A 143,785-nucleotide genomic window follows, 5' to 3' on the forward strand; every position below is an offset into this window, starting at 1 on the left:
CCAAGCAACAGTTAACCACCATATTCCAAAGCAGGAGCCGCCGCTCCTCCATGATTATTCTGTTACAACGACTTTATTTCCCTGTGAGTGCCTGCTGTAAGTGTAATTGTATGGCGTGATGGATGCTGGCTGGGTACAACAGTGACAGATGCACGCTGAAACTGTGTGAAAATTTTTGCAGCCGAAGCAAAACTGGCAACTGTTTGGCTTTGGTCCAGCGTAGCTCCGGGCGCGCGGTCTCCGATGGTTTCACTGCAATGTTTACAGCGCTGAAAAGCAGTTCTAGGCATGGTTCTTGTCAGCAGTAAAGAGCAGATAACATCTCTTATTTTGTTGACCTATGCCACCCTCTAGTCTTCAAAACCTGCCTCTATTATTTTTTTTTTTTCCCTGCTCTGCACTCATCATCCTTTTAGTGAAATGCTTAAGGAGGATGCTTTGATTCCTTTGAAAGAATCACAGATTCCCAGAATGTCAGGGGTTGGAAGGGACCTGGAAAGCTCATCCAGTGCGATCCCCCCATGGAGCAGGAACACCCAGATGAGGTTACACAGGAAGGTGTCCAGGCGGGTTGGAATGTCTGCAGAGAAGGAGACTCCACAACCCCCCTGGGCAGCCTGGGCCAGGCTCTGCCACCCTCACCATGAGGGTTTCTTCTCATATTTAAGCGGAACCTCCTGTGTTCCAGTTTGAACCCATTGCCCCTTGTCCTATCATTGGTTGTGACCGAGAAGAGCCTGGCTCCATCCTCCTGACACTCCCCCTTTATATATCTGTAAACATTAATGAGGTCCCCCCTCAGTCTCCTCTTGTCCAGCTCCAGAGCCCCAGCTCCCTCAGCCTTTCCTCACACGGGAGATGCTCCACTCCCTGCAGCATCTTGGTGGCTGCGCTGGACTCTCTCCAGCAGTTCCCTGTCCTGCTGGAACTGAGGGGCCACAACTGGACACAATATTCCAGGTGTGGTCTCCCCAGGGCAGAGCAGAGGGGCAGGAGAACCTCTCTGACCTACTGACCACCCCCTTCTAACCCACCCCAGGTACCATTGGCTTCCTGGCCACAAGGGCCCAGTGCTGGCTCATGGTCACCCTGCTGTCCCCAGGACCCCCAGGTCCCTTTCCCCTACGCTGCTCTCTAATAGCTCATTCCCCAACTTATACTGGAACCTGGGGTTGTTCCTGCCCAGATTCAAGACTCTACACTTGCTCTTGTTATATTTAATTAAATTTTTCCCGCCTAACTCTCCAGAAAGTGCGCAGCTGCATGAAGTATTGGGCAGTTTAATCCTGAAACTTTATTTTTTGACATTAAATAGTGAGAAGTTGCCTCTTGTATCTTCTCATCTCCTCTTAAAAAATGACTTTTTTTTTTCCCTACATGAGTATCTCTTGCGTCGTAGGGCAGCTATTGAATACGACCATGGAAATCATATTTTAAAGGGAAGAAATGCGGTAAAATTGCTCTCCTTGCTGCAGAGGTGAGGAGCAAAGGAGCAGAAGATGCTGACCACCATTTGGCACAGTGCCCTTCTGCTGGGCATGTGTTTTAAGTGTGATTTTGCACGATGGCATCTGTCCCAAGGTCACATTCCTCTGCTCGCTTTCCCTTGGGTGGAACAGGAAGGGAGTTCCCCACTTCTGTGCAGTTCTACAGTTGTGTGTCTATGTGTTCACGTTAAATACTAATTAAACTAGACATAGGGATGATACTGGTCATAAATCATCCCTAATAAAGCCCGCTCTTTGGCTTTTGTCTTGGGCTAAAATGACAGTCTGGTGTAGCAGGTGGGAAAGCAGTGGCCGCACCTGCTCAAAGTGCAGCTTTGCTATTTGCTTTCGGCAGCAATCAAGGGTCTATAAACAGCCTGAAACAGGATATTGCTGATGTTCTACAAATTAATAACTTGCAGATACTGGGCTCCTATGGTATCTTCTGCCCATCCTCTTCCTCCTGCTTCCACCCCCCAGCCATGTATGAAGCACCGAGCAAGGGGAGGATGGACGGGGTCTGTGCTGCTGGGAGGTTTGATGTGAAGGTGACTGATCACAGGTGAGTTTGTCCAAGCGCTCACACTCCTGTTCATGAACAGGAGCCTGCAAACCCGCCTGTGGTCACCAGGGCAGTGCCACAGGGACCTGCAGGAGAAGGTCCATAAGCAGGGAAAGAACAGCAGGACAAAATGACGCCCAAATATCTTAGTGACTGTTTCTCCTCGTCGCCAGAGTTTGCACCCCTTGAGATCCCAGACTACACAGACAACCCAAAAGGTGTCTCTGATCTTCTGCTTTGGACCCAAGGACGAAGCAGGAACAAGTTCGTAGGTGCTGATGTTGGGGCAACCTGCAGAAAGTTGGGGCAGCAACTGTGGGGCTGTCCTGTGGTCCAGAAAAATGCAGAAAGCAGGAGGTGGGAAGCAGCCTCTCTGCTCAGCGTGGGCAAGAGGGCAGAAGTGCTCTTGGAAAGGCGGTGGAGGTGGAATGGGGAGGAACCATTCTAGGAGCGCGTTCTCACAGTGATCCCTCTGGAGAAGAGCAGAGCTCTAAGACGCGTGAGGTCCATTCCTACAGAAGGGTGCTGCTGTTGGGCGCTTTGGGCCGTATCTGCTCGCAGACATTTAGGCAGCACGCTTACCAATGGAAACTTGTAAGTATTACACTAACATCTAACAAAAAGATAAAATTAAATTGCTTCGAAGACACAATAATTGAACTATACACACATCTTCAATTTGAATGGAAATGAAACGTCATGATTGTCCATATTAAATAGTAGTTTTTCTTTCCACACTCTCTTCAGTGGTATCCTTAAAACAGAATGACATCTTTTGGTGCATTTTCAATGGGTCTTTCCTGTTCTTTCTTCTTAGAGTATCTTGCGTGGTCATAGAAATATATGATGATGATAGAAGCAATGTTCAGAAAAATGATGAGCAGCATGATCCAATATGAATATCCGTAAGTGTGTTCAGATTTGGTATTTGTCTGCAGAAGAGAAAAACATCCCTGGGCCAATTCTACAGACAAGCCATTTCCTTCGATGTTCACAGGAAAAAGTATCATGGCTATAAGTGTGAAGATTCCTAGAAAATAAAAATACAAATGTTAGAAGTGAAACTGTGGTACTGTTTTTGTAGCTACTTGCAAATAATCTACCTAAATTGGTTAGAACACCTGGACTAGGACAAAGGTTAACATTTTCCATTAGTAGAATACGAGGGCTTTTAAGGAATTTTTGCCCCACCTTTTGCCAGTGTTTTGACATGGGCAACTAGATCTCCTGCTAAAATTAATGGATTCTGACTATTCTTAGATAAGGGCATTTAATGTAATTTTTTTCACTGAATTTAGGGCTGGTGAGGATAACACATTTAATCCTTGGGTGATGTGCAGAATGCCTATTTGATATGGGATGTGCAATATCACCACCAGATAAAACCTTGAGCAAACCGCTCTGCATTCAGGGCTTGCCCAGATTTGCTCAAGACTTTAGACTTAGAGACCTCACATTCCTTCTGATGCAAATTATTCAATGACTCTGGGATGAGCCAAAATGAGAGATCTTATCAGATCTGTATCTTTTTCTTATAGGTTTCTGAATATAGTTGAAGTTACTTTGACATTTAGGTAAAGGATGCTTTTACAGCTCTACTTTCATAGTGCTGATGGAGGTATAATCTCTGAACATTGATGAAAATATTTCTGTTCCTCCCCTATAGTTACACCATCCTGCACAAGTTCCGACTGAAACAGGTTCACTTTTTTTTCAGGAGGACACTTTCAGGCCATCTGGTAGGAGAATTAGAAACCTTCAAGATACACTCATATCAAATGATGCATGATTTTTCATACAAATATGCCCACAGTAAAATAGACTTCCAGGTCATAGCACTTCCAGGGCTGTAAAAAGCAACCACCATCAGTCAACACGTGGGTTTGCTTTCTCACTAATATTTATTTTGGCAAGCCCATGGTCCTTTCGTTTCAGGTCAAGGCTCGGAGATTCAGGCTGCGTAACGGGTGCCGGGCTTGGGAACATTCTCATGTGATGAGACAACCGTCTGCTTGTCTCAAAAGTTGAATAATTGTCTAACCTAGGCTTTTGCTCGCTTCTTGTGTCATGTTTCAAGGCATCTATAACTGTTATAGCATCTATCTTTATATGCTGTCTTAGTCATGGCTGAAGAAAAAGGGGTGGGTTTCACAACCCTACCTGTACTTGTATGATTAAAACTACATTTATCTATATGTTTCCCTTTCCACTAAGCTCTGATTTTTGGCAGAGGCAGCTCACAGGAGAGAACCTTGCTGGGGGGTACAATGCTCCACCAGCTGAGCATCTTCAGAGCGTCTGAAGGACAAAACGCCAGTGCTGAAGTACTCTGTAATTAGATGCCCTTAAAGACAATTTTCCGAGTGCAAACCTCGTATTAAAGGAACACATAATCCTCTTGAGATTAATTGAACACAAGAGCTGTAGTCATTACCGCAGCAAGATGAAGAGGGGAGGAAGGTGCGTTAGGAGCAACCAGGTGAAGGAGGGGTCACCCCTCCAGGGAGCTTTTGACAGGGTTCATGTCCCTGATAACTCAACATCTCTACCATTTTTTTCTGCTTAGGGAATATTAAAACTGGATTCATTTTGTGAAAGTACTTTTTGGAGAAGGAAATAAATTTTGCTGTGACTCAGTCCTCCTGTGTTAGTGCTCTTGTGGATGTATTCAATCCAACACATTTTTTGGAAATGAAGCTAGAGTCCAGCTTACATATTAGACCTTAGAGGCCTAATTTGCTAGGTAACCCAGCAACAAATAATACTACAGATACAATAACCTAGTGACATAAGGTCTTAAAGAGGTTACAACTTGCACTGTAGTCACATCCAGTGCATGTTTTTCTATTACAGTTTTATTCTGTATTTGTCAGCTTACTCTGTTCTTCTCGATGTGCATCATGCATGAAATGATTCTTGAAGTGATGCTACATCTGTCGGGGCTTCTTAACTTCTGTTTTTGCTGCTGGTGAATCTGGGCTCCTACTGATTGATGGTGCCACTTTCAGTAAATAATCTGATTTTACTGGTACTTAAAAGATAGTTTTCAGGTTAAAAACCAAAATCAGCTGAACAGAATACCTTTACAAGTGTTTCCTTTTACAAATACATATGTCTTCATCTTGGAATCTATCATAATATGGTATTCATCCACATGGTGGGCAGAAAGTGGTCAGCATGGGATGCATTACTCACCGCATAAGGAATTCCAGGTGTAGACTCCGGTGGGTCCCAAAAACGTCTGGTAGGGGTTACTGACGGCGTTAGTGCAGGTGAATCCAGAGCTCAGAAGGGAGCTCAGTAAACCGAGAACCAGCATCACGATGATCGCGGTGATCGTGTTCTGCGCCTGGGTCTTGTGCAGGTTATCTGCAACTGAAATACAGCGGCTCAGCATCGAAAAGCAGCGTTTTCAGCAGGGTCTGGTGGGCTCGGACAACCTTATGGCTTAATGACATGGCTGTGATTAAAAGCTCATAATCGGAGATTGGGCTGGTCTGTAGGGATTGGGGTGTAGAAGGAACAGTAGGTTTGGACACAGCACATGAACCCAAATCCAAAATGGGGTGAAGGGATGTTGAGTTAAAATAAGTGTGTGTCTGCTAATCCTGCAGGCACATGAACTTCCCAGGCACTGGGTTGGGTAGTAAACTTATCTTCTTTAATACTTCTGTATAAATTTCCTCTTGACGGGTCTGGGCAGAAATTATGTGCCTAAATTGGATCAGAACACCAGCTGTTCCTCTGCCCATCGTTCCTGAGATGTCTGGTAACTTCTACAGATGCCTATTTAAAACTTGTCTGTCCGATTGTCGATTATTCCTTTTAATATAGCAGCAGTGCCCCTCATATGGAATAAATCTGACAAGGGGAACAGGTTCTGAAAGTTCAGTAAAGCCGTTAGCGTGGAAAGGTCTGGTGTGATCCTGGCATCTCTCCTCCTTGCTCCAGATTACTTCAGCTCATACACATAGATTTTTTGCCTGTTGTAGTTTTTGGATCTATATGTGTGGCTGATCATATATATATATATGCAATCAACCCACCCTACACTGTAATAAATTTTATTGGTTTTGCCTAAATCCTCCTTGTTATTCGATCTGTTGCTGATAATAAGAGACACAAATGTGAATGCAATATGCTCAAAGTGTAATTGCAGCATAGCTGCATTGAAATATATTATTTTTTCTCTTTTCAATTTAAAGATTGAAAAGGCAACTATAATGTGCCTGCGGCTGCCTTGCACTATAACAAATATGACAACAATATTTTCAAGCTGTATTCAAATGGGTGTTCTGATAGACAGCCACCTGTAGGAAAACTTCCTTTCTATGCTGCTTTTAATACAAAGCCATTACTGCAAAGTATTTGGTTAGTACATAAATTGGAGGAATCATAGCAGAAAAAAATAGTAAAAAGCCCATAAAAAGAAAATAAACACTCGTAACAAAAAAGAAGAGCTATTGGAAAGAAATGAAAAGGAGAGCTCCTCTCTCATTTTCTGTAATATTCCTGGTAGAAGTTAATTTCTCTTTGAGAAAATGGCAGGTAAGGATGTGTTATGGAAATAAGTTGTAAGTTTAAGCAATTCTACCAGAAGAACAGGGAAGATGGGCATTGAGGAGACATCACTCAATGAGATGGAGTGAGCACAGCGCTGGCTGTGCCATGTGCTGGAGCAGCATCGCTGGTTCAAGACATAAATCTGGAGCCGAATCCGACAGGTTTGTGTAATTTCCCTCTGGCAGCCTCAATTTTCTCACTCGGAACATCTCCAGAATTCACTGGCTACACCTATTGCACCCCCTAATTGATGTTGGTTCTGACAGTGTTCCGCAGTTTAGGGGATGTGATTTTGTCAGATTCTGCCTGTTTTAAGCACCCCTGCAACAGCACAGGACTAAAGGTTTGGAATAAAATGCTGCTTTTGTGGTGGCAGATTGTTGGGTTTGTTTGTCTGTTTGTTTGTTTTCTAAAAGGGAGCTTCTGCAAACGGAAGGAATCTACAGTAGCTGATCTACTTGAATAGGATTGATAGTAACCCACAGCTGGGTAACCTCTGCATTAGTGGAAAATAACCTAGTTCCAGAATAAAAGCAGAGATTTCTGCCTTCCTCAGGTCTCTCCTTCATTTCCTGTACTACTTTTTTTTTTTTTTTTTTTCTTTTAATCTTTAACTCTTCTGTGGTTGGACAGAACTTTTCCTGACCTGCCTGTGAAAGTCCAGCTGCCAGCCTGCAGCTCTGTTCTAAGCAGCAGGAATCGGGCAGGTTTTATAAGGTGTATGATCACTGTGATGTATAATGAACAATAATGAACAATAGGGCAACAAAGATGCTGCAGGGAGTGGAGCATCTCCCGGGTGAGGAAAGGCTGAGGGAGCTGGGGCTCTGGAGCTGGACAAGAGGACACTGAGGGGGGACTCATTCATGTTTACAGATATATAAAGGGTGAGTGTCAGGAGGATGGAGCCAGGCTCTTCTCGGTGACAACCAGTGATAGGACAGGGGCAATGGGTACAAACTGGAACACAGGAGGTTCCACCTAAATATGAGAAGAAACTTCTTCCTGGTGAGGGTGTCAGAGCCTGGCCCAGGCTGCCCAGGGGGGTTGTGGAGTCTCCTTCTCTGCAGACATTCCAACCCGCCTGGACACCTTCCTGTGTAACCTCATCTGGGTGTTCCTGCTCCATGGGGGGATTGCACTGGATGAGCTTTCCAGGGCCCTTCTAATCCCTAACATATATCCCATAGCACACCTGGGAGCTGACGATAGCATTAATGAAGTTCTAGCACTTTTCAAGCCCTTGTCATGTATTTCAAAAGTTAGTTAATCGATCCATCTCTGCTGTAGCAAATGTCAAAGACTTCCTTGTGTGTTGTTGGCCATGCTGGTTGCCAAGAATCAGGGAAGTCCTGGCTTTACAGGAGCCCCTGGGTGTGCCTCTTGCTGCATCTTACAGTTTATGCGTGTTTGACTTGGGAACACTCAAGGCTGTAAACAATCCCTTTTACAGACTGTTATATTCATAGGTGGTTCCCTTCTAAGATAAATCATTAGAACAGTTAATGAAGGCTCTAAGGAGTTAAGTTATTCAATAACTTTTACATTCTGCTGCATCGTTCTGCTCATCCCCAGAGCCTCCCAAGTAGCTGTATTGATTTATTGCTCTATTAAGGTCATTCCTGGCAGTCTGCTAAAGGGGCTGTCCTGACCGGGCGGTTCATGCACTATATGCTTGCAGAAACCATTTTCTTTCATTTGTCTTTCACCTTTATGCTTGGAAATGTCCTTTAATGGTGTGGTTTCCAAAATAACACATTACGATCTTTGAAAAGCTGTTGATCATCTACTTTGTATGGCCATTAATAAAAACCTGGACTATTGCTAACAAGCGCTTTGTATCCCTAAGCTACCTTCTTGGATTTATTTTTTCATTATTTCCATTCTCATTTGTCACGCCCCCAAATATGACGATGGCATTTGAGAAACACAGTTGGGGTGAACAGCAGAAACCCCCAGCCAGGCCACACTTTACTGAGCCACAGATCACGCTGTGATTTAAAAGGATGCTTATAACTCTTGTTACTGCTGTCTGAAATGCTAGAACAGAGAAAAAACCACTACTTTGTTTCTCCATAGCACAGGCAATCCTTTTAATTAAGGATATTGTCAAACAGAAGGCATCTACTGTCTTAGGAGGAAACAATTATATGGATTTTAAAAGAGTACGTATGCAATTCCGTGAAGTATTTCTTCTATTTCAAGGAAGTACAGAATCATACTTAACATAAAATGTGACAATCATGCCTAGTACAGAGCCTAAGAATTAATTTAAAGTCAGTTCTCTTCATCTTGGTTATATGGACTAGTGAGGGATGTGGGCAAATCCACATTTAGACTATTTATAAAGCACAGCTTTCTTTCAGCAGCTGTTGGAAGGGACCAACAACCAAAGCTCCTTGGTTTTGTTCATCCCTAAACAGCTGATCTGTGAGAACTGAGATGGCACTTTAAAAATTATAAACACAAAAGCCTCAATCTGGTGAAGGGAAACCACTGGTGTGGGGAGATATAACCATAAATAGACCATTTTTATAAATGCATATTTGCTCTTCTAAAATTTACTTTGATTGTTCTGATGTGACTGTAAATAAACAGGTTTGGATGGCTTATGGTTTTGTAGTTGTTAGCTAATGACCTCAATATATGCTGCATGCTTTGCTAGGAACGCTGCTGCGTTCAGGCTTTTTGTGACAACGTAGTTGCTATAATGTGAATGGGCTTGTGTGATCCAGCTTTGCCACATGGAATTGAGGTGCCTGTTTGTATAGATACAATTTCTGTACTAAATTAAGGTGGGAAAGAGCCAGGAGATGGGAACCATCTAGAGATTTAGGTCTGTTATGCTCAACATTGGTGACTTCCCTGGAATGGGACAAGGTACAACAGCCTATCAATAAGGAAAAGAAATATATTCTTAAAATGCATATTAAGTTTAAAAATGGTATGACCTACCCAGTTTTCGTTCGGTTTCTTTTGACTGACTTTTTCCCCTTTCAAACATGTATATCAGCATTATCGCTTCGAACTTGGTGAGACAGCAAGACATAAATGGGTGCAAATCCTTGATCCTTCCACCAGCTTTCAGGCTTATCTACCCTTGGGCTCCGTGAATGCTTTTCTGCACGTTAGTCGAGCTACTTGTGCACAGAGGTGAGTAAATGATAAAGTATGTGAAATCAGTATTGAGTCTGTGGTTTGTACTTGGTATGCATAATTTCTAGTATCTGTTTTGCTTTTTCTTGTGTTTTGCTTCTCACACTAAGATTTTTCATGCTTGTCTTCACCTTCTCTGCGGTTGCTCCAGGTAAAACCCCTTCTACTCTTCCCCTTATTTTTTAACTTTCTTTCATTCACATGTAACACCCCTGTTCCCTTATCTCTCAGTGCTTCTGCCCTCCTTAGTTATTTAACCATTTTAATTCTTTTTCTTCTGTAATAATTCTACTATGGAGAACAAATACCCCAAACTGCACAAAAATTAAGATCTGTTCCATATCAACACAAGACTCAGTTTAATTTGAATCTACTGACCTATTATTTGAATCTACTGACCTATTAGAGAGGAGTGTAGGGGAAAGGGACCTGGGGGTCCTGGGGACAGCAGGGTGACCATGAGCCAGCACTGGGCCCTTGTGGCCAGGAAGCCAATGGGACCTGGGGTGGGTTAGAAGGGGGTGGTCAGTAGGTCAGAGAGGTTCTCCTGCCCCTCTGCTCTGCCCTGGGGAGACCACACCTGGAATATTGTGTCCAGTTGTGGCCCCTCAGTTCCAGCAGGACAGGGAACTGCTGGAGAGAGTCCAGCGCAGCCACCAAGATGCTGCAGGGAGTGGAGCATCTCCCGTGTGAGGAAAGGCTGAGGGAGCTGGGGCTCTGGAGCTGGACAAGAGGAGACTGAGGGGGGACTCATTCCTGGGGATCAGTATGGAAAGGGGGAGTGTCAGGAGGATGGAGCCAGGCTCTTCTGGTGACAACCAGTGATAGGACAAGGAGTGATGGGTTCAAACTGGAACACAGGAGGTTCCACTTAAATTTGAGAAGAAACTTCTTCCTGGTGAGGGTGCCAGAGCCTGGCCCAGGCTGCCCAGGGAGGTTGTGGAGTCTCCTTCTGTGCAGACATTCCAACCCGCCTGGACACCTTCCTGTGTAACCTCATCTGGGTGTTCCTGCTCCATGGGGGGATTGCACTGGATGAGCTTTCCAGGGCCCTTCAACCCCTGACATTCTGGGATTCTGTGATACTGCATGTTTGCTGAAAAGTTATTTTAATAACCTTGTGTCCAAAGCTCATCTCAGAGTTTCTGTGGAGAGACGTGATGATGAGGAGTCACCTGAAAACTGTGTTGGGTGGGGGCAGAAAGGCCTCATAAAATATGAAATGCTATGATGTAATCCATACGTCAGAGTCCAATGTAAGGAAAAAGAGACATGAGCAAGCCTAAGTTTTGAAGATACTAACCAAATAGTTATGTTTGATAATATCACTTCAAAATGGATTGACATGTTCTTAAAGAAAGATATAAAAAATATAATAGATAGAAGATAGAAAGAAATATATATATAAATATATATATATATTATGTGTAGGTCAAATGTGTATAAACACCGTATCTATTATTGTTTTACATGTTTTGTATTTTTCCCTTCAGCAGCCTCATTAAAACCTTCTTCTATGAAAATGATGTTGATTTGATAGTAGGTGGCTAAATGTTTTAAATCAAACAATTCATTTAACATAACAAAATCTAAAAAGAATAGTCCTGGAAGGTAAATTAGCTCTGTAATCCTTTAATAAAGTGGTAATTTTGTGTTTCTTTTCTGTTCCTCACTGAAAGCTTCTAAAAATCAAAACTAATTTACATAAAAATTTTGCATCTTTTCCCCCTCATTCCAAATGATCCAGAAGCACATGTTCAGTATAGCATGGAAGAATGACATTATATTTAGTAGAAATAAAAGCTAAAGGAATCTCTATTATTTGTTCTGAAATGTATGCAGTAATCACATGAAAATATATGGGATTTGATTATGAATTATAGTTTTTCCTTAGAAAATAACCATTTGAGAGTAGATAGAACCTCCTTACTCCCCCAAAAGCCGAGATCAGTCCAGTCTTTTCCCAAAGAGCAAGAACGCTGCAGCATTTCTATGCTGTTTTGGGGGTCTTATCCCACTTAAATCTCCAGATTGGTTTACAGATGTTCTCTCTTAAAATATTATAGTCACGGGTGAACACAACGAGCCGTGGTTCCCACATCCATCACCCGCACGATCAAGAAGACGCCATCCGCTTCCAACCACATTCACCCACCTTGGAAGGTGGACTCTGCCACCTGGAGCCCCGCGGCCACGAACTGCTCGCAGGTCCCACTGAAAAGCCCGTAGGTGAGACTCACGGTGACGCTGGAATTCGTGCCCGAAAAGCCGATCCGGCTGCTCATCCAATGCGGGGTCGCCAACGTGACGCAAATCAGCACGAAGGAGCAAACGCAGGCGCAAAAAGCGGACGTGAACATGGTGGTTTTTTTCCTGGACGGCATCTTGGCGAGCGGAGATTGTCCCACCGGTTCGGGGGATCTGTTTTCTCTATAGTCCTGCTCAGCATGAGGTGGTTTTCCTCCTCCTCGCTCTCCGGGATCTGCCAGCAGAAAGTTACCCTGGTAAACTTTAAGCAAACGGCACCGGTAATAAAAACGTAAAATAATTGAACTTTGGTCTGGAGGAAAGGTGTTGCTGTAGTTACAAGCAAACCAGCCTGGCAAATCATCAGTAGATGATTTACCGTTGCATTGCCAAGCTGTAGCTTTTCAGCTCATGCTAATTTTTGCTAAACCTGTTTCTAGTTTGCGATAGTAAAGATTAATAAACTATTCCTTCTCTGTTCAAATTCTCAGCTTGTTTAACAGCCACCCAGCGATCTCTTCTGAGACCTCTTCAGGATTCTTTATGCTCTTTGGGAAAAGACTGGGCTGATCTTGGCTTTTCGGGGAGTAAGGAGGTTCTATCTACTCTCAATAGGTTATTTCCTAAGGAAAAACTATAATTCATCATTAAATCCCATATATTTTCATGTGATAACTACATACATGTCGGGACAAATAATAGAGATTCCCTTAGCTTTTATTTCTACTAATTGTAATGTCATTATTCCATGCTATACTGAATCATCCATGCTAAACTGGATCATTTGGAGGCTTTTTAATTAAACTTTAGAAAACAGTCTCTTTTAACAGTGCTGCTAAATATCAACGTGTTGAGCTGACTTCCTGAAGCTCAACTAGTTTATCCTGTAAAGACATTGACATTTTACATTTTTATGAATTTGAAATGGTAAAGAATTTGTTTGGGGGAGAAAATACCCATTTTTTAACACAGTGATATTATGTTCTAATCATTCCAGTGTTACAATTTCTTGATTCCAAACTTGAAAGCAGTAATCACATTTGAAATCAATATATTTGATTTCTGAGATGTACAACTGGGCTTTTATATTATATAGTCTTGTGCATTTTTTTTCAAATTATGTAGGACTTTAATGATACTTTTGATACTGCTTTTAAGAATTTACTCATTTTATTCATAATTTGTATGGTCATATATGTACTTAACATAGCAGAAGTCAATCAGTATATGATTTAGGCACTGAAGAGCACAGGGAAGCTTTTCAGCCCTTGTAAAGAAATAAGAAGCAAAAGACCCGCCTCTCATTTTCTATCCAGTACTTCAGTTAAATTTTAACCATAGCAGTATGAGCAAACTTTATCGGACTGATCCACCTCTACAGGTTTATTAATCCCGTAGTTCTATTCGTTGCTTAGTTGCATACAAAGAGCATAGTCCAACTATTTATAGTCCAAGGATATTTTTTAATAAACTCAGGTACTTATCCCCTCTGAAATATATTTTAAATCTATATGTTTAATAATTTGTCTTGGTACTACCTCTGAGGGAACTAAGAGCTGCAGTGGATATCCTGCAGTTCCTTTCTAAGCAATCTTATTATATTCAGTTTTCAGTGACTCAGCTCAAATTTTTGTGGCTCAAACAGCTGAAATTCTCCTGAGGCCGGGGGAATTGCGCTATAAATGAGACTATAATTTGCCTTGTTCTTCCCCATCACCTTGAAGTTAATCTATTGTCTGCCAATGATACGATTCCTTGACTTTTTTTTCTTACAGCTACCTAAGAAGTATCATATAAATTATAATGAGAGTTGCAGTTTGACATGACAGACCCCATCACTAGAGAGAAAAGAGGTTGGTTTCCTCTGAGTCAGAGAAAGTATTTCCTGCTCAGCACCTCACTGACTCTTCCCCACCCGACACAGACTCAGCCCTGCACAACAACCAGAAAAATTACACTAATTAATTATGAATCAGATGGACAGCGGAGAGATCCTTTGCCATATCAAATAAAAATCCCTGTATTTTTAAAGGTAGATGATGTGAGTAGTTCTCTTCTGTTTACGTACAAATCAGTTTACTTTAAGCAACCAGATACGAAAAAAACAACAGAAAATGAAAGCTTTTCTTTGCAGTCATTTCATATACATTTAATTTTCTATGGTATAAACACATTCTTACATGGGGGAAAAATAATCATATGGTAATTTGTTGCCTTGCCCACAGCTCTGGATGGATGTCACCATGTCCCAAGGGATGTCACCATCTCCCAACAGTGGCAGGCAGGGTCGCAGGGCTCACTCACAGCTAAATGGGCTCAAGGTGAAGCCATTGGAAATTTTCTCTTCTCCTACAACCATAAAGTTTAGTGGATTAAAAACTTCTATATTTAGGATTACTGGTGGTTTAACCATATTTAGGGTTACCGGTGGTTTAAAAACTTCCATATTTAGTCACAATCATTTTAACAAACAGTTGACAGGTGGCAGGATGATTTAGCAGTGTGGTTGACATGCAATCACGCTAATATTTGTGATTTTCCTTAGACACATGGTACACCCTTGTGTGTTACACCCTTGTATATTACACAGAAGGTTCACATCATATTATTTCCCATTTTTCATGTCTAATTGCAGATGAGCTCAGCATCTGAGATGGAAAGATCCTTAAGCTGAGCTTGGCCCCAAAAGGAATTGATAAAGCTCAACACAAGGCAGGTGGGTGTGCAGGATCAGGCCCTGCATTACCAATGGTGCCTCCACCTCTTCTAACATGCATAAATTTTAATTGAAGCAAATTATTATAAATGTACTATAGAATACTGAGAATGATTTTGGTCGCTTTGCAGGCAGCTTTCTGAGGGGTGATGGAAATAGGGATTTGTTTATGCTTTTTCAATTGAGTGAGGGAAATCAGATAAAGTGTCATGAATTTTTTTGTAGCTGGAGATGAAAAATGTGAAGCTCAACTGAACTGCAAAATTATTGCAACAGCTGTTTGGGCAAGTGAGAGGGATGTGATCACAACGATTTCCACGTATCCACATGTTGCGTGGTAGAATTGTAAATTCCATCTTCTGATTTTGTTCTTCTCTTGCTCTGACCTTTTTTACAGCACAATTGAGTGGGGGAAAAAAAAGGCAACAAACGAAACCAAACGTGTTTTAAGTGTTTGGGTTTCTTCCAAGTAAGTGACGACATCTTCTCAGCTGAGGACTTGGTAGAGGAGGAAAGGCCACGTTCAACATCTATTCCGCTTGCCATGAGAACTCCTTCCCCAAATGGGAACATCTCTTGCCTCATCTAGTGGCTGCAGGGGAAGCCCTTGAAATTGCCTTTTCTCAAAGATTTTGAGATTAAGAAATCAATTCTTCCATTGGAAAGATTGTCTTCTAAAACCTTTCGCACAACAGATACCATGGCAGGTGGAGAAGACCCAATACTTCAGTAGCAACTCATGGAACATCTGACTTTTCGCTCATCCTGTTTCTCTCCACTTCAAGTTGTAAAATTCTTGGGAGGGTTTGGAAAGAACAGCACAAGCCATTCTGGTAAAGTTAAAAAAAAAAAGGGGCAAAAAAAGACATTTCAAACTAAAATTTTGAAAGCATAGAGCTGTTTTCCATTTTTCTTTAAACACAAAGCTCAGTAACTGCAGTTACCAAAGCAGCTGAGCTCCATTAAAGCCCCAAAATCATCTGAGGGCATTTTTTTTTGGTACCACAGAAGATGACTTGCAAAATTTAATGTGTTTAGGTGTCAAAAAGCTGCTGTCATTAATGAGAGAATAGTGCAGGTTGAGTGGTCAAGCAGTTTATTGAAGGATGGGGTGGGGAAAAAAGCCTTTTGGCCCTGTAAGAAGCAGAAAATAGAGCCTTTGCAGTATTTTCAATTTAATAAAATGTGGCTTTGAAGCTGCACCAAGGTTGGTAATGTTTATAACAGAACAAATCCCGGAGGTGGAAACAGAGAGAAGGGCTGGCATGGCAGGCTTTGATTTATTGCAATTTCTGTAACAATTATAAAGATACGTAGTCTTGAATACTTAAATATATTCCTAGATACTCATAATTTTAGATTCCAAATGGAAACACCTTAGATATCGACCTCTTTGAAGTCATCAAATTAGCTACCGCTGGGATGCTACATATTCTCACACTCTTGCCCAATTATCCGTAGTTTAAAGAGATTTTCCCATCTTTTTAGGCTGAGATATATTTGCAGTTACAGAAGTCATGTGTCTGTGTTGCTTATTCGCTGGGCTGCCTCTGATTTTCTAACTTCTTCATTATGTTTGACATCCTGGAACATAAATTGTAGTAAAGAGTCAGATCTACTCTGCTGCTACCAAGGGTATAATCGACATTTTTCAGTCAATATGGAAGCCTGGTAAATATTTGGAAGGAAAGCAGTAGGATTATATTCAATTTCATCTACTTTAAGACTATAGATGCTCCACCTTGAATTCCTTTCTCTCCAGGCCGTGGCCACACGTTATTGTCTTTTGGCTTTACAGGTATTGCACAGAAAACAGAAAATATAATTTTATTGTACTTGGTGCTATCAGGTTCACTATCACACTGGAATACCTCAAATAAATATTTGGTGTTTAAATATCGCCTGTTTCCTATGATATATTTATTGAGCTTGAATTAGAGAAGATAGGCACCTTGCTGCTCTCTGTTACAAGGAGTTGAGATCATTCATGGGAAAGTCTCCACCGTTTCTACTGGAATAATGTTATTTCCAGAGTGCAAAAGCAGGGATGCGGGCGCAGGTCCTGCCAGAAGCTGTTGGAGATCCTGCAGCTCCTCCGGCAAACGGGAAACAAGGGTGAAACGGTTGCCAAAGAGCTGACATTGCTGAGAACGTGTTTGATCGGTGATGGGAAGACAGGAAAAGACAGATGACCAGTGGACTGTGAGATGGACAAAGAAAAACCGGTGTTGAAGCTCCGCTGGGCTTAAGCTCATCTACCCCTTATTATTTTCGCTATGGTATTGCAGTCTTCCAATTCCTTACATTTATTTTCTGATGAAGCAAGTAAGCTCTGTCAATGTAGCTAAATTGTTTCAAATCCCATAGCAGTTTCATCCATTCCCCTTTCTTTAGAGCACAAATACTGTTCAGACTTTGCCTGGAGAGCGCTGAAAAGGGGTTTAAAGAGGCTCCGTTCTTCAGCTCCTAGACCACATGGAGCTCTAATCTCATTTTTGGGATGAAACACCATCTCAGAGAACATTGTACGATGTTGTTTTTCTCTAGCCAGCAACTGAAGATAAAATCAGTCTCAGGATTACTCGCTCCTGTTGGCTCCAGCTCATAAACCCAGGCTTAGGACTATCCTGGATGTGACTGCAAGAAGGTGGAGCTGGGAACGCTGATGTGGATTAGCAAGGCTAAATTTCTCTCATGTTGTAAAATAGTTATACTTGAGTATAGGCTGCTGGAGCAAAAAAAGAATAGATGAAGTTTCTTTTATAACTTTATTTCATTTTTTCTAGATATTCCCCTTATCTACAGAAAATCTCTTTTCCCCTAAACAATGTGTTAATAACTATGGTGTGCGTTTTCTTTGGTTCTTTATTGTACAACTTCGGTATCATAGTATTTTTAATTTCTGCACTAATGTGGTAATTTTATCCAACGTGTATAATAATCCCATTTATTTTATTGCTTGGATATAAGCAGTCATTTGAATTAATACACAGTTTCTTGAAAATAGTTACTAGCGAGAAAATTGCTGACTTGCAGGCATTTGATCTGCAAACACGTTCATTAAAATCAAACGCCTTCCTGGGACTCTGCCCACGTCTGCTGAAAAATGTCAGCGTTCTACTAAATTGCTGTTTCCTAGTCAACACGATGCCAAAGGGACATAATTAGGCTATGATTAAGTTTTCTGCAGAAGACACAAATACTCACGGATGTTCTAATATTTTTGTTTTGATGATCTTTTCATACAATCCCTGGTTGTCTCGACATCCTTTGGTACACTTAAAATAAATGTGGTGTGCATGGAGATGGGTTTTGGAAAGTGACATATACGTGAGGTTCTCCTGGAGGAGAGATTTCTGCTGTAGGGGGATTTTCTTGTTTTGCAGGAGGTGCTGTCCTGGGGACTGGAGACAAAATAAAGCAAGATGTGCCTTCAGACTCCCTGATTCTCGCCTTTCCTTCACTAATCCCCTCCTCCCTGGCCTACTTTTCAGCCTGACGTTTCTATTCTGGGTTTCACCGTCCTGATTCATCGGCCCCGTGCAGCCCAAGCTGCTGCAGAGGTTTCTCTGAGGGGAATGCGGGTGCAGAAGGGCTCACCAGCCCAGCTCTGGTGGCACAGCACCATGTTAATGGTGGGGTGAGCAGAGAAGGGAAGGATCCAGGGAGGCTGTTTGATAATAGAATTGTTTTGGTTGGAAAAGACCTTTAAGATCATCGAGTCCAACCGTTAACCCAACACTGTCACATCCACTGCTAACCCATGTCCATAAGAACTTCATCTGCGTGTCTTTTAAACCCCTCCAGGGATGGTGACTCCACCACTGCCCTGGGCAGCCTGTTCCAATGCCTGACAGCCCTTCCAGTGAAGAAGTTTTTCCTAATATCCAATCTAAACCTTCCCTGGTGCAACTTGAGGCTGTTTCCTCTCATCCTATCACTTGTAACTTGGGAGAAGAGACAAAGCCCTCCATGCTCCAAGCTCCTTTCAGGCATTTCAGAGATCAGAAGGTCTCCCCTCAGCTCCTGTTCTCCAGCTGAACCCCCCAGGTCCCTCAGCTGCTCCCCATAGGACTTGCGCTCCAGCCCCTCACCAGCTCCAGACAGAGGACTCTCAGATCCCTCCAAGCTCCATCATGCTGATGATCTTGGGAAAGGAGGATGCCCAACCTCACACCTGCTGCCCAAGGAGAACCTGGCGCTGTAAAACACCCATCCCTTGTGCTCCTGTGCGTCCTCAGCTTTGCCTCTGGGAAGCGCAGGAGGAAATGAGCTACTTCCAACACGCACAGGCAGCAGCTCTGACTTCTGAAATTTTGGCTGGTGTTGTAATCATGACTGTGCCCGAGTGGGAAGCCGGAGCCCCCTTTTAAACTCTGCTGTTAACTCACACAGAATCCCAGAATGTCAGGGGTTGGAAGGGACCTGGAAAGCTCATCCAGTGCAATCCCCCCATGGAGCAGGAACACCCAGATGAGGTTACACAGGAAGGTGTCCAGGCGGGTTGGAATGTCTGCACAGAAGGAGACTCCACAACCCCCCTGGGCAGCCTGGGCCAGGCTCTGCCACCCTCACCGGGAACAAGTTTCTTATGTTTAAATGGAACCTCCTGTGTTTCAGTTTGAACCCATCACTCCTAGTCCTATCACTGGTTGTCGTCGAGAAGAGCCTGGCTCCATCCTCATGACACCCTTTATATTATTTGTATACATTAATAAGGTCACCCCTCAGTCTCCTCTAAGCTCAAGAGCCCCAGCTCCCTCAGCCTTTCCTCACCCGGGAGATGCTCCACTCCCTGCAGCATCTTGGTGGCTGCGCTGGACTCTCTCCAGCAGTTCCCTGTCCTGCTGGAACTGAGGGACCACAACTGGACACAATATTCCCAGCAGCTCCCCGTCTGCAGCTCAGATAATTTCCCGCAGGAGGGAGTTGTGCCGGCGGGCGGCCCCGGCTCGCTCAGCACCCGCCGGAGCGCAGGGGAGCCCGGGGGGTTGAACCCGGGGGTTCCCACTGCGGCTGCGGCCAGTGTCCGCCAGGCGGCTCCGCACCCGCCGGCGCGGCGCCGAGGGGAGGAGGAGGAGGAGGAGGAGGCGGAGGCGGCGGCGAAGGGAAATTTCCTGCCTGGCTGCCGCCGCCTCTCCCGCCGCCCCGGGCCGGAGAGCGCCTGGGCGTCCCGCGCCCGCCGCCGCTGCGCGGGGGCGCCGAGGGGCCCGCGGAGCCGCCGCCGACGGAGCCGGCGAGGTGAGCGGAGCGCGGAGCGAACGAGGGGGCGAGCGGCGGGGCGATGCTGCGGCGCCGGGGCAGGTGCTGCGGGTGCGGACGGGGGGGACGCTGCTCGGCGGCCGCGCAGGTGCCGGGCAGCCCTGTCCGCGGGTGCGGAGGGGCGGCCGGGCGATGTCCCCGCCACCCCGCGGGAGACCGGGCCGTCCGCGGGTGCGCATCGGGAAGGGAAGCGACCGGCGTTTGCGTTCGCTCCCGGAGCCGGCCCCGGCTGCCAGCGCTGCCGCCCGGGGGTGTCCCCGAGGCGGGCGGGGACACGCGTGTCCTTTTCTCAGTGGGATGCTCATCCTCGGGAATTATCGCCGTAATTAGCCGGACGGATGGGCGCGTTCCCGTGGGAGCCCGGCGGGCAGCGGGGACCCTCCTGTCGAGGCGAGGTGGCCGGTGCCTCCTCGCTGGGGTGGGTGTCACACCAGGCGGGGGGTTTGGGCGATGCGCGATAATTTGGGACGGAGGGAACAGCCAAGCGCTGTGCGCCCCAGTGTCAGGCAACCCCATTAACTCATGTCTCCGCCAGCCGGGTGGGAAACACGGTGTCTCGGCTGCCGGGCTCTCCTCCAGCCCCCGTGTGTGAACTTCAGCTCTAAAAAGCCATTTATCTCCTGTCAGCACATCCACACCGTTTTCATCCCGGGGCTGTGGGTATGTGCAGCGTTCACATGGACAGGACCAACAACCGAGGGATGACATGGCTACGTAGAAACTCTTTTATCCTCCCTTGGACAAGATTAGTGTTGTCTGAAAGCTGCACGGTTCTATTTGTGCCATTTATTGGATTGTGAAGGTGTTGGCTGGCCGGTTCATGTGGCCGATAGTGCCCGGAGGAACCGGGGTCGGTGTTGCTGCCCGTGTTGCCTTTGTGCTCCCTGGTGGTCCTAAGGAAACAAGCTGCTTGTATGGAGGGAGGTGTAAATCCTGCAGCTGGTGAAAAACTTTGTGTTTTCCTTATACAGACTGTGAAGGAGAAAGCAGATGAGGCTTTAATGGAAAAAAACAAATTTGTTACTTCCAAGAACAGAAGTATTGTGGTTCTCTCCCCTGTGCGTATGGTTTTGTTTGAAATACCGGGAAAAATAATGACAAACCTCACAAAGATAATGTAAAGATGACTTCTAACTGTTTCGCATTATTGGAATTTTTTTTTTTTTGCTTTAATTGTGGGTTGTAGAAAGGGTTAATGGAGATCTGCTGTGATATTGAACAGCGGTTTTTAATTAGCAAAGGGTGTGCCTTAATTTCTTTAAGTTGTTCTGTGAGGTCCCTCTCCTTGTGGCTGTTTCCATAGGGTGAGGTGATTTGCTGTGCGCTCGGCTGCGTAGCTTCTAAACCGCTGCCTGTGTCTGATTTGTGTGGGGTAGAGGCTGCTGAGTTAAAAGGAAAGACGGAGCTTCTTGAGCTTGTTTTTTCCCTAAGGCATTATCGGCTCTATGAGAAAACTTAGCAGAAATAAAGAGACTGAGAATTGAGAACTATTTATTACATGCATGGCCATCTTCGCTTCTGTGCATGTTGATGAAAATTAATGACATTCAGCTGGAAACTCGATATCATTTAAAAGGGATTTTTATGTGGGTATAATGCATTCTCCTCATTCAGGAGGCAAGTTCCAAGTTTGCTCCGCTGGGTGACAAATAAAACCATGTAAGCCTTGATGTGGGACGATACAGGTGGTACTGGCCTCATCTTGCTCAGGTGGAAGTTGGGTCTTGAGGAGTCCCTAATTGGGGTAATGATCTCTAATTGCTGTCAGTGGCACCAAAGGGCTTGTGGGTCTTGCTGCCTCTGCTTTGTGCTTGGGGTGGTGGCCCTGATAGAGACGGGGGTCAGGATGGAGCTGGGACAAGCAGGGACCATCGGGCTAAGGGCTCAGAGGTGAGTGGGGATGTGCTGGCGTGGATGTAAATATCACGTATGGGGGGCTTTGCATTAGGGGGACTGAAAGAAATTAACCTAAAAATGTGGGTTTGTTTTTCTCAAGTAACAAAATCGGTTGTTTTGGAAACGTGCGAGAAGAAGGGGAAGAAAATAATGCGCGAAACAAAATGGTGTGGGTGTAGTGTTTGATTGCTTTGATTTGCTCTGTCTTTGCTTACAAATAAACAAGTTACATAGGAGCTGTGTTACACCAGCCATTCTTGCTTGCTGTGAATAACATACTCTGTACTCCTTAAATGCTTTTAATATATTCTACCATGTAAAAGGTAAAAATTGAATTCCTCATTTAAAAGCTTCCTATGCCCCCGACACCTTTAATAAAACCAGATGTCTTTATATACTTGGAGTCAGTGTGGTGCTGCTGTTCGGACTTCAGTAATTTATCCTCAGCCTGTGATGTGCAGGTTTAAAAATGATCATTTTAGCACATTTGGGTCCTAGTTCACTTTTATATATTGCTTTCTTTCCCCTTTTCCACTTCATATGTTTATCTGTTAGCTAGCTCAATCAGATTTTTACATCTATGTGAGTTAAGAGCTGATCTCTGCCAGAACTGTCTTGAATCCCTGTTTTTTGCCTTGGTCTTATTTTCCTTCCCCTGCCCTTCATTATATTTCTGGCTCCCGGATCACACAGTCAGAGATGCACCATCTGGGCTGAAGGAATTGGAACCTGAAAGATGATGGTTTGGGGATTCTGCAGGTTGGAGGTTTGTGTAGGACCTTCCTCTTCCCTGTGAGGCTGAAGCCGAGGATGGGCAGAGCTGTTGTGCGGTTTAACTGGGTTAACGAACGTGTGCTTCATCATAGCAAAACTTGCCCTCAGTAAATATGTTTATTTGCAAAACACCTCCCTTGCACGCTGTGCCTTTCATGTACTTTTTGATTCTTCTGTAAGACAAGTTGGGCCATAAGTTGATTGTTTTTTTGAGCCATTGGACCAAAGCTGCAGACTCGTGTTATTGACTGAAGTAGTTTCAGAGCATGTTCCAGGAGTGCTTCGACCAGTGTACTTGGTGACCTTTTTCTCTTTCATTTAAGAGGTTACATGAAGAAAAATGGGTGAACACAGGTTGACAAGCTGCAGAGCGAACAAGAGCTGTAGGACATGTGCGGCACAACGCTGCCTTGTCGCAGCTCTGCTTGGTGTTTGCGCAGAAGTCAGCGACACGCATTGAAGTGCTTATATGCTTCATATTTGAAAATGTCCTGTAAATGTGTTCACCGAGATTTTGGAGCAGGTCACTCGTACTGTAGTGAGGAATAAAAACCAGCCAAGGCAAGTGCTGGATGCTGTGTGGGATGGAAAATCAGAAGATAAAAAGGAACAGTGAATGTTTGCCTTGCTGATGTGAGCCCAGCGCACCCTCCTCACTCAAGGAGTGGGAGGTTCTGCAGGAGAACTTGTTCAGTTTTATAGAGAACCTGAGGAGTATGTACCTTTGTGCCTCTTTGGAATGATACCGTCATTGTGGAAATGTGATACTGTGTCTCAGTCCTTATTTCCAAAATACTTGTCAGGTTAAATTTATGGCAGGGCTTGAAACCAGCTGGAGATCCTGAGTCTGAAGGTTGTATCAGAGCCCTTGAAGGCCATTGGCAATGAATGAAGATGCTTTAGTGGAAAAAACCTGCCTTTATATAGAAACGTTGAGGGAATGACTGTCTCTGGAAGTACCTTGAAAATTTCTCAGCAAAAGCAGATGGCAAGAAAACGAATGTTTTTGCTACAAGGTCATTGATGTAAGAAGGGACCAGCTGGGTGGTGGTTGCTGATGTCTGTGTGGAGCAGAGCTGGAGAGATTGCCGAGTGTAGTTAGATATCCGAGTTTACTGGAAGGTGTAACTCTTAGGAGTTTCGTCAGGGTTACTCAAAGCAGATGGAGAGAGGCCTAAGAAACTGCTGCTTGTTTGGAATGGAAGGCTTATTACTATAATCCTCATGTTTGAATTTAGAGATAAGCCCATAGTTTACCATGGAATGTAATGTGTACGCCGTGTTTCAAAGACATACTTTTTTTAAAAATTAATCTATAAATAGTGTAGTGAGAACAGTGCTACCTGGTGTTCCAGGTGAATAATGTATGCAAACTCAAACTGGGATGCTGTGACTTTCCATCACCGCATCCTCGCGGCCCGGGATGCAGCAGCGGAGCAGCCAAACCTGGGGCTGCTGTTGCGATGATGCGGTGAGTGGGTCTTTGTTTCTTGACGGGCATTTCATTATTGATTTCTTGATACAATATTAATGAAAGCAGGATCCCTCTGTAACCTAAAATATAATTTGGTGCCCCCGAATCGAAAGTATTGTAAATTGAATGGATACATTATTAAAGAGTTCTGAATGACGCATTCTTTGCAGAGCATCGTTTATGGGTACCCTGGGTGTGATGCTTGTTTGATGGGTTGAGCACTGTCTTAGGGAATGATTCAGATATTGCTTTAACTGATGTTTGGTGTGATGCAGCAGAATTCGAGCTGAATGAAAAGTGGCCGTAGCCACCAGGCTGCTCTGCTCAGCCTTTCTACATTCTTTTTAGCTGTAATTTTAGCTTTTTATTTTCCTGTATCCTTCTGCACGAGGTTGCATCCCAGTGATGTCTGTCTGATAACAATATGTATTGTATAATCCCAAATGCTCTAAGAGTTAATATTAAAAATAAAAAGTGGCTGTATTTATTCCAAACTTTTTGCTGACATATTGATGTCTTTTCCAGTCTGTTGTATGTATATATTTAAAGCTTGTCTAAGTGTTGAAATGAGATACTGGTAAGATCAAGATTAGACAAAACTCAGCAGCAGCGATTTATCGAAGCATTTGTACAGGATTTGTTTTTGAGTTCTTCACAAAGCGGAACATATTTTTAAGGGGTTCGCACAGCATCGTGCTTTTTAATTCAGTCGACTTACTGCAGGTGTAATAATTCCATCAGTGATATCCTCCTGCCTGCCAAATCCTCGGCGTTGTCTGCAGAAGATGCCTTTGGGAAATGGAAGAATAGGTGGGAGATTTTCTTGCTGATAGGAGAGGCTGATGCTGCTGGGCTGGATTTTGATTGCAGTGTGCTCCGATTTTTCTTCCTAAGTAAGCTGGCCAACTGATTATCTCCAGCGAAACAGCTCTCTGAACAAGTGTGGCATTAAAAGCTGGTTTTTTTCTATCCTCCTTGTCCTGCAGTACATCTGTCCAACAGCTATGCCCTAAAAATGCAGCACGACTCAGTCGTGGGGTTTTCTATGCCTTTTCTCCCCGCTGTAGAAAGGAAGAAGTGCTCAGTCCTGAAAACTTAAGTTATTGGAGATTTTCTAATGTAAAGTAATAATTTTCAGTAAGAATGAGAGATCCGAGCAGGTACAACCAAAATACAAGACTGTAAATCAGGTAGAGGTGAGATGAGATACAAAGTGGGGGAAAACAGTGACAGTTTTTGGGTTATTGCTGTTGAGAAGAAGCAGGAGAGTCAGGATGGATGAAGCTGCATCAATTACTGTTTTCTGAAGGCAACACACACCGAAGATGCAGCGACATCAAGAATCGCCAGGAGGAATTCAGCCTCAAAAAGGCTTTGGGTCAATAGTGATGTGAATTTTTAAGAAAAAGCAAATGAGGAAATAAAAGAAGAGTCATAAGGGAAGCAAGTGAAAATCATGTTATTCCTGTCACTTAAAAAGATCAGGACAAAGTAATTCGATAAGCTGGAGGATAAACCTTTCTACCACAGCAAGGGAGTCGGATGAATTAAGAATTCTGCCACTTCTCAGGTTTGTTGCTCTGGAGGCACTAGGGGATAATTCAGAATGAAATATTCAATTCCACTTTCAGGACAAGATCTTGCTCTTTTGAGACCAATTGGTTTGGGGTTTCCTGGTGGTTGAGTGTTTCTTTAATCGTTCTGGTTCTTGAGTTTTCTTCCTCTTCAGTAAAATCAATATCTCTGTCATCTGGAATAACATCTAAAGAAAGCTCAGCTTAATAGAGCTCTGCTGTAGTTCATGATGATGCCCCTTCCAAGGGACTGACTGAAGACTAGCAGAGTAATTTCGATTATTGGCCAGCGTAACCAGACTGACATGAATTGTGGGAGCATGATGCTTTCAAATATAGTTTTCCTGTGGACATGGTGTAATGAGGACAAAATAGTTTGGTTGTTTGTATAGAGCTAGTACCTCCCCGCCCTGTGCTCTTGCCGCTTGAAGGTCATGGTCCCCATGGTCTGTTGGTGTCCCATGTGTTCCCAAGGGTGGGACCGCACTCCATGAAGTTCCTGATACGTCTTCGTGTATCCTGGCATTTGGTCACATAATTTGTTACATCCCTTGGTTCTTTGAATGAAAATCTTTATCAGCAACGAAGTATAACCTGACCAAGGAGAGAAAGCCTGTGTAATCACAACTTGAAGCCAACAATGAGAATTTGTGGTTGAAGACCCTCTTGTCATCAGTATATTTGATAAAGGCTCTGTAAATATTTCTTTGCCAAGAGCTGTAGTTCTTCAGCTTCGGAGCAGTTTTCACTGCTAAGTGGAATGCATTTTAATTTGTTTCTTAGAAGTGTAATTCACTTTTCAACCAGCCTTTATGTCTTTTAATTTAGTTTTGGTGTAATGTTGCAATTTGTAAGCACATCTGTGTGTAAAATCTGCAGCGAATTTGGTGTAATTTATTAAGGTCTTTCCTTGTCTGACTTGCCTGGCCGGTCTCTTGCTCCCAGTGTGCTTCAGTTGCAAGTTGTAGACTTTCAAAGTGTACTTAATTTTTATTGTCTTTTGCCATTTAACCTTGTTTTTGTTTTTCATCCTTCGATCGTTACTTTTCTTTGCATTCCCAGCCTTAGTTTCTGCTGTAATATCCTGTGTATTGCTTGAGTAGTAGGCTATTGATTTAAGCAAGTGATGAATCACGTTTGTATCCTGTGTTCTACAGTTTTAGATGTCTCGAGTACTCTCCTAGTTTTTTAATTTACATTTGCGTTTCGTTAATGCATTCGATCATACTGCACAATGTCACTTTAATTACGCAACAGGATTAATTTATCTGCTACCTGTCTTTCTACTGATCTCACACAATTGGGCAAATTGCTACTGAGAGTAAGATCGTGGTAAACCAGCTTTCATATTACAGAAGAAAAGCCTTTGTAAAACCAAGTTAAAATGATATGTGCTTTTCCTGTTAAATACATGGATGAGTTGAAATGGATTCACGTTATCGTTTTGTTTGCAGTTGTCAAAAGCTCATTAATTTCAAGTCAAACCACCCAGCTCGCTGCTTCAAATTGCTTTTAAATTACACGTGTGCTGATCAACCTCGAAAAGCCAAATTACAAACTCAGCTGAGGGCACATTTCAAGGCCACCAATACAACACTTAATTCTAATCGGTTTTTCACCCACTAACCTCCCACCTCCAGCCCTTCTTTTCCCGGCAGAGCTGGGGGAGAGGAAGCTTTAATGACTCAAATATTTCTGGGGAGGCAAGGAGGAAAGGAAAAGGTGGAAACAGGGAACTATATTTAAATAATGACCTCTTTGCGCTACTTAGTTTAATCTATTAGAAACAAATTTGGGAAGATGTGGCGTTGGGTTAATGGGTACTGTTATAATGTGTAATTTTTCCAGGAGATTTGCTCTGGTTCTGTTGTACCTGAGATTGACCTGGGATACAGAATGATGTACACGAGAGCTCTTGGCAGTCAGGTTCTTCACTTTGTCCTTTATTTTAATACCTTTGACTGGCAGGAGTCATTTAGAAGTTAGATGGAGGTGTGACTTGATGGAGCTGTAATTTGTACTGAAAAAGCTTGAGAACTGCTCTACTACATCAAACTATTTGCCCTTTTTGGCCTCATTTCCCAATATCTTCAGAGGAAGAAACTTGAATAACTTCCTTTAAAAATTAAACAGTGTTTTACATTTCCAAACGCCCTTGGTTAGCAGTTTATTCTTTGAAATAAAAGCTTAATGCCTTGCAGAAGAGGTTGCAAGTTTAGTGTAGCTCTGTGTGCAGTTACATCTCCAGGCTCAGTTCTACCAGGCTGTGGCTCCACATGTTGCTTTTTCCTCCAGTAATGTTATATTTTAATATAATAAATTTTAGCAGGTTAATTATGCACAATATCTTTTAGGGATTTGGGTTATTATTTTTTTGGGGTGCTCAGTCCTTCCTTATTTACTAATCTCTTTCACATCAGTTTTAGCAGCTGTAATGTCTATATTTCTGCTGTAGGTTTTGCTTAAAAAAACCTGCCAAAATAGATCCTGCAGTGACTGAGCCTCCATGGCATCTTCTGCGTCTTAGGAGAGAAAACCAGTGTGAAAGTACCGCTGGAAACAGTTGATGCCGTACTGTTCCCTGATAATATACCAACTTCTTTGAGTCATTGACCTTTCTGACTGATATCTGACTGCAGTTGGTATTTTCATAGCTGTCAGCATCTGCGGAAAGTGGAGGTACCTTCTGTTCCTCTCTGAGGGTTTGGTAGAAGAGAACTGAAACCCAGGGGTGAGAGCACAGAGCCTGGGAATCGCTGCTGGTTTATCTCCAGCTGCCCCTATGATCCATACAGCACTAAAATTGTAAGTAATTTATACTATGCAGGATGCTTTGGTGAAGGTGTTCTTGAAGAGCAGCTTTGCATTGTGTACTTCTGTTGGAATAGGAGTTAAAGAAGAAAAGTCGTTTGGTTTTCGAGGTGGTGCAAGTTGGGACCCTCAGGCGACTCTGTGCTTTTGGAGACAAAGCTCATCTTGGACTTCTTGGAAGGTGGATAAATAAGAACCCACTGTTCCTATCCAGCCTGGCTCTGGTCTGCTGAGATCCCCTCCAAACTGCTCAGCCCCTTTAAAAGGACACGGCGTGATTTGGGGACAGAGCATCGTTGAGCCGTTGTCCCCAGGACGCCCCGCTGCGAGGGCCGGGCCGTGGCCCCGTGGGATGCTGCCATCGCGGGAGCTGTAATCGGAACCGGCTCCCGAGCGTGGGAAAGGAAGGAACTATCCCGCCGGACGGCGCTTTGCAGAAATATGCCCAGCTGTTGAGGGGCCAGGGAGAGAAAAGCAAGGTTTTGTCAGTTTTTCAGCTAGAAATGCGTTCACAGCTGCGTGCCAGTCTTCAGAGGGGTGTTATATGCTCTTTTGTTGTTTTTGCCTCCATACCTGAATGTATATACATTTCAAACTCTCAAGTTTAATGTCTTTCACTAAACACAGCGTCCTTCAAAACCCCCAGTTCTCTTAGAGCTGAGCATAAACTGCGCTGCTGTCCTGCGCTGTTACACAGTCCCATATCTATCTAACACTTCCTTGGGTGGCTTTTAGCGTCTTAAATCATGATGTTACTATGCAAAGGCATGTTGAAAAGTTGGTGGATTTCTGCTTATTCACTTAACGTGTTGCTCAACGTGCTGTCATGTTTTTGATGGCATTGATGTGTTGCTGTCCCGCAGGAGCTCTGCCAATGCTCCGACCTGCTGCTCCCAACCCTTGTTGCATCCAAGTTGTTAATATCCTCATCACTGATTGAACACACCGGGTTTGCTTTTTATTAAGCTGCTTGTAAAATATGTTAGTGAAGCTGTCGGTGACTCAGATGCATGACAATTACTTCCTTAAAATATGTGTTTGGAAGCGAGTATCTGTGTTCTCATCCTCATCACTGGGCTTTCACCCTTAGTGCTGAACCCTGTAATAACCGTTGCATGACGGATAACGGAAACATCGTCTGTGCAGCAAACACAAAGTAAAGGCCTGATGTGGTTCAAGTGGTTTTCAAGTGTCTGGGGCTCTATTACAGAAAATAACATATCCTCATTTACGGCTCGCTGTAGGTGTGTTTTGTTATGGCCAAGAAACTGGCTGGTGATTCAAGGTCAACAGCAGACCGGTGGGATGTGTTAATAGATATCTGTTAGTGTAATAAAATCCATGGTGGGATCACTTTGAAGGCATTTCCTTTTATAAGAAGTAGATTTATGGAAAACGTTTGTAGTGTATTTTACTTTTAAAAACATTAAAACCAACCAAGCAAACCAAAACCAAACCTAAAAGGCTTGTCCTGCAGAGAGTGATGTGCCCCTTTGATAGCACTTTAATGCTTAGGTTCCTATGCTCCTGTATTAATTAGACGGACAAACTGAATTTCAGTGGAGAGCAGGTGGTGTATTGCGGTTCCGCGCACACGGAGCATCAGAGTTCAACTTGGAGCTGGGATATTCTGTTTTCCAGTAGCTGGATTCTTCTCTTATCAAGGAGAACGAGGTATGCTCTGCAGTCCTCTCACAAGGTGGGGAGGGTGAATTTGTGCTATTTCTCTGTGTTGGGGAGCAGGTGAAGGAGGTTGTGCCCCTGTCTGCTGGCAGAGCAGGATGGGCCCTCGGGCTGCCTCGCGATGGCCGTTTGGTGTTTGCATACACATAACACTGAATTTATGTGTATAAGAACTGTATGTTCACACTGTCTGTATTTTAGCAGGATTGCTTTTACCGTGATCAGAAAGGAAACTTGCTGGTTGGGTAAAATTCCAAACCGTTCTATCTATGTATGAGGCGTGCTCCTGGTCGTACACTTACCAGCCTTAAGTATATACTGTGTATATATAAGATATTAACAATACTGTGTTTTTTCCAAGATTAATGTATTCATGTGTTTTCAAAAGCAAATTATTCGTGAATATCACATAATTAAAGCTCCTAGGAAACTAGGCACGTCACTATTTTAATATTACCAGAAATCTGAAAACCTGTATTTCCCAGTTTATACATTTGAGTGTGTGCTCCCCAGCACTGTACCCCTAAACCAGCAGGCTGGTTTACTTGAGCTCTGTCTTTAGTTGTTAGAGAGAATCCTCTGGATAATTCAGACGCCCTGTGGGTTTCTGCTCTGTGCTGTGGGCACTTTTTGTCTCGAGACACTTGTCCCACCTTGTCTCTCGCTCTGTTGAAGGAAACCTGGGGAGATTAACTGGTCCAGGTCCAGTGTTGGGTAGTGTTTGTGTCTATACACTCATAGGGAGTGATTCTTGCAGCTAAAAGAAACTTATCAAAGCGAACAGAACAAGACAAATAGACTAAAATATTTTTAATGTATTATTTCTTGTATACCAATAACAATGATAACCTGATAAAATATTGGTAGCCAAAGTTCGTGGACAGTTCAAAGGGGAATAAAATGAGGTGTGATTTTAAGATTTGAAATGAAACTGCAGCCTGTTGATGTTTAGTTTCCAGGGGTAGAGGTGGCTTGTGTCAGGAAACAGAGCTGGTTGGGGAAAGCCGAGATGAAGATAACAGAGAACTGTAAATTTGAGAGAAGCTTGTGGGGATATTCAGGTTGAGTGGAAGATGGGCGAAGTGACAAAAATCTCACAGAAAGGGCAGGGTTTGAAAGATGGAAGTGGGCGTGTGGGTTCCTGGCTTTGTTGGTCATCACCTTCTCAGTACAACCATGTGCAGGGCAGAAGCTGGAGCTGGTAAGGGTGATGGGCTTGCCTGTTTCTGCTTTAAATAAGGAAAACCTGAATCCAAAGAACTGTAGCATGGTTTGCTTTGAAGGGACCTTCCCAGCTTCCCAGCTCCCCAGTGCCCCCCCTGCCATGAGCAGGGACATCTTCAGCAGCTCAGGTTGCTCAGAGCCCCGTCCAGCCTGGCCTGGGATGTCTCCAGGGATGGTTCATCCACCACCTCTCTGGCCAACCTGGGACAGGCTCTCACCACCCTCAGGGCAACAATTCCTTCCTCGTGTCCAGCCTGAATCTCCCTCCTTTAGTTTCAAACCATCACCCCTTGTCCTATCACAACAGGCCCTGCTCAAAAGTCTGTCCCCATCTTTCTTACCAACCCCTTTTATGTACAGAAAGGCTGCAATAAGGTCTCCTGGAGCTTCTCTGCTCCATGCTGAACACCCCAACTCTCTCAGCCTGAACACCTTGCCAATGTATCCTTACATGCATTAATGACTTTGTCATAAAAATGTTTTTTATAGCAAGATCTGCCCTCATTTATTTTTAATGAATTGAATGTGGCTGAGGTGTAGCTGTCACTTAGGTGAGCACATTTCCCAATTGCCTTTCATTTTGAGATACTCCGTGGCTTTGATGGTAGCTCCTGCAAGTTGTTTCAAAATGCAAGAATTAAATGAAGAAAGCTGACATTTTAAAGAAAAATATTGTATTTCTTTGGATTATTTTTGCACTGGAGGTGATAGAAGCACATCTGTTGGTGTCTAGTTAGGCTGCTGCTCCAGCCTGGCTTGAGGAACCACAAATCCCCTTTGTGTTGGGCTCTCGTCCCACGATGCCGAACACTGTGGCCATTCACGGTCCGAAACGAGGGGCTGACGGCGAGCTTTAGCTCTGCATAGAAACTGGAATTGTCCTCTGGGACAGAAGCTACAAAGCTCGAGGGGAAAAATGCCCAAGTTCAGCACCGATTTGTTTCATCCCATCAACAGCAAAGCAGGAGCGTAGGGGACTCCCCTCTTCCCCAGGCCAAAGGCAGGTGGGACCAGCTCGTTGGTGTTTATGTTTTATATATGTTCATCTTTCTCATAATTGAAGTTTTTATTGTTTTTTAATCTCATTAGATCAGAAGTGCATAATACTTTCCTTACAGATTCCTTGCAGTGTTGGTCTTTTAAAATTATTTTCGTTTTAAATACCTTATTGATTTGATGTGTGTTTATGAATTGTATCTCCGGACTGTAAATGCAGCTTCAAAACATTGTTTTGAATATTTGGGTAGAAGGAAAGGGGAACATTTTTAGGTAGTTTCAGCTTGTAAAATCAATAGTTAGAAATAATACAGCATTTAAACATTAGAAGCGCTGCATTTGCTGGGAACTGGTGGCACGTCAGGATTTGCTGCTGAAGGATTTGCAGCAGTTGAGCAGTAGCTCATAAATTTTCAAAAGTATTAAATCCGTATATTTACAGATTCTGTAAATTTTCAGGGCCAAAAGGAAACAAAACTCAGGAACCGCAGAGGCATTTGTGTAATTTCTAACTCCATGTTTAAAAACTCCCATGGGAACCTCTTAAAACCAACAGGTGTTTTCTAGCTTTTTAGGTCTCCCTGGAAACATATAAACAGTTGCATCACATGCCTACTCTTTGATCAGCGGCTTTAAATACTGAAACCCTTTTTTAATTGCTACACACCCTGTTTGGTAATAAGAATATGTGAAACACTGTGTCCTTAAAATAGCTTTATATCTCGGTTGTGGTAAATAACATGATCAAATATGAGCCCTTCTGGGATAGTAAGTGGTGAAAATTAGTAGTTTTTGTAGTAAAATTAATTTTGGTATTGTTGGGACAGCAATGTTGTTGTGTTTCTATTTTATTTTAATTATGACCAAAGAAAAATAATTGAGCAAGGATGATATTTATGGCAGCAATTCCCTAATGTTGCTGGGCCCCAAAATAGGAGATTTCTCTGTACTGAATCCCCATAGCCCATGTTGCTTCTGGATTGCTCGGGAGCCCTTTATTTTATGTTTTCCAAGGCATGCAAGCAGATTTTGAGTCCGTTTACGCTGTCGTGTCTCTCTGTAGGACGAACGGGCAAACAAGGCATTGCCTGTTTATAAAGTTTCTGGAATGACAGAATCATTTGTGTGCTTTGTTTCCAAGCAAACAAAGTCAGGACAATGGGGAAAGGATATTGTTATTGGGCCGCTGGGACTCTACTACTGCATTTTTATTTTGAAATAGCCTTTAATATTTCTGACCTGATATCCTCAGCTATATAAGAAAAATTCCAAGTGGACAGCTAGTTTTCCTTATCACAGAATCCCAGAGTGTCAGGGATGGGAAGGGACCTGGAAAGCTCATCCAGTGCAATCCCCCCATGGAGCAGGAACACCCAGATGAGGTTACACAGGAAGGTGTCCAGGCGGGTTGGAATGTCTGCACAGAAGGAGACTCCACAACCCCCCTGGGCAGCCTGGGCCGGGCTCTGCCACCCTCACCAGGAACAAGTTTCTTCTTATGTTTAAGTGGAACCTCCTGTGTTCCAGTTTGAACCCATTACCCCTTGTCCTATCACTGGTTGTCACCGAGAAGAGCCTGGCTCCATCCTCCTGACACTCCCCCTTTCCATATTGAGTCACCCCTCAGTCTCCTCCAAGCTAAAGAGACCCAATTTTGGAAATATCTCTGCTTTCTCCCCCCCGCCTTTTTTTTAGTTTAATTTAAGATGCAGGTTATTTTCTTAATACCAGAACAGCTTATGTGCTAGTGATGCACTGCTGTATCTGAAAAGTTCAGCAAAAATTAATTCTCAACACAAATCAAACCGGCTAATGTAGTGTCAATGTCCTGCCAGAAGGTAAATCAGAAAGTAAAAAAGGAAAATAAATTATGCAAATAAATAGCATCGGAAGAGGGAGCATTGACCATAGGGTTGGATGTGGGATGTTGTTTGAGACTGTTTTGAGTGTCTGTCCATGAGATGTTGGCCAGGTAGGAGCAAATCTTACAAAAAGAAAATAGAAAATAAATTTCAGTTCTTCCACTTTGCATCTCAATGAATTTATAATGTTGGATCCTAGAGGGGACTAAAATTATGTCACGGCCTTGTGGTCCAGAGATTTGAATCCAACCTATTTCCCTTCCAGCCTTGAATAATATTAGCAGGCATTATTCTGTGCATGTCTGCTAAAACATTATTTTAAAATAATGTTGTTTTGTGTTAACTGAATGGCCCAGAGCAGGCAGGGACCCCTCGCTCCAGCCTGAAGAAAAGCACTTGAGAGCACTTCAGCGCAACAGTCCGGTTTGATGCTGTCTGGGTTTAATTTAGCAGATTTAGGGCATTTTCTGGGGTTATTTTTACAAGAGAAGGAACAACTTTCTGGGAATGCTGAGCGGTTGTTATTGTGTGTGGGTGGGTTATGTCTGGCCAATGTTACACTTCATTTCGGTTCGTCTCCTGGGGGATACCTTCTCTCCATTTATGTCTTCAATAACATGTTTACTGCTAGCCTTTAAAAAAAAAAAATAATCTGCCAGTTTTCGTTTTCCTTTTACAATGTTTCTGTGTAACAAATGGAACAAATTTACTGCGTGTTCTCGCTGAGTGAATCTCGGTTGCCAGTAGCCCACAAGGACCAGCCAGGAGCCAACTTAGTCTGTGCAGAATCTATTTGAGCAGCACTTCTGCTCCCCTTGAAATAAGGAGTTTGCTGATATTGTGAAATAACGCATGGTACTGTGAACATACAGAGTGCATTATTGCATGGTGTTAAGACACAGGGATAGACGTCTGGGCTGATGCCACATTCTGTGCTGTGTCCTTTTGAGGAAAAGATCATTAAAAAGAAGAAGAAAGAGTCACTGTCAAAATTCTTTTGCATGTCCATGCACAGAATTTGCCACGTGGCTGAAGAAATTCAGGTTTTGAAGAAGGGGATCTACAGGAATGTGCTTCTCCTTTCAGTAAGTGCGGGAGGAACGAAGAGAAGAATCCTTCCTTAAATGCACAGATGTATTTTCTGTAGTAAAAGTGACTTTGCATGTTGTCTTGAAAAGATTAAGAAAAAATTTTGGTGTTTAATAGAGTTTTTGATGACATGGTAATAGTCCTGTTCCAGCATTCCTGCCATCAATTCATTTCTGAAGGCTCTGGGCTGGGTTATTGTTCTTCTCTTTGGTTCCCCCCAACCAGTCACAGCTCTGAGGTCTTGGCTTCTTGAGGGCTCTCAATTTGAGGTTGAAGGATGAGAACAGTCAGTGATATTTAAAATTAGACCCTTTTGGTTTCTGTGCCCCTCAACCAGGTCTCCCTGGAGGTTGTGGTTGCTGTAGGGACCCTTTGTGCTCCACAGGGAGGTGTTACAGAGGAACATGCATGACCCGAGAGACAATGTGTTGGTTTTCTACCACATCCCTGGGCTGTGGACAGTCTGTCCTGGTGTGGCACATCAGTCTTTTGAATGATACCCGTAATTGTTGCTGGTTTGTGGACCCATCTGCCAGGTCCCATCACTGTCTCTGTCCTTCCTGTATCTTCAACCTTGGAGCGAGTGGGAGAGAAGAGCACACGAGCAGAAAAGGCCTTTCTAAGCCGATTGATTTCTAGCTCTGTGGTGTTCGTAGCTGAATTCGTCTGTGTAGGGTGTATTTGATCATCTGTAGTGGAAGGAAAGATTCATCTGAAAGACAGGCTCTGTTATGTGAACCTTTGAAAGCAAGCAAGTTCATGGAAGAATAGTCTGTGCTAACAGCTGGGCATAACTGTCCACTCTTTAAGGAGACTGGGGGTCAGAAAAGCCAGTGGGGAGTGAAGTGTACCACCGAACCTCAAAACCCTGTCATGTGTGGACTTCACTCTGAAAATAAGTGTGTAATGTATGCATTCGAAGTTATGGGACTCTGTAGGTGGCAGGAGTGATGGTACTGGTGGCCATCCTTGGTCTTAAGCGACTCCTGGAGATCCCAGAAAATGTCAGTGTTCGTCATGTGTTTCAGCTTAGAGTTGTAGAACTCCTTCCTCATCATATTTTTGCTAAGTAGTGAGACTCCGTATGCAATCTGGTATTTCTGAAAGGATATTTATCTGTTTTCATTTCACCCTGCCACCAGTAGATTTTGTCTTGCATCTGGATTTCTGGTTGTTTATTCAGTCTTCAAATGTGAACATCTGACAGGCTCCTGGAGCCAGTAGTAACAATGACTTCAGGAAGAATGAAGTTCACCAATTCTCTTTGGATAATCACATAGAAGAACAGCTGAAATAAGCAAAAACTGATACAAGTCTGAGCTTTCATTTCCCACATTAGGCAAATAGCGTCCAAGCAAAAAGGTCAAGTCCTTGTATGACACATGCAGTATATTCAAATGAAGGAAACTTTGTATAAATGCAAACGCAAAGTGCTCCCTGAGGGCAAGAGCTTTTATTTATCTTCTCAGTGTTACAGAAAACAAACTTGGAACCAATTTCTGTTCTTTAAAGCCACACTGTGAGTCTTTGGAAGATGCTGGTGGTCCTCCCTGTACACTCACAAGTCTCCAAGGACGGGTCCTCTCCAGTTGACTCAATATATAGAGTTGGAATTTTCTTCTGCACTAAGGTAGAGAAACAGTTTATTCACATCACACTTGTTTTGAAACAGAAAGGAAGAAAAGGCTATAGGTTAACTTGGTATCTCAGCGCATTTATAGTGAAAATTGGCAATTGTAAGGGTGGGGAAAGGTCAGGGCTAAAGCAAGGCTGTGGTAGAATGAAGATGAAAGTGATACTTGAATGTTTCCTGCTGTCGAGGTATGTGATTGTGAGAATCTTCTTGTGATAAAACTTAATGCGTCAGAAACAGGGGATTGTCCGTACTTATCTGAAGTTACCTTTCTTTCAAGCTGATAAAATTCTGAGGAGAATAAAACCAGAAATTGCCATCCACCGACTTGTCATCTCCTTTGGAACAGGATTTTTAGGCACTCTAGTGGATGGAAAAATGTATTATTTAAATAATAATATTTAATGCAATCTGTCATGTTGGTGAAGTAGAGTTCAATTATGGGCTGTGGAAGAGGGAATAGAAGGAAATAACTTGTTGATGCTTATTAATGATCTGACAATGTGAATCCTGCTCCCGGGCTGAAGATGAGTGTCTGTTGATGCAGATCTGACCGCTGGTCTCTGGGATAGGAAAGGGGTTAATGCTTCTGCTTGCATTATGCTGGAAAAAAAGCTGTTCTGAAGTGTGTGCAAAGGGTTCACGATTCCCTGGAGCTCTGGGAGGAGATGATTGCAGGACCTGCAAGCAGAGGAGCTACTCTGCTCATCACAGCCAGGCTTTCTGCTCTGTTTATCGTCCCTTTGCCCCCAGGGAGCCATTACGTGGAGGAGATATTTGGGCAGGAATAGTTACAAGCTAAACAGAGAAGACAGACAAAAGCTGAAATAAATGAACTTAGAGTATTCTTGTTTTGTCGATTTCAATGAAGGCGGTTGTGGTTATATGGATGTCGTCTTCCAGCAAAAAATTGTTCATATGTTTCTGCAGGTCGTGGGTTACTCGTTCATGCCCCTGAGCTGCCACTTGCTGAAGATGTATAATGTTGTTATTTGCAGGCTGTAAATCAGATCAGGGAAATGTTTCCTTCGGGAGGGCTCCTGCTTTCCTGTTTTTAACATTTATTTATTTATTTAAACCCAGAAAGTTACAGCAAACATTTACGTTGAGGTTGGTGCGGTGTAGAGCAGCTGAGGTGGGTCTCAGCTATGGAGAGGAAGAGAAGAGAAGAAGCCTTTGATCTGGGACATGGTTTTTATTGCTGTTTGTGTCCAGTGACATGCTGCAGTCTTGTTTTCGCGATGCTGTGAGCTGTGCTTCCTTTTGACGTAATGTTGAAAAGAAGATCCCCGGTGGCTCTATGGTGTTGTAGATGGCCATGTCGCAACGGGTGGTCGTGGTTCAGAGACACCACGTGAAGACAAAAGTAAAGAAACTGGACAGGAACAATAACCACCTCGTTATTACTAATGCAATGTGAAACTCGATGAGGAGCCCCGTGTTTCTGTAAAGCACGGTCTCCCTTTCCTCGGGTGATGGCAGCAGGTGCCTTGGCCAAAACTGCCCTTGGAGTAGCGGGAATTGGAATTGCCTAATAACCCAGGATCCTGACTTCAATTTGTGGCTTCCCTTGGAGATCCCTGGTTGAGAGCCCACTCTTGTCCCACGGAGCTTGTCATGTTGTGCTTCGTATGACACTTCTCTGATTGCCCCAGGTGAAATCGCCTTGGTCTCGGGAATCATTTTAGAATGAGCGTGTTATCAAACCCCAATGTTATTTGGGGACGTTGCAAAATCAAGTGGTTTTTAAGACATATTGCCACATGTTGATGCAGAGCATAGTCATCAAGTTTTTCTGCTGTTAATTTTCTAAATAACTATTTAAAGCTCTCCAATAACAAATACATCTTGGCTATTTAAAAAGGAAAAATTCTGTTGTCCTCTGTGTATGTCTCCTGTTATCTTCAGAATGACAATTCCTCCTCTGACAGGGAGGGTAAACCCAGAGCTTCTAAGGCAGAACCCTAAGATGTTTGCTGCAAACACACATCTCTTGTTAACTAGTATTTACATAAAACACGCTGACACTGCTTTGGGGAGGTTGAGTAGGATGCTTTCTCAGCTGTTGAAATTTGCACACAAGATAGAAGATGTTTTGATTAAAAAAAAAAAAAAGAAAAAAGAAGGGTTATCTTAATACGTTTTCCATTTATTCCCATGTGTCAAAATCAAAGCAGCGTTTCTCCAGGCGTTTTGCCCATTTTCATTTCTTGTTCCTCTTGTTCAGTTGTTTGGATTTTTTTTCCTTCAAGGTTGGGATTTATTTATTTTTTCAACTCAATGGGGGAATTCAGTTGCTTAATGAGATAAATAACTGTAAAAAAGCTTTTTAGACAAAAATTAACGTAATATTACTACTTTTGGATTCTTGTTTATTTTTAGGAGTATTTGTAAATTCATTCTTGTATCACAGAATGGACTGGGTTGGAAAAGCCCTCAGAGATCATCAAGTCCAACCCTTGGTCCCACTCCAGTCCATTGACTAGATCATGGCACTAAGTGCCATGTCCAATCTCAGTTTAAAAACCTCCAGGGCCGGTGAGTCCAGCACCTCCCTGGGCAGCCATTCCAATGCCTGACCACTCTCTCTGCACAGAATTGCTTTCTAATATCCAGCCTAAATTTCCCCCGGCAGAGTTGAAGCCCATGGCCCCTTGTCCTATTGCTGATGCCTGGGAGAAGAGCCCAATCCCCAACTTCCCTTCAGGTAGTTCTAGAGAGTGCTGAGCTCAGCTCTAAGCCTCCTCTTCTCCAGACTAAACAAGCCCAGCTCCCTCAGCCTCTCCCCATAGGGCTTGTGTTCAAATTGTGTATTTATTGGTTTGGACAATGGTGAACTAGGGACAACCGGTGGGAGACCTGTGAGAGTTCACCAAGAATGTCCTCCTGCTGTAAGAACAATAATGAAAAAGATTACAGTAATAATGTCTATTTTACTTCTACACATTCTTGTGCCTTGTGGCTTTTCTGATGTGAAGCCCTTTCTGCGATAACATTTTAGTGTGCGGTTGCTTAGCTTATCTTTGAGCTGTATTTCAAAAGCCTCCTGTCAAGGAGGAAAAATCCAACTTTCTTAATTAGTCTTGAAATGTCTTCTTAAAAGCATAAAATAGAATCTCATCTTTTTCCCCCTGCAGTGAGGAAAAATCTTCCCTTTCTTATGTCTTTGTTTTTGTTTTCTCCGTGTGGATGCCAGCGCTTCTGGCCACTCAGAAACTAGAGCACAAGCTTTTTTTAGAAACTAGAGCGGAATTTTCATAATAAACCTGATCTCGTTCAGATTTGGTGCCTCCTTTGGGGGGAAGTGAGGGAAGGAAGCTGGAGTGAGGGAGGGTTATAAGCACTGTAATTTCAAGGATCCATGTTCTCGAAAGTCTCTGTGGATTTGCTACTGCTGCCTGGATTAGAAAGCCCTTTAATTTGCTTTTAATTAAAATGATTTTCTTTTATTTTGTGCCTTCTTCAGCGGTCCCAAGGCACCTTACACGCTTGTGATTATATATATGAAATGCAAAATCCATATTCATGTGATGCTGAGGTTTCGCGTTGAAGTTAAGGATGAAAAAGAGTTTTACCCTCCTTTTTTCTTTAAGTATATTTAGAACCTCAGTTCCCCGTTACAGTGCAGCTTTTAAAGCACTGTGGCTGTATATGTTTGATGTCAATGAGACTGCGGTCCAAAGTGTAAACATGAACCTTCCACAAATATCTTATCTGAATAATATGTTTAAATAGCTGAGGCTTTACTTTTGCAAACCTATTAAGTTGGAGGAAAAAAAAATCATGTAAATACCTTTATTTTTTAAAAAAAGGAATTGGACCTATTGCAGAAGAGTTAAAACCAAGTGCTATCACAATATAATGAAGTGGAAACTCTTGTATAGCTCATAACTATAGTTAATTATGCTAATTTTCTTTTAAATAGCTGATCTCAATACCGTAAAAATATTCAGAAATGAAGAAAACCTTTTCCTAAAGGTGATTGTATTGCACTAAGTTTTACTGGTGTACTCCACAATAACTACTGAAGAACAGAAGAAATGGGGTCACCAACTGGGAAGCAGTCATATTTTAAATTACTTTAGTGGTGGTAGCTTTCTTTTTGGTTATTTGCTGTGGAATTAAATCTGATGATTGATATGGAAACCTGAAGAAGTCCAAGGAGGAGTGTGGACAATGCAGTTTTGGGTAGGAATGTGATGTCTCAGCTGAGGTGATGGTGATGGAACCAGCGATGGGAGCATCAGAGAGGTGGAGACCGGCAGGAGCAAGGATGCACAAATACTGAATTTCTCCAGAGAGTGGAAATGTTACTTCGTAAAAATGTTGGTTCTTTTTGTTTTGGAAAAAGCATTAACTCTAGTGCCAGAGATGCTAAGACGTTTTTCATGCTCATGAGTTTAGACAGCTCTGAATTAACATTGGGACATTCTGTAATGACCCACAGTTGACTGGAGGCACAAGTTCTTTGGGTGCTTTTGCACGATGTTGGCAGTTGTACAAATTTGGTAATTGCGCCATGTGTTTTTAATATGCGGTAATTAAAATGGAAAAAAGAACAGAGTCCTTAAAAACAATTTAGATGTATTTTTGTCATAATAAAATCATGTATTGGAAAAACGGGTCTTCTACTCTCAAAGAAGAAAACCTGAAAATTTTGCTTGTTTATAGGGAGCCAGAAATTTCGCCGTTCAAGTTAGGGTAAGCAAAATGCCATTTTTGACATTACACTGTTGTTTGAGGATATTACACCAGAATTGTGAGCAGCATATTTTCTTACAGTAGCGTTTTTGTTCCCTCCATGAATGCAGCAGTGTTCGTTCCTGCGGAGGAGTTATTCATGAGGAGCTCGCAGACCTTGTCGATGGGGCGCTCAGCAGTTTGAGAATGAGATTTGGGGGGGGGGGGGGGGGTGCTTAACTTTTGAAAGGTTGGAATCTTTGCCTAGATACCTAATGTACAGTTTTAAAAAACCTGATGTAATTGTCTACAGCAGCTACAATTCCATAGCCTGTTGGCAGGCATCCATTGATGTTGTCCAGGTTGGGTAGACCTGGTGCTGGTGGAGACATTGCAGTTGAGTAGCAAAAACTGGGTGACCCCGGCAAACAGCTTCAACTTGCAGGATTTCCTTCCCTACCATGTGAATTACTCAGTCTGTGGCTTACAGGATGTTTTTGTTTCTTTTTCTTTCACCTCTGTTTCCCAAACCTCTCCCATATCTCCTGCTCTTCAGTCAAAAACATAAAGTCTCAGTGTTATTTTCTGGTCAAGAAGGGTGAGTGAACATGAGAAGTCTGGTATTTTGCAGAGCATTAGTCAGACATGTTGTAGGGCAAAGTGTCTCCTAAGGGCAGGTTCTCCCCACTGTGTCCTCTTCTGTCCTCCATGGTTTATGGTGGCAGCGGATTTCTGGTGGTTGAGTCTTTCTTCAGACCTGGGGTGCCTTGTTTCCAATGAGAAGTTGCTTACAAACTTTGGCCTGAGAATCTGTGGACTTCTGCTTTCTGGGCAGTAGGAAAACTGTATTTTAAAAGCACAAATGGTAGTTGTGAAATAAAGCTGAAGAGACCTTTCATTTCTTGTTTTTAGTTGACTTAACCTTGAGTAAGACATCCGACTGAATTAGAAAGATGGTTATAACCATCTTACGAAACCACTGTGTACTCTTGCTCTGTAAGTAGATTATAATAAATGACTGGTTTGGGATTGTGTTCATCTGGGAACGAGAAACAGGCTGCTGCAGGGCGATTTCTTGTGAAACTGTTGGCCATTAAGACAATGGACTTAGCGTCTTCTATCCATATACAGCTTTATTAAGGGCCAGTTTATGCATTTGTGGTGCAACCCGTAGCAGTTGTGTATTTTAAATGACTTTGCAAGCCATCTGTATTGCATCTACTGTGCTTCACTGTTTCATTTAGGCACAGATGTTAGAAAAACGACTGAATGGAGTGATGTAAAACTCCAGTGCAAATTGTTATTCTCTTTGAAATGAGGATGGTGTCGCCTTGTTTTGGCTCCGGGGAGGTCAGATGAAACGGGCTTTCCTATGGAAACATCACATCCGCAATTTGCAGCCGAGTGTGACCCCAAATGCTTCATGAGAGCTCGCTGCTCGCCAGCCCTGTAGTGGTGCTACCACCCTGTGGCATCGGCGTGAACTATGGTCCTCAGGAAAGTGACATTTACACTGCGTGTCACTGCCCTCGGGAGGATGTTGGCATCAAATTAAGTGCCATTGTGTTGGAAATCCAGCTGGAGTGACGGATCCTGCTGTCCTGACGTGCTGCTTCAGGGCAAAAAAAGGTGCCTGTGAATTGTATAGACTTAGAGACCAGACTTATAGGCTTCCCCCAAAGCAGAGCTTGCTGCTCTTTGGGCAGTTCTTTTGTATTTTGAAGGTATATGGGGGAAATTCCCGAGATAACCCATGTAACTGCTGAGGGGTTTTGTTGGGTCTACTCTGGTGCAGCTTCTTTGCAACAATCAGTTTAGATAAAGCTGGATATGCCACAAATGCTTCCAAGCTGTTGTCATCTCGTTCATGCGTGGAAAGAAGTTAGTGAGCGTGGGGTAAAAGTAATTTTCATAATTACTATTCTAAAATAAATTTAGGAAATACGACTTAGCTTGACAGTCCCTGGAAAACCTGATCTAAGGCCCAGCTTTCCACAGCAGATTGAACTGGGTGGTCGCCAGAGCTCCTTGGCAGCCTCACCTTTCCTATCATCCGTTTTAAAACCACTTGCCATGTTTCTTTCAGGACTTGCAGCCTTTTTAGTAGACACAATTAATTAATTTCAGGTGGAAAAGAGTGCTTAAAAGAAGCTTTTGGGGGGCACGTGTAAACTGGTTTCAAGCATTTCAAGGGGTTGCAGCCCCTATTTAATGCATGCATTAATGCAGGGTGCATAACCAGCATGTTAGAAATAAATAAATGGCAATGGTCAAAACATCAGCAACTGAAGTCTGCTGAAATAACAAGCAGTCTTAACGTATTTTATATTCATTGAGAAAGAATTGTTGGTTGGTCGGTTGCTTGCTTTATTTTGTTAGGATGCAGTACAAGAGTTGGATGTTAGTTAACGTAGTCCTGATTTTGTATTCTGTATACATGTAAAACATCCTAACAAACATCCTTTGTACATCAAAAACATAGAAGGTATGCAAAGCCTGACCTTTGAACATAGTGTTGTTTTCCTGTTTACGTTGGCCAGGACTCTTATTTTGTCATGAGGATGACTACCAAATAAGTTCACGTCCGTGGAAGCTTGTGTAAGGTACATAGTGAAACTTGGCATGTTCTGCATATTTTTGACCTTCCAGGAGATCATTCAGGACTTGTGTGATATCATCATCTTATCATTGGAGCTGCACAGGATCAAAATGAAACAAACAGGACAGCAAAGGTCTTTATGCATCATTTTCCCCTGGATACTATTCAGCCGTATATTTGTATATGAGCTGGGTGGTGGGGTGAAGTGCATGCTTGGTAGGTTGAGAGATGGCTGCGGTTTGGGAGGAGCGGTTGCTGTGCAGAGGGACATCAAAAAGCCATATTCAAGTGTATGAGGACATGAAGTCCAATGTAGGGTGGGGAGTGAACTGCAGCATCCAGCTGCCTGGAGGAAGGGAATGGAGAGGACCAAGCCGAGCTCTACCACAAGGTACACAGTGTGAGGATGGGAGGCAGTGGGCAAAACCAGCTGGTTATGTGGGGAGAAGAATATTCCCCGTGAGGATGGTGTGGAGCCCAGGGGGCTGTAGCGTCCCCTTCTCGGAGCCCCACCAGCCTGGAGCTCAGCTCTGCTTCCAGCAGCAGGTTGACCCCAAAGATCCTTCTCAGCCAAAGTTATTTGATCTCCTTCGGCATTGATACCCACCTAAAATCCTTGCCAGGAAACTCTATGTGCTAAGTGACTTGCTATTGTTAATTGTGAATTAAGGAGAAAATGCAAAACGTGAATCCTCTGGGTGACGTATGAAGAGGAATTCTCATCAGTGTGCAACTCCAGCTGCTGGAGATATCGACACTTTTTATCATCAATCTGCTTAATTTGTTCATTATTATTAATAACTATGATTAGGAAAATGTCTAACATATCTATTCAGAATCTGTAATGACAGAATAGTGCAGCTTATCACAGCAGGTGTTTGTGCTGGTCTGTGGGACCAACTGCTTTAAAACATCTTCTGGTTACAGTAGTTCATTGATTCATATTTTATATCCATTTTCATGAAGTAGGTGTACTGTTATGCTTCTATTTTTAGCCATACCAATGTAATACTAGAAACCAAAACCAATTTTGTTGATTGAGAGGAAAGTACAATTTTACATTTGCATAATGATCAAAATATCAAGGCTTATAACAAACTACAGGGCAAAGTGAGAGCTCTGCTTACATCTGGAAAGGGTGGTTTTCCTTTGATGTAAAGCTGACCAGTATCTTTAGTGAAGTAAAACTCTTGTTGGTAAAAGCATCTTTACAGTCCATAGTTTATGGATTTAAAGAAATGAAAGAGTGAATCCATATTTTGGTGATGAATGGATAACATGTTTGAATACTGGTCTCATCTTCTTGAGCCATCCCATCATGGTAGTGTGTATGTCAAAAACAGGGCTACCCCACTGTCAAAAATAGTTCTTAACCTGCTAAACCAGGACCTGTAACACCAGAAACAGTATCTAAAGGAAGATATTTATTTATATAGCTTTGTGTGGTAGTTATAATACATGTAAATATACACACATGTATCATAGCTAGACATATGTGAAAGCTAACACACAGTTCTACTCGGTTTTGGATTTTCAGTGTTGAAAAATAAGTCAGTTTTGCTCAAGTTGGTACAGTTACGTCTTACAATACATCTACTTTCGTGTTTCTAGTGATGCGCTTGTGTATGTGGGTGAGTGTAGACTGAGTAAAAGTCATCGAGTGGTAAAAGTCATGGATCTTTGAGGATTTTCTTCAGACCTTTTTGTTGAAGCAGGGAAGGGTTCCCCCACACAGAACAGGAGGAGCCTCTTCAGGCATCAAGTATCAAAATTAATTTAGATTTAGATCTTCATAGAAGGAGCAGGTTGGGAAGCTGCACGGGAAGGCACGCAGATGGGTTTGGTGTTATATTCTGCTGGGGGAATCATGTTGTTATAGAAAGGCTGGTGATGGGTGGATCACTAGATGAGATCCTGTGGTCTCTTCTGGGCAATATTTAGAAAAGTGCTTTATTATCAATGCTGGCAGATCTTCTCAAGATCATCTTATCTACTGAGTTTAGAGACGATCAGGTGCGTGCATAGTCAGCATTTCCCCCTATTTTACCAGTTTGTGTTGGTCACGATTGAATAGTGTGATAACTTTCTCCGAAATCTGATCAGGAAATGTTAACTTTGACCAAACTGAATAACTTTCATCCTGCACATCTTGTCACCTCCCCGTTCCTCCTTTTTCCAGCTCCCTACAGACTGGCTTTTCTTTTATTTAAGTTGTCTGGGCTCTAACCAGCTCCTCATGAAACATCATTGTGAAAATCAGTATTTAGAGCAGAAAGAGTGAAGGGCAAAGTGATTCACCTGCCAGCACGTCTTCACCAGTGTCCCATGGTTAAAATACAATGAAGCCAACAACTTCAGTGTTATATTTTCAACAATGATCTTTTGGATGTGTCCTCCATTGCAACATTACTCTTAGTGATGACTGTTTGTGAAATGAGGAGAGGATAAAAAAGTGTCTTTCTGTTCCACCTAACTTCACATTTTTTGTCGTTACTCGTGAAGTGAAAGTTTTGCTTTATTACTGAAGAATTGAGATGTGCGTTGTTTAGAAAATGCTCCCTGCAGGTTCATCTTTCTCTAGCTCAAAGGCACTTTAAAGGAGGCTTTGCCTTATCTCACTAATGCATCTTGGAAAGTCATTTAGTGAGCAAATTGCCAGATAATTGCATTGGTGGTAATTGCATCTTAAATTGATCTGCTTTTGAGAAAGGTGCTGAAGATGAACTGTTCTTAATCACGGAATCAACATACTGGTTCTGTTCTATTAATTAGGATGCTATGAAATAGGCTTTTTTTTTTTTTTTTTAAGGAAGCGACTTGAGCCGATCTGGTTTGTTTTTTATTTTTAGTTAATGCCTTCAGTTGATTCCCCGAAAAAATCAAAGCTCTGTGTCTCTGTGTGTGAGAGGGGAAACAGTTCTTAGGATGTTGATGAAACGATTTTTTTCCGTAAAAGAAATGTTGAGGTAATCTCAGGATTTTGAGTAGCCTCACCAAAGCTTTCAACCCTGCTGTTCAGACATGGGGGGTTCATTTCATAGGATGTTTATTAGTTAATTTGCTCTTCTCCCACAACTAGTCTTTCTTTATAGTCGATCTGCTTGAACTGTGGACAAAAAAATCTCTTGGAAGGCAGTGTGCTTTGATTTTGTATGTTGTTGCGTTTTGGTTTTGTTTTGAAACACTGTTTTGCAGAGTAGCATTGACTTCATGTTGATATAAGTTGAGTTGCCATCAATTTTGTTGGTAATTAGACTTGTCTCTCTGCTCTCCAGCAAGCTTTTTATTATTTTTCCCCCCAGTTCTTTATGTAGCTTAGTTCTGTGAATATGGCCAAAAAGCTAAGACGGTGAGATAGGTGCAAAATCAGTTGGAGCCTGGAAATGAGTTACAATCCCTTTATTTAGTCTCATTTATTTTTCAGCAGTGGGGTTATGATTCTTTGGTGGCCTTTCAGGAAGGATATGTGGTTTGCTTGAGTGTGAAAGGAGAAGAATTTAGGGTATGACTTTTTTCTCCATCACTACAGTGTTCTCTATATAGGGTGTATATATACATCTATATATATATTATTTTTTGCTATTGAAAGGTGTTTCAGATGGGGAGAAGCCCTGTGCACCCCAGCAGTGCCTACTGCAGTTGAGGTATCTGGGATGGGAGCAAGCGGTTGTACCGGGAATGATGCACTTGGAACTACATGAGCAAATTATCCTCATTTCCTTCTCTCAATGGAAGAGTTGACTCAAATCTAGCAAAATCAGAGATATCCGTTGTTGGTTTTGCAGCTGCCAGAAAGATTTCTTGCCAAAAATTCCATTCAGGTCTTCCACCTAATGAAGCCTCAAGTTCTTCAGCATTCGAGACTTCATTAAGTTATCCTCTTCCTTTCTGAATTTTCCACAATTAGCAATTGCTATTAATGTCTAAAGAAAAAGACCATGTTGTTGTTACGTGAAACAAACAGTTGCACCAAGCACATGGCTGAACTCCTACCTCTCCTCTTCCCACCACCCTGCTCAAATGAGTGTGGGTTATTCCATCAGTTGCTGTGGCTTCCTAGAACATAATTTCCTTGCCTTTGTACATCTAATAGGCTTTAAATCAGCTTTGCTGTCTCATTGAGTGCTGCTCTTGGTCTTTCAAATGCCTGCAACAAGACAGGGATCCAGAGCCTGCTGAACTCTGGAAACAGAATATGGTTAAAATCACCCTGACTTAGGGATAGAAACCTGTTACTTTTTCCAGAGGTACCTGCTGTCTCACATTTGCGCATCTTCTTCAAACACAAAATTTCAGTCCTTTTGCCTTCTTGTGAGATGTTTCCCTACATGTATGAAAATATAAAATACGTAGAGGTGGGATTTTTGAATTGAAGGAGGAGATTGAGGGGAGCACGCTGACGGTGATGCTGAGGGATGAAGGAAGATTGCAGAAACAATGTTCTTGTGACTTCCCTTTCCATCCTCCCTAGTATTTATAAATAGGGTGTGATGTGGCTGAACACTGTATGTTGAATATTTTGTTTACCTGTACCACAAGTAGATTTTCTGCATTACTTCCTGGGGTAGGAATGCACAACCACATTCTCAGTAGCTGCTCTGTTGGAAAAACAAAAATAAAAGGAAAAGAAAAATAAGGAGAAGACCTCACTTTATTGTGACTTCATTGATCAGCCTGAATGTTTCCTTTTCCAGTCACAAGAGGAAAATGTTGATGTCTAACATGGCCAGAGCCTGTCGGGTTATTCCGTTGAATCCGTGGGATGAGCACTTACCACATGCTAAAGCCGCAAATGAAATATTCAGCGATCAGGTTTTCCATCACCGGGGTGGGACTGTGCAAGCACACGGAATTTATCGTATAAAAAAGCTCATTGTGTAAAGAAGCTGTTCCATTCTGAAAGAGTTTGACGGAAGGCAGCATCCAACCGGTCTGAAAACATGGATCCCGTGGGGCGGCGTTGGCTCTTGGGCAGCTCCGCATCAGATGGGAAGCAGGTAAATAAAGGGAAAATAGAAACAATCGGTCTGTTTAATGTCATTTAGCAAAGCCTGCCTGTATTTCTAGTGTGTTTACTGTAGATTGAATGGCTAAAAATAATTAAAATTACTTTTAGTAGCTTGTCCATCAGTGGATCTGAAATAATCTCTCCAGTAATGTTAAAAAATAACAATAAAAAATTAGGAGGAAGACTGTAGAATGGCAAAATATGATTTACTCAGGTGAAAGCAGTTGGAAATATAATTTGGAGGATCTCCTTCCTTAGTCTCTTGGGTCTGTGTTTTTTACCCTAAAATGTATATATCTGTGACTCATCTCTGTGAAGCTGCCACTATGACTTGGGCTTAAAAGTGCAGGTATATATATGTGCTTTGGGTGATTGTGGTTCAGAACGTATCGGGGGGAGAAAAAAACCTCAAACCAAGAGAATGTTCTCTGGACCATGAAATATGGAGAACTAGGAAGGTGTTTTAAATATTCACTGCTTGGAAAGATCCCTTGTTTTAGAGAAACTCATTTGTTACAATGTGGTAACCGATTACTCAAAATATAAGATGAAAATGCAAAACAAACAAAGGAATTAAAATATTAGTACCTGTATGTTTGTAAATTATACTGCGTTCGTACTGGAGGTTTTGGTGATACTATTTTAAACCTGTTTCTTCAGAAAGGGTTATTGAAGGAAGGAAGGTTGCCTGGTTTAGTTTCATATCCTCTGAAGCTAAAAGTATCATTTAAGTAATTTTTGGGTCCTTCTGTGTCTGACAGAAACATTAAGTGTTCATGTTTCTGTAGCCTAAGGGAATCTGAGCTCATCTGAAAGTTTTATAGTTGCCTTATTAAAAAGTTTCAGTTTAATTAGCTGTATCGTACTGGCGGTGTTATCTTTATTATGTTGGAAGAAGCAATGGAAGCGTATTGTGATGCATAAAAATCTGGCTTGATACTTCTAAAATTGCACTTCTGGTGAAAACTTTAGATTATTTTCCCTCTGAAAAGAAAACCCGTATTGTGCAATCAGCCTGGGGGTGGATGTATCTATATGCAGGTGCTTGGTTGTTCTGCAGGTAAGTGGAACGATGTGAGGAGTGAATTTTGCAATAACAAATTATTTCTGTAATATTCCCTGGTAAAAACCTGAGAGCTGCCATGCACATGCAAGCATCTAGGTTGGATTAGTGGTGTATATGCTGTGCTGGGGACCCATCGGTGTCCCCATAATCCTTTGGGGAGGGACAGGGATTCTGGGGAACCTCGTGGTGCCTTGGTTCACACTCATGATGTGAAATGCGCTTTTCACCTTTCCTTGTGTTTTCCCCCCAAAAACCGCCACTGCTTGTGTTTTACCCTGAGCGCGTAACGTGAAATAAGTGCCCTAAGTGTCACTGCAAGGCTGCCTGAAGCGCCGGGGAGTGTGTTTGCGCATCCTCCACGTGAGCCCGGGCTGGCAGCAGGTTCCCAACAGCACAACCAGATGGCTCGGGCAGACACGGAGCTCGCGCCAGCTGCCTTTTCTTAGAGGATGCCATAATAAACACTGGCACAGGGAAAATAATATATATATACACATGTCTAAGAAAATCTGCCCTTTCAGAAAACAACTGGTTTTACACTGAAAAGAGTTTTCCTACCTGGTTATTTTGGGGGATGCTGCTGGTTCTTGGCAGCACGGGCAGGACAGGCAGCACCAGGTTGTGGGTTCTGCTCTTGTCGTTGTGTTGGTGAAAATAGAGCTTGCAGGTTTGGAACTGAGTGTCTGGTATGAATACCACATTTTATCTTTTTTTTTTTTTTAATTTAATACACTTCTTTACTTCCAAAATAGGTCCAGGATACAGTTTCAGTCCAAAAAGCTACAACCCACATTTGACCAAGGGGTATTTTCCACCAGGTAATATTTTTGGGTGGAATAGGCCAGCGTCTCTAAACATGGTGGCCAAATCTACAACATTATCATGCGTTTCACTCCAAGGAGGTTCCAAAACGGGACCCTCTTCTGTATCTTCTACATGTGGTTCTTAGAGAAAACCACCAAGGGCTGGTAGGAAAACACTCTGCCTTTTTTTTTATCCCTGTCCTCAAAGAAAAATGTTTCTTTATGCAAAAATCCAGCTTGCAGAGTAAGGAGGATAAATAAATGCTTTTAGAAATCCTTGCAAAATTATGTTTTTGTGAGCTGTAACAAAATCTGCTGTAAATAACCCCAGCAGCACTCAAAACTCACTTGTGCTAAATATTTCCCAAGAGTATGCTTCTACATTATTGCTATTATTATGGTACTATTAATCGCATACGGTTCTTCTTCTGTTCCTTAGTAAGTGTGTTTGAGAGTAGCAATTATTTTTAATACCATGTCTTGAAAGAATTGATAAGAATTTGAATGCTAACTGGCTGGGGATGTTCATTGCTTTGCCAGGGATTTAAGCTGCACATACATTTTTATCAGCACTTAATGCCATCAGGAATTCTGGCGGTGATTTTAAAACGCATTCAGTAATAAAATATCAGTTTATTCCGCAGAAAGCGTGACAGTAAGTGCATACTGTTGTTGACACCAGCTGTCATTGGAAAGCAAATATTGTTTAGGTTGTTTATTTGTAGGCAGCAGGAGTGGTGACAGCAGCCTATAGGAAAATCAATGGCTGGATTTTCCATCAGGCGCTGCCTCTTGCCAAACCGCTACTCCTGAGTGAAGCTGCTTCAAATTAGCATACGTTTGTGCACTTCTTTGTTAATTAACATTGTCGATACCTGAGCAAAGGGAAAAAGTGACAGTGTATTAGTTGTGGATGGGACGAATGGCAGGTGTAGCGTCGGTGTTTCCTACACCTGCGTGTTGCAGATGTGGATATTGGGAGGATTTGTCTCCCTTACCATCAGCCTCCTGCTTTGGGGAAGACATCTCATTGTGTCTTGATTTATTTCTCATCGTATTTTCCAGTTACTGTACATCTGCCAGTGTCTCTTCATTCCTAGTGATGCTTTCAACCTTTATTGCTAGAGATTTATTGCTTGAAATCATCTGCTGATTAAATGCCACGTTGCTGTTTTTTGATTGAAGTCCAGCCCCTACCAACCTCTTTCTTGTCTCCTTCCCCTCGAAAAAAAAACAAGTTGTGAAGGGCTTACGAGGACTTTGTTCATGAATAAGCAATGCCGAACTGCAGCCTTTTGGCCCTGTCTGCTAATGGTGCTGTGGGGAATTCTTGTACAGGCTTTAATTGTTCTCCCAACTTGAGCTGAAAACTGACTCGAAGCCTCTGATGGGACGTGTTGTTTGTCCTTGGGAAGGCCCTACAGGAGCCACCAGCCTTCCTGTTGGTCGCAGAGTTGCCCAGTTTTCTGTGCTGGGCTTTTCCTCTGGCGCATTTTCCTGATTTTGCTTAAATATACACAATTACAACCATATCTGAGAAACCATCTGACATCCATCTGTTCCCATCCAGTGCAAGGTTTTCCTTCTTTTATCTTGTCTATGTGTGTTGGAAATGCATTTTTCTTCTTTATTTTACCCACTCCCTGCAAACCATATTTGAAACATGGGAAGCGGGGGTTTACTGCACTAGGGGCCAGGCAAACAGAGGGACTATAGCAAAACAAAGGGAAGAACTGTCATTAACTGTGGAAAACAAGTGCTTCTTGAAGTTAATTGTGCTATAAATGAACTTGTTGCACACATTCACATGAGTGAAAGCCAATAAGCTATTTGGTAATTGCAGCGAGGACAAGCCAGTCTCTAGATTCAGACTACTTCAGATTTTAGTTGTTCCTTTAGTCCTGAGCTTCCACTTTTGTCCCTTCCAGGTACTGGTGGGGAAATCCAGCAGCTCTTTTCTCCAGAAGGGTCACACTTGGTTGCATAGAGGGAAAATGTTGGGCTTTGAGCTCTTAGACTTATTCTGGTGGATATTTATTCCCATCACAAAATTGTAATGTTTCTTTCTCAAAGTGTTGCCTTTTGGAGGATTATTACTGGGTAGGTGTCAAGCAGGTCTGAGTTTTAGTTGAAATAACGAACCAGGGCTCATGATAAGCAGCTGAATGTTTCTTCTAACGAATTATCTCACGTCTGAACTGTAACATTGGGCTAAACATGAGGTAGCACACCTGGAGATGTGCTGTCTAGCAATCTACTGGGTTTTGTGCTGAACTGAGTGGCTACCAAACATCTGGACGAACAAAACCATTCTTGGCAATTTTCAGTGAGCGGTAGAATTGCTTTAAAATGCCTTTGAAAACTTGGCTGCCTGAGGTCAAGTGTTGTAGCCAAGAACTGCCTGGTTTGTGGGTCTCCATATGGTTCTGCCTCCTTGTGTGTCTCTTAAATGCACTAAATGAAGCAATTAGATTATGGGGGACAAGTGTACAATGAGAACGTTGTAAAGGCTGTAAAACTCTTCCTTAGCTTCTTTCTTTCTGGAAAGATATTCTGCTAATTTTGAGGAATCTTGTTAACTGGAGATGGGGATATGGTGGTGTTGATGTGAGCATAGATTGGAGCATCCCAAATGGGGAAGAGGTTGCTGAGACCATCTACAGACATGGGGGAACGTTGGGTTGACCTCCTTCTTTCCCCTCTGTTGTTGGCCTGGATTATACTCATCTCTATCATGATAACAGCAGTAAAAACCTCGGTGATGGTTTTCTGAGTGAACTTTTACAGTGAACTCTGCTCATCAGGAGAGTTTGATTTGAAGAGGGCTGCATGCTGCAGCTTCTTGGAGCCCCTTCAATCTACAGGTCAATGGTGAGGTGATGGAGAGGAAATTCAGTATTTTAACAGAAAATCTCGGGCACTTGGACTCTGATGGGGTCAGGGTATCAGGGCTAAAGCTCTCTCTAGCTGAAGACTATATTGTACCATCACTTATCACAGTACAATAATTTTTAAAGGACTTTACTGTTTTTCTCCACATAATGATCTTTCAAAATAGTTTGAGGTTGCTATATCAGTTAATAAACCCACACTGACTATAATCTGAAATGAATAGGAGCAAATGTCAGTCACCTCTGCTGGAAGGGAGCGAGAAAATGGCAGAAGCAGAAACTCACGGTTTCCCTTGTCAAGATGCAGCAATAATTGAATATAATGGACTGTGGTCCAAGATCTACAGCAAACTTTGGAGCTGGCAGGCAAGGCTGGGATGAAAAGGGGAATGTCATGCATGGAATAATGTACTGGGCTTGTTGAAAGGGTATAAACAAGGTCTGGAGTGAGCAGAATCATTCATTTTCATTTGCTCTTGGTCTATGGGGTCAGAAAAGACCTTGGTATTGTAAATTAGGGAATATTTACCTCTCAGGTGGTTATTCACGATGATGATCTTGTACAATGTCTGTCTCCTTCAGAAAAGCAGCTTTAATGTCCATGTGATGCTCGCTGATGTGGACACTTACTGTCAGTCTGTCCGTGCACAACTGCAATACAAAATAAATATTGCAGTTATTGCAAAACAGCTGTTTGGGCTTCGCTCTCTGGATCAGCGATATTTGAACATATGCTTGCTGTCAGCTTGGCTTACAGATGACAACCTTAGTGTTTCAAACAAACCGGCTGTTGTGGGTTCTGTGTGTCAAGGGGAGGTGTAGCAGCCCCGAGAGCCTGGTCTGCTGGGATCAGCAGTGACATTCTCGTTTCAGGGCTGGGGATTCCTTTTCCTTTAGCTTCTGTAGTATTTTCTCAATAACATTTGTTATACCCCATGATTAACCAGTATATACTTATATAATAGGTTCATATATACTTATATAATAGGTTCATGTATTACTTGTTATTTAATTATTTGCATTGCTGCTGGATTAGCTGATTTGCTGAGGAGAGGTTTTATACCCAAACCCAGTCGGGCGTCTGAGCATCGTGCTGACAGTGCTGGATGTGCAGAATAACCTAAATACACGGTTTTAGCCAGTTTCAGCTGAATTGATTTCACTGATTCTTAAAAAAAGTCAGTAATAAAAGGGAAAGAAGCAGCTTTCTTCCTTTTTACATTTTTTTTTTGTTTAAATTTTCAGTCCATCTGTTAAGCCTCCTCACATTTGTATTTGAAGGACATTATATGAAACAGTGCGGTTTGTTGTTATGTGGCAGATTGGTACAAGCGACACGTTGCTGCGAGGAACTGCACGTGCAATACAGTCCATTAAGAATATATAATCAGGTTAAAAATCACGAGATATTCTCCCAGGGACTTCACTGGTGTCGTACGACTTCTCATTATTATGAAAGGAAGAGAACAAATGAAATTAAAAAACTTGTTGGGGGCTTTTTTTGACTTGTAAATTTGTAAGTATGTCTTGGCACGCAATCATTTAAAGTTTGGCATCAGGAATTCTTGAAGTAAGTGCTTAGTCTGATATTTTTTTTTTTCCTTAATTTGATAAAACAATTTTCTATTGAAAAGGTGCGACTCTCGCTTGTAAACTAGTTTGTGTTTTATTTTCATTTTGGAATTTAGAGTCTGAAAGATGAATGATTTGTAAATAGTGGTTGGAAATGTATGTGTGTGTATATACAGGACATGAAATTCAGTTGCATGTGCAGGATGAGGAGAAGCCATTGGAACCTCATTATCTGTCACCCCCCAGAGATCCATCTTCTCCACACAGCAGCTGCTTCAGGAAAGGACAGACCTTGTATTTTGGGGACCTGGGGGGGTTGTGGAAGGGCTGCAGCCCTGTCCTCTGCAGAACAAGCTACTGGTGCGATGCCATGGAGGTTTGCAACCTGATTTGTAACCTGCAGTTGTTTGTACCCTGCTGTTCTCCCCAAATATTCTCATTTAAGACTGGATAAACCTGTCGGTAAATCAGACTGTGGTCTGCTCAGTTCTCGTTTCTCCTCCATGGGGGACAGAACATGTTTTGAGGGCACCAACCCCTGTTTTACTCTTCCAAAAGCAAAGGTGGTTGAACTAAATGATCATTGTAGGTCCTCTCCAACACAAATTCCTGTTTCCCTTTCCTACTCCTGTTTCCCTTTCCTACTCCTGTTTCCCTTTCCTACTCCTGTTTCCCTTTCCTACTCCTGTTTCCCTTTCCTACTCCTGTTTCCCTTTCCTACTCCTGTTTCCCTTTCCTACTCCTGTTTCCCTTTCCTACTCCTGTTTCCCTTTCCTACTCCTGTTTCCCTTTCCTACTCCTGTTTCCCTTTCCTACTCCTGTTTCCCTTTCCTACTCCTGTTTCCCTTTCCTACTCCTGTTTCCCTTTCCTACTCCTGTTTCCCTTTCCTACTCCTGTTTCCCTTTCCTACTCCTGTTTCCCTTTCCTACTCCTGTTTCCCTTTCCTACTCCTGTTTCCCTTTCCTACTCCTGTTTCCCTTTCCTACTCCTGTTTCCCTTTCCTACTCCTTGTCTTGGTGTGTTAGTGGGAAAGTAGAGAATGGGGCTTAGTTCCATCTCCTTTGAGGTTTAGGAAGATGTTCCTACTTGGAGCCTACATGAAGAAGCTGGAGACAAACCTCCAGTTAACCCATGCTGCAGGGACAGAGGTGTCTCCTTGGCACCATTTCACATGTCACCTGTAGCACCAGGTGGTTGGAGCTCCATGGCCCTACCATGGAAGCCCCAGCAGAAGACAATGGACAGGATAAGGAATCTGTTCTTCCAACCAAGGGCTCCTCTCCCCACTTTGTATTAATTCCATGGCCAGGTGGGAAGCTACAGAAACCCATCGCGGCTTTACTGCAGCATCGCCATGGCAACCAGCAAAAATAAGAGCCCCTTCTGGGAAAAGGAGAGATTTCGAATTTTCTTGCAGCCAAGAATTATTATTAGTGTCTGATTGCGGCACTAGCGCATCCTTGGTTCAGAATTTCTCCTCAACAAAAACAAATGGTGATGGATATTTCTGTAATGCTCAGACGGTACTCGCAAGCCTGTGCTGTTGGTTCATGAGAATAAGTGGGGTTAAGCCAAAAATATAGAAGCAATACTGCATTAATTGCATATATAAAGCTACCAAGTGCAAGATTAAAAATGAAAAGAAATAAATCCGCTACAGTCCTCGTTTCTGTGTGTAGCCCCCATGAAATATGTGTAGGTACATGTATAAGGCTGAGTATAAAATCAGAACACCTTGATTCTGTAAATGACATTCAAGGTCTAGTGTTTCAGTTTTGTTTTAAGACATTGGAGGTAGCCATGCGTCCAGTCATTTTCTGAAGGCTGGAACCCTGGTTAATATTGGGTTTCTTTGCCAGTCCGTTTGCTGTAGTTCTTTATACACAAATCTCTGAAATTGTTGGTTTTCTTTTAATCAGGAAGTTACTAAATTACTCGAAGTATTTAACAAGACTCAAAAACATGTAAATAAAAATGGGGCATTTGATAATGACAAAAACAGTGTGCTATTGAGTCAGAGCTTATTTTGCATAGAATTACTGTTTCACGTCCTCTTTCCCTAAGAAACTGAACTATGTAAGAAAATACCATATGATAGTACATATGGCATTTTAATAACACCTATTTTACACAGCTTCTGCTCAGCCTAAATGATAAATGTGGAATGTAACATTTTAAAGACGTCTTAGCACTTCTAATGAAAAGTCAGGTTAACTTGGCAAGCTAAACCATGCTTTTAATTTTATATATTTTTTTAAATTTTATTTTAGTTCTTCTTTGAGCAGAAGGGTGAACCCTCTGGAGTGTATTTTAACTGATAAAAGTTGATTTTATTCTAGTTTCTAATGTTGTTGTGGGGAAATACAGGTCTCCCAATACCAGTACCCACTGGTCTGGATGGTTGGAGTTTTGCGTTTATCTTCTGACTTTACAGGAACTATTGATACGTTTTGGTTTGAAAGCCTAAATCCCTGTGTTTTTAGGGACTTAAAGGTGCTGAAAATTACCCAGTGAAATTTTCCAGAGTATCAAGGCACTAGATTTCAGATTTAAGATATGGCATTTTTAGCCCTCCACAAATATACCCAATTTGAAGACCTGAGGTGATGCCTCACACGTGTGATATTTAGAAGTAAATAGGAACTGCTTTTAAATGATAGGTATTGAACCCTGTGAGTTTACCTGTGGGAAAACTACTTTTCTCATAGACACATTAGACTTTGAGGGAACTTGCTGAAATATTTTTAGCCCTCTACATAATTTGGGAAGTCCTGCTTCACCTGTACTGTATACAAAGAGTTTCTAAGATTTACTGTGAATTCAAGGAGTTAACGAGCAACCATTACTCAAAAAAACATACTAGTTTTCATAAGTGTAATCTTAGCATTAGGTTATTTTCAAGAAATATATTTGGTCCATTAAATCCATCCTTCCTAAGGTGGAGTTGGCAATAAAGACCTGACCCTTGCCCCTTTCCTCCCATTATTAACATTTGAAGTCTGTGATGTTTTTCCTCTGTTTATATGTGGGAAAATAGTGACAGTGAGACCGATCAGCTCCATGCGGCATTTCCTTCCTGAGAAGGTAGATTTTTGTTTTCCTGTATGTGTAGATAGGACAAGTATTGAATATACATAGTTTTTTAACAGGTTTTAATGATAAAAACTATTATTACTACTGTGATATTAAAACCAAGGATTAAGTTGCCTTCATTGCAAAGTAAACAGTCACTTAAAACAAATATTGGTAATGAAAGAATATTTAAAAATACAGAATTAGAAGTTGTCAGGTTTCATAAAACAGTGGTTTGACTAAATTATACATAATTTGTGGATCTCCTGCTCAGCTGCAGATGTTCTGCCTTGGGTGTTACTTGGGCAGGTAATTCAGAAGGAAACAAAACCTTGTCCTATTTTAATCGAAAGTCAATGTGGTTCAGCTCTGCCCAGTGTTCCCGTTTGCAGTCCGGTCTAGTTCCCTGTCATTAACAGGTGGAGAAGAATTTCTGGCCACACTTATAAAAAGAAATTGGTTTTTGATTACTATAATCTTGGGTTGTTCTGCATTTGAACAAGCGAGTCTCCCAGGGCACTTTACAGGTATGTTAGCGGTAGATATTAGACTTTGCTCAAGTATTTGAAGTTACATCTTTTTCAAAGAACTGTTCCCAAGTTAGCGTCAAAACAAAACATTTTCAGATGATCGTGAACATTTCTGAGAAAGCTGCATCGATTTGCAGGTGAGTCCTCAGAATTATTCTAGATTATCATATTACTGCTGAGACTATATAAAATACGTGTCTAAAACAGCCCCCAAGACGACTTAAAGATCATTTGTAATGCTTTTGGCTTAGATTTCAAAGGTTTTGCTGGGTTTGCGTGAAGAATTTCAATAAATATGTATTGCCTGTATTAGCTTAAGTGGTTAGAAACCCACAGTGATGGGAATGGATTGTGATCCTTTGGTTAACAGGGATGGAATACAAGGGTATTATAGGCTTAGTGTTTCCATTGTCAGGAGCATACGCCTATTAGGCTGCTTTTCACAATCAGATATGGTCTTTTCCCTAAGCCAACGTACGTGTTACAAATAGGGAATTCCTATTTGGGGGTATATCTAAGTGCATTTCAGCAGATACATTCAAAACTTCTGCACAGCCGCCAGTTTTCTGAAGTTATTCACAAATAAAATAGTAGAATTAAGTAATTTAAATGTGGTCACAATGAAAATAATTTCTGTATGGTATATTTACTCTGCGGTCAGACTTCAGCGTGGTCTGCAGAGATATTCTGCAATGGAAATGAATATTTGAGTGTTTTCTGTTCAACCTGCCTTGTAAAGCAGCAGATTGCCTGGATCCAAGTTTTTGTCCTCATTTAAAACGTAATCTGTTACCTTTTCCTCAGCTATCTTTGGTGCCTTGCTTTTCTCCCATATATGATGCTGCCTTATTATCGTATAAAAATTGGCTTACTTTCTGATAAACAGTGCTTCATGGTGATTAAAAGGAATTTTATATTATAGGTGTGTAAAAACAAAAATCCTGAAAACATCATGGAAATGAGAGTTCGTGTATCACAAAAGTGTTCTTTGACAGTTGAAGACTCATAGTTTTCCAAGGAGTTTTCATTTTGATGAAGAAATGAGCCATAAAGCTGTATTTTCAGACCAATATCTGTATTTTAGAAATTATACAGGAATACTCTCCTTTTTCAGGGCCCACAGTAAAGTTGAGTCAAGCAGCACTGTGCTCTATTTTGTAGAAGTTACATTTCAGGGGCTGTTTAATTTCTTTGTGATTAATTTTCTTTGTGCATTTGAAATCCTAATCCGTGTCTTTTGAGGCAGGATCTTAAAATTATTGAAGTGATAAATTTTGCTTTGAAACATCTGTTTAGCTAGTTCATCTGCCAAGAGAACTGAGCTGAAGAGTTATCATTTATCACTGTAGTTACTACTGAAGAAAAAATGCTAGCAAGAAGTGCCATAGATACACTTTTAGGCAAAGGATCCAAGATTCACTTTAGCAGGTCATTATGCGTATCGTACTGTTATTCGGTTTTCTGAGCCAACAGGGTATAAATATCCAGGAAGGAAAATAGAAGGTCAAATGGAAACCTCTCGCATCAAAGGAGGCGATCCAGCATCTTCCATCTTTCATTCTGTAAAGCTCTGATGAGGAAAACGCACTATTTTTAATAATACAAACAAACCAACCAAAAAAAGTCTCTGAATTCACTGGGGCTCAAAATAGTAAAAATGGGAGTTGGGAAGTGGGTGGATTGAGGGCCCAGGGGTGAGAGGAGTGAATGACTCTGAATCCTTATGCTGAATTTTCATGGGAAGGGTTTGTTTTAAGCTATACGTCTTTGTTACAGCTGTTAATGTGAGAATGTGCCATGTTGAAATGTTTGTGTTGTTTTTTTTTTTCTGCAGATAATACTTATTTATCCAAGGAAGCTCAAAATGTTTAGACAGTCACATAATTATAACTGCAGTGGAAAGAGCTGATTTTCTAAATTTAGTGATGATATTTAATTTATAATTCTCTCCTCTTTTTTGGGGCAAGAAAAGCTCGCTCTCCTGCTCAAGTTTTCAAATTGGTGAATGTGCAGCAGTGGAAGTAATTTGTAGACATGGGGACTATACATGAATTTTATGTAGTGTTCTCCTACCCAACTAAAAGACTGTGTGACTCTGAGACTGGGCAATGGAGCCTTGCCCAGTTTGTGAACAGCATCCAACTGGAGGGGTGGCTGGTAGACCTGGTGCTGCTGTCCAGAGGGACCTGGACCCGCTGGAGATACGGCCCAGCAGGAACCTGGTGAAGCTCAACGGAGACTTGCCAAGTCTTGCGCCTTGGGAGGAATCCTGTAGTTGGAGGAACGCCACTGCATGTTTAAATCTGCTTTAGGATCTAACTTTTGAAGTAAAACCTACAGGAAGGTCGGTGGTATTGAGCTGGAAGGTCCGTTGTTGTCTGGGTGGAACCTTCTATGTCCCCCAGCCAGCTCCTTGTCTTTCTTGATGTCTTTTGGAGTGGGTGGTCTGGCAGTCCAGTGGCATGAAGATGAACATAAATGTTGAAAAGTCCATGAGTGCCGTAGGTTGGCGATGCTGTCAGTGCTTATGATTGCTCTTTCTGGCTTTCTTCTTAATAGATTCATGCAGTTTGGACAATTTGCCCCCTTTGGCACAGTTTTGTCCTTTATGGGTGCATCACATAGCTAGTCAAAAATAAGACATAGTATAGCAATTAACACCTTGGAAGCAGGTCTAAAATAGATGGAGTGTGCTCTTTTCTGAATTTTCAGACAATATGAGCATTGTGAAGGTTGTGCAGTTATCTTGTGTCTTTATGAGAAGATAGTTTGGTGGTATATGGTGAGGCTTCCATAGCTGGGAGGGCTCTGGCACCTCATCAGATCTCGCAAAATCTGTGGCGTAAATGTTGTTTTAAGCAGCAGTGAATAACACGGATTATTTTCCTTAAGGTTTTCAAGAACCTCGCTACAGAAGTTGCAGTATTATTAGTTCACAATAAATATCACACTTGATCAGAAAACCTATTTTTGTGCTATTGCTATTTATATTTAGGTGGCATTTGAGAGAAAAATCCCGATGTAATTATTTAGTGAAGCCATCAGAACAAAATAAGATGACCTTGGTTGTGTGATCTAATGACACATTTTTCTCAAAAGATGCAGCAGCTCCACCTCAGGGAGATTCCTGTATTTTAGGTAAGTAGCACAGTTTTTGGAGAAGGCGGGGAAGCTACTGACCTCAATATATATGAGAAACTATTTCATTACGGGGAGGTTTTAAAATAAAAGTGATCTTAATCTTAGTCCTCTAAATCGCGAGGGGTTTGGAGATTTTTAAGGTTACAGGACTCAATAAATCTGCACGGACTTTTCCTGCATTAATCTGTGTTTCTTTAATAATCTTGCAATATTTCATTGTCTTGGGTGTTCTTATGTTAGTAATGTGAACTTAGCATGAAGGTATAGAACAGAGCTAAAGTGTTAGACTGAATACTATACCTACTTCTCATTATTTAATGGATATTTTGGAGAAGATGATTTCTGTCTGTAACAGTTCAAATTTCTTTAAGGCTCAGGAGTGCTGATAGAAAGACATTTTTATTTACTCATGAGATGCTGCCAATAATTTTTATATACTATGAACAGTGATTTTTTTTTTTTTTTTTTCCTGATTTTCTCACATTTGTAAGTGGCATCTTCAGTTCACTAGAGGCTGCAAATGTACCCTCTGGTGTATATTGTATTTTTTTCCACTTGAACTTGCTTGCCCGTCCTGCCAGCCGCTCTCAATGGTATGAGCTCCCCTCCCTGACCCGCAATCAGTGCGTTTGCAAAGCCCTTGTTTCTTCTGCAGAATCACAATTAAGTGTGAAGAACCATTTGTTGCACAGCACACATCTGTAGGATGCTCTTAATAAAATATTTGTGAAGATGAAAATCAAATTAAATAATAATTTCAGCAAATTGTGCTGCCTGCAGGGGCTTTTTCAGCCATCAAGGACTGAGCAAGACATCTTGGAGGCAGAGTGATTTTCATTTTTTGTCTTTTAAGCATGAATTGAGTGGAAAGGAGCAGGAATTTGGCTGTCACAAGGCATCCTGTCACCCTGCAGATGTCTGGAGAAGAGGTGTATGTTTGGGGACAGAAGGTTTGTCATGTCACTTCAAGGGGGGAGGGAAGAACGAAGTGGCCATCAGCCCGTGTTTCAGGAAAGCTTTGTTGGCTTGTGAAAGAACTTGAGCTGTACTTTCTAGTGCAAACACTATGAGCTGAACAGATACCAGGAGCCACAGCCCTCATTTTTTCAAATACAATAACTGTAGCACTTGCTTTATTACTTAGCTTTGTATCCAATTAATTAGGAAGTGGTTAAGTTCTTGCAAATCAGAGCCTAAGGCTGTTTTCATTGACAGTTGGGGTGCTCAGTGACTATACTGGTTTTCCATGTAGAAATTTTTTAAAAAGTTTATTAATATTCCAGTAATAAAATTTGTATTTTCATTTAGAAGAAAAAATTGGAGGCCATCCAATGTTAGAAGAAGTTATGGAAGAAGAATTATCTCTGTGCTTCTTGATGCAGAAAGGCTTTGGCCTTAAGCTTTCTGCCTGAAGTGCACAGCTTTGGGGCAGATTAATTATACGAGGCAAATGGACTTTTCTCAGTTTGTCCGTATATTTTGAATTATAGTTGAGAATGTAACTACTCTTTCTAATTAACAGAGTTTAAGGTTTCTAGTCTTCACTTGATATACATGATATCCAGATGCTCCTAATGAGCAGGGACATTATATTTTTAAGAGTTCCTTGCTTATGGTTCCCTCTACCTCTCATCCTATAGATGAGAAATACGGAGTGGTTTTGGTGTTTATTTTCATAGAATCATTGAGGTTGGAAAAGACCTTTAATGTCATTGGGTCCTACCATAAACACTGCCAAGTCCACCATTAAACCACGCCCCTGAGAACCTCATCTCTATGTCTTACCTGAAAGAAGAGACTGACACTCTAAATACATTGCTTCCAAATACATCTTTAAAAGGTGGTTAAAATGCTGTAAATTTACATTTATTGGTCAGTTAGGTCTTGTGTACCTGCTCATGAACATTGGGACAAAAGCATTGGTCTGTAACAGCTTTTCAGAATTACTAGGAAAATAAGTTCTAGTATTTATTATTTTGCTAGCATCTTGAATATTCTTAAAGCCTCAGTGTAAAATGTGATTTTAGGTGATGTTTCATTGGTTGGATGCTGCAATCCTGCATTTAGTGACAACGAGCAGAATAATGGAAACGCCATCAGGGTGCTTATTGTGAAGATAAATCCACATTTTCCCCAAACTGCTCTTAGAACAGAATTGCTTTACGTCTGCTGAGAGCAGATGTGCAACACCAGCTTCCTCCGCAGGGGATTTGACGTGGAAATTAGGGGATTTTGTTTAGTGCACCAATGTCGGGTAGTTCAACAAGCTGCTCCTTCAGTAACTCTTTGGATTTGTAAAAGAACTGAGTGTCTGTCAGTGTCTTAGCTCTGTATCAAATATAAGTACAAAAATGTAGTGATTTTTTTTAAATAGAAAAAAAGGCGATCTTCCAGTGTTTCAGCAGCTTCAGGTCAATATTATGAAAGCAGTGGCGTGTTTGGTGACGAACAAAACAAACAAACAAAAGATTGGAAACCTTCAGTGTTGTTTTGAGCTATTTCCTGTATTCGAGTAACAGAAATACATGGAACTGGAAGGGTTGTTTCTGGGAAAACTGTTCCTTTGCAGGGCCGGAGGTTTAGTGAGCGGCTGGGTAGGTGGATCGGGGCAGGACAAGGTTTTCAGGGGGTGTTTGGGAAGGGTTGAGCCCAGGAGGAGTGGACAGGAGCTGAGAAATAACAGCAGGTGGCTCAGTGGGGCAATAGAGAAGAGTGGCTGTGGTAATTTTTTTCTATTTTTTCTATATATATATATTTTTTAACCTCCTTTTGATGTTCTTTTAACGCACTTCTCAGACTGTTTCGCTTTCACTCCGTGTATCAGACATTTTACCATTCTTATTATTGTGTCTCTGTGTAGGTCAGGTTTGCGTGCAGTCCCAAACTGTGACCCAAAGCACAAGGGAGATGGTTAACTGGCTTGTTGGGGTGTGTGAGTGTTATTATTATTATTTTTTAAAAAAAACCTTTCTTTTTCTCCATATGAATTCTTACCATTTGCTCAGAGCATCTCCAAGCTGAGGCTCAATCTGCTTTCTCAGTATTGTGCGAGATGTGCTTCTACTTTTACGTCCACCCCAGAGACACACGAGGCGGCTGAGCTGGTAATTGTGGAGAGGAGTCCCCACCACCAGCTGTAATTTGAGGAGGTGACAAATCATTGAAGGAGTGACAAATCATCTTTTATAGCTCGTCCAGAGCCTGGCTTTGCAATATGAATGTCATTGCCTGGAGGAACTAACATGAATCCATCAGTTTGTAGGGCTGTAAAATTGCGATGGGGGTGATGGATGGGAGGCGAGTTCGACACATGGAAAGGACGTAGCTGGTGATAGTTTGGGCAGCTCTATGTGTGGTGTCAGTGATCAGATATCATCGTTTCACCAGAGATCATCATTTTCCTTGGTAGATTTTACCCCAGTTCTCTGTATTCTTTGTTTCAGAATCATTTATCTGAAATGCTGTTCAGCTGTCATGTCATTTGAAGGTGATATCCAGCATCATTTTTAAACATATACCAATTTACAACTCAATTTAAAACTTAACCGTGCAAGTAGTGGTGCAAAGAAAAAGTTGTGCAAAGCTTTATCCTGTTTTCTAAGCTTAATGTCAATAATTTTCTTTAAAGTTTTCTGTATGTATCATGCAGCTTATGCTAAAGAGTGAGTGTGTCCTTTAGGACAGGGAAAATTATATTCAACATTTCATTGTGATATACAACAGTCCGTTATTTTCTTATCGTTACCTCCCCTCCTTCAAACAATTTCTTGGTCCCATTGCAAGGAGGTTTTGCTAATCAGATGCCCGTTCATTAATTCAAGAGCATTTTAAAGCCAATTAAATAACACAACAAAACAGTTAATTGCAGCGCACTGGAGGTATATTGTAATTTGTGGGAGAAGGGAGAGAAGGATTTAAGTCATTTGTTTGAATATGGCCCAGGTTGGTCACCTGCTAACTTTGGCTTGTAAATCCAGTTTATACCAAATGAGATATTCTGCTGAGTGAAGAATTCTCTTCAAAGGAGGAATCTCTGTACATTTATACTTGGGGGGGGCCCTTGTGGCCAGGAAGCCAATGGTACCTGGGGTGGGTTAGAAGGGGGTGGTCAGTAGGTCAGAGAGGTTCTCCTGCCCCTCTGCTCTGCCCTGGGGAGACCACACCTGGAATCTTGTGTCCAGTTGTGGCCCCTCAGTACCAGCAGGACAGGGAACTGCTGGAGAGAGTCCAGCGCAGCCACCAAGATGCTGCAGGGAGTGGAGCATCTCCCGTGTGAGGAAAGGCTGAGGGAGCTGGGGCTCTGGAGCTGGACAAGAGGACACTGAGGGGTGACTCATTCATGGGGATCAATATGGAAAGGGGGAGTGTCAGGAGGATGGAGCCAGGCTCTTCTGGGTGACAACCAGTGACAGGACAAGGGGCAGTGGGTACAAACTGGAACACAGGAGGTTCCACTTAAATTTGAGAAGAAACTTTTCTTTTTTTTTCCTTTGAAATTTCTTAGAATCCTACATTAAAAAGCGGAATTTTAAGTCTTAACTTCCAGAAATGAGTCATATTATTAAAAGCAGATTTCTGAGTCTTGACTCCTAGAAATGAGTCATATTATTATAAGCAGCTGCCCTCCAGAGATGTTGAAGTACTTTTATCCAAAGTACTTTTTTATATCACATTCTATTTTCTTTTTCCATCTTAATGGGTTTTGTTTTTATTTCCTTTTAAAACAGAGTTGAATGATTTGTGTCCAGTGACCTGAACTTGGAAAATGTTCTCCAAGCTCCACATACTGCATTTTCTTCTTTAAGATTATGTGGTCATCACTTATAACTTTGAACAGTATGCAGGTGTTTTAACTGGAAGTTCAAGCATTTATTAATAAATTATGTCTTCCTGCCCTGTCCATTACTCCCTCATATTTCTAATTCAATGAAAAAGGTTAATTTTGGGCAGAGTGCCCAAGGGGAGCAGCTGCCTGTGCTCCGAGTGTCACACGTGTCCCAGGGAGGACTTATTTCCAAAGGGATGAAAGTAATTCGCTTTTCTGTTTTAAATCTTCCAATATATTTCAATTTCTCCAAATCCAGGGCAAGCTTAAAGTTCACGAAAGCTTCAGACTTTGACAGATGCTCCAAGGGCTTAGTTCAGCCCAACGCTGTTTTCTTGTGTTTTCTTGCATTTTCCCAGCCCAACACTGATCTGAAATGAAGGAAAATTCACTGTGTTCCTACAGAGGTGGTTTCAGTGGTGCAGGGTTCTTGCTGCCTTTAACCTCCCCAACTGCTGCAGAGCGCAGAGCTTGTTACTAATGTCATTTTTCTATCTGGTGGCTTTTCCAGCCTACATCAGCGGTTTTCTCTTGGGGTTAACTTCTTTTTTATTTTCCAGTTGTTGTTCCTCTTTTATGATACTATTAATAATTCTTTTTTTCAGACTTGAGCAAAGATGAATCTTCTCCCCCTTCCAAGAAACCTTAATCTTCTGTTATGCCATAAAAAGTTGCAGATAGCTTATTCAGGAGGGATTTGTATTTTCTCAGGGCAGAAGAACAGCGTGTGTTAACGCTTTCAGCGCTTTTCGTGGTGATGCTGATTCTGTAGTCAGGGCGGTCATCTGCCCTCCCGCAGCGATTTTTTGGAGGAGTGTGGGGAGAGCCCCAGGGGTGCGGGCACTGGGCATCGCAGGGGTGCGGGCACTGGGCATCGCAGGGATTCGGGCACTGGGCATCCCGGGGGTGCGGGCACTCAGCATCCCGGGGTGCGGGCACTGGTCATCGCAGGGATGCAGGCACTCAGCATCCCGGGGTGCGGGCACTCAGCATCCCGGGGTGCGGGCACTCAGCATCCCGGGGTGCGGGCACTCAGCATCCCGGGGTGCGGGCACTCAGCATCCCGGGGGTGCGGGCACTTGTCATCGCAGGGATTCGGGCACTCAGCATCCCAGGGGTGCGGGCACTGGGCATCGCAGGGATTCGGGCACTCAGCAACCCGGGGGTGCGGGCACTGGTCATTGCAGGGATGCGGGCACTCAGCATCCCGGGGGTGCGGGCACTGGTCATTGCAGGGATGCGGGCACTCAGCATCCCGGGGGTGCGGGCACTGGTCATTGCACGGATGCGGGCACTCAGCATCCCGGGGGTGCGGGCACTGGTCATTGCACGGATGCGGGCACTCAGCATCCCGGGGGTGCGGGCACTGGTCATTGCAGGGATGCGGGCACTCAGCATCCCAGGGGTGCGGGCACTTGTCATTGCAGGGATGCAGACACTCAGCATCCCAGGGTGCAGGCACTGGTCATCGCAGGGATGCGGGCACTCAGCATCACGGGGATGCTGCCCATGGTTTCGTTGGGCAGGCTCAAGTGCCTGCACCCCCGAGACTCAACGTGGGTTCTGAGAGATGTTGATACCAGAAATTTAGTTCTATAGAGTAAATCTATCTGCTAACTTAGAGACTGTCACAGGAAAGGAGAAATACCGAACACTAGTGACAGATGCTACGATATATATTTGATGCAGGCTGAGCTATTGCTTTAGTTGTTAGTGCAGGGGAGCTGGAGGAGCAGCGAGCTGCCGTCTGTCTCCAAGGCAGCAGTGTCTTTCAGATAAATAATTGGAGTATCAGGCTTTTGATGAATGCTCAGCAAGCAACTAAATATAAAAACAGATGTTACCCTTGAATCTCTGTGCACGTTTCCGCACTGCTATTAAGATACGACACCAGTCACAAAGCAGGTGTTACATGGGATTATCTGGGGCATCAGTTCAACATCTGGCACATTTTGCTTCATTAGTTTTGTAATTGTTTCTTACGCATTTAATTTGCCGGGTAGCCTGGCTGGTCAATGGGAGCTGCTTTGGGTTGGAAGCTGCAGGTTTTCACAAATAGCATCCAGTCATCTATTAATATTTAGTTACACTTTGGTTTAGTGGCTGTTTCACTGTGGCTGCTGTCAGTCTCAGGAAAATATTTGGTGATGTGAAGGATAAATGTTTTGGTGTAACTTACAATAGTTAGAGTTTTACTGCTTCTTTGTCAATAATTGGGGATTATATGTATACACTTTCCTAAGTGGAAGCTGCAGAGGGAAAAGGGCTGCAAAGAGGATGGAGTTTGGCTGTTCTGACGCTGATGCTTCTGCAAGCCCTTGGGATGTACAGAGGGACCATGGTCCTCTGCTCGCCTTGTGTGCTGAGTGCCTGCGTTTGGAGATCAAAAACTCCTGTTGCTTCAGCTTTAAAAATAATCCCCAAAGCTGCATTATCATCTTGCTCTCTTGTATTTTGAAAGATTCTGGTTCATGGTGTTGTGAATGTTTGGGTACAGCTGGCTCAGAGTGAAGTGGTGGGTACAGCCCAGTAGATGCATGGGGTGACCTGACCTCCCAACACCAGACAAGGTGTTTAATTTACTATTAACTTCAATGTTGATAGTGTCCTTTTCAATCTTCAGCTTTGAAAAAATACTTTTATCACAGTGGGACATGGGGCTCTTGGCCACCAAGCCCTGAGGACCTTGTCGTGGTGGGGTCAGAGAAGCAGAAGGAGGATCAGGAGGGAGCTCGTACATTATGTGTTATGGCCAAGACTAATGCTGATATTGAGAGCAGTGTCTGAGTTCCCTGTGTCTTGATGCACCATGAAATCCACCTTTTAACTTGGGAGCTTGAGCATCACTTTTGCTGCAGAGACACAGTTTGGGTTTGAATTGCTGCAGTGCAAAGCTGTGTTAGACACTGGCTGTACCAGTGAGGTTTGCCAGCCCTGCTGGGCTGAACGGCGCTAAGCCAGAACGCTGCTGCCTTCCTTTCTGTATTTATTACACATTCTTGATGTGTTACGAGTGAATCCTCAACCATCCAGATGTCATGTTCTCCTATTCCGCTTTCTCTGAATGTCTAGACAGGGCACACACTTGTGCTTTTGTTTTTTCCCTTCCTCCCCTTCTCTCCTCCAAAATGAAACACTTCTCTGCTGAAACACAAGTATTTCATCTGGCCACTATGCAGTATATAATTCTTCTGTATGTATTTTCCATCGTATATAATTAGCTTTCATTTTCAAGAAGCAATTTTAAATATTTATAGAGATCTATTACAAGGGAGCATCTGTATGATGATGCGTTTTCTGCAGCTGAAGAATAAAAGGACCACTGGGACGGAACTAAAGGCGACTTCTCAGGTTAATTGTAAGATTTTATTGGTGTTTCACTCTGCTGCTCGAGGGTTTCTCCTGCGAATCAATTGCATGTCGCCTAATTTATGTATGAGCTCTGGTCGAAAGGCATCACAGATTGATTTGCTGACAATGCACAGGGAAAGGTGACTCTAATTTGTGACTGGAGCCTCCAGCACAGGCCTGTTGGGAGAGGGGGGGTGCTGCAAACTTGCAAAAAATGTCAATGCAAATTTTTGCGTTTGCTTGGAAGGTTCTCCATATGTATTGAGTAAAACATAATTAATTTGGGGTATGGCTCACAGTTGTTTAGAAGATATTAATGAGATTTGAAAATCAATTGAAGTGTTTTTCCGGAAATGTTTGTTCCTGTAAGATTTTATAAGGAAGACCTGAAACTTATTTTGTTGGCCAATGCTGAATTGTTTCAGTGCCCTGAAAATACTGGTCTGCTAAGTCTCTATTCCTTCCCCATGTTTCTGTGTAAATGAATTCAGTCCTTTGGCAAACTTGCAGGTAAAATAGTAAATAATTCAAAATAGAGCCTTGCTGCAGAGATCTTTATCTAAAATGAGACCAAGAAGGATGGACAATGAATATTTATGCGGTGAGAAACATATTTGGATATGAAATAGGAATGTTAAATGGCTGTGGCATAGACCTAGTGATACACAGCATGTGCTTTTACAATAATCCAGTGGTTTTTCTTTCATTTTCACCATGATAATGTTCTGTACTTTAATCTCAACTCCATCTTTCATGGCTCCATCCTCCCCTTGGTCTGATGGGCAACTCTTAACGCTGGGGCTGGTGTGAGCATCCCCGGGGACCGTGACCAGGGTTTGAGCTCGTCCTAACCACAGATTTGCCCAGGCTTTTCACTTTACACTTGTAACTCATGAGCTGGATGTAGTTTCTTCTGTGCCGAGGATCTGCCTCTAAACTTCAAAGTGTCTTTCAGGATTTGGCCTCTGATCTGGAACTTCCAGTGATTCGGGGTAGAAAAGGGATTGACAGGGCAAGGCGAGGTTACCAGTGAGAGCCCAGGCAATTTATAAACCTCCTCTGCCAAAAATAAGATAGACCTCTTCTCCCACGCTGTCTTTGAATAGATCAGCTCCTCTTTGTATGCTCGAAAAGCTGAGGTTATTCATATTTTCATCAAAACACTCATACGATGCTCTCCCATGCTGAGGAATGGGGGCCATGGGAGGGCTGGCTCCTCACCGATGATTAGCTTTGCTATATATAAAATATGACTGGCTTATGGTACCGCTAATGCGATATGAAATGTTCTATTAACTGTTTCATAAATTCTGCGATCAGCAGTAGTTAAGCTTGCTTTCTGGAAGTTGTTTTACTAATGACTAAGAGCAGGGTGTAGTTCTTAATTTCTCTGCGCGCAGCCCCACGTTGCAGAAACCACCGCTGCAATTAGACATGTTTGTCAAAGGAAATGGTGAAAGTGGTCATACAAAAAAGGGAATAAGTCCAAGGCCAACTGCACGGCAGAAGTAAGAAAACAGCAATAAACTGAAAAAGAGTTTGTTCTTCCTGTACAAAACTCATACAACAAATATACACGTTAGAGGACTATTCGATGAGCCTGCAGAAGTGTTGGAATTTAAATACTGCAGACAAATAATTCAGCTCTTCCTTTAGCTCAAGAAATATCCTTTAGCTCAAGAAGTACTTTTACAGCCGCTTTTGGGCTTTGCATGGAAGAAGTTGGGCAAGAATCCTATCTGTGAATGGAGCCACGTTCCAGGGTGACACTGAGCACGGACAGTGGGTAAGATGAGGCGGTGACACAGGGACATGTACAGGTGGAGTGATGGTGGCATCGAGCTCCAGGCTTTGCTGTTCTGGTTTCCAGTTCTTGCCTTTTCCACTGCTGCTGAGGCTGTTGGGCAGTGGAATTTGGGCTCAGACCTGGCATTTCAGGTCAAGGTTGTTCCTACAGCGAGGAGCCCACTCACTAGAGCTGCAGGTTGCTCTTTGGGGACAGGACTGTGCATTGCAGCTAAAACACAAGGGTGTCTCTCCCTGGGACCAAAAAAGAGAAGAACCAACTTCTCCTGAATGTTCTGGTTTCTGAAAAGACTTCTGGTTTTGCAGGGTTGATGTTGTACTGCTCCTTTACAGCTGCACCTTCACGAGATGACCGCGAGCAGTTGGGCTTAGGTGTCACTGAAAGAAATCGTCCTTCAGGGGTGCGTCTGTGAGTGCTGAAGGTAGGTGACGGAACGTATGGAAGAGCATTGGCTTGGCTCTCCACCCTGGCAGAAGAACATATGGAAGAGTGGTGGCAGAGGATGCTCAGCGCATTGGGCTCCTGTCCCACCTGGGGATGAGCAACCAAACCCACCGGGCGTCAGCACCATGTGGTGACAGGGGTGCAGGGACGGGGACATGGGCTGTGACACAGGAAGGACAAATGCATGTTCAGATGAAGTTAGGAGACCAAGAGGAGCCGGGGGTTTCACCGCTTAACTCTGTTTCCAGGAAAAATACCTCAACAATTAAATGTCAGTACTGGAAATTGTTGCAAAGTTGTGTAGGGAGTGATGTGACTTGGGGATAATTTGGATGGGGAAAGGCTGAGGTTGTGTGAGAAGATGCTTTTGTACTGCTGAAATATATAGTGAGAGATGTGGTTAGTGTTGGAAGAGGAGGTGAGAGAATATGGAGGGACTAATGGCTTGTGGTGGGGCAAACGAACCTTCAGGAATAGATGTATAGAAATGGAGCACAGTGTGATGGGAGCAGCTGAGGGACCTGGGGGTTCAGCTGGAGAACAGGAGCTGAGGGGAGACCTTCTGATCTCTGAACTGCCTGAAAGGAGCTTGGAGCCAGGGGGGTCGGGCTCTGCTCCCCAGGAACAAGCGCCAGGAGCAGAGGAAACGGCCTCAAGTTGCCCAGGGGAGGTTGAGGTTGGATGTGGGAACAATTTCTTCCCCAAAGGGCTGTGGGGCATTGGAACAGGCTGCCCAGGGCAGTGCTGGAGTCACCATCCCTGGAGGGTTGGACAGATGGAGATGAGGTTCTCAGGGACATGGGTCAGTGCCAGGGGTGGGTTAATAGTTGGACTTGATGATCTTGAGGGTCTTCCAACCAAAATGATTCTCTGATTCTCCATGTGACCTGTCAAATCAGGCTTTTTCCCATGGCGGTGTAATGTGCCTTATAGATTTCAGCAGACCCTGGAGATGTTGTGCTGGGGTTTTGACCCGTCTCAAGGAGACAATGCTTTCTCAGAAGCACATTAGGCAAAGACGTATGTGATGAAACAGATGCTTTCAGAGCAGCTATTAATTGGAAAAGCTCTACACTGAGGAATGCAGGTGTGTGGCCTTCACAGCAGCCTGGATATTATTGTGTATTGTGTCTATTAATGGCTTGGCTTGCGTGGGAAGTTTTCTATTAATGGCATTCAAAGCAATCTTGGCTAATTAGGGAAGCATTGTGGAGAGGGCGGCATGCAGATGCAGGGCGGTTGCAAAGTCTGAAGCCGGAGTCATCGGCTGCACCCTGCAAGTTGGAGGAATACTTTGCATCCATAGGAGAACTTAGGGAAGGACCTGCCTGATCCTTCCCATAACATGATGCATAAAATAGATGAATCTGTAAGACAGTAAACTGGTTGTACTTCTGTAGTTTGGGTGTCTGAGGCCTTATCCAGAGCATCAGTGCTCTGGGAAGGATCTGGGGCTGAGAGAGCCCAGAAGAGAATAATGAGAATTACTGGGGTTTAGAGGTGATCTGTTTGGAGAGGCTGCAAGAATTGCTGCAGTTAATGAGTTTACAGAAGAGAAGATTAAAGGGAGATGCGTGTCTCCAAGTACAGGGAGCTCGAATGGGAATAGTTTGTAATCTGTCTCTCCAGGCGGGGGGAGAAGGAGCAGTGAGCTGACTCTAAATTAAAAAGAAAATAAAAGGACTGGAATACAGAGCCAAGGGATGCTGAAGAACTGGAGGTTTGGATGCACACTTCACACTAACGTGCCAAAGATGGGGTGGGTGTAGTTGGTCCAGCCTATGGGGAGGGAATGGCTTTGGTGACTTGCCAAGGACCTTTTTCAAAGAAGATGCTTCTTGCTCTGCTGTATTATCCAGCATTTTACAGCTATATTGGTTGTATATAGAATTAATCCTCTTGTGGTTGTGTAAACACCTAAATAACACATGACTCCAATTAATTACACTGAAAACACAGGACTTTACACTTTAGATAGGCATTATTTTATCTTCGTCTTTCACAGTTAAAGCCTCAATTCATGACAGAACAGGTATGAATCTTTTAAAAGAGAATTATTAGGGGATTTTTGAAATTAACATAAGTATCTGGGGTGGGGTGTTTTTTGTTTGGTTGTATTTTGTTTTGTTAATAACAGAAGGAGCTACAGGAATGTTGTTTAAATTTTCAGGAATGTTTAGACGCTTTTCTTTACATGAGTTAAGAAAGTTGTGAAATAGCATCTGCGGTGCATTGACTTTGGAACTATAACTCCTGGCTATAGCAGTCTGGGCTGGACAGACAGACACCCACCATCCCACCTGAAAATAATGCTAAATCTACAAATAGTGTCAGTCATTGCATCTTCAGGTACGGGGGCTGCTTTATAAATGATAATTAGCTTGCTGGGTTCACCCTGATGAATTGTATTTCATTGACTCTAGCCAATGTGGACTGGCGTGCCTTAGCTCAGTTTAAATCACTGTTGGTCTCGGTTTTAAGTGGAGGTGCATTGTGACTATTTCAGAAATGCACTTGCCAAGACTATTGTTTCCTGCAAAAGCTGGTCAGAAAACTGCAAAAAACTGGCAAAAAGAGTTATTTAAAAAGTCTTTGAGCGTATATTTGTATATGAGACAGAAAATGTGTTTATCACCCTAACAGTTTTTATTGTAGCATGGAAATACAGTTTTGAATTCGAACATAATTCTCCTCTCTCTCTGAAGTTGTAGTTAATTTTTTGTGTGTGCTCTTTTCCTAATCTTGAATTTTGGTGATATGAGAAGTGACTATTCCAAGTCTGGCCAGTGGAGTTTTAGGTATGTCCCAAAATCTTCACAACCTTTGTGTTCCTTCTTTTAAAGAAAATCAATATCTCCTTTTCTCTTCTTCATCCCCAGAACTCTGGGGCTGCAGATAAGCTATATATGTAAAACACGAGTGGGAAATATACACTTTTCCAAAATTAAGGCTGCAGTCAAAGATCACTATGTTCCTGGTTTTAAACACATCTAAACCAATCCTCTTTTTAGTACCATTTATCACATAGAATATCTTCATAGCTGCTTTGAACCTAATCCTGGTGAGTAATAATACCAAAAACCCCACGCAAAGAGAATAAACCAGATCCCGGTTGTATCCCACGCTGTTGTCTCCTGGTCGTGGGTGCATTTGTAGAATCCAATTGATTTGTAAAATTCCTCATGGTTTTTAATGTGGCAAATGTCACTTTGTGATGGTGACATGTCAGCCCCGCTGTCACCGCTGTCATTTAATCCTGTTCAGAGCAGACCTGCTAATGCAGCGCTTAATCTGCTGCTGACAACCTGTGATTTATATTCGCTCACTGAAATGGATTTGAACTCGGCTTAGCCGTGGTAGGCTGGGTTTTGAGACTTGCTTGTGATGCTGAGAAAGACAGACAGGACCAGCTATGTTGGGTCAGTGCAATTTTAATATTACTATTACAAAAGTGGTAATTTTTGTCTGTATTGAGGAATGTATCATTAAGCATAAGTTCTTTTGACCAGGTAATATATTTTCCCTATAAATCCTTATTAAGCTGTACATAGTCCATGCGTTTGCCATGCAGATCACTGGTGGGCTTCTCTGGGAAAGTGGCCTCTGGCACATCAGAAATGGTCATTTCTCAACGCTGTTGTCCCTTTTTGTCACACGTGTGCTCTGTGCTGCATTTGCTGACCGCTTACATGAAACCAAAAGCAAATGTAATAATTCGTCTACCTGAATTAGAGACCAAGTGACTAAGCAAGTTGGACAGTCTATCCAGCTTGATTATTCTAAATGGGAATTCATTTTATTCAGTCCACTGGTACTTTGCCTCACTTAATTTCTTACGTGTAAGTGATTATTCTAATTTGTATTTTTTAAATCTTATTATTTCCCTCTCCTTTAAATGATCTTTATTGCTGTAGAACACACGAGGGATTGTTGTCAGATACCATTTTGTGAGTGGTTACATGAAATTATACACGATTTTAAAGATTAGATATTTATCCCTGAAGTTCTCTTGCTATTTCTGAAGAGGTGGGAAACAAAACTTGTGTTGATATGTACAAAAACCCAACAGCGAGTTTCCTGTAGACAGTCCCATAAAAAACTACATTTTGATGATGGAATTTAACTCTTCCTCTCGGGGCGTTTCCCAAGCAGAGAGGTCCCTGCTGGACCCTACCTGGAAATTTGCTTTGGACTTAATGTATAACTGCAAGTAATAAACCATTAGTCAATTTTTACCCTGAACAAGAGGAATACTGAAAAGCTCTTTCCAACTGATGCCATTTATTCTGGTTTCTTGAAGTCTCGTGTCTTGGATTCATCTTCATGCAAGTTCCCACTTTCCCCCTGTTCCTTTGGGACGGAAAGGAGTGCTGCTTTTTCTAGTTATTTTATAAAAACCGTAATTCGAATGAATAATTTTCTTGAACATGCCGCAGTAATGCATCTTCCCCACCTTATGACATAATGGTGCAATAAAGTCCTGCCCAAAAATGAAGCTTTTCAGCAGGATTTGGGGGTTTATGGGTGGAAAGTAGGAAGAGAATAAATGCAAAAAGGCAGAGCAAGGGGAGAGGGAGGGTGGCTTTACCCTTTACCCTTCCCTTTTTGGAGTTTGTTTCTATTTTATTATCTTAACTGTCAATATTTTAGGGTATGCGCTTGCTTTTAGCACGGCCAACATCCCAGATGCCAACACGTTTTTCAACCTTCAGTGACAAAGCCTTCATGCCTCTCGTTTTTAATTATGTTTTCTGAATCGATAGCGCTCATCCTATAGAAAATTCCCTTTTTCAGCACTAAAAATCTGGGGTGTGACCTGGGGGGGAAAATAAACCCCAAACCCAAGAGTCTCTCCACCATCCTGTGTGTTCGATGGGATGTTTTGCTGTTTTATTCCTCCTTGGAAAAGCTCGCCCAGCTGTAGCAATGCCACGCAGCATGAGAGAGGTTTTATTAGCGTGTTTTCTGAAGAATAAAACCCAGGTTTTCTTCTTAAGCTGTCAGGTCAGATGAGGATTCAGTTCTGCAGCCAAACCAGAAATTAAGCGTATGGACTAATGTTGTAATCCCTGTTTTCTTATGTTGTGGAGAGGTGGGTGGCTTCACGCCGACCCCTCTTGCATTTGGATTTGCAGGGCTCTGCCTCCTTGGCAGGATTTGAATCAGCTGTGCAATTTTACAGGGATTTTGTTGTGGTTTTGTCATGGCATCAAGTTCTCTGTTGGACACAGAAGCATTTACCTATCACAATGCACACTTCTAAAACTGCGCTTGTAGCAGGAATCTCTGGCCCCTTTTTAAGCTTTCAGATAATCAGAACTAGCTAAGAATCCTTCCCTACAGAAAATATTATTCCACGGAGTTAAAGTTTAAGTGCCTGAGCCATTTATCCATGAAATAAAGGCCGGAGGTAGTAGGATATAAGTAGATAAAAATGCATTGTATCCCCATGCAATTATTAAAGCAGTTCCTATTTCTTTTTCCAGAGGGGGCAGCAGTTGCCTTACAGCAAAGCCCTGTCATAATAACAGTGTATGTCTTTACCTGGACCTTTTACTGCCTGATTTTATCAACAAGAGGCTTCTTTTGTTGTATGCGGTTGTCCTTTCATGTTCAGCAGTGCTTTCCTACCCACCTGCTCTCTCTGGAGAGGAATTGTTATTATTATTTTTCCTAATAGGCATCGTACCTACTTGACGATGGAAAATGCTGCCTTGTCTATGGGGTTTTTTTATTTCAAAAAATTATATCATTGAGGTTCTGCATTTGAGGTGCGTAAATATATGTATGCAATAAAGTGAGAATATCTTTATGTCATTGCAACTTGCTCAGCTCCCCATCGTACAAAGTGCTCGGTCGTGCTGAGCTCAGTCTCTTGCATCTGCCTCCGTGCTGTGGTTCCCCCATTTGCTATAAGTTTTAATCCTTCTTTCATTAGCAAGCAAAAATACAAAGTGCTTTGAACAAAAAAAGAGATCCTAGAATTTGCATAATCTTTGTAGATATGTTTATTTCTGATAAATGGTGAGGCAGACTGCAAACTCAAGTTATACGTTATCACACTTAAGGGAACAGATACAAGATGTCTGGTGCGGGTTTTGTACCTGTAAAACCCCCACAGCAGTGATTTGGTGCGAAACCTTGACGCTCCTTACACTTTCTGGTCTTCTGGAAACCCGCCACCAACTTCAGGGGGGGTTATTTTATTGTTTTTTTAAGAGCTGGCTGTATTTTAATGATGATCCAGTGAACTCAGCGCTCGCTTTAAGTGCCAGCATTGATTACTCGAAAGGCCAGTGGATTTAAGCCGCCTTTGCCGAGGGTGTAAAACACTATTCTCCATGAAATGCAGAATTCAGCACCTTGTTCGTGGCAATGAGCCCTTGCCCTATTGATTCCACTTCTATTCTGGCTTTATTCCACGTTTCCAAATCCTCTTCCTTCCTTTCCCCTCCCTTCAGTTTACATTGATTGCCATTGCATGTCTTGAGCTTCCAGCATACTATATTCCTTTATAATTTTAAATTGTTAATTTTTGTGAGGTTATATATAAAGCTAAATACAGTGTAGCCAATGTAGATACAGTATGCAATAAGTGTTACACATCATTATTTCTCTAATCCCAAATATGACTAGTCCAGGGTTAACCTGGCTGTTGACTGAGCCCGTTAGTGCTGCTTAAATTATGAATGGTAGTAGAAGGGATTGAATTAGTGAATCTATCGGGAGGAAGCTAGACTGGAAAATAAATAAAGGAATTTCAGAAAATAAAATTTGATGCTTATAATATTTTTAATTATTCTTTCTTCACTCATATACATTTTTATACATTCAAGCTTATCCGTGATCCCATTTTGCTTGGAAAGGAAGGATCTGCTGATGTCTGTTCTAATGACTGCCAAGTTTGTGGATTTTTTTGTCTGTTGTTAGGCAGTACTATATCATACCCCGTGGAAATTGTAATATCAAATATATTATACTGAAACATTGAGGAGCTTTGTTGCGCAGTATTACTACGGTTATAATATTAGCAATGGATGTAGAGCCACCATCTGGATGTGTTCTGCCATTTGCAAAACACAGGCAGTAATGTTCACGTGTCACAGAAAATACTTTTAAATCAAGGAAGACTGGCTAATGGCTGAGATGGCAGCCTCTTATAATTAATGTGTTCATGAGGGACTGGATAAATTTACAGCAAATTAATAACAAGATTAATTTTTTTTGACATAAACCTCTATTTAGAGGGACTAGAGTATTTTTAGACCAGCTTGTTTATCTATTATACAACTATTAATTTCTGTGAATTTCTCTGTAGTCTTTGAAGCAGCAGCACATTCTCATCACACATTTGCTCTGACCTTCTCTACATTGGAAATTATTTCCTGGTCTCACAAACCCCAAAATTCTCTGTATTTGGGAGGCTCTGGTGAAATGCTTTATAGCTCATGGACTCACAGTTGTGGGACATGTTCTCCAAAGGGATGTATCTATTATATAAAGCACCATGTAATAGATACATCCCGATATATCTATAAGAAATCGAGGTAGGATGAGTAAACTCTGCTTGGTGGTAATAGCTTTTCCTCTTTGTTTCAGTCTCCAGGCATCTGTGATGCCAAAATTGCATGTAGAATTTACGTGGTGTAGAAATGTTGGTCCTGTTGATGAAAGTCACTTGGAGCCTTAAGGCACGGCCTGGCCAGGCTGGGCTTTGTGGCAGCTCAACCTGCAGCCCACAATGCTCCTATTCATGCTCTTTGCAGAAGGTTTAACACATACAATAATGGCAGGAGCCACCAAAAATACGTGATTTTTGGATTTATTCTCAAGATTTTGATTTGTTCTCAAGATTCCAGTGACTGACACGTGAGGATTTTCTTCTTCTCTGTGGGCGTGACTTCCAGGCTCCTTGCCTCAGTTTCCCCAGCTGTTGTGTTTTACTGATGTCGAGTAGCTTTTCTGGCCTGATTTCCATCAATGTCGTTGAATGATGGCTGAGCATTATCTTCCTGTTCTTGGATTTAAATCATTCCTAATGAATTCTTCTTCTATATTCTTCTTCTATTCTTCTTCTATTTTCCTTTTACTTGAGTGTCAAAACTGAAAGTTAAATGATAAGGCAATCAGAGAGCATAAAATAAGCTTTAAAACTTTTGTTATCTAAAGTAAACATTGCTTTCAGTTTTCTTCTGACATGAGGAAAAAAAAACGTGATTAGTAATTTGACCTGAAAATTCATCTTTTGCTTTCATTTTCATTTTAGGTCCAGGATGGAACATTCCTGCTCGCTCCTGCTGCTCTGTGTTAGTTTTCTCTTTGCGGAAGCTTTACCACCCAATGGAACTGAATTGCCAAAACCAACGACAACAACAAGTAAGGACATCACTTAATTGTTTGGGAATGGGAGTGGGTCTGGAAAGGGACTTGTGGTGAGGTTCCCCTACTGACGTAGTCCTGGATATTTTTCCAGGTCTTTGACCCCACTAATGTTTCTGATCTCGCCACACGACCTGTGTATTTGATCTCAGTATGACTGGTGCTGTACGCTTCACTTTCTGTTTCCATGTATGGGAAATGCACAGGATGGCTTTGGGAGAGGTGGAGAAGCTCAGGATGTCTCCTCCTGCCTGGGCTGCAAGCTCTCTGTGCCCCAGGAGCTGTCACTGTCCATCTCCAACGTGATGGGACCTGGACATGGATAATATGAAATGAAGAAATTGTCATTTAAATGATAGGATGAACATATTTAATTGTAACAAGGAACTAGACTATTTATGTGTTCTGTGTTTTCTAATGATAGAATCATAGAATTATTTAGGTTGGAAAAGACCCTTAAGATTGTTGAGTCCAACTGTAAACCCAACACTGCCAAGTCCACCACTAACCCAGCTTCCTAAGAACCTCACCTCTGTCTGTCCAACCCTCCAGGGATGGTGACTCCACCACTGCCCTGGGCAGCCTGTTCAATGCCCAACAGCCCTTTCCAGGATGAAATTGTTCCCCATGTCCAATCTAAACCTCCCCTGGCGCAACTTGAGGTGAGCTATCTAAAGCAAGGCTTGAAGAAGTCAATAATAGTGCAAGTGTCCTGCATAAGATCAGGTCAGGTGAAAAATAGAAAAGCCTTTTTCCAAGACCTGAGGGCAATCTTCTACTCACTGGTCCACCAGAGCATTTTATTCTTCCTCATTTTGGTGTTTTAAATTTCTTCCTTTTGCTGTAACTATGGCCTAACTCATTGCCAGTCCTGGAGAGGGGCTAATTCAGGTCAAATAAAGGTTCAAATTTATTTTTTTTAATTTGAGATAACTGATTCTACCATTATGTTCTGGGATGGGATGATATATTTTTACTTGTATGTTGTCCTTGTCCTTATAATCCTATCTGACTATCTTTGAAGTCCTTGACAGCGAGGGGGAATTCCAAAGGGATTCCATGGCCGTGGTAGAATGGAAATAAAGCTGCTGATGTTCCGTATAAACAATGTGGTGAAATCTCAATAAGCTTTCAGGTGACTGTTGTTGACACCCAGTCTTTATAAGAGGGTGTTTTTGTCGGTTGGTTTGGTTTTAATTTGCCTGTGAACTTTGCACCCAGATGGAAGGAGAGCCAAGAAAGAATCAAATGCAAGGCATGGCTGATGTTTTGTCCTTGGTTGTCTTAATTTAGGTGTTTGGCATTTGTGTGCATCAAAATTTGAGCTTGGGGAATGGCAGAGGCTCTACTTGGGCACCAACGGAGCCCGCCGGCCATGGAGAAGCTTCTAGAAAGTGTAGGATTAAACAAACAAGAGGTTCTACCCTAAGTACTGCCAGTCTTTGTGGTGATTTGATTAGGGCTTTCAAAACAAATGCGTTGCTAATACAAATAAAAATTTAGCTAAATGTAAAATTGCTGAGCTAAGTATAAAATTGCTGATAAAGAGCTCTGCTCAAACACTGTCAAGTGGTTGTCAGTGCCTGGCTGCTTGTCCGGCACCCGGAGCAGTAGAGGAGCAAGTTACTAATATTGCCCTGAATACGTAAGAATATGGGAATTGGGAAAGGGAAGTATCTCGTTAGTTGTATCGCTTCCCAGAATTCTAATAAAAATAGCAAAAAGGGAGTTTCTCCATAGACGTTGTTCATCTTCAAAGATTACTTCAAAATTGCATTGAATTGAAGTATGATAATATGGATAAGAGTAATCTTATCAGCTGCATTTTAATTAAATCTTAATTTCAGTGATACGATTTGGAAATTATTAGTACGACTAAACTGTTTTTTCCTAAATATCAAAGCCGTCATTGCTTTGCAGTAAGAAGCGTTTTGTCTGATAGAGAAGTATGTGCACACCAAAAATGTATTGTTGTATAGAAAGTTCCAAGATAACAGGATTATCTAATAAATTTGATAGCCATTGAACTAATACAACATTTTTTAAAAGAAAAACGAAGATTTTTGATTGAAGTAGCAAGAAAACTCCTTTTAAAAGAACATGAAAAGAACTGTAGGATACTAAAAAACTTCCAGCTTTCCTTTTGCATGCTAATTTGATGAATGATCCAGAAAGATAAGATTCCAGCTTTCCTTTTGCATGCTAATTTGATGAATGATCCAGAAAGATAAGATGCTTTTGATTCTAAAAGGGATAGTTATAATTTATTGCATGTCGTTATTTTAGCTCACTCGATTTTTAAAACCATTTGTGGAATTAAAATGTTGGTTTTATTCTTATTTTAAACATGGATACCTGGCCCGTATGGCTCAATTTCTCAGCACTACTGCTATTTTGCTTCCTACAAGAGTAGCATGAAATTGCTACTATGAAATTTCCCTTTCATGAAATCAGAATATTCTGGGGTTTATTGCACTGCCATTTACTGGAGAAATTGCACTTCTGTTTACTCAGGGTGTTCAATTGTATTAAATAAACGTAAACCGGTATTTATTTATTTGGATTTGCATAAATAAATGTATATTTCAAGTAGACAAACGTTTATGGTATCAAGTATGTGACAGACTATTTATATGTGGCACTGTCCGTAGCATTCAAATAATTCCCGTTTACTCAAATATTAATTAGTTATCCAGTGTTAATTATAGGCAGGACTCTTTGACTTCCTCTTTAACTTGTTCTGTAGTTTAAATATGGGGTCAGCTTAGGAGTTGCAGTAATAAAGCTTTTAAGTCCTTTCCAAATGTTTACATTTCTTTAGTGTTTCCTCTACGAATACTTCATGGGTGTCATACCCATCTTCACAATTTCTTTTCAATATGGTGAATTACCATGCAGAGGTAATGAATTCATCGGACGAGTGGAGGGATTGAAAGGCAGCAAATGGTGCAGCTCTTGATGCCCGATTTATGGGTGGTTTAAACTTCCAAGGAGTTAGTGGGTGTCTCTGAAGATAACTGAAACAATGTATAGAAAGAATGAAGTTTTGCCGTACGATAGCCAGAATGGGACCCAGAGATGGGGACATTCACTCTAGACTCATGGTGCTGCTTCCATCTAGAAAATGGGGTGCCATCCGAACACTGAGTGTTGAAGCAGGAGGCTGGCGTGTTTTCCTTAGTGTTTAAAAGCCGAAGGGATGCTTTGCTGCTGAATACTCATTTTCAAGAACTAATTTGGAAAGCAGACCTTCAGAAATAGGTGGGTTTGGATTGGGGGTTGGACTAGATGATCTCTAAAGTTCCCTTCCAACCCAAACTGTTCTATATTTTTTTATGGTCCGGCTGTGTGGCCTTTGCCTCTGGGATGGCAAACGCGGGCACAATTCTTGCATTCTCTCCTTGCCTTCTTGCGTACTGCAGGCTGTGGACATTGGTTTGTCTTCCCTACCTGTACTTTTCCTTTGCCATTCCTTTATTTAGTTAGTTATTTTTAATTTGGGTTTGGTTTTCATAATGTACCAAACCCATCTCCTGGTTGTCCGCTGTGTGTCTGCATCATCTCTATAGCCAAGGCATGGTGAAGCACAGGACGGTTACTGATGTGCGTACGCCACTGTCGGTTCCCCTTTTCTCTTGTGGGTGGTTTTGTTGTTGACACATACGGAAAGTGGGAACATCTTAACCCCGAAGGAAATGGTGAGATATTTCCAGAAAGAGCCATTTGGGTGGCTATGCCAGTGACACAGGGAATGGAGCCGGGAAGAACCCGTGAGTCAACCTGGGTGGGCAGCAGGGGAAGCACGAGGGGTTGCCACCGTCCTCCTGGGATCATCCTCCTCTGGTGTCAAGACAGAAGTCATGATTTCATTGTACTTCTAAAAAAAGTACCCTCGGTATGATCTTGTTCGTGTGGCTGCGGACGGAAAGCCCGGTGGTTTTAGACCACAGGCGCTCTCTGCAGCACTGGAAATCTTTCCTTGGCGGTTGTTGGAGATCGGCTTTAGAGGACATCTGCCGCTTCTGCATGCATTCACTCCTGTGTTTCAGATGTTTATTTTTGAAGCAGCACTGATTAAAAATATATTTCAGGTTCATTTCAGTCTCCTCTTAAAATCCTACTCAATATGTTGGCAGTTGTGTTGGCCAAAGATCTTTCAGGTTCTGAGTCTACAATGGTCTCAGCCCCGTCATAACTTTAGCCTACAATTTTTGGGCTACATTGATAAAATTATCAATGCGGAGTTGGAAGATAGATAATAAATGCCACTGTTTAAAAGCACACTGTGCCTAACGTGCAAGCTCTGCAGAGGTGAAGCCCTTTGTGTGCCACTGCAAGGCTCAAAAACCAGATGTGCCCATGTACAAGGAAGAAGTGACTGTTTGTGGGTTTTAACCTCATTTCCTTGTGAAACGGCAGGAGGAGGGGTGGGATCTTGGTGCAGAGAATTGCGCTGGTCATTGTAGGGGTGCTCTGTCCTTACCTAAAGCAATGGAGACGGTTGGAGTTGATGGTCTTGAGGGTCTCTTCCAGCCAAAATGATTCTGATTCTCCTGGGTTGGACTGAGGCTTTGTGTGGTTGTCTGGGAACCATTTTTCCAAAGACCCACCCCAAACACTCTGTGGGGTACATCAGCTCTTCTGAAAGGATGAGAGAGAGGATTTCATATTGTATAATGAACCGGGGGAAAATTTAACTCCCTCGTGACTCAAACTTATTGTTTCCCACCTGCCTAGTGTCATGGGTCTTGACATAGAGACAATTATGAGAACTAACACAAAACCCCTAAATCCTGAAGGGTTCTGAGATGTTGAGTCTGAAATTTCTAAACTTCAGAAGTGGGCCGAAGTGGCTCCTTTTTGTCTGTGAGGGGCAAAAATAGATATTGTTTGTTTCTTTGTCAGCTCTTGGTTTCTATACAGAGTGCAATATTGCTAAATACCACACAGAAGTTGTTAAACTGATTCTGGTGAGGCACATTAATCCAGACACTCCTTCCAATACTGATTTTCTGAAACCCTGACAAGTGATGGTTTCTGGTTGTGGTTTTGTCATGCCTGTCACTTATCTTTATATACCACTTAAATGTCAAGTTTAATGCATTTTATTGCCTTTCCTTTCTTTATGCTGTTATGTTGACTTGAGATACCTTCTTTCCTTCTATACTCTAGTGCATCTGTGCCTCTAAAATAAGTTTTTCTGTCCACTAATACTCTGTTTGAGCATCCAGAGAGTTTCCAGCTGCTCACAAGATACAAACAAATGGGTTTGCAGAGATCAAGTCCGGGCAGTTGGTTTATCCATATGAGCTCTTTTCTATAATATTGCAGGTGCTATGTATTCTTATATATTTATGTAATCTTGCACTTTCATGATATTTTAATGTCGAGCCTTGTGGCAAGGTCTTGTCGAAAAGCTTTTGCTGCAAGTGAAAAGAAAGAGTTTAGGGAAGTGTGAATGCAAGAGGTGTTAGGAGAAAATCACTGCTGCAGTTCTCCAAGTCCAACATAGTGAAGAACTTGTTAAAAGTGTGTAAATATAGTTTTAAAAGAAAAAAAACCCAAAACACAACAAAAACCAACATACCAGCAACAATAAAAATTGGCCTAATTTTGGAAGAATGTACATTGGTAAGGTTTCTAAATGGTGCAAATGAAGGAGGCTGAGGAAGGCTGGTGTGACGATGGAGAAACTGGGAGGTTTGGACCATCCCAGTGGATGCCCCAAGCATGGGATCCTGCCTTGGGTGGCTCCTTTGGTTGTGATTGAGGAAAAATCAACCTCTTTCTGTGTCCTGAGCAATAAATTCCAGGTGTGGAGGCCTCATCCTTCCCACTTAGTGAGATCTTCACCACTGCTATTAACACCAACCTGGATTTATTCACCTACTTGGAAAGTGGGGCATGTAGCAAGGTTATATTTTGCACAAGGCTAAAGGTTTTGCTTAGTTAAATAAAACATGTTGGGGTTTTAATGATTTTAATGTGTTATATGTTGAATTGTTCAGTAGAATTAAAAGGTTACAGAAGCATAATGAAACAGATGTAGAATCATATACATAAAACCACTATTATCAGAAGGGTGAGACTTGCAATTTGCACTAGATAAACCAAATTTTTAGGAGTTTTTTGTAGTCTCCATTCTGAGTATTTGTTAAAAGTCTTATCATTCCTACTCCTATATATTTATATATAAATGTAATACATATCTTACATAAGCCATAGAATGCGCTGCAATTTGCACTGATTGTGCTTTACAGCCTCGATCAGCTGCAGCAGCATTCTGGACCATGGAATGAGACGCCTTTAAAGCACATGTGGAATCTCTGGAGCCAATAAAAGCTGCACGAAGGGTGGCAATCTTGGGTGAATTCTGTGTGATGCATCTAAGTACTGCAGCAAACCTGTTGAAATGGACTTCAAATTTAGCTTAATACCTTGTACAATTTAAACTGACCCTAACAACAACTGAATTCTTTGCTTAACCAGTCATTCCAAAAAATACCCTTGATATTCTCAGCAGGAGGTTTGGTTGTGCTTTTGGAATGAGGGCGGAAGAAAAACGTTAAAAAATAGATATTTCCATTTCAGCTTTGCATATATTAAATAATTTGTGATGCTATTAGTAAATACAAGCAGATTATCGCATAGAATCACAAGTGTTTGATACAGCAAGCGCAGTTTCTGTAGCAGATCAGGTGTCTGTAATGTTTCACCTTGGCTGTGTTCAACCCGCAGACTCTACAGAGGAGAACAGTTTGCACAAGGATCTATTGACTTCCATGCTGATTCTGCTCCTGGTCTTCATCATTTTCATTCTGTTGGCTGGCTATTTTTTCAGGTAGGTCTGTGTGGAGCTCTGCAGGCAGAACTAGCTCAGTCTTGTTTCGATATGATCTAAGAAGGAAATGAAAACGCGTATTTATGGTGAGGCAGGAGCCTCCATCACAGCGTGGAGGAGGGGGCCGCGGCGGTGCTGGATCTCGCCGTGAAGATGAACAGAAAGAGTTTCTCCAGAATTACATGGTTGGTAAAGGCTGGTTTGGGAAAATGCTTGTGACTTGGCAGCGTAGTTGCTCGGAGTAACGTGGTATGTGTGTATTCCAGGTTCAGAAGACATAGGAAAGCTGTTGTGAACTCTGGGGACAAAAAGATGCCAAATGGGATCTTAGAAGAACAAGGTACGAGGAGATTTGTTTTTGTTTGTGTACACACACACACTCATTTGCTAAGTAAGAATTCAATTACTCAGTTTTGTTTGCTACTTATGTATATGTTACTGAATCGAAGAGAATTTTTTTAAAGGTCCATATTTAAATATGTGTATTCCAGTTGTCTGTTTAAAATAATTTTCACTTTCAGTTGCGATACAGCAAATGTTTCTTTGTAAATGTTTCTCATGCTCTTTATATGTATGTATTTTATTAGGATGCCAGCCGAGATCCAGGTTTCTGGCACTGTGATCTTTGTATTCAGAGAAAGGATTGCAATATTTCTTCTTACAAGGGGAAAAAATGGTTCTTAACTCTTTGTGAAATTAGGGACTGGTTCCTGAATGTAAGAGAAAGAAGGATGGGGATGAGATAGGACAGTATTTTATGCCAGTGGCACTAAAATGAAACACTCTCAGTAGTTGGAAATGTTTTCTACTGGCTTTTTCAGCGTGTTCAGTTTCTGTCTGATAGTGGGGAGCCCTGCGGGTGGCTGCTCCGTGGGGCTCAGTTCAAACCTACCAAATGCGGAAGATCCCTCCATTTCTTGCTTATAAATTATTTTGGCCATAACAAAGAGAAAAAGCTTAACGCTAAACAGAATTACATCTTTGTGTGGGTTCCATGTGGCTGTGGAGGAACGGAAGAGTAGGTTAACAAACCCGGGGGCCGTCATGGAGAAAGTCAAACCTCTAAATGTACCCGTGGGCTTCCTGTCGGGTCGGCATTGGGCGCAGGAACCCCAAGGGTGAGTGTGGTTTGGGGAACCCCGACGTGCCCCGGTGCTGGGTGCTGCCCCGGGGTGAGAAATGGTTAATGCAGCCGCCAGCGAGTTTTAGTTTGCAAGTGGAAAATCACCCTGTCATTATCTGCGTGAAGTGGGCTGCCTTTCTGTTTGCCTTCGGTTGGAAATAAAACTTGTCTTTACTGAACAGCAGGTTTAATCCCTCCACTTCTTCCAGCCATGCCAGGTAGCCCTTGGAGATGCTCTTTTGAATTTCCAAGTGATCAGTTGAGTTCTTGAGGAGATGTGAAGGTGTCCTGGGGCAGGTTGGGCAGAGAGGTGGTGGCTGAACCATCCCTGGAGACATCCCAGGCCAGGCTGGACGGGGCTCTGAGCAACCTGAGCTGCTGAAGATGTCCCTGCTCAGGGCAGGGGGGGCACTGGGGGAGATTTAAAGGTCCTTTCCAACCCAAACTATTCTATGATTCTATGATTTATGTCCCTACGTGAGCCGATGTTTGGGTGGCAAGAAGTGCCCATAGGAATCCCTGTACCAAGTGGTGCTGGGGCTGGGCTGATGCTGGTGTGATCTGGTGCAACCTGAGATCAGCAGCTCATCTCAGTGCAGAGTTTCTGGTGTCTGCCAAGTAAAAGATATTTTATTATTGTTATTATTATTTCCCCTTCTCAAGTGAAATAATCCAGCAGCATGGTGATAGATACTAAAGCCTGTCCCTGCAGTCCCAGCTTCTGGGGTGCAGTCCCAGCTTCTGGGGTGCAGTCCCAGCTCTGGGTTGGTCTGCTCATCATCAGCAGAAGGAACCTTCTCCTTTTCTAAATAAAACTCGGTCGCATTTGAATCCAGTGTGAACACAGAAACCATTAATTTTACCAATAGTGGTTCTACGTGAATTTATTTTGTTCTCAAAGCAACTCCTTGGCCTGTGGTTTTGGTTTTTTGTTTTTAGTCTGCTTAGTCATCAATTTAAGTCTCATGTGAGAAGTATGTTTTGGCATCTTCCAGCATAAAAATTAATTTGTAGTTGGAAATAGCTTGTTATTTGTTGCTCTGGACATGCCTTTAACACGTACTTTCCTTGTGCTGACAGAACAGCAACGGGTGATGCTGCTCGGTAGGTCTCCCTCGGGCCCAAAGAAATATTTCCCTATTCCCGTGGAAAACCTTGAAGAGGAAATACGGATGCGATCGGCAGACGAAGGGAAACTCTTCCGCGAGGAGTTTAATGTAAGTCCTCCCATGTGGAAAAGCGGGGGAGCAAATCCAAACACCTGCAAATATTAACAATGCTTTTAAAAGCATTTGATGTGTGATGCTGGTATCGCGGAGCTGCAGGACTTGTGGGAGTGCTGGTGCTGTTTGTACGTGTCTGTCATGTGTCGTAACCCTTTATGGGGACAAAATCCAAAAAGTTAGCTGCATTATGATATGGTGTAATATCATCTGCATTATGATATGGTGTAATATCTGTCATATATAAACTCTATGGCACTTGCAAGCATTTAAAGAGGGTCTTTAGGGTTTACCTGAAAGCCGGAGGAGAGGATAATTGAATAGTAGTCTTTCTAGCATTGATTTTCTTGGTGGTGGTGGAGGGGTTTTGAGGAGTCAGAGCATCTCACCTCTATGGGAAATACTTAGAGGAGAAAATACAGTGTGGCCTATAATATTGCCCTAGTGAGCTTTGACTTTATTTTTTGCTTTGGTAATTTGACCTTTTCACTCTGCTGTCATCCTGCCACTTCCCGATTTGCAGCACCCTGTGCCCTAGCACATATGTTTCTATGGAGCATCTCAACTCTAAGGGCTTTTCTTTTCAGTGTTGCCTTGGTCAGAAAGGAGGTTTTATTTTCTGCGCTTAAGCCGAGCTTCAGTTGCTTGTGGTCACGTAGATGAGTCTGAAGCGGCGTCTGTGGCGAGTTGCTGCAGAGCTGGTTTCTATGGAGAAACGCAGCACGGTGACTCTGCTCTCGCACGTCTGCATTTTGGGGCCTCTTCCATACTTCTATTATTTCTTCTCACTTCCCAGCAGGAGCAGGTTGCACAGAGCAGTAGCTTAAATGGCAAATACAGAGTTGTCAAAGCCCATGCATGCATTGATTAGACAGTCTAAGTTACCTTCTTAATTGGTAGCATATTTATATCTGCGATTTGTTTGGCGATGTATTTAAAACACATAATTTCTTTGCCTTATCAGAGAGGCAGCGTTGTGGAGATATTTATCGAAGTCGACAGAATGAATGTGAAAACTAATTTGACAAGATGTGCGCTTGTGAATTTTGACTCCCCTGATTAATTTGTTCTGCAGTTAAGGGCGAAACAAGCCATCTATTTTTATTTATAAAACCTGCTTTGCTTGGATCATTTTCTGCGCCGTGCTGTGAGCCTGCGGGTTTCTGTCTGCACACAAGCGCTGAGGCTGAAAACTGGGGTCCGCTCCCCATAAATGAGCAGTGATGGAGGGTGATGGTTTGTGCTCCACACAGCCTGGTCTAACACGTCAGGCATCTCCAGGAACGCAAATTTGAAACAGATTTAGGCCAAAAACACCATTTCGGTAGCGCTGTGAGACAGCGGTGGCACCAGCCAAAGACACGTGGTCCTAAGTGATTTTTCTGGTGAAAAGAAAACCAGCAAGTGCTGGTGAGTGAAGACACGCAGTGGATAGAAAGGATTTTTGGAAGAGAGTTCTCTTAGATTTATGTGCCTAATGGGGCTCCTCAATACTTTTGATTTTAGCTGTAAAGCCTAAATTACTCTTAAGAAGGACCTTGCACTTAACCAATATAGCAGAGGCTTCTTCCACCCTTAGTGGCTTCATTTTTTATGATTTGATTCCTTTGTGAACATATGGCACTAGGAGGACTGTGTTCTTTCTTCACAGGAAAAAAAGCAATAAAAAACAATAAAAAACCATTCCTTTCTGTATGGTCCCTTCAGATAAGTCCTACTTCTGTTTATCAAACGTAACACGCGATAAGCTGGATGTTTGAAGTTTGTGATGGCTAGCTTATTGCCTTGATTTTCAGATTAACGTCTGCAAAGCTTCCTGTAAGAATTTGCGTTTGAAATTTTAATTTTGGCTTAATTCAGAGGTTTCTGTGGCTCAGTGAGAAAACAGAAAGGAGCAAATGGGCAAATGCTGGGGTAGATCATCCCCCTCAGGAGCTTCAGAGGAGTTTTAGGATTCCTGCAAAGTGGGAGCCGGTGCCACCGAGACTCATCATCTCCTCGTGATCCGTGGGGTGATGGAGAGGATGTGATGAGGCGTCCTGGGTGAATCACATCCTGCCCTCTGCAAAGCGGGGAGAGCAGCAAAACAAGATCAAAATCCACGAGAAGGTTTCTAGGGAGATCTCAGGAGGAAGGAGCAGGGAATGGAGAGATTGTTTCCCCAGAGATAATTACTCTTCGTGCGTTTTTTCACATGAAGACGCAGAACTTACGTGACTATTTATTGGGAATTTGCTGTCTGACTTTTGACGTTTGAAGGAATCGAGTTTCAAGTGCTAATTATTTCTCTTTATGCAAGACGTAAATGAAGTTTCTGTGTTTTCTAAACTGTAAATGTATTTTAATTAGCAAAAACACGGGCTTCATTCAAATGAGGAATTAAGCACTTTGCTAAAAGCAGCTTTCTTTTGCAACTTTTAAAACATTTTCTCTCCTTTCTTTTACTTGTATTCACAAGTTTAAGTGTTATAAAAAGAAAAAACCCACCGCCAAACCCACAAATGCACGTTGCTGTTTCCTCGGTGGTGGTGGTGAAGTTGTGCCCACACCCCCCATTTATCCTGTATCACCCTGACAACACAGATTGCTGCTTTTGAGGGGAAATTTGGAGCCCTGCTCTCTGCCAGGCAAGCAGGGAGCGTTGCTTTAAGCAAAGGCCCTTTTCGTTTTTTTCCCCATCCCCTGCGTGATTCACTGTGGGTGGGAGGTGGGAGAAGGTGGTTGTGTGTTCCCAAACCTCTGGGATTTTACCTCGGTGAAGTCCAACGCGCTAACGCTGGTTTTTAGGAGTTTGGTACGAGAAACTTGATGAAACTCAGTTCTCCTTTACGCTGTTTGCAGTGTGGGGGCAGCTCAAAGCACAGGGCAGGAGCCTTGTGCCGTGTCTTATAGCATCACAGAACCACTGGGGTTGGAAGAGACCCTCAAGATCATTGAGTCCAGTTATTAACTTATTAGCTCGATCTTGTTTGGTGCTTTTTTTTTTGTTGGTGGTTCTTCTTTTGTTTGGGTTGGTTGGGGTTGGGTTGGTTGGGGTTTGGTAGTGGTGGTGGCTTAGTTTGGTTTTTGGGTTTTGTTGTTGTTGTTTTATGTTTTGAGGGGTTTTTTTGTGGCACAGAAGTGCAATAGATCTAATCTCTTTGGACTTCTGTAAAACAGATGTTTTTATATGAGGGAAGTGAAATAGTTCAGTGGGGGATAAGATTATTATAAGAAGTGTAAAATTTGTGGACATAGTTATGGAATTTGCTGAAGGATGGGGAACACCTCAGTTGATACTTCTATGAATAACATTGCCATAAAATCCACGCAAAATTTACAGATGACAACGAAGTCCAAGCACTTTGTATTGAGATATCAAACAAATGCCAAAGAAGGTGCTATGTCCCTGGAACACTGTAATAGTATAAACAACAAATACTAACAACAAAAACATGAATTGGCTCTTGCTGACATTGGCATGATTGGTTATCTCCTTGTAGCTCTTCATCACATGCAAAATAAACCTTTAGAAATCAACACTGGCACTGACCCATGTCCCTGAGAACCTCATCTAGTCGTGTTTTAAACCCCTCCAGGGATGGTGACTCCAGCACTGCCCTGGGCAGCCTGTTCCAATGCCCCACAGCCCTTTGGGGAAGAAATTGTTCCCCAGATCCAACCTCAACCTCCCCTGGCGCAACTTGAGGCCGTTTCCTCTGCTCCTGGCGCTTGTTCCTGGGGAGCAGAGCCCGACCCCCCCTGGCTCCAAGCTCCTTTCAGGCAGTTCAGAGATCAGAAGGTCTCCCCTCAGCTCCTGTTCTCCAGCTGAACCCCCCAGGTCCCTCAGCCGCTCCATCACACTTGTGCTCCAGCCCCTCACCAGCTCCGTTCCCTTCTCTCAACTCACTCCAGCATCTCAAGGCCTTTCTTATCTTAAGGGGCCAAAACTGACCTCAGGATTCAAGGTTTGGCCTCCCCAGCACCCATTCACCCTTCTGCGTGGCGGTACCACCTCAGGCACCTCCTTGTTTTCATTGTCACCCTCTTCCTCTTTATTTCTTCCTTGCATTTGATTGCTCTGCAAGAATGCTTTTTTTTTCCTTAAACTTGACTAAATTTGTCCGCAGCCTTAGATCTCTCTGATTACAAGCAGAGTTTGACTTGTACTCATTCAGCATAAAAGAACGGGGATGTATTTGTTTTCCTTCCTCCCTTTCCGCCGGCGTTGGGCCCTCACGTGGAGATCTCGGCGAGATGTTTGATATTTAATGTTCTTAGCGGTTGAGCTATTAACAATCAAACTCTATTTGTGTTATTGAACCAACTGTTACTGCTAAAAGTAGCTGTTGGAGGAGCGGAGGGTGCGCTGGGTCGGGCGCCGTGAATCACCGCGGCAGATGGCAGCTTAAAGCAGCAGCTCCGGCATTAACCATTTTCTCAATAACCACCCTCTCTGCTGGAAAAATCACTTATTTTTCCAAATCTGCTGAACTTGTTTTTTGTAGTGAAATGTGCCAGGATGTGGTTTCCTGTTTTAGAGCAATTAAAGTTATTGCAAGAATAAAATGATGTTGAATTCTGTTGGATGCAAGGCGGTATGTATAAATGCAGATGTGCAGTCAAGAGTTAACTGTTTTCTAACACATTGACTTTTGTATCTTTTTTCGTTGTTTTTTAGTCATTAACACCTGGATATGTGCAGGGAACATTTGAAATGGCAAATAAGGAAGAAAACAGAGAGAAAAACAGATATCCTAACATCCTGCCGTGTAAGACATTACCTTTTCTATGAAATCAAACAATTGACTGGCACTGAGCATGCTGGTAGTAGTGTTCATTTACTGAAAATATTTGGGTAATATGATTTCACTGGGCACAAATACTCTTCATATATATATGTTTGTGCAAAACCTGTTTTGCTGTGGCCTGATCTAGCGTTGATCGTCATCTTTTCTGTAGCATTTCTCAGGTGCTGCACTGTAAAGCTTTAGCCCTGGCTGAGTTCTAACGAATTACACCGTGCCAAATGGATATTTTAGTGTCTCGGGTTAGTTCTTTGGGAAGCCTGTGCTCAGCCTGGCCTCCTGCTTGCAAGGAAATAACAGATTTCATGTCGATTCACATGCAAATGTGCTTGTAATGTGTTTTCTTCCAGATGATCATTCCAGAGTGATTTTGACCCAAATCGATGGCGTCCCATCTTCAGACTACGTTAATGCATCATATATAGATGTAAGTTGCCAGTTGTCCGCTGTTGGCTAAACTGCAAACTTTGTGAATTAAACAAGTATTTTTTCTGCGGGCATATGTTGGCATTTCGTCTTCTAACTGCTTTATTTATTTCTGCAGGGCTATAAAGAAAAGAATAAATTCATAGCAGCACAAGGTAATTTATTCTCATTTCTCTATTCTGTACATTTTATGACCGAAAGTATTTAATTTTTGGCGCGTTTTAAAGGTTATTTTCGGCTGCAGGTGGTGGCCAAATGTGAGATGGGGTTTAGAGGTTACAGTTAAAATAAAGCGAGCCTGAGGTAACCCCCTGCCTTTAGACCCGCAGATACTGCTCTGAGCAAAGAGCTTCACGTTCCCCTTCCATTCCCACTTCGCTGCTCTTTTTTTCTTCATCTACTTACTGGTGGTTTGAAAAATGTCTCCTGATAATACAGACTAAGTGATTCTTATGCAGGAATTAAATAGAAATCCTCAACAATGCTCCTGCCATAGCCCGCTTAAAAGAGCAATAATAATATTTCAAGAGAGGAGCTATCTGCTGGATGTGTAGTTCCGAATGCGTACAACTATGTAAAAGAAAATATGATTTTATTTAAGAAATATGTGGTATATTCCAAAACTGAGCAGTCAACATGGATCTGGGTGGGCAGAGGGTGTTTGTGTGGCCCTTGATGGGCTGGTCTCCATCATCCCCCCTGTGTTCTGTCTGCAGGACCGAAGCAAGAAACAGTGAACGATTTCTGGAGGATGATATGGGAGCAGAAATCGGCCATTATCGTCATGTTAACCAACCTGAAAGAAAGAAAAGAGGTAAAGAGCTCGCAGGGTGCTATGCGTTCCCAAAGCAGCTGCCATGTCCGGCCAGTTGTGTTTTGACCACTTCCTTCTCCAGCCCCGTCAGCACAGCTGCCTTTCTGCTCATTAGTGCCGTTTTAATTTCCAAAATACAAATTTCTACGTGTAGATCTCAAGGAAGCAACTCCGATAGCTAATTTTGTCCTGTGTAGACTTGGTATTGTTTTATTTTTGCAGTTTAAGGCTGCGCTTGTGGGTGGGTTGGTTAGAATTGAAGATAAAGTCTTGATTTGCCTTTTTGAGAGTTAGGTTTCAAAATTCAAAATTAAAACCCACTTTTTCTCATGACGTTGCTGCTTTTCCTTACTGTCCCCCATTCCTCCTTGTACGTGTCTCACTCCTCGCATTGTGTGAGACTTTCTGCGGGTCCTGGCAGGATGCTGAGATGCACATGAGAAGCGTGAAACGTTTAACTTCATTCCTGCTTCACAGACTTGGGAAGCTCAGTTAAAATATTAAGCAAATGCACCATCGGAAACATAAAAGATGCTTTTTCATTATTTTCTTTTCCGCTGGGCTTGGCAAATGGAGCAACCTGCATCCTTATTTGAAATACATAAACTTCTCAAAAATCTGTGCCCAGGATATGAATCTTGTTTCCCTACAGCTAAAGCTGAAAAATAGTCAAGATATGACAGTCCACACAGTTATGCACCTCCTAACAAAAACTACATTTAATAAAAGCTGTTTAATTCCGGCTAGGTTAAAAAACAACTTCAAAACTATTCTCACCTTCTCTGCGTAAATTTAAGCATCAACAGCACTGGTAAAATGTTAAAGTTGTGTTTTGCTGGATGACAAACTCTGTGTACTCACATGCATATGTATGCACGCTGTTTTCAAATAACCTCATTGTTTCATGAGTGACCCACAAGGAAAGCAGATTCAGTGGTATAAAACACACTGTATGTTTGTGCAGGAAAAATGTTACCAGTATTGGCCTGACCAAGGGTGCTGGACCTACGGAAATATCCGCGTGTCCGTGGAAGATTGCATAGTTCTGGTGGACTACACCATCCGCAAGTTCTGCGTCCAGTCCGTGAGTAACAACGACGCTCTTGCTGGGTCTTCGTCTTAATTCTTAAAGCAGATTGTTGCAATCTCCAGTATTTGCTTCAGAGAAACGCAGGATATTAGTTAAATGTATTTGCGGATCAAGAAAGGTGTGGTAGGGGAGCAGGCTCTGCAGGTCAGCACGTGTGGTGTTGGATGTGGTTTGATGGATTGCAAGAGGTTCTTCTTGGTTTTCTTCATGTCTGTAGCCAGGGCCACAGAAAGTCCATCCCACGGCTGTCAGGGAGGGAGCACAGGAGCAGTGTCTTGACCTTTTTTGGGACAAATTGCATAAAGTGAATTTGAGTATTTAGAGTGGTCTGTAGATATTAGTTGGCCAATGTCAGCCAGCATTACAGCCGGATTTCTGCTGTATCCCTGGTCTCTAGCTCAAGAGGAAGCTTTAGGTCACAAGACAGATGGTGGGGATGGCTTTGCTCTTGTCCACAGTGTGTAGCAAGTTGCTAGAGATCCTCACCCCCGAAAGGGAGGGCTGTTGTGTTTGCAGTGCAATGACCGTCTAATTCAAATTGAAGACTGAAGACAATATGGGCTGGTGAGGGGTGACAAACCACGTATAGTGTGTAGAGCTCCATGGAGAGCTCAGAACCCTTCAAAACACGTGTGGATTTACTCAGCACTGGTTACAGATTCTGATCTGTGGAGCAGTGTCTGCTGATGGAGCGTGGAGATCCCTGTGGTCTGACTAGTCATTGCTGATACGGCATCGCCGATGAAAATGCTCAGAAAGCAGAATGGGAAGGAGGAACAGTACAGACATGTACGTTCTGTGCATAAGCTGAAGGGCTGGAAAGTTTATGAATGGACCCAACTGCCTTTCAGTTGTTGATCTCTATGTGTTCGTAGGGTTTGGTTATCACTGATGGAGACAAAGCCACCTTAAAAACCAACTGGCTTTCTCCAGGTCAAAAGAAACGGTCTCGCCCTTGGCTAAAACAGACCGAAAGCTTGTGAGACAGATAGGCTTTCTAACCCTAGGCATAGGTTGTGGTTAGTGAAGGCAGGTGAAACGATGCTGAGCTCTGCTGTCGGTACTCCTGTGGTATCTTCTCTTTTATTCCTGAAGCGCAGGTCAGATGGTGAACCTGTTGGTAGGCGGCCATCAGAGGTGCAGCCCTTCTTTCATCTCTAATACTGATGTGGCATTTGGTATCTCGTAGCCATGCAGATCCTGAATGGTTAGACTGGATTTTGAGAAGCTCACCTGCTAAAAGACGTGTCGTCAGCATTTTATAAGTCAAAAAAGACCTAAGATTTGGTCCATTATTAGCATAAATTGTGAGTCTCACTCTTCACAGTCCCATCCTGGGATTATTCCAGTTTTCCCTGCAAAGGTGCATTTCAATAATCTATGGTAATTTTACCCTGTGTTTATATTTTACATACACTGTAAACTTCTAAACCTTGAGTCAGGCTCTAAGTATTGCAGGGATTAGTCATAAATAATCACAGCAGTTTGTTTATGAATCTTTGCATGAAAAATGAAGTGTCAAACCTGGAGTCTGTATTCCCTGCAGCTTCATGATGGTTGTAAAGCTCCGAGGCTCGTTACGCAGCTTCACTTTACCAGCTGGCCTGATTTCGGGGTGCCTTTCACGCCTATTGGGATGCTGAAATTCCTGAAAAAAGTCAAAACATTGAATCCTGCCCACGCTGGACCAATTGTGGTTCACTGTAGGTATGTGTGTGTTCTTCAAGCCATTCTCTTAGCTTGCCCTGGAGTTACGTGTGTAATATCAAGGCTAAATGTTAATCTTCTGTTCAAAGACTATGGAGTTTGTGTGTTTATGTATGTGTGTATATATGTATATATTCACTCACATATTGCCCTTTACACAGATAAATATAAATAATATGCTGAGCTTCTTGAGAGCCCAGGATAAAAACCATTTCCAAAGATCTGTCTTTTCTGTCACTTTAATACTCAAACAGAAGTTTTTGTGTTGTTTTGGTTTTGTCTTGGAGTGATATCCAGTGTTTGGTATAAATATGTTCTTTGTCAGCAAAACAGACTTGTAATACAAATCAGTGACCTTTGCCACTAAATGCTCCTCTGAGAATTCATCCCCCACATCTCCCACAATAAACTTGCAGTTTGCTCTGTGAATTATCTGTTAAATGCTTAGAAAGTTTTGAATACAGACTTGCATTTAAGAGACTTAAATGCTGCAATTTAAAAAATGTTCTACATGCCAATACAGAACAAATTCCCACTCATTTGGTCACACACACGCGAACATCCTGCTCTTAAAGGCTTGTGCCAAAATGGTTATTATCTTATGTTAATGAAAGCACAGAGTCCAAATCAGCTTTAAAAGAAAAATCGCAATCTCTACAGCAGCTCTAAGTTCACAACTGGGCAAGTGTCTTTTTGGAGCATTTATTGTGGCAAGGTTAAAATGAAAAGAATAGCAGCTTTGTCTTTCTGGGTCTTGTTTTTAAGGAAATGGTTGTAGACTGATGTATTTGTTTCTTTTTCTCTTGTGTCAGACATCTAGAAATACTCCCCAAGAGTCCTTGAAGTGTGTAACTATTGAAAAAGAGCGGTTTTGTCCCAGCCAAGCCAGGCTTTTTCTTTCTTCATTTCCATCCAGGTCTTGCCTTGCTGGGATTCATCCTCTCTCCCAGGTGTTACACACAAGAGGCTTAAAGAAAAGCATTAAACAGAAAAAGCAGATTTTAGTGGTTTCATGCAGTCATTCCTCTGAGAAGCCCACAATATTTTTTTATAGCCTTTTGCCGTGATGTTCTGTGGACCCACTGGGAGATCCTGGGGACAGCAGGGTGACCATGAGCCAGCACTGGGCCCTTGTGGCCAGGAAGCCAATGGTACCTGGGGTGGGTTAGAAGGGGGTGGTCAGTAGGTCAGAGAGGTTCTCCTGCCCCTCTGCTCTGCCCTGGGGAGACCACACCTGAATCTTGTGTCCAGTTGTGGCCCCTCAGTTCCAGCAGGACAGGGAACTGCTGGAGAGAGTCCAGCGCAGCCACCAAGATGCTGCAGGGAGTGGAGCATCTCCCGTGTGAGGAAAGGCTGAGGGAGCTGGGGCTCTGGAGCTGGACAAGAGGACACTGAGGGGGGACTCATTCCTGGGGATCAATATGGAAAGGGGGAGTGTCAGGAGGATGGGGCCAGGCTCTTCTTGGTGACAACCAGTGATAGGACAAGGGGCAATGGGTTCAAACTGGAACACAAGAGGTCCCACTTAAATTTGAGGAGAAACTTGTTCCTGGTGAGGGTGGCAGAGCCTGGCCCAGGCTGCCCAGGGGGTTGTGGAGTCTCCTTCTGTGCAGACATTCCAACCCGCCTGGACACCTTCCTGTGTCACCTCATCTGGGTGTTCCTGCTCCATGGGGGGATTGCACTGGATGAGCTTTCCAGGGCCCTTCCAACCCCTGACATTCTGGGATTCTGTGAAATTGGGTGTGCGCTTTATTTTGCACCAGCAGGAAATTCTGTACTTGGTTTAATCAGCAGGACTAGAGACAAAATAAAGGAAAATACAGAATATCTTAATAAAAAATCTGTACAGATTTAAATGTAATGGTCCAGCTGAACACAGTAATGCTGTTGTGTGTGTGCAGTACTTCAGCCTGCTTTAGAAATAGAGAACGAGAGAGGTGACACTTAATTTCCGTTACGGTTCAGGATATGACACGATTGAATTGTTGAAAAAAGGAAAGGGAAACTCATCGATAGTGAGTAACCGCCGTTTTTAGCTTTTATAAGAACATCGCCCAGTCATTCCAAGCAGAAACTGCTCAATTGGAATGCTTTGGAAGTTAATAAAAGGCTAATTTAGCATTTGGAGGTAAAGAGTTGCAGATAAAATGGAGGGGGATTTCTGACAGGTTTTTTTTTCCCAGAAGTTTTTAGAAATATGTGTTTTCGAGGAGCAGAGAGTGACATTGAGGAATAGCTGAGTAAGGGATATTGTACAGGAGGCTGCGGGTGGATAAAATCAGGGAACTTCCAAGGCAAATGGTGAAGTTACCAGCTTGAGCAGGAAACACGAGGATTGAGTAAAATGCTGATCGGAAGTGAAGGGGCCTGGGGGCAGAGGTGCAGGGAGGGCCCAAGGATGTGGTGGTATCGGCAAAGGCAGGAGCTGTGGGTTGGTGGGGGGGTGACAGCTCATGGGACTGAGCCGTGAAGGACAAGCGTGAAGCGGCGATGAGTGCCCTGTGCTCAGGGGGGTTTCCAGGACACGTCAGGAAGAGGAAAATCTCTTTAAACTGGGAGTCAGGACAGTAGGACTCAAGGTGGACTCATCCACGGTGGCAGAGGTCAAATACAAACAAATCATGGAATGGTTTGGGTTGGAAGGGACCCTCAAAGGTCATCCAGTGCCCCCCCTGCCATGAGCAGGGACGTCTTCAGCAGCTCAGGTTGCTCAGAGCCCCGTCCAGCCTGGCCTGGGATGTCTCCAGGGATGGTTCATCCACCACCTCTCTGGCCAACCTGGGACAGGCTCTCACCACCCTCAGGGGCAACAATTCCTTCCTCATGTCCAGCATGAATCTTCCCTCTTCTAGTTTAAAACCATCACCCCTTGTCCTGTTGCAACAGGCCCTGCTCAAAAGTCTGTCCCCATCTTTCTTATCACCCCTTTTAATTACGGAAAGGCCGCAGGGTCACCATGGGGTGGAAGCCGTGGTGGCCTGTGTTCAATAGCCACAGAGGGACCATGGGGACGGTGTGTGGGAACGCTGGACAGGGATGTGGTTGGGAGAGGAGAGGGGAGCCTGACACACGGGTGATTAAACACAAAGGGATTAGGAGGCAGAAGGCTCTAGTCAGGTTGTTCACTGTGAAGACATTGCATGAAATTTTGGTGGAGGTCCATGGGTCTGCTCATCTCCATCGTCCTCCTAGACCTGTGGAATAAGAGGGCTTGGGGGTTTTAGTTTCACGTGGCATTTGCTGTTAAAAGTGCGTGTGAACATGGACTAAGTCATATTATACACGCAATATTTTTTTTCTGGTGTTATTTAAAACCAAACACTTCCTGGCTGGAAATCGATCAGTATCTTCGGGCATGCCGGGATGGGGGAGAGGGTTTGGTCGTGTTTCAGAAGGTGTTTGTGGACTTCACAGCAGCTGCTGAACAAAATAAGCTAACAGGAGGTTAAAGGAGAGCTATTAATCCCTAGCACAGGATGCCATGCCCTTTTCCTCTGGAAGGAAGAGCGCAAAGTCGCTGCAGTGGTGGAATTTCTAGTGATCGTGCTCCCTCTTGTGGCTGTCATAGCTATATAGCTGTATAGCTATACAGCTATATAGCTATACAGCTATATAGCTGTATAGCTATATAGCTATATAGATAGGGAAGTTTTTTGGATGGCAGTTGGGAAGTGTAGAATTAGTAACAATTATCTAACTGGCATGTGAAAAGAGAAAAATAAGAAAAAAGATCATCTTAGTAGAAATAATAATAATTATTATATTATATGGCTATAATATAATAATTATAATTATTATATAAGTATATAAATATATAATTATATATTTATATTATAATTTAATTATACTACTACTACTACTACTACTACTACTACTACTACTACTACTACTACTTATTATTATTATTATTATTATTATTATTATTATTATTATTATTATTATTATTATTATTATTATTATTATTATAATATCTGGTCAAGCAGAATTTTTTCCAAACGGCTTTTCTAATATAATTCTGATGTCATTATTTCTGAGCTGTTAAGAGGTGACTTTTTGTGTTAAAAACTTACACACCTGGGTTTTGTTTTGTTTTTTTTGCTATAGTTAAAGTAAAAGCTGGAATTTAGGGGTTCACAGTATTGCAGCGCAGTGTTACAGCACAGGTTGTAGCTCTGCCATTGCCGTAGCATTTCCTGGCACTCAGCTGTGCTGTTTTGTGTCTGGTTTTGTTTCCAAGCGCCGGCGTGGGTCGCACGGGCACGTTTGTGGTGATCGACGCCATGATCGACATGATGCACGCGGAACAGAAAGTGGACGTTTTTGAGTTCGTTTCAAGGATCCGGAATCAGCGTCCGCAGATGGTTCAGACTGACGTAAGTGGACTTTAGCTGGTTGAAATTACAACTTTTCATGGCCGGGGAAGAATATGCTTCTGTATTTCCACTCTGATGTGCATCCCAGTATGTCTTGTTCTGTTGCACACCCAGATAACTGGAAAATCAACAATGTCCAGCAGAAGGATGGGGTTGGGGAAGGTGGTAAAGGAACTTCAGGGCTGTGCAGACCACCGTAATGCACATTATCTTTAGGTATCATGTCCAGGTTTCCACAAGCACAAGAGAGTGGAATTTTAGAGAATGTGAGCAATATAGCAGGAAAACTCCATTTTAGCTTAAGGTATATTGTGATAATTAGTAAATGATAGACCAAATGAGATAGATAACCATGCTGCCTTTAATAGTTCCACTTGCCTGCTTGGCAATGTGCTTCTATCACTGGTTTTTGTTGGTTCCAGATGCAATACTCCTTCATCTATCAAGCCTTACTCGAATACTACCTCTACGGTGACACGGAGCTGGATGTGTCATCCTTAGAAAAACACCTACAAACGTCACACAACGCGGCGCCCAACCTCGTCAAAATAGGCCTAGAAGAGGAATTTAAAGTAAGTATGAAAGGCCTTTGGGTTTCTAGCTGTGCAAACACGTAGACCAAAAACATACTTGAAAGGCAGCAAACACTGGGAAAAGAAAATGTAAAAATAAGTAGCCACGAGTTAAAAAATCAGAAGTATTGGTCTGTCTGGAATGCAAACATGAAGTATTCTACTTTTTCCAGAATTCCTAGGTTTGTTTTTGCTGCCCACTGCACCAGCAAGGCTGCATTAAAATGCAGAGAGCAGCATTTAGTTGTTCTGTGTATTCCGAAAAGCACTTGGATGGCTCAGGAGCCAAAAGAGCCCAGAGCTGTATATAAGAGCCCCTGATTTCCAGTGAATTGAACACAGTCTTATAGAGCAGCTGCCAAGTGATTTCACAGAGATGGGGGGTTATTTTCAATAGCTTGTTGCTGCTACTAGAAATGCTACTGGAACTGATATGCTCCTGAAACTCGGCACCTGGCAAATACAGACCTGAAAAATCAACTTGCATTTTGAAAAGTAAAATTAATCTGAATTCAAATTGAATTTATATGAAATAATTGCTGAAATGCAACTGTGCCGCTGTGCTTGTTTTCTGATAAGTCCCACCTGAGAAGCAGCCTATTATTATTGTGTTATCTTGCGCAATCTTGCGGGTGTACAATATATCCTATATTAAAAAGAAATGTTGGGGCAAGAGCAGTGTTTGTCTTCTGTATCCCGGGAATGCTGTCAACACAAACTGAAGAAATAATAAGGAATATTGGTCTCTTCGCCAGCAGAAGCTTGAAAATAGGCAGAGCCAAGTTGTGGGATTTGGTGCCTGCCAGTCCCTAAACTTGTGTGACCTTTTCATTCCAGAATCAGGGTGTTGTGATGCAGGGAAAGCCCCGTCCAGGACTAAAGACCAGAGTTTTAATGCTCCAAACAGGATTGTAATCATAATAATTGGAATTAAATTAATATCGGTATGAATTCAGTTCATGTTTTGGCCATAAAGGAAGTGAATGAAGTTTGTAAAAGAGGATTTTCTCAGTATTTGAGAACAGCGTGGAAATGAAAAGGCTGTTACCTTTGTGTGCTGATGGTGCTGGTCAGGCTGCTGCTTCCATAGAGGCTGCAAAGAAGTAATGAAATAATTTGATAAAATGGTATGCAGAACGTTTTATTAAAAGGCATTTTCCGAAGTGGCTAATTTTATGAAAGTAGATTTCCATGCGTCAAATTTGAGAAACTCCTACCTTTGCAAAAGGAATGGGTGCTCTGTGCTTCTGAAAGTCTTGCTCAGACAGTCCAAAAGTGTCTTAAAACAAAACAAAACCAACCAACCAAACCCCAAACAAATAGAAAACCACACACAAACCCCAACCAAACAAGAAAACCCCCAAAGGTTTAAAAACCTGTCATTAAACTTGATTGACATGCCTTGGGTGCATGTTCAGATTCTTGAATTGTTATCAGCAGGAAAAAATGATGACTGTTATTCTTAATTGATTTTTATAGACAGTACAATGAAGTGGCTTCTGTGACAAGTCGCTCTCGCTTTGACTGCGCTGCTGTTTTGTACCCAATAAAGACGCGTCGGAAGCTCCGGGTGCGGGATCTGGTGAGCGGGAACCGTTCCTGTCCCACTGAGTCCTCATCCTCGTTTCTGTGCTTTGTTACAGAAGTTAACGAACGTTCGAATAATGAAGGAAAACATGAGAACTGGCAATCTCCCTGCAAACATGAAGAAAGCTCGAGTCATCCAGATTATCCCGTGTAAGATCAACTTTTTGTGTAGGGAAACAAGCGCTATAATTACACAATTATCTGTCGTGAGTGCACACGATATCTATATGTTGATAACACAGCTCATATCAGAGCACAGCTCGGTTGGGGGAACTCAAGAATTGAGATCCTGCTTAGATTTGGAAACTGGAGTTCTGCAAATAATTACTATGTGTGTCTTAAAGAGAAGGAGTTTTAACTTCTCTGCCTGGAAAATTCAAATGGTTTGGAAACCTTGTTACACTGCTCAGAGTAGGAGGTTTTTTGCCGCCCTTTTTGCCGATGTGTCTGCTCTGAAGTTCTAGAGCACTTGATACAAACAGCACCATCCTCTCCTTATAACGTGTAGTGCCCTCAAAAAGTGTCTGCAGACAATTTAATGAATTGGTTTTGACTTTATCAATGTAAAATTTATTACGGTCAGATACTTCTCAGGGCTGAATTAAATAATTGAGCAGTTTCGCCTTTTAAAGCAACATATTTTCTGTGGGATTCCTTGCGTGGTCCGGAGCAGCACTGTGATGCTGCACCTGAAAACGCAAATTTCAGCCTTCACTGGCTGTATCTTCTGTGAATGGAAAAACAAAACAGCATAAAAACAAGGGCACACACTCACTAAATCCTGGAGAAGATTTTTGAGACACTCTTTGGCTTTCAGATTAAAGATTTTGTGGGTTTTGTGCTTTCACAAATGTAACAGTGGAGCAGTCCATGTGCAGTTAGCAATAGTAAGACTAGACTTTTTCTTTTTCCAGATGATTTTAATAGAGTGATTCTGTCGATGAAAAGAGGGCAAGAGTATACAGACTACATCAATGCTTCCTTCATAGATGTATGTATAAAAATTTCCGTGTATTTAAATTGCAAGTCAGATGTTTTGCTGTTGCTGAAAAGTCTTTTTAAAGAGACACAATCAACTTTGCTTGTGAAGAACAGGAGCTTTTTTGTTTGGCTTTTGAGATTTCCCAAATACATTTCTTATCTGGTATTTTCAATTTGAGATGAAATGGTTGTGTAATTTTAAACATTCATGTTGTTGTTAGATTTGTAAACTAAGGTTTTGATTAAATTCTAACAGGAAGCGAAACAAATCAGCTGTAAGCTGACAGCCAACAGTTCCGTTATCTGTGTTCAGGTTGAGGATGTAAATGTGCTTTTCTGAGGAAAGGAAAAAGAGAAGTCCCTGGTTAGCACGAGGAAAGGCTGTCGCGGTGTTTGGGAATCAAGGTTTACCTGGGCAGGTTCCATTAATTCCTGATTTTGTTCCTGGCTTCTTTTGGAACCTGGACAACACCTTCCACCATGTCTTACTTTAATTTGGAATTAATGATATCCTTAAGCAGTAAAACCTCATTAGTTATTGAGGATTGTGGATAGCAGAGCTGTGAAGTTCACATCAGTAGGTAAACAGAACTGTAGCTCAAAAATTGAGTTAAATGTTAACAACTGCAGCCCTTGGCTCTGCTACAGAATTACAATCATTTCATTGCGAAATCCTTGCGATCCCCTATTACTGCTGAATTTCATCCCTTCAGCCACGACTGTGAAAAGCCATAAAATATAACGCAAGACTGTGAATTTGGTTTTGGTTTATTTCCTGCATTTCTGCCAACGAGCAAGAGTCAGGTGGGCTCGGTGGCACCGAATTTGCAGGAACCACCGTGTTGTTGAGCAGCGTGGCTGATGGGACCGGTTGCAGTAGTGACCTCCTCCCCGCCCATCACCTTCCATCCCTCTTGAATTCCCATGTCACGACATCAATGTGACACATCGTGGGGTTTCTCCGCAGGGCTATCGCCAGAAGGATTATTTCATTGCCACGCAGGGCCCGCTGCCGCACACGGTGGAGGATTTCTGGCGCATGGTGTGGGAGTGGAAGTGCCACACCATCGTGATGCTCACCGAAGTCCAGGAGAGGGAGCAGGTATGTGTCGCGCAGCCACCAGCTCCGTGAACACTGCCAGGTTGCTGTGAACACCTGTGAAATGTGAGCATTAATATTAGAATCGTAGAATCATTTTGGTTGGAAGAGACCCTCGAGATTGAGTCCAACCATTAACCCAATGCTGGCACTAACCCGTGTCCCTGCGAACCTCATCCTCAACCCCTCCAGGGATGGTGACTCCAGCGCTGCCCTGGGCAGCCTGTTTCAATGCCCCACAGACCTTTCCATGAAGAATTTTTTCCCAATATCCAATCTAAACCTCCCCTTGCACAACTTGAGGCCATTTCCTCCATTAGGTAAACTATTTGCTGTCTACAAATTTCAGCATTCCGGTATTTTTTACCTTTCCTAACATGAGCTCTTGCTTTGCCATTTGGTGTGGGCCAATGTTGCTGCTTTTTGCTTGAATTGGCAGAAAACCCACCAAAACAATGGAAAATTATGGTGTGTGAAAGGGCCCAGTTGGTATTAAAAGCAAACAATTTATAGCGATGCCTGACATGGAACAGCGGTTTAGGATTTGGGAACAGCTGGACAAAACTTTTGTGGCAATGTCCCTCCCTGTTCTGCCACTATTGGCTCCTGTGGCTTATTCTGAACCTCTCCTGGTACATCATTAATTAATTAATGGAGTCCTGTCTACCTCTGGGTGCTGCAGTGTGAAGATTCAAGGTTCAGTGCTGCAACCAGGGTGCTTTAGTGCTGTGAATTGTTTTTTGGGGTGGTTTTGGGACACTTTAACAACATTGCATTGCTTTCAGGAGTTGCTTATTTTACTTGAAAGCAATATTTGACATCTATGACTCTTAAGCCCTTTTCATCTTAGCGGTTTATATTATATAAATATTTTATTAGGGTATTCTTGTTTATTAGCCTTTTCATTACAAAGCGTTTGGAGCACATTTATTATGCTGTATGTCACCTCCTATATCTCATATTCATGATAATGTAGATAACTGGAAAAAAGTTCAAGGAACATTTACAATTCCTTCTCAACTTTCAGGAAAAATGCTGCCAGTACTGGCCATCAGAGGGCTCTGTAACTCACGGAGAGATAACCGTAGAAATCAAGAATGACAGCCTGTTAGATGCCATAAGTGTGAGGGACTTCCTAGTTACGTACAATCAGGTAATTAAATTACATGAGTTTGTCAGTTTGTTTTTTTCTGCATTTGGAGGCATTTACAAATACGACTATGTAGCTTAAGAGCTGGAATTTCTATCTAAAGATAAATGTGGTTAATCAACATCTGACGTGGGGTCAGTCGAAAGGAAGTTTGTATGAAATATTTGTGCTTGAAGCCTCATGAGGATTCTGGTCAGTAAAACATCCTTCATCCAAATGGGATGCAGGCTTTGTTTGTGTTTTGTTGTTGCTGTTATTCTTGTATTTTCTGCCATCTCACACATAATGTTCTTTTATAGATATTTTAAAATCCTGTGAAGCATTTCACAGCACATGCACTTGCCTCTGCCTGACAGCTCTTCCTTTATGTTGCTTTGCTACAGGCACCATCTCCTCAAAACCTGGTTTTGATCTTTTGGGTGTCCATCTCTTCACTCACTGCATCGTTTCGTTAGGGTCTGATTTGCGTTGCTCTTTTTGAAAAACAACCAGAAAAATTACTTGCAGTTTAGAATATAACTCATTTAACTCCTTATTCCCAGGCTGCCAGTACAAAACCGTGTCCAGAGTCTTCCTGTCAAACTCGGTCACCAGATGTCCCCTTTGTGGACATGTTGAAAGCACCTGGCATCGGCAGAGACCACGTGTTTTCGACTCTGTGTGGCTCGCAAGATGTGGAGTAAAATTGCCAGAATATTAACATTGCCAGAATATTAACGTTGCATCCATACCCGGTTATAATGCTGTCATGGGAAGCAGCGAGCAGAAACATCAGGGTGGTTAAAGAGACTTTACTCATCCAAACCTGCCCAGAGGCCACTGCATTAGCATGCTATTAATACCTACGTGAACTTTTAGTGCGTTTTTAATCAGCAAGCATAAAGACAAGGCGAAAAATTGTCAAGTTTCCAAGCAGCAGGTGCGAAGATGAGCACATTTCATGAACTGCGTTGTTTTCGTGGCACTTTGGGTTTGGCCTGTGCATGATAAAAGCTTTCAACCATTGGCACTCAGAATGCATAACCTCTGAGTATATCCTTAGTAGCACCCAGTTGAAGCAGTTGTGCAAATCTAAAGGAAAATTATAGGTTTCAATTATCAGCACAGGGGATGAGGAATTAGGAGACAGAACTATCAGGTTTGCATGACCAATATATTATGGACGTTGCAAACAGGCCCCTCCACTATAGTGGTGCGAAATCTATGCTACAAATGTTTAAGGTTAGGAGTGTGTTTCCACTTTGAAGTTATGACGGGATCAATCTGGTGTTTTGCGGCACACAGGGTAACCAGGAGAAGCAAAGCAGGCTCGTTCGGCAGTTCCACTTCCACGGGTGGCCGGAGATCGGGATTCCTGCGGAAGGCAAAGGGATGATCGACCTGATCGCAGCCGTCCAAAAGCAGCAGCAGCAAACAGGCAACCACCCCATCACTGTGCACTGCAGGTAAACATCCTGTTTGAACTGTGGGATTGTCTCTGTCATGATCCCACCACTGAGAAATGTTGGACATCTGTGACAAGGACCTCCCCAGGACCAACCACTGCCTGGATAAGCTTCTCCAGCCTTTTGCTACAAAATATGATGCCGCTTCTGGAGTTTTGCTGAATTTCAGAGAATGCCCATTTGGTTTTAAATGAGTCACTGATTAGTTTTTCCTCTGAAAAAGAAAATACTATATTGAGCAGGGTAGGGGAAAGGGACCTGGGGGTCCTGGGGACAGCAGGATGACCATGAGCCAGCACTGGGCCCTTGTGGCCAGGAAGCCAATGGTACCTGGGGTGGGTTAGAAGGGGGTGGTCAGTAGGTCAGAGAGGTTCTCCTGCCCCTCTGCTCTGCCCTGGGGAGACCACACCTGGAATCTTGTGTCCAGTTGTGGCCCCTCAGTTCCAGCAGGACAGGGAACTGCTGCAGAGAGTCCAGCGCAGCCACCAAGATGCTGCAGGGAGTGGAGCATCTCCCGTGTGAGGAAAGGCTGAGGGAGCTGGGGCTCTGGAGCTGGACAAGAGGACACTGAGGGGGGACTCATTCATGGGGATCAATATGGAAAGGGGGAGTGTCAGGAGGATGGAACCAGGCTCTTCTGGGTGACAACCAGTGACAGGACAAGGGGCAGTGGGTGCAAACTGGAACACAAAAGGTTTCACTTAAATTTGAGAAGAAACTTGTTCCCGGTGAGTGTGGCAGAGCCTGGCCCAGGCTGCCCAGGGGGGTTGTGGAGTCTCCTTCTCTGCAGACATTCCAACCCGCCTGGACACCTTCCTGTGTAACCTCATCTGGGTGTTCCTGCTCCATGGGGGGATTGCACTGGATGAGCTTTCCAGGTCCCTTCCAACCTCTGACATTCTGGGATTCTGTGATTTATGCACCACTCGAATTATTCTTGTAGCATTATCAACAGAGAAATAGACTCACTGGCTATTTGGAAATATTTTGATAAAAGAACCTGTCTGCTGCTGCTCGAGTTAGAAATAGGAGCAGCCGTACTACAGCTGTTCTCTGCAGCTTATGTTGAATTTTATTTTGCTCTCATTTGAGTGCTGAGGTGCTGCCTTGGTCTCTGGTTTGTGTCTGGCTGTCTACAATGTCACCTGGATCTTCATGCTCTGTTGGAGCAAAGAGTCCCCAGGAGCCTGAGCCAGGACGCGGATTTGTTGGTGTTTTGGGACACGAGCTTGTTTTTAGCATATTCATTGTTAAAGCTTTCTCCTCCTTCCTTCACAAGTGTTTTGCTCTGTGCCGTTGTCATACATTTTCCCTGGAGAAGCCCCATGGTGGCTGCACGCTGTGGCATTGATGCCGTTTTGTGCTTGGTTCTGCAATCTGACAGATTTTATCAGCTGCTTGTTTTGCAATGCTGGGGTTCTGAATGATAATTAAAGGGGGTAAAGTATCCAGTAAAGTAAGAGATAAAACTTCTCCGTGAAGTGATACTTGAATCTTCAAATATAAATGGATGTAACTTTATGAATAAGTAAACACATTTCAAGTCCAGGCCTGATTTTTCAGAGTGTTCACATGAACCTGTGAAATCTTTTGTTCTTTTTTTTTATCCAACTACTTATAAACAGTTTAAGGAGCTTCTGAAAATTACAATTCTAAAGTAGCATCAAGGCATAGCCCTCAATAGTTTGGAAGGGTTTTGCTGAGTTGCCAACAGAATTCAAAGCCAATCTGTTCGAAATCCCAACTCATCTTCCATAGTGTGTGTGAGCTGACTTCTCTTTAGTTCCTGGGTACCTACGCTTTTTGTCTCTCCACCATCTCCTCCTTCCCATGCTCTACTAATTAAACTATGCAAGACTGCTGTGTTATTCAGAGATCCCTTACTTCTGTCTTTTGCCCGGTCTTGGCCCATTCTGTGTGCCCTTTGCCTTTGAACTTTGTCTCAAGAAATCAAGTTTGAGTCAAATTCATAAGTTATGTTCTTTTTTTAAGGGAATTGCAGAAAGAGAACTGAGTATGCAAGGAGTAGCACTGTGTTCCCATGAGACAACATGTATTTTTCTCCAGCATTTCAAATGCAATTTAGTTTTCCATGTATCAATACTAAAAATTATTAAAAGTAATTTAAAAAAACCAACTTGTATGAGCTTTAAGGATTTGCTAAAAGCCTGTTTTGGGAAAGAAAGAAGGAGAATGAGCCTGGCACAAAAAGCATTGAAAATGGAGTGCAAAGCAATGAGTATTTACCTCTTCTAGGCATTGATGAACAAGCAACGTGTGTGACCATGTGTGTGTGCAGGTCTATTTTATGTCTCCGTGTCCTCATCTTTTGACCGTTGTAGACCTGTTCTGAAATGCATCACTCATGGGTTCCTCTAGAAACCACAGATGAGTGGCAGAGATTAGCTAGTTACAAAGAAATCTGAACCCTCGTAGACTTTGTCTTTTATTGTCTAAAGGGAATAACACATCTAATACCTCAGACCTGTTCGTTTTTCCTCCAACACAACTTTTAATGTATCCAGCTGACGATACATGCATTTCCACTTAATCTTTTCATAAAGCTTGTGCTTATCAGATTTTTTTTGTATTTGATAGGAAGCAATGACATGTGATTACAATTCCCCTACTTCTGGTTGAAACACGTTGAAATTTTGAATTTAATAAATATTGTGTTTATCCTTATCGAGCAGTGCAGTGAACCTTCCACTCCATCCTACCCTCCTGTTTTTAGTAACTGTTCCCCGTTGAAGCTATTGGATTTCCAGTGCACAGCCACCGTTTTGGTGGGGTCATATAGTCCCTAATTAGTGTGATTAGAAGAGAGAAATAAATATTTTTGATTATTTTTTTTTTTCCTCTAGAGTTAGGCATAATAAATCAGATAACAATCACTGAAATATGGTTTGTTTCCACAGGATGATGCTCTGAAACAGAGATAAGGACAAAATATCGAGTCAAATATACTGAAACAAAAGGAACTACAGATATTTTGTTGCAGTGCATCAGGTTGCTTATTGTAGTCGAGATAGAGGCAGAACACTTGATTTCAGTTTCTTGTATGTAGTAGAGCCTGATACATAGCCTTGATTTAGTTTGTCCTTATATTTATACATCTATTTAAGAAATGGCTTAGATTGTAAGAGTCATTAAAATATAAAATTACTATGAAATAATAATAATGATGATAATAATAATAATAATAATAATAATAATAATGCTTTCCTATCTGTCCACAATGCATAACTCACAACCTAATAGAGAACAGTGGATTTGATCTCAAAAGTCCTTCTTTGCATTATAGCCACGTTTTGCAACTGAAAACCTCAAAGTTGTGTTCCCCCCCATCCAAAATAAAACCGAAAGCAGAGTGCGGGAGCACCAAAAGTTGTGTTTGCTGAAGAGAAATGCAGATTTGAGTTATTAATAGCAGATTCAAGTTATTAATAGCAGATTTGAGTTATTAATAACGGTTTTGCCAGTTCATGCTTTGAGGCTCAGACCTCGGCTGAGGGTGTCCAGGTGCTCAGGATCTCCCACTTTCAGACAGAAGCTCTCAGTGACAAGCCTTCATTTAATGAGCCTTTATTTAGTGAGCCTTTATTTAATAAACCTTTATTTAATGAGCCTTTATTGGTTGCAGTCTGGCTCCAAGTTAATTCCCATTAATTCTGGCTCCCTTCTAGCATAGCCGAGGTGACAAACTAAGCCTAAAGAAGAGTCGAATTTGGCTCATAGCAGCATTTGGCTATTCTATATCCCACTTATTCCTCTTTTAACATTTTTATCCAACTATATCAAGCAAATGTGTTTCTGTTGCAGTGCTGGCGCTGGCAGAACAGGTACCTTCATAGCACTCAGCAATATTCTGGAGCGAGTGAAGGCTGAAGGGCTCTTAGATGTATTTCAAGCTGTGAAGAGCTTAAGACTGCAAAGGCCACATATGGTGCAAACACTGGTATGATATTTAACAATCCGGCTCTTTGTCAAAGGGTGCGTGTTTGTAAATATTCTTGTGGGAGGAGAAGAAAGGGGTTTTTTAGCAGGTTGAAATAAATAATTTATGATGGCTGTGTGTGTGCAAGGTATTATCAGAAATCTGGGTTTTTACAGGTTTTTCTTGTTATGGCATTTCTAAAAATGCAGCTTGGCTAAACATTCCATGTCTTTTAGGAACTGGAGACAGTTAAACCCAAAGTCTTTTGAGTGCTGCGAATAACAAAACATATGAAGTAAATGCCTTTTAAGCTCTGTACCCCTTGTTCTTTCTTACCTTAAACTGGGCTTAAATTGGCTTGCGGTTGATCCCTGAAAGGGAGAAAAGTCTTTGACTTCTTTGAAGTCATCTACAAGTAAAATGTGAAGCTTGGCCCAGGCACTTTTCCCCATTGAATAAATATCCAAAAGCCTTTTTGAGACTTAAGTTTTTGGAAAATACAAAAAAATGCTGCTATTTTGTATTTTGACAGCAGCTTCCATTCAGTAATTTGAAACTTCTTTAGAAACCATTATTTCAAAACGTGTTTTTCAGGGAGTTGTTTTCTCCATCCTATGGATGATAAGAAAGGGGTTCAAGTAGAACTTTCTTTAGCCAAGACGGGTTGGACCAGATGATCCTTGTGGTCTCTTCCAACCTGGGATTCGATGATTTGATGATTCGATGCTTCTATGAACTGGATTATCCACAGTCACGCTGAGCCAGGGATGAAATATTTCTTTTGGGGTTCTGGCTCTGTGATTTAATAACGTTAGTTAAGGGTGTAATTGCCGCAGATATTCCCAGCTGAGCCTGCGGAGATGCTTCTGTAAAACCGAGTGAATTCAGATGCCGGTTCCATTTCTCATCAGCGTTATTACATTGACTCATCCTCAGCTACTGGTCCAAGTCGTGGCCCAAGTAGAACGAGTTGTATTTACCACCAGCATTTGTTTTCTCTGATATAGTTGTAAGGCGCAACCAAAGCGCATCTTACATCTTACACATCATTTTAATATATTTTTATTGTTTTCCAGGAACAATATGAATTCTGCTACAGAGTGGTACAAGATTTCATCGACATATTTTCCGATTACGCTAATTTCAAATGAAAACTCCTGCCTTATTTTTTAATTTGTCTGTATAAATAGTTGTATATTCTGTTAATTTATTCCATGTCATTCTGATTGTTGACTTTACTGTAAATATGACCTTGTGTTTGCTCTAAAAGTTGCGTTTGCTGTATAAAGTTATTTCGTAAATATAAATATCTTCTAAAGTGAAGTATAATGTTCATACACAGTATATAACTATAAGATGATATAGAAATCTTTATTCTAAATAACAGTAAATTAATTCTTGAGGGTCTATTTCTTTGAAGTTTTCCACTTCTAAGTATTTATCAATAATGTTATCTCCCAATTCTTGAAACTTTACACAGGTGATTTACATTTCGCACTAAAAAAAAAGTGAATTGTGGTACATATACTTAAACTAAACATGTTTTGGCCATGAACTTTTCTTCACTATGAAAATAGATCTTTATTTGGAGACACATTCTGATAACCTGCTCATGCTTGCTTGTAATTTATTTCACAGATGGTCTCATTGAAGGCAAAGAGGCTTCGCGTGAAGTGCTGTTAATGATAAAGGGATCAGAATGTGGCTCTTCATGTGTAATAATGTACAGTCCAACTGAAAAATATAACTGCTTTTAAAGTCTGTTTTTAAGAACCTCCAGGTTATGGCAGTTGTATTTTGAGTCTTATTGTCAATAGGATATAATCAGTATAAATACAGATTTGAATTTTTGCTTCAATATAGCTTTCAAAGTCCGTTTATTTTGTTTTTTTCCTAAATAATACACCAGCTTCAATCAATTTAGAAAGATAACAATGTGAGTTTATCACTATTTTGAGAATATTTTGCATATCAGAAGAGTATATTTTGCAACACCTGGACTTGTCTACTTGAAGAGACTTTATAGCCGTTGTCAGAAATGGCGATAAATGGCACTATCTCTATATACACGTGCGTAATTTCCCATTGCTTTGAGAAAAGCTGAAAGGGATGAAGTGTTATTCTTTGATTCAACTCAAACAAACATTTCGACTCAAAAAAGGTTTTACTGACAGTGTAATGCTAGCAACATTAAGCCTTGTAGCAAAAGCTCCTTTATGTTCTTACCCTCCCATATATATTATCAAAAAAGGAACTATTCCATTATCTAAAAGGAGTCTATCATTGTGTACATAGATATATTTTTAACGAAAGTACTACTGATAATATAATTGGTGAAATAAAGTTTAGAAGTCTTTATTGTAGCCCTGAACAGGATCCGCTTGGGGGTTAGAAAATCCAAAACTCACGGGGCATCCGAATATTGAATAATTAAAAAGTATATATTTTCCACTCTTGAAAATGAATATATGGATTAATGAGCACAAAGTCTTGTGAATATGTACTTTAATTGCGTAACTAATATGCAATAGTTCTGTCTCGTCCACTTGGTTGGGTTTTCTCAATGCAAACATAAAAGCCTTATTTAAAATAAGCAGCTTACACAGATCATTTCACTGTTCTTGCACTATTTTATCCCATGGCTGTTTTTATGTCCGATAACAGATCGCGTTACACTCTGTAACAATGCAAGGGGACGGGAAGGTGTTCAAACCTCTCCTTTTATTTCATTTTGGATGGAAAAGGTGCAGTTTAGAAACTTCTGTTCTGATCGCTGCCATTTACTGCTTCTTGTCTTCCCATCGCTGCACTTCTGTATGTATTTGTACAGTAAATTATGCACTTAAACAAGATTGTTTAACGACTAAACCTTTGTTGTGAGTTGCTATGAGAAGATACGCTCAAGCCGCTGAGGGTGTTGAGTAACGACAACAAATGCTGAGTAAGTTTACGCTACTGCATGTGGTAATTTTATCAAGTTTTCAAAAGCCATCGAATAAATTTGCTATGGAAACCGCTCCAGCGAGGTTTTCAGCATGATCATTTGTAGCACAGGGAGACTCAGAGAGGTGCAACTATGATAGAAAATAACGCAGAGGAGTTCCCACCGTTTGGCAAGGCCGTTTGTTTTATGGCTCCGTTAGATCCCAATGTCAGGATCTTTTCAAACATTCTGCCTATGACTGAAAAACTAATTTGTCTGTTGGGCAGCTTTTTGGGTCCCTTACTTAAAAGCTGGGATTAAGGGTTGCCACCTACCCGCGGGGTTTACTCCAAGGGTTCGTTCTGCAGCTACTCATAGTTACAGCCAGGAGTAGAATGGAGTTAAACTGATACATCAGACACTGAGTGGGTACTTGGATTTTAGTTGCTAACTATATTAAGATATGTAGGAGGAAACAGAAATAGCTATAATATGTTTCAGAAGTCACCAATATAGTTACACAGTGGCTTTTTTTATCATTTAAGAGCTTGCTTTCCAGTTTGTGTGTTCAGCCCCCAGACTGCTCCTTGCAGCAGCCAAACTGGGGAGCTGGATATAGATATATATGAATTTTCTTTTCAATTTTCCTCTGTTGCATGGAATGACTTTAAAATGCCAAACAGTCGATTAGAAGCTGTACGTTCTGATCTGTGTGTGGTTTTGGTCACTATGTGACTTGGCTGTTTTCCCGTGTTCAGATGGGTTCCAGTTCACCTCAGCATTTAAGCATTCGCTTTACGACATCTCGCCAGACATTTCCGTCCCGTAGGTTCTGTGTTCCCGAAGCAATCCCTTAAGTGCTTTGCTGAATTGGGCCTTAACGAAGAATGCATACTGTAATTAGCAGTGGTTTTTTAGGGTATTTTTACGTATCAGTTTTTTAAACTTTTCAAATGAGCCTGACCGCCTGTGTTCGGTATTTTGAAATGTTTTCATTTCCCCAGTACCATTTTTAATGTAAAGTTATTGAAACTTTTCTGTATAACCAAATTGTATTTAATTTGTCAAATCTTTATAATATATGTATGTATTATACAGTTTCAGCTATTATTATTTTCTTTTATTACATTTATAATTTGATCTTCCTGTGTTTTTAATGCCGGTGAATGTTGCTGAATTATTTGTATATGCAAATTGCAAGATCTAATACATTCTGATGCAAGAACAAAGCTTTGGTTTTATTCTCAAACTACATTACTTTCCTTAAATCTCTTAATTTGATTCGCATACCGTGTGTGCATTTAAATTCAGTATTCTAAAGGAGGTGAAATCCATTATCTAGATAAATTATTTCTCAGTACTTATCTGCAGCTGTTTGGAAGGAATATTCTGATTTGTGTCGTAACCGAAGTGTTATGCGTGTAAAGTGCATATAAACTCATGGTAGCGATTGAAAGGCCAGGTCTTGCTGAGACCTGACAGTATTGACATGAGGAAGAACTTTTAATGCTGAGGGTGGTGAGAGCCTGGCCCAGGGTGGCCAGAGAGGTGGTGGATGAACCATCCCTGGAGACATCCCAGGCCAGGCTGGACGGGGCTCTGAGCAACCTGAGCTGCTGAAGATGTCCCTGCTCATGGCAGGGGGGGCACTGGATGACCTTCCAGCCCAAACTGTTTAGTTCCTCTGTGGGAGGTGGGAGCAGGTTTGGGCCTCTGGGGGAGATGGGATTTCACAAACTGGGAAGGTCAGTGAGAGGGGAGAGGGTTTGCTCACGGCTATGTCAGTTTTAATAATGCTGTGATATCATACTAAGATAAAAATAGTAGCTTAACTTTCAATTGTGTCACCTGTTGTTAGTTGGAAGCCCACTCTAGTTAACAGCAATTTCTTCATTAGTTTCGACAGGCACATGGATGACCCACTGTTGTAACCAGTGTCTGGGGAGATTTATGTAAACCAGGAGTAACTGCTGAAAGATCACAATCCATGTCAAGTTCATATGGTGAGGGGCTGGAGCACAAGTGTGATGGAGCAGCTGAGGGACCTGGGGGGTTCAGCTGGAGAACAGGAGCTGAGGGGAGACCTTCTGATCTCTGAACTGCCTGAAAGGAGCTTGGAGCATGGGGGGGTCGGGCTCTGCTCCCCAGGAACAAGCGCCAGGAGCAGAGGAAACGGCCTCAAGTTGCGCCCGGGGAGTTTGAGGTTGGATCTGGGGAACAATTTCTTCCCCAAAGGGCTGTGGGGCATTGGAACAGGCTGCCCAGGGCAGTGCTGGAGTCACCTTCCCTGGAGGGGTTGGACAGACGCAGAGATGAGGTTCTCAGGAACATGGGGTAATGGTGGACGCGGCAGCGTTGGGTTAATGGTTGGGCTTGATGACCTTAAAGGTCTTTTCTCAGGGACAGGGGTTAGTGCCAGGGGTGGGTTATGGCTGGACTCAATGATACTAAGAGTCTCTTCCAACCAAAATGATTTTATGATTCATATCATTGAGATTTGAAAAGACTGAGCGTTGCTTGTCCAGTATGATTTTATGAAGCAAAATTCCTGTGTTTGCCCCCATCGCCCTGTTCCATCTGGTACACCCAACGCCCCACATTCAGGAGGCGCCTTTCCAGCGTAGATAATCTTCTGATTGTTTTTTCCACACAAGTTTGGAAGAACGCTTAGCTTGCAAATCCTTCTTATCCGCTGCTCTAACGCTAAAGTGTTTGACCCAGGTAATCGCGCTGCTTCCAACACAAATGGAACCCTCCAGGAACACCTGGCGCAAGGTGTTTGCCAGTAGTAACTTTACCTAAGTGTTGCTTTCTAAAGTCACCAAGAGCGTGTGCATCCTGTTTTGCTTCCTGAAAAACATAGATTAACTAATTAAGAATTTGCCTGCAGAGTTTTAAATAGCAGGACACGCCACACTGAACTACGGAGCCTTTAGGAAGCTGGTGTTCGGGAAAATATTGCTGTTTCTTACTGTGACACTAACTAGCACTGAGTTAAGAGTAATCATTGTCAACACATGAAAAAATGGTTGTTTTTTTCTTTTTTAATGATTCCAGATGAGCTGATAAAGTATTTTGTGTGATTTGATTCTATACTTTTGATAGATACGAAGACGCACAGCTTGTGAGCGCCGAAAGGTAACGTTGCGTGAGGGCAGGTGCCTTTTGTGGCTTCAGAAAATAGAAAATCTCAAGTATTGTTCAGTTATTTATTAATAATTGGTTAATTTCAATTATTATTGATAATTATTGATTACTCTAGATTTGCATGATTTCTAGTATAATAGAACTATACACAAACTATGAAACCTGTATCTTTTGCAGTCTTGTTTATGTATAAAGATTCTATTTAATTGCATGTAAAATGCAGATTTTATCATTGTGCACTTCTCCAGCGATTCATTTTTCTTGGCTCAGCTGATGAGAATGTGTATATGTTTGGTGCTTTTTTTTCCTACTCCTAAACATTACAAAGAAATACCATAAAGGCCCAGTGTTTCTTTACCAGGTTTTTGCATTTGACATCTTGTGATGCTCCTTGTGAACTGTGAATGAAATACCGTTGTTTTAATAGCTTATTTAAACAACATAAACTAAGCAAGATCAAGGGCGTGTTTGTTCTGTATAGGGCATATATGTCAAGTGTAAGCTCTGCTTTCCTTCATGCAGAAATTGTTCAATGCGCCTGAGAATTTTTCAGGCAATTGAACTTCACTGTGAATGTTCTTCATCTCAGGTATTAAAGGATTATGTTGTAATTTAGGTAGTTTAATAAGAGCTTTCTTCTGATGAATTTATACATTTTCTGTGCTACTTTGCACCGAGGAGGGGAATTTCTAAATTATTAATCAAGTTGCGACTATGCCAAGGAAGTTCTTCTCACAAATCATTATTCTTTTCCTTCACCTGTTTCTGTTGCATGAGAAATTGTTCCAGAGTTTTCCCAAACGTCACACTCAACCTGTTTATATATGTTGAACAAAAAGATTGAAGTCGTGACTTCGTGCCCGTTGGGTAGATGTGAAGAAAGCAAAACTCTACTGGAAGAGCTTGAGAAGGAAATGACTTATTTTGCTTCAAAACTTTATCCAAGTATTTTCTAGTTGAGATATTTCTGGTAACTATATGACAGCCTATGGATCAAGAACAGGCAGTTTCCAAGGATGCAACCCATGGAATCGCTTTCCTCCCTCGTTAGATCACTGCAAAATTAATAGAGGTTGATGTAATTTGCGGAATACAGTGCAATCTTGCCCCAGTCATAAAAAACAAGCGTACAAATAATTAACTCTTACACTAATAGATGCGCACCAGAGCTGAATGGGCAACGCAAAATCCCCCTTATGGTCAACTCAAGGATTACAAGTGATCAGTTGATTTAGTGGCAAAATTTCCAGGTGTAAGAATTGTTCCCAAATTAGAGCAACAAGACTGGGGAAGGGACTTGAACACAAGCCCTATGGGGAGAGGCTGAGGGAGCTGGGCTTGTTTAGTCTGGAGAAGAGGAGGCTTAGAGCTGAGCTCAGCACTCTCTAGAACTACCTGAAGGGCAGCTCTAGCCAGGTGGGGATTGGTCTCTTCTCCCAGGCATCAGCAATAGGACAAGGGGCCATGGGCTTCAACTCTGCCAGGGGAAATTGAGGCTGGAGATTAGAAAGCAATTCTGTGCAGAGAGAGTGGTCAGGCATTGGAATGGCTGCCCAGGGAGGTGCTGGACTCACCGGCCCTGGAGGTTTTTAAACTGAGACTGGACATGGCACTTAGTGCTGTGATCTAGTCAATGGACTGGAGTTGGACCAAGGGTTGGACTGGATGATCTCTGAGGGCTTTTCCAACCCAGTCCATTCTGTGATTCTGTGATTTTCAGTGATTTTGTATCCAGAGTTGGCAATGATACAATTCTTGTTGAGCAGTAACTTGGGTATTACCTGAACAGTTCTGGAATTTCGTAATTGGAAAGTCTGATACACAGAACAGAGACGTCTCCAGTCCCAGGTGTTCACTACAGAGTATGAATTTACCTTTAAAAAATGATATATTTCACCACGACATTGTGTAGTTTGCTTTCCAGTCACCTTTCATGGCTTTGAAGGTTTTAGTAGAAAACTGGTTTTCAAGATGAACTCTGATTTTGGAAATATAGAAGTTTTTGCTTTAAAATATTGGCGTTTCACATCATAGATGGAAGTTTGATCTTTCTCAATTTTTTTCTAGTAGTGGTTTGTTATGCTGTGTGTTTTCACCATTTAAAAGAAAAATGCTATTTCAAAGTATTCATTAAATGTGAATAGAAACCATTTTGGAAAACATCCCATAAACTCATGCAGATTCCTTGCACATAAAATAATTTGTAAAAATTAGGTTCTGTGTACGAATACAAAAATTCAAGAAATTGTAGGTGCGATCATGTGTCAGTGTAATAAACCATCATTTTAAGTGTATCGCAAAACATTAAGTTTTCAGAGATTCATCATACAATAACTTCCTAATCTCTAGACTCCTCTTTACACAGTGTTAATAGCCTGAAATATGTATTTTTCAGTGCCCAGAAGAAGTGATGAATTAAATCGAATTGAGAACTCATCTGCGATGGCAGTGTGGCTGAATTTGCGCTGATCACATCTACATTAACACTTCTTTTTATTAGAAGTTAGCAGTTTAATCATCTAGCGTTTAGTCATTACCAGGTGTGGTTCTGTCTGAGCTTTTTTTACTTCTAGAAGCAAATTTTTATCACGATTGTTTTGCTTGTTCTTCTGTTCATTTCACTGATACTAAAGTTGCTGCATGAATTTAGCGCCTTATTTATCTAATATTTATATACCTACTAAAAGCCCTAATTTAGTAAATGGTTTAACAGGAACTTGTGCTTGCTTAGACTTTCAGTTAAATACCAGGAGTAGCACAAATAGAGAAATAATCTTCATTTATTCCAGTGCTTCCAACCTCCCTTGTTCAGAAACTAGAACAAATGACCTTGTGTATGGACCTTCATATGAGGAATTAAGATGCTAATTTTTCTAATTCTCTTTATTTTATTATTGCTCTTGTGCTCTTGGCTCAAGACTTTGGCTTTATGCTTTATAGGTTTTTTTATATATATGTTATTATGTCACAGTCTTCCACTGATAACCCTGATCATTAAGTCCTGAAAAGTCTCCCAGATCCATCCTGATGGGTCTCAGTGAGGCAGCTTTTTTCCAGTCCCCCTTTCATTGGTTGAATAAGTTAAAAATGTCTAAATAACTGGCAAGGAGATTCAAGGACTGATTTAAAATTAACCATTTGTCAACATGTTTTTTGAAAGTTGACAGCTTTACCTTCAACACGTATGCAGATGGAGTTGTCAACCAGTACTCTTAGTAAATTAAATATTCACTGATACAAATTACCTGAACAAAAAATTTATACCTTTGAGAAAATGTCATTTTTTCCCTCCTATATATCTACTTTTGCAAATGTTTGTATATCTGCTATTTAGGAGAGCACTGTTCTCTGGACAGATTTAAAGGCAGGCTTCAAACCTTTATTATAATTTGTGTTTTCCTCTAAGTCTCGCCGTGTTTGCAGAGACGTTTGTCACAAAGGAGGTGACAGGATTCTGTGCGGTAAGTGCACTAATAAAACACGGGATGTCATGCGAGAAGATGCAATTATTGGCACACTGTAGGTTTTCTTTGATTTTGTAAAATCACCAAAGGCCTTGTTGGCACGACAGGGCCCATATAACGATAGCAATAAAATTGCCTTTTTGCTGTCCCGCTCAGTTTGATCAGATGTGGGCCCATAGAAAATGTAAAGAATTAGGTTTTCAAAGAGTTTTACTGGCATAAACCATTTGTTTTAGAGACATTGTTCAGGTATAAATAGTCTCGTAAAGACCTCGGGAAGGATCTGACTTTACCATTTGTCTGTTGATAATGAAGGGTTAGAATTCAGATTTTGTCTGAATGTTTTACGTCTAAATGCAAGATTGTCCAGTAGCCAAAACTATAATGACAAGCTGAAGGTTTGATAATAAGGTCATGACTTAATAAGCTCAACTAAATTAAAACCCCACCAAAGCTTATACAATAGACTTCAGAGTAATTTAATTCAAAGGGGAAAAATATAATTTAAAAAGCTGCTTACATCTAACAGTATCACATCTAAAGTACCCTAAAGTCATCGTACCACGTAAAATAGTATTTGAGGCAAACGAGATAATTAAATAAAATAGCAGTAATATCAAAAGGAATTCTGCTTTGTGAAAGATCTGAATGGTAGAATTGGATCCCCTGAAGCACAAAAGATGGGATCACCTTGGAAAAGGCCTTTCTCCCGTTATAGCTCCTTCCCCACACACGCATAGAACTTCAACTTGGAATTAAGGCCGTCAGATTCCATATCTCAGTAATGCATGTTTATTATAAAAATTTAAAAAATCAGGCATTGCTCAACCTGTTTTCCCTGGAGTTTCTCCAGCCCTCTTGAGGGGGGAAAGTGCAAAAATGGGATGTTGGGGTAGAAATCAAGGAATTGAGGGAGGCTGTACATTAGTTATGGTAAAAATAAGGTTTGCTTTTTGAAGGGGTGTGATAAGTGAAAGGTTTTAGCTTTATACGGCACGTATGAAAAACACCGCGCGAGTCGGGCCCCACGCTGCTCCTTCGGGATGTTTTTCTGCTGGTCTTATTATAAAAACCAGGTTTAAGTGTTAGTTACCAGATTATGTTTGGAGGCTAGGAATTTGGGGGAAAAAATATCAGAAATTCAAACTTATGTACGTTACCCAGGGTGTATTTTAAATATAATCTGTAAGAGTAAACTGCTCTCTCTTTTTATTTACAATTTTTTTTGTTTGTAATTCCTGGAAGCACTATTTTTGTGTGCTTATTTTAAATTTCTAGTTACTTCTCCAGCAACGGAAGTTAATTTGGATTTGATTTTTGTGGAACCATGGACTGAAGCTTCCCTGACTCCCTTGAAATTCAAAAACAAAGAGAAAGCAGATGGGTCGCTTGCCTTTAAAACTTCCTATTGGGCATCACATAGAGGAGACTCGGGAGGATAAAATGAGGTGGTTGAGTCTTTAAGGTACCTTTGTCTCCTTGGCTATCTTTGAATTATGGCTTTTTCTCAGGAGATTATTTCATTGTTTGGAGATTAATTTTCAAATGTGTACAACATATACAAATGTACACTGACCCCCAGGGTCAGTGTTGGGTCCAGTCCTGTTTAACATCTTTATTGGTGATTTAGATGAGGGGATTGAGACCATCATCAGCAAATTTGCTGATGACACCAAGTTGGGAGGGAGTGTCGACCTGAAGGCAGGACGGCTCTGCAGAGCGATCTGGATAGACTGGTGGGACAGTTCACATGACTGGAATGTGGTCATGGATGGCTATGCCCTTTTCAGGAAAGACAGGCCAGCCAGGTGTGGTGGTGGAGTTGCTCTCTATGTGAGAGAGCAACTACAATGTACTAAATTCTGCCCAGGAGCGGATGACGAGCGAGTTAAGAGTGTATGGGTCAGGATCAAGGGGCAGGCTGGCAGGGCTGACACTGTTGTGGGCGTCTGTTACAGGCCAGCAGATCAGGCTGAGGAAGTTGATGAGGCCTCTATGGGCAGCTGAGAGTGGCCTCACAGTCACAGGCCATGGTTGTTGTGGGTGATTTTAACTTCCCTGATGTTTGCTGGAAGGACCATTCAGCCAGCCAGCCGCAGGCCAGGAGGCTCCTCCAGTGCATTGATGAGAACTTCCTCATGCAGATGGTGGAGGAGCCGACCAGGAGGGGTGCACTGCTGGATCTCATCCTCACTAACAAGGAGGGTCTGGTCGAAGCAGTAAAGGTTGAGGGCTGCCTGGGTTGCAGTGACCACGAGATGGTGGAGTTCAGCATCTTGTGTGGCAGGAACAGAATAGCAAGTAGAATTGCAACCCTGGACTTTAGCAGGGCTAACTTTGGCCTTTTCAAGCAATTGCTGGGGGAAATCCCATGGGCAAGACTGCTTGAAGGTAAAGGGGCCCTAGATAGCTGGGTGGCATTCAGGGATTGCTTCTTCCACGCTCAGCATCAGAGCATCCCCACACGTAGGAAGTCAAGGAAGGGAGCCAGGAGGCCTGCGTGGTTGAATAGGGATCTGTTGGGTATGCTCAAGCAGAAGAGGAGAGTTTACAGGTCATGGAAGCAGGGGCTGGCCACTTGGGAGGAATATAAGGCTGCTGTTAGAGGATGTAGGAAGGCAGCTAGGATAGCCATGGCCTCCTTAGAATTACAGCTGGCGAGAGGGGTCAAGGACAGCAAAAAGAACTTTTTCAAATACATAGCAGATAAAACTAATATCAGAGGCAATGTAGGCCCACTGATGAATGGGGTGGGTGCCCTGGTGGCAGAAGATACAGAGAAGGCAGAATTACTGAATGCCTTCTTTGTCTCTGTCTACTCTGCCGGAGGCTGTCCTGGGGAGCCCTGTACCGCTGAGACCCCGGATGAAGCCAGGTCAATGGAGACTGGGGAAGGGACGTGAACACAAGCCCTATGGGGAGAGGCTGAGGGAGCTGGGCTTGTTTAGTCTGGAGAAGAGGAGGCTCAGAGGTGAGCTCAGCACTCTCTAGAACTACCTGAAGGGCAGCTCTAGCCAGGTGGGGATTGGTCTCTTCTCCCAGGCATCAGCAATAGGACAAGGGGCCATGGGCTTAAACTCTGCCAGGGGAAATTGAGGCTGGAGATTAGAAAGCAATTCTGTGCAGAGAGAGTGGTCAGGCATTGGAATGGCTGCCCAGGGAGGTGCTGGACTCACCGGTCCTGGAGGTTTTTAAACTGAGATTGGACATGGCACTTAGTGCCATGATCTAGTCAATGGGCTGGAGTTGGACCAAAGGTTGGACTTGATGATCTCTGAGGGCTTTTCCAACCCAGTCCATTCTGTGATTCTGTAACACATGATAGCAATACCAAAAATATAAGCTTGATCATGCATGAAGATGACAATGATATTGGATTTGTCTAGGAATGGGTCTTTCTACATTTGTATGACTGAACTAAATTCTTGTTCTTTGTAGTTGATTTTTAATTGATTTTTTTTTTTTTTCCCCTTCTGGTTACTTGCAGTTGATTTTTATTGCTTTTTCCTTCTAGTTACTTGTCAGTTGTGTGGGTTTTGGTGTGTGTTTTGGTTATGTTTTCTTTTTATTTTAAACTTTTCTTCCCTTTCTGACTTCAGATACAGAGCACCACACTATTTGTCTTGATTCTTGTTCGTTTTCCAGATTCTCAGACTCGGGTCTCAGTGTCAGATCCTGTCAGGGAGCAGAGACAGGAATCAGATAAATGTAGATAAACAACAGTAACTACATGACTACAATGTGGTTTAAAATCCTAGTTTAGTTTTTAACTGCTGCTTTTTCCCATCCTTGCTCCTTTTTAAAAATTCCTTCTTTAAAGCCCCTTAATTTTATGTTTAAGAATATTTTAATCTAATTACCAAAAGACTGGTGCAGAAAGCAGATAACAGATGCTTAAATTAGCTTAGAAACCAGTTGCCTAAATTAAGCTGAATATAAACTTTTTTTTTAATAACTTGTGGAATTCTTCGGAGGTTCAAGTGACAATAGTAGCTAAAAAGGTGCATATTTGTGACCCAGAAATCATCCAGGTGCCGGGGCCGGGGGGGAGTGTCTGTAATCCCGCGGCAGGGCCTGGTGAGAAAAGAAAAGATTTGTTTTTCATTATTATTATTTTTTAGAGCCCTCAGAAGGGTGCGCGGCCGGAAGGTTTTGAAACCGGCGGGAGGAGCCGCCCTGAGGCGGGAACGGCTCCCGGGGGCGTTTGAAATCAAACCGCCTCCTCGCTTCCCATTGGCTGCGTCGCGCGTTCACGTGACCGCCCTCCGACCAATCGTGAGTCCCCGCGCGCCTTTTCAAAAAAAAAGAAAACAAGCTCCGCAAGTTTAGCCGCGCATTTCTCCTTCCGGCAAGCCGGCGTCCGTTAGGGCTATAAAAGAGTCCGGTCGCCGAGGGGGGCCTGTCCCCGCCGGCAGGCCCCGGTGTGTCCCCGCCAGGCACGGCGGCTGTCAGCAGGTGAGGGGGAAGGCGGGGGTGCCGTTCGCACGCCACCCGTGCTGTTGTTTCGGTGGCGCGGAGGGATACAGCGGCGAGTAGCGTGCGTGCGAGGGCCCGGGCGCTGCCGCCACTTGGGCCCCTCAGCTGGGGGAGGAGGCGGCGGCGGTGGGGCCGGAGCCGAGCGGGGGGGTCAGGCCGAGCGGCCGCGGCTTTGCGGCTCCATCCACTGCGGGACGTGCTGGGTCGAGTCTCCGGTGGCGGAACTTCGGCTTCTGCAGCTCCTGGGGCGTCTTTGGCTTGTAGGAGTCGATGAGAAGCGCGAACAGGGTGAGCAGAACTGAGAGCTGACGTTGCTCGTAACGAACAGGTAAAGGCTTTTCTTACGGGGGCTGTCAAATACGTCCTGAGCCGTGTTGTGTTTGGTTGTTGTTTTTTTTTTTTTTGTCTTTTCAGCAAGTATTTTGTGGTATGGAACCCAGCAACAAAGTTCAGCAGGATCACTCTTAACTATGTTAAGCCCGTTGTTTTTAACCTGCCGCTTTTAAACGTATGAGCTTCCATAATGCATTTGACATGTGCTTTTTTGAGGACTGCTTTACTTTTTGGCACGCTCATATATATGTATCTATATATAGATATATATATGAAAGGAATCGCGTATCTACTTGTGCAAACGCTGGGGGTTTGGGGGTTGTTTTTTATTTTTATTTATTTTATTTTTCAAGTTAAACGCTGTTCTTCTTTCCCTGTGTCTACGCACCCAGATGCACTTGCTGCCCTCCCAGCTGGACCAGCTGCCTGTCAGGACATCTTAGAAACAACTAAACTTTCAGCTTTCCTTTCAGGCGTTTTCCAGCGAGTAGTAACAGCAGCAAGTTCTATTTCAGGACCATACAACTGTACCAAATTAATCTCTGTTTGCTTTAAGATCCAGCCTAAAAATTTCCGTGTATATAAGGGTAATAGCTGGATTCAGGTGAGGAGGGTGTTTACATGGAAACAGTTTTAAGTTATGGGATGAAATATAGCGTGTGTTAGCACTGAATCTTTACAAAGGCTCTGATGAGCAGCAAGTACCAATTGCAGATGTAAAAATAGCACAATTAGGTTTATGTGAACATGTGATGAAAACTTCCCACCCTCTAAAAGCATCAGTTTCTCCAAATACGTGGCACCTTCCCCTGTACGATTACAGTGGTCATTTATGGTGAATAATAATAATTCCCACTAAGATTCCTCTGCTGTACGTTGGAAAATGCCTCTTGAACAGAAGTAAAAAAAAAATTACATTGATTTACCTTCATAAACATTATTTGGATCAATAATACTGACCTTCTTTTGTAGGTAAGTTTCCTTCCGCTTGAAGATGCCGCTCTTTGGGAATATTATTGTAATTAAGCGGAATGGGACGGATGGGATTGCTTTTCCACTCACTGCAAGTTCTTGTTTATTTGGAAGGTGAGAATTAGTTGAGTACTCGCGTACATCAAAATAATATTAGTGATGTTTTTCCTGCGTGTTATGTACTTTGTACTTGCAAAAGTAAATGCTTGTTTATTTGTGAATGATGTTCGGGGGAAAGAAGGTGACATTGGACTAAGATTAATTGTAAGACTAAGAAGCTGAACTTAATTTTTGTTGCTACTTTTTCTCCTTTCCTGGCCAGAACTACTTTTTTTGTTGTTTTTTTAAAAAAATTTCTGGAAAAGGGACTGGCACTAATACCCAGTTGACAAGCAGGCAATTGTATTCTTTAATCCTGAGGCAGTTTACAGATAATTGACTTGTGAAGTGAGGTACATGGCTTGTGTTTGACCATCTTCATTATATCACTGCTCTTCCCAAGTTTGTTTGGTTGGTTGTTTGATAGCAGGTTTTGAGGTTGATCCAGCTATTTTACATTAAAATATAATATTAATATACCTGAAGAATACACATGAAGACTTGACTAGATGATATTACTATAAATAGGCTTCAAATAAAGTGTTTTTACTTCTTTTAGACTAGGGCTGTTCAACACTTTACTGACTGATAGATATCTTAAATAACTAGTTATTCAGTTCTGAGTCGGATTCCATAGTGAAAGTTTATGGGAAGCACTTCAGTGTCAATAATACTGTTCTTTAGCGGATGATACTTAATGGTATAAAGATGAAGTTCTGCACTGGGGAGAGATGTCAGGAGGTTCTGTGAACAGCAGCTCTGCTGTGACAGCTGCTGTGTTTGCTGCCCAGGACCTACAGTGTGTCAAAAACATTAGAGATTACCTTAAAAAAACCCAAACAAACAAATCACAACAAGAACAGTGAACCGTGAACAACTGAGTCCAAACACTTGGAAACACGGTTTTCACTTACTAACAACTTTTCAGAAGGCAGCTGTGGCCTCCAGGTGAGACCAAAGGTCCGTTGACCTGATATTCTGTCTTTGAGAGGGATCAGTAATGAATGCTGAAGAGCGAGCTTAGGAGCACGTGCTGGTATTTTCTAAAAAATATCCCACAGGTCTTCAGCAACTTGCGAGTCAGGGAACACATAATCTCAAAGCACCGGGTATCTGTTGTAGACGTGTCTCTTTTAGCTGGTTGTGTGTGGCTTTTTTCAGAATTGATGTATTTGATGTATTTTTTCTGATATTACACAGTATGAGCTCCTGTTATTTTTTGCCGCAGTTGAAAGACTTAGGTAGTTAATTTTCTTCATGTTGCCAAACTGAAGAAAGTAGCATGCTGCTGTGCAATTATGAGCTGAAAAGTTGGGAAATCACCTAATTCTACAGCAGTCAGATTTTTGTCTTTTATGTGTCTTAAAACTCAGATTGTATTTTCACCCGCAGGAGAACAGAATGTGATATTCGCATCCAGTTGCCCCAGGTCTCGAAAGAACATTGTAAAATTGAAGTAAATGAAAACAAGGAGGTAAGATCTATGTATGTATTTTAATGACATGTGCATTGCGCTGTTGCACCTCATCAGACCGCTGAAATGTTTGTTTTCTTTTTAGGCAATATTGACTAATTTAAGTACAGTAAATCCAACGCAGCTGAATGGTGGTTGTTTTCAGCAACCTGTGCCTCTGAAGCATGGAGATGTGTTAACTATTATTGATCGTTCTTTCAGGTGAGTGCCAGTACCAAACTGTTAATGCCTCCGTCCTAAAGTGTGTTCTGCAGGCAAACAGCACCCAGAGCTTTGTGGGAACAGGCCACAATTTTTGATATAGCTAAAGCTTTTAAAAGTGATTTGTATGTAGTGTTGGGGGAAGACAGCTATTTCAAGGTCATGTATCTTAGTAATGGGAATTTAGTCATTAACTATTTGACAAACAAAATCATTGTCTTTTTAAATATTTCTTCCAGATTTGAATATCCTCTCCAATCAGCTCCAAGAAAGAGGCGTTCTAGATCTCCAAAAGCTGAAACACTGCAGGTAATTTTGTGACCATTGGCTTATTTATTGCAAGTACGTTGGGAGTAGAATTGTAGAATAAAATCCTAGGATCATTGAGACTGGAAAAGACCCTTAAGATCATTGAGTCCAACCATTAACCCAGCACTGCCAAGCCCGCTACTACCCCATGTCCCTGAGAACCTCATCTACTTGTGTTTTAAATCCCTCCAGGGATGGTGACTCCAGCACTGCCCTGGGCAGCCTGTTCCAATGCCCGACAACCTTTTGGGGAAGAAATTGTTCCCCAGATCCAACCTCAAACTCCCCTGATGCAACTTGAGGCCGTTTCCTCTGCTCCTGGTGCTTGCTCCTGGGGAGCAGAGCCCAACCCCCCCTGGCTCCAAGCTCCTTTCAGGCAGTTCAGAGATCAGAAGGTCTCCCCTCAGCTCCTGTTCTCCAGCTGAACCCCCCAGGTCCCTCAGCCGCTCCCATCACACTTGTGCTCCAGCCCCTCACCAGCTCCGTTCCCTTCTCTCAACTCACTCCAGCACCTCAAGGCCTTTCTTGGTGTGAGGGACCCAACACTGAACTGTTTTCAATTCCTTGTTCTGTTTTATGAGGAATATTTTTTTTAGCCATAGACTACCTTTCTGTTTAAAAACACAAACTCCTTGTCAGTTTCTGGTAATAGATACTTAATAATCTGTGATGTTACTAATTTACTAATACAGGTAAGCTATTAAAAATTAATCCTTAGCTTTTTTGAATAGAGGGTAGGATGCAGGAAACACAGAGTATATGCACTGGTTACCCTTGTGCTTTGAATGGGGAAGTGTGCCCTGGAGAATGAGCCTTTTTTTTGTTTGTTTTTCCAAGAGAATCTGTTCTATGTGCTAGTGTGCTGATGTATTGTTGGAATTTATAAATATCAAACTAAGCCTACCTTTTAATACCTTTTAATAAATTATTTTCATTAGAGTTGTTTTTTGTTCTCAGCAAAGTTTTCTCCCTTAAAGGGGATGGTGTTAGCTTTTGAGTACTGTGGCTATTTAAAGATTTTTTTTATTATTATTTTTGTTTTATTTAAATAAAAATTTACTATGTCTTATAAGAAGGTGAGATTCAAATGTGCCTGCATCTATTCCTTATGGTACAGCTGCTTTTAGAGCTGAACATTTCAATGGTAAAACAAGACTTAAACTCTTGCTGTGTAGATTCCCAGATGTGTTATTGGTCAATGTTCTTAACTTTTGAAATATTCTAAGATTTCGTTTGTGTATTTTTAATCCTGTTTAGTAAACCATGCATATGCTTGTATAAATCTAGTGGTTTGCAGTGTACAGTTGAAAGCTAAAGTGTAAAATATTTGTTGCTCTGCTGTAATATTGTACAAATTTACAGGTTCTTCATGTTCAGCAGGTGGCAGAGGTGGAATTGTCACACAAACAAACTTCAGGATCTAAAAGTCTTCCTGCTTCAGGTTAGTACTTGTTTTATGGGAGGTTGGTTTTCTTTTTCTCCCTGAGCTGTATTTATTGTTAGAGGAAAAAATATAGTTGAAAAGAGCAAAATAAATGTATTTTAAGTCTTTTCAGTCTGAGTCCAACACACCTTGCTGTGTCAGTGTATTATCTCATACTGAGATGTTGTGATTTACCCAAGTCCTGCCAGAAGAAATCGGTTTAATTGCATCATGACAAATGGGCAGTGACAGCCTGGAATTGGCAAAATCCATATATATTGCTTCAGGTGATTTGTGCAAATTCAGTTTATGAAGATCATAGTGAAGAAGGGAGTTGAATACACCAGCTTCACAAATGCAGTACAAAAGTCAGCTGAAACTGATACGGGAAGCAATATCCTGTTACATTTTACTTTCCAGGAGCATCAAACAAGTATGACGTAGCAAACTCACCTTTGTGATTCAAATTAAACTTTCTCTGCTGACCTAGAATACAGCTAGATCACTTTTGAGCTAATATTGCATTAGCTTATGTATTCTTTCCTAATAACAAATTCTATAATTTGGAGGTATGCAGGAAGGGTTAATTTTGCTGATTGAAATACTAGATTACAACAGCTGTTTCATGTAGAGCCGCTAAAAATCTTCTAGAGCTACTAAGTCTGGACAGTTAAAGATCATAGAGTAGTTGAATGCTGGGACTTCACCTTCCCATCCTTCTTGTCTTAAGTAATGCTACTGTTCATGGGAAGATACAAGGTTTGTTAATTGGAGGCGATTTATCTACAGCCAGGTTTGATTTTTATGACAAACGTTTGTTCCAATGCCAAATCCCCCCGGCTGTTTCAAAGTGTTGCATTTCAGTGGGTTGTTGTGAGTGCATCTGTACTCCCAGGATTTGGGTGATCAGTTCCCCGAAACAATAACAAGAGTCTTTGCTTCATTGTTCTATAAACTTCAAGGGAACAACTTGCCAGTTCAGTAAAAAAAAAAATACTGAAGTACTTGTGTGCAGTTGAGTAAAGGCTTTCATAGGAAGATGTAGTTTTCTGTTTTTTCCCCTGGTTCTCTTTCCCACCCTCACTCCTTTTCCCCTTTCCCAGGAGATAACTGACAGGCTTTTCCTTGTACTTCAGGTTCTCCACCTTCACCTTGTTGCAGGGAGTAACTTAGGGTTCTACTTACTGCAGAACAACGTTTAGATTTCTCCAAGAGAAGTGTGACTTTCTGTTTTGTTTAGCTGTAGACATTATTTACAGTCCAAAGCCTTGCAAGTACTCTTGTCTGAATAAACCCTTTCTTAGCAAAGTGCAAAACAGGCCCCATTTTGCAGATGTCTATAATGTATCTGTGTTAGCCCTGGATCATTATTTTTTCCCCAGTCAGTTCCATTCTTCTCAGCAAAGAGCACACTGGACCTTATCTTGCAAGTGTTCAGTGTAGTTTGTAGTTGTTTTTGGTAAATATGAGCAGAACTTTACAGCTTAAGATTTCAACAAATCCAGTTTATGAAGTAACATGAAGCAGAGAGTATATTAAAAATCACACAACCTTATACTTCTAGATGATTCATTATATTTAGTGTGCGATAGACAAATGACTGATAGGAAACAAACGGGGCTCATCTACTGACCTGTGAGTAGTAAAACCATTGCCATACAGCTTATTTAGCAGGGAGGGCTCCAAGTGGGCTCACCCAGGCTGCCAGATTTATAGAATAAAGTGGTTGACGTGTAGTCACGTTGCACACAGTGGAAAGGTCTGCACGAGACTCCCTGCACCCACAACTTCTCAGTGTTAAATGGTTTGACTGGAGGGGAGACAGTGCATCCGCCACACACCTTTACAGAGATTATTTTCCATCACAATTAAGAACAGTCAACATGTACCGGCATTTGTGCCAGCAGGCGGGCATGCTGATATAGAGTAGCGTCATGCTGATATAAAGTAGCATTGAGAAATAGACCTCGTAGAGGTACAGATTTGTTTGAGGTCTCAGCTTCTTGTGGCTTTAAAAGGCACCTTTTATCAGATGCAATCTGTTTGCTTGCGTGTGCCTCTTGCTCATGGGAAACACAAAGCAAAGTGTGCAACTTCAAGAAAAACAAAAGCATGAAATAGCAAGCGCCTGACTGAACATGGGCTAAATTCCAGATTGCAACCTAAAATCTCTGCTCAACATTTCAATCCTAATACTTCTATTATGAGAGAAATTGTTACAGAGCTTTATTTACAGTACTTTATCCTGAACCCTGGTTGAGCGTCTTGGGAGAGGAGAGGAAAGGAAGGGGTGTTTATCTGTATTTATGGGACTTAGATTTGTAGCTCTGCAATTTTGAAGTAACTCTACCTCTGTATTACTTTGTGTTTTCCTTTGCTTACTTTGTAGATAATGGTGAGTGCGAAGGAAAAAATGCCGATGAAAATAAGCAAAATACAGAGGAAAATATTTCCAAATCTGTACCCATCAAACTACAAACACCCAAATCTTCACACAGAATACATCAATCTGCTAGAAAGCAAAATAAACCATCTCCTTTTAGTGAACTCTATGAAAAACTGAGACGTGAGATTAAAGTGAAGAAACCTCTGCATGAGGGAAATGAATCCCCAAAAGCTGCAAAAGAAGATGGTAGGAGAGTTCTGCCAGAACCAGGTGCTCCAATTTCATCATCAAATTGTGTTTATGACTTGGGAAGCCAGACTGAAAAAGAACTAGACAGAAGTGAAAACGTGGAAGAAAGTAAAAGAAAAGTAGAGCCAGATGTGATCTGCTCAGGACTTAATCGGATCTCAGCTGTAGGAAGTGCTGCCAGGAAGAGTTTTACCAGAAGTCCTCGAATTTCTGGTTCAAAGGAGGTGTCAAGAAATACTGGTAAAAGAAGTGACGTGCAGGATCATAGGGAGCCCAGTACAGCGGAGAGATCTAAAGATAGTGAAATTACACCCAAAGCCAGTAAGGAGAAGGATGGAAATGCAGCATTTCCCCGGCAGCTGTGCACTATACAACGCTTGGATTATCCAGATAAAATACCCGGCTCTGCAATAGCGTTCGGTAAGCCAGCACCAACAACTAACACGGCAAATGTTTCTGGAGTAGATAAATATGTTCTGTCTACACCAACATCCAGAAGGAAGAGTCTTCGGTCTCATTTCATATCACCTACCAAGGAAACCACTGGAGTGAATCCTGTAAATACCAATACCCCAACTCGACAAGGTGTGTCATTGAAACCTGAGTCTGTTTCAGAAGTTTCAGCCGAAACTCAAAGGGAAGATTTGGTGTCGAGAAGTGAGAGCCCCAAACAACGGCCTTTGACAGAAAAGAAATCCTTGAAACAAAGAAGAAATAGTAAACAATGTACACCAGGAAAACTTGTGCAAGATGAAGTGCCAAAAGAAATTCATGATCAGGCAAATGCTGTTAACTCAAAAGAGGGATGTCCTGAAACTCCTGCCAGTTATCGTAACTCCAAGAGTCCCAGAAGAAATAACAGGCAAAGTCAAGAATTATCAAACAAAAGTTTCTGTTCAGAGAAACTGGCTTGGGAAGGGTTAACACCAGAACTGGCATCTCCTGCAAGTCAGAAATCTGGCTCTGGAAGAAAGAGGAGTCGGGCACGACGGAGCTCGGGGCTGCAAACCGGGGAAGCTCTGGAGGCAAATGCTGGTCAAGAACATCACGACACGACCACAGACAGAAAAGACGGTGGAACTAAAGAGGAGACGGCCACAAAGGGGGATCTTCAGAGACAAGATTCGGAAGGTGCTGGTGTTACAGGACTTCGTAGGTTGTCATCAAAGAGAAGGTCATCTGGAAGTGTGCCTGTTCCCAAAGACAGTGTGGCTGCCTCAGAAATGAGCATTCCTGGCCTGTTGGCTGGAGAAGAATCAGGTAAATATATTTAATTCCCTTGGTTTTGTACTTGAGAAATTCTCTGAGCATTTTTGTGAGAATATTTCTGCTTACATATAACGTGGAACTTGTTGCTGAGCTATCGGTTCTGAAATATTTATTATGTAGTTATATTTGACCATAAATCTATACAATTTTATATAGTTTATTGGATATATTTATCTTTAAAGTAAATTATCTTCTGATATGTTTCCAACTTTAAAATACAGGAGTGAGCACTCTTTTCTATACTGATTAAAATGTTGACTTGGGTTCTTCAAAATATACAGATATTTTCCATCGTTATTTTTAGGCCAGACGAAAAGCATCTCTCAGAAGAGGAAAAGCGTGGATTTGTTACTTCAGCCATTAGGAAAAAGAAAGAGGGTGTCTTTTGGTGGTCAGTTAAGCCCAGAACTATTTGATAAAAGTTTGCCTCCCAACTCGCCCCTGAAGAGAGGGGCGACTCCTGCAAGACGGAGCGTTCCCTTCGGAAACTCGCCACGGGCTGTGCTGAAAAAGTCTCAGAGATCGAAGCTTTTTGTGGCCCAGGTAAACTTGAAGACTAATCGAGTCGCTAAGACAATGTGAACAGAATTTATAAATTCTAAGAAATTACAGAATAGTTGTAAACCTTGGTAGATGTCTTTTGGGAAGGGGAAGATTTAATTAATTGCAAATTAAAATGGTATTTGAAATCAGCAAATTTGAATCAGCATTTTTTAACTTCTCCATTGTAAGAAAGGGCTCAGCTTACACCTTATATCTACCTGTATTTATACAGATGTGTTTTTGTTCACCTCACACATTACTGCTCACTCTCATGCGTACGCAGGAGTATATTTGTGTGTGTTTGTGCTCTGCAGTGGGCTCTGCAAGCTCCAGTTTACCATAAATAACAGAAAACAGTCATTTGTTGGCAGACTGTGCAAACCACCACCACGTGGTTTGACTAAAAGTTTGAAAACATTTGCGGCTGATTTAAGCTGCTTAAAATGTGTGTAGTGTACTTGATGTGGATAAAGCTTGAATAAAGTAGTGTAATAATCTCAGTTAGTTTGTGCAGTTGAAGTTGCATTTGTCTTTTGAGACTCTTGAGATCTAAAACTAGTTGCGAGTTTGTTTTCAGACACGTAAGGCTTTTTTAATTGATCTGGTAATATTTTATGCTATAATGTTTACTTGTCAGAGATGTCCATGACCATTTGTCATTCCGCGATGCACAGTAACAATTTTATCTTTTATGATTTTGTTTTTCTACCAGGAACTTTCTGAACATTCACAGAAAGAAAAAACGTCACCAAAATATTTGCCAACCCAGAAGTCCCCGGCTGCCTCATCCCCCGTCTCTGGGAAGGCAACACCTACATTTACTTTAGATTCTCCAGCAACTTACACAAAAGGACGTTTCTCCATTTGTTGCGTCACGGCACCGTTACCGATTGCAGAGGAGAAAGATGCTGTTGCAGAAGACGTGAATACAAAGGGGAAAAACAGTCCTCAAGTGAAAACACCGAAATCTTCTCCCATTAACCAACATGATAAAAGCATTTTGACGGCTACACCTGACAAGCTAACGAGAAGTGCACGACTTGCTTTGAAGGGCACTCCCCTGAAGAGGAGAAGTGGGGCTGTAGCCATTATCAACGCAAAAAGAAGAAGTGGGGCCTCTAGTGCCAATCTACTAGGTTTGTTTCAGCAATTAATTTTTAATATTAATTTAAATGCTTTAAAATACAGGAACAAAACTGAAGTCGGTCATTATTCATTATGCATAGGCCACCACATGACTGACATATCTTCTGGTGGTTTTGGACTTGGGAACAACTGGGAATTGCAAAGTGTTACATTCTTTTGTATTGATAAAACAAATTGCTAAAACATTTAGAACACAAATCTTGATATTCAGAAGTTGAAAAACGGTAGAGTTAAGGTTTTCTTTGCAAGTTTAGTTGCAATACTGATCTTTCAAGTCCTTGGAGCTCAGGTAGTATTGAACTAAATCAAATCATATCAACTACATCCATTTTGATATGAAAACATGCACTTTATAGCAATCTAGCTCCAGTTTGTTTTCTTTGTGCCTTTTTTATACACAGTTGGCAACCTTTGTCCATGGACTGGGCTGCGCCTAAGCATTGACAGTGTTATATAACACATAGAATTAAAGAATAGGGTGATACCTAGGTGTTAATTGGAATATTTTGAATCAGAGCATTTGAATTTGAATGTTGAACAATGGTTTGAAATAGTTTTGACAGCACTGAAAATTTAATTATGGGGAGCTCTGGTTCTTGACATTTTTGTCTTGGAAGAAGCTTACAGATAAGGCATCTTTGTCTTATGCTTTTATAAAGTAAATCAATTTTACTCTTTTGAAGTCAAATTTAAGGCTTCCCACCAACACCCCCATTCACCCAGAAATTTTTATGACATTTTACCATCTGCATTTTTTTGTAGTATCATTTTAAACTTCTGAATGAGGTACTACATACAATGTCTCAACGATGGGCTCATCATCATTATTATTACATGAGATAAAATCGCAGGCCATCACAATACTTACTGGTTAATACAGCTGAAAGTGCTATTATTCTTTAGAAAAATAAGTGGGTTTTTTCAGTGACTTTCATTGTTACATTCATTTTAATACCAGCAGAGTATTTGACAAATATTAATGACATACCACTTTTCACCAGCTCTCTGTAATGTGTAAGTGGTTTTCAACACCAGTGCATGAGTTTCTTCTGTAAAATGAAAAGACCACCACAGTTCTTAAAAGTTTTGTGTCCAAAATAAAGCTCCTCATGTTTCTCCAACATCCACAGGAATTCTGGCCAGAGAAAAATAATATCCTTTTCTTCAGAAATGGCATTCCCCTTAATATTTCTACTTAAAAACATAATGATTAAATGTTAAATCTCATGTCCCACCAGGGAAAAGTTCAGGTATAATAATGAAAAGGACTGAAAGGCTCGTGGCAAGTTTCTATTGAGAAAGGTTATTTCCTTACAAAAAGAGTGAGGGTGGAATTGGATCAACATTCGATTCTAGGATCTAACACATATTTAATGCTGTATGAAGCTTTTTGTTGTTGTTTTGGTGTGGAAAGCCGTGCTGGGTACTTGGCCCCTTGTTAAACTTCAGTCTTCCAGTTGAAAGCATTTCACAGAGCACTTCAGATGTTGTCAGATGAGACAACAAACAGTTTCCTACACCCAACTGCAGCAAATCCATTGTAATCATAAAGAAATAATTGTGAACTTCCATGTGTACAGCTGAGAATTAAGGTGGATGTTTCTCTTTTGCTTTCTAGTTGCCAAATCTTGGGCAGAAGTGGTAAAATTAGGTGTTGCAAGACCACAGTCAAAGACTGTTAGAAAAAGTGTCCGAAAAGGGAGATCTGTGAAGAAGATAACCAAATCACCAAAGGTATTCTTTTTCTTTTCATATTTGTATTTTTTGTTTGGTTTAGGGTTTGTTTTTTTTTTGCATAACCACAAATCATCTTGCAGGTATTTTGTTATAGAAGCTGGATGCTTAGGAGCTTTTAGTATGATATTAAATGGGTGTTGATGTCTTTGTCACAGCGTAGAAGAAATCTGGATTTTATATGACAGCAATCTTTGTTTGCTATTTTATTTTTCTCCTTTCCTCTTTGCAGACTCCAGAAAGAAAAATCAAGAGTCATTTTAGCACAGGTCACGCAGAGTCACCTGCTACAATAGTTGTAGGTAGAGCTTATTCCACCACGGTCAGAACGGCTGGACGAGTCCCTAAGGTGATAAAAAACCCTATTTTGAAGCTAAACATGAACATGGACGAAAGCTTCACAGGTAAGTTTTTCAAGCCTGTTGCTTGCTTGGCCAACTATGTAGTTCTCTTATCAATACATATGCTCATTTCTCTAAATATAATTTATAGGAATGACTGAAATGTTTCAAACTCCAGAAGATAAGAGTGGAAAAACTTTACCTTTGGCTACTGTTCAGAAGGCTGATTTTACGCCGACATGTACTGCAATGGAAATGTCTGACTTGCACACTCCTGAAGAAACTGGTAGGTTTGTTATTTGAAAAGAAAGGAAATGATTCAGTGTATTTAGGGGTAGTTGCGTCTGTGCCGCTTGACATAGTGAGTAGTCTCAGCCTTGATGTACCAAGATGAAGCATCTGGCAACCCATAAAAGCCACCATTGATTTTTAGCGTGTATTAAAAGACGTTTGTGTAGCTCCAGTTAATTTTTATGTAGCTGTTATTTGTCTATTCATTCTATTTGATACGAAACTTCAAAACTGTTAAAGTATTGTGTCCAGTAACTCTTGTGCTGAAGCACAACCCTTTCTTAATCGGTCGTCTCTGGATACATATAAATCCAGTGCCAAATGTTCACGGTTTAAGGTGTCAGGTTAGAAGGATTTGTATTAAGATGGTACTTTGCATCTTTTGCTGATAACCTTGCAAACCAGTCATTGTGTCACTGCACAACTCAAAATTATTGAAATTAAAATACTGGTTTTTTTTGCATCTGGATGATTCTGTTAGTGATAGGGTTTAGTTTTACGTAGTCCTGCAAGGAGCAGGAAGCTGGACTTGATGATCCTTATGGGTCCTTGAGATACTCTATGATTTTATGATATAAATTTTACAAAAATCTCTTGTTTTTTGCCTCCTTGGTGTCAGAAAGGTCAAACGTATGTTCTTTAATGTGAAAACTTCTGATTTATGTCTGATATTGCTTCAAAACACAAAGGAAATTGCAATTAAAAACTCATACCACTAGAAATTTTAGGGATAACAGAACACATTAATTTGGTATCATATTAAATAAGAAAAAATAATCAACTTTTTTTATAGTCATTTTTAAAAATGTATGCTGTGCCTTGCAGAAACTAATTACTAAATCCATTGTTGAGGCACATTTTGGGATTTTGGTTTGTAGAAGACTCTGGTTGTTTGAATCTGTTTTACTTAGACAACAATTGGAACGCTTGGATTTTCTGCTTCATTTGTTTTCCAAATTACAATTTGGAACTATTCCTCATTTCAGGAGAGATGATGGTGTCACCGTTAAATAATTCCGATGCTTCAGAACAGAAACAAGACAGTCCGGGCTTTTGTCACTTCCTGAGAGAGAAGTCTCTAAAGTCTGTGTTTGATGCAGTAGCCACAAAAACTCCTGAAAAAGGAAAAGCTGTGCTGGAAGAAAATATCAGTGTGGATAGTCTGACAATTCCAGATGAGCATGTGACTTGGGTGAAATCGGGAAGGAAAAGGAGGACCCCAAAGCAGAAGTTGGAGCCTGTAGAGGCCTTGTCAGGCATCAAGGAGCTCATGAAGACGCCAAAGCAAAGAGCGGAACCAGTAGAGGCCTTGTCAGGCATCAAGGAGCTCATGAAGACGCCAAAACAAAGAGCGGAACCAGTAGAGGCCTTGTCAGGCATCAAGGAGCTCATGAAGACCCCAAAGCAAAGAGCGGAACCAGTAGAGGCCTTGTCAGGCATCAAGGAGCTCATGAAGACACCGAAGCAAAGATTGGAACCTGTAGAGACCTTGTCGGGCATCAAGGAGCTCATGAAGACCCCGAAGCAAAGACCAGAACCAGTAGTGGTCTTGTCAGGCATCAAGGAGCTCATGAAGACGCCGAAGCAAAGATCGGAACCTGTAGAGACCTTGTCGGGCATCAAGGAGCTCATGAAGACCCCCGAACAAACGCCAGAACCGGTAGAGGCCTTGTCAGGTATCAAGTATCTCCTGAGGACACCAAAGCAAAAGTCAGAGCCAGTTGAGGTCCTATCAGGCATCAAGAAGCTCATGAGAACCCCACAGCAGAAAGCAGAGCCAGTCGAGGTCCTATCAGGCATTAAGAAACTCATGGAGACCCCACAGCAAGAGCTGGAACCTGTTACAGATGCAATTGCCTTTAGAAGATTGCTGAAGACTCCAAAGGAAGCAGAAAAAGCTGTGGCAGGTGTTACTTTAACTGAGAAAACTCCAAAGCTGAAATATCAACCGGTAGAAGACATGATTGGGGTCAGCCGTCTTTTCAAGACACCAAAGGAAAAAGTGGAACCCATAGAAGATGTGTTTGGTATCAGCAGACTAGTGAAGACTCCGAGGGAGAAGAGTCAACCAGTTGATGATTTTGTGGGTCTGCAGAGGCTTATGGCAGAACCCAGGCAGAAAAGTTCCAATTTTGAAGTGGACTATGTTGGAGTTACAGAAATGTTTGATACACCAAAGGAAATGAAGGTAAAATACTTCCTTTAGCTTTTGGAGATAATTTATTTAGACTTTGAAGCCTGTGGTGGAAATGAATTCTTAGGCCTCCTAGTGTGACATCTTGTATGTTACGGGACTTCAAATATGTCACTCCCGTAACCTCTGCAGGAAAAGCTGCCTTCTAGCAAAGCACCTCATGTTGATTTGAAAACTCTGAACATTACAGTCTTTCTTTTTTTTTCTGGTCACGTGTTCCTGTTATGTTTAAACCATCCTTTAAATTGCTTTAACACCATAATGTAGCCCCTAAGTCTTTCACTTGTCGCTTCCTGAACAGACATTATTTTATAGAGATAGCTAAATCACTGTTCATTTGCATGTGTTAGTATGTATTTTCTTTGAGGGAACCCTAAATATAGTTACTGAGGTTGCTCTGGGTTACCATTCTGACCTCCTAATTCACAATGTCACCACTCCTGTCATTTGCGGGTTTTATTAGTATTAATTTTTA

At 42.0% G+C, this 143,785-nt stretch overlaps 3 protein-coding genes across 7 annotated transcripts in view; 2 read left to right on the plus strand and 1 right to left on the minus strand.

The window, feature by feature from the left end:
- Nucleotides 1-2,804: 2,804 nt before the first annotated feature.
- Nucleotides 2,805-12,152, minus strand: CLRN3 (clarin 3; the record flags this gene model as incomplete). Its single annotated transcript, XM_082053107.1, has 3 exons — nucleotides 2,805-3,079; nucleotides 5,245-5,424; nucleotides 11,924-12,152. 3 exons carry the CDS (start codon nucleotides 12,150-12,152, stop codon nucleotides 2,805-2,807), a joined length of 684 nt encoding a protein of 227 aa, XP_081909233.1.
- A 7,733-nt stretch (nucleotides 12,153-19,885) lies between these two features.
- PTPRE (protein tyrosine phosphatase receptor type E) lies at nucleotides 19,886-118,482 on the plus strand. Of its 5 annotated transcripts, none has more exons than XM_082053258.1 (20): nucleotides 19,886-19,972; nucleotides 81,066-81,175; nucleotides 87,917-88,019; nucleotides 88,286-88,359; nucleotides 90,223-90,359; nucleotides 95,026-95,116; nucleotides 95,503-95,579; nucleotides 95,697-95,733; nucleotides 96,295-96,392; nucleotides 97,357-97,476; nucleotides 99,029-99,189; nucleotides 103,430-103,565; nucleotides 103,988-104,137; nucleotides 105,781-105,874; nucleotides 106,639-106,715; nucleotides 107,673-107,807; nucleotides 108,832-108,957; nucleotides 110,239-110,399; nucleotides 114,222-114,357; nucleotides 115,413-118,482. In XM_082053258.1, exons 2-20 carry the CDS (start codon nucleotides 81,073-81,075, stop codon nucleotides 115,485-115,487), a joined length of 2,091 nt encoding a protein of 696 aa, XP_081909384.1. In that variant the 5' UTR covers nucleotides 19,886-19,972; nucleotides 81,066-81,072; the 3' UTR covers nucleotides 115,488-118,482. The 5 variants fall into 5 exon arrangements, with proteins under 5 accessions (XP_081909384.1, XP_081909382.1, XP_081909383.1 ...); XM_082053256.1 differs by lacking the exon at nucleotides 19,886-19,972 and adding an exon at nucleotides 44,613-44,679; XM_082053257.1 differs by lacking the exon at nucleotides 19,886-19,972 and adding an exon at nucleotides 49,199-49,285.
- A 9,990-nt stretch (nucleotides 118,483-128,472) lies between these two features.
- Nucleotides 128,473-143,785, plus strand: part of MKI67 (marker of proliferation Ki-67) — a 21,197-nt gene continuing 5,884 nt past the window's right edge. Inside the window, exons 1-13 of the mRNA XM_082054211.1 lie at nucleotides 128,473-128,674; nucleotides 129,652-129,765; nucleotides 131,143-131,224; nucleotides 131,310-131,425; nucleotides 131,665-131,734; nucleotides 133,097-133,175; nucleotides 135,547-137,052; nucleotides 137,366-137,604; nucleotides 138,317-138,740; nucleotides 140,369-140,484; nucleotides 140,717-140,888; nucleotides 140,977-141,111; nucleotides 142,103-143,304. Of these exons, the coding sequence (XP_081910337.1) occupies nucleotides 129,674-129,765; nucleotides 131,143-131,224; nucleotides 131,310-131,425; nucleotides 131,665-131,734; nucleotides 133,097-133,175; nucleotides 135,547-137,052; nucleotides 137,366-137,604; nucleotides 138,317-138,740; nucleotides 140,369-140,484; nucleotides 140,717-140,888; nucleotides 140,977-141,111; nucleotides 142,103-143,304 (4,233 nt within the window). The 5' untranslated portion in view covers nucleotides 128,473-128,674; nucleotides 129,652-129,673. The remainder of the gene's footprint in view (nucleotides 128,675-129,651; nucleotides 129,766-131,142; nucleotides 131,225-131,309; nucleotides 131,426-131,664; nucleotides 131,735-133,096; nucleotides 133,176-135,546; nucleotides 137,053-137,365; nucleotides 137,605-138,316; nucleotides 138,741-140,368; nucleotides 140,485-140,716; nucleotides 140,889-140,976; nucleotides 141,112-142,102; nucleotides 143,305-143,785) is intronic.

Source organism: Streptopelia decaocto, assembly GCF_964273445.1.
Source record: "Streptopelia decaocto genome assembly, chromosome: 5".
NCBI classification, from domain to species: domain Eukaryota; kingdom Metazoa; phylum Chordata; class Aves; order Columbiformes; family Columbidae; genus Streptopelia; species Streptopelia decaocto.

What these genes read in the sequence shown, in the direction of transcription:
- PTPRE (XM_082053255.1), top strand. Translation starts at nt 72,294, where the DNA reads ATGGAGCCACGTTCCAGGGTGACACTGAGCACGGACAGTGG. An exon ending in TGGGATCTTAGAAGAACAAG is followed by an intron (nt 88,360 to 90,222) that starts GTACGAGGAGAT and finishes TTGTGCTGACAG; the next exon opens with AACAGCAACGGGTGATGCTG. An exon ending in CCCATCACTGTGCACTGCAG is followed by an intron (nt 110,400 to 114,221) that starts GTAAACATCCTG and finishes TTTCTGTTGCAG; the next exon opens with TGCTGGCGCTGGCAGAACAG.